Source organism: Cetorhinus maximus, chromosome 19, assembly GCF_964194155.1.
Source record: "Cetorhinus maximus chromosome 19, sCetMax3.hap1.1, whole genome shotgun sequence".
NCBI classification, from domain to species: Eukaryota; Metazoa; Chordata; class Chondrichthyes; order Lamniformes; family Cetorhinidae; genus Cetorhinus; species Cetorhinus maximus.
The window spans coordinates 6,347,116-6,488,342 of record NC_135897.1 but is presented as its reverse complement, the minus strand read 5'-3'; the positions used below and the strand labels follow the sequence as shown (position 1 = coordinate 6,488,342).

Below are 141,227 nucleotides of genomic sequence, written 5' to 3'. Positions count from 1 at the left end.
TGCAGGGAGCCCATTTGGTGCCAGAAGGGTTAATGAGAAGTTGATTGTACGCCTCGGCTTAAGAGAAAAATACTGCAACCTTGAGATGAATACAATCTTGCCTGACCACAGTTGCAGGATGAGCCTTGAGACATTCCATTTTGTTTTTCTCAGGCCGCATGCAAACAGGGTTGTGATAAGCAACTGCGTAAACAAACATCTGTTGTGAGGAAAAGGGAAATTTACTGGAACATGGATTGGTCGGTTAACTTATGCAAGTATACGGATAGGTTTGTTGCAAAACTTACTGATTGGCTGTAAAAATGCTTTTAACAGTCTGCGTGTTTTCTGCTACGAGGCTGTACAGTAGTTCTCATTGTGCTGTCTCCCTTTTGCACAAGTAATAAATGGGGTTTCTACGTACGAAATGATGCCTCAGTGTGATTAATCTCCGCCAATTGCTCCTCTGTTACCTGCAGGCTTCCCATAGGTAATTGAATCTCTGCTACCAGCACCCACTCCCAGATAAACTGTCCCTCTGCTACCTGAACTAACTCCCAGGTAACAGCCTCTCTGCTACCTGCACCCACTCCCAGATAAACTGTCCCTCTGCTACCTGAACTGACTCCCAGGTAACTGCCTCTATGCTACCTGCACACTCTGCCAGATAACTGGCCCCTGCTACCTGCACGCTTCCTCAGACAACTGGCCTCTGCTACCTGCACGCTCTCCCAGGTAAGTGCCTCTCTGCTAACTGCACGTTCTCCCAGGTAAGTGCCTCTCTGCTAACTGTACGTTCTCCCAGGTAACTGTCTCCCTGCTACCTGCACGCTCCCCCAAATAACTGGCTCTCTGCTACCTGCACGCTCTCCCAGTTAACTGCCCCTCTACCTGAGCGTGCAGATAGCAGAGGGACAGTTCCCTGGGAGAGTGTGCAGGTTTCAGAGGGAAAATTACCTGGGAGAGAGTGCAGGTAGGAGAGGTTCAGTTACCTGGGAGAGTGTGCAGGTAGCAGGGGCACAGTTACCTGGGAGAGTGTGCAGGTAGCAGGGGCACAGTAACCTGGGAGAGTGTGCAGGTAGCAGGGGCACAGTTACCTGGGAGAGAGTGCAGGTAGCAGGGGCACAGTTACCTGGGAGAGTGTGCAGGTCGCAGAGGGAAAATTACCTGGGAGAGAGTGCAGGTAGCAGAGGGTCAGTTACCTGTGAGAATGTGTAGGTAGTGGAGAGGCAGTTACCTGGGAGAATGTGGAGGCAGCAGAGGGACATCTGCCTGGGAGAGCTTGCAGGTAGCAGAGGGGCAGTTCCATGTGAAATTGTGCAGCTGGCAGAGAGGCAACTACCTGGGGTAGCGTGCAGGTAGCAGTGAGGCAGTTACCTGGGAGAACGTGTGGATAGCAGAGGGACCATTACCTGGGAGACTGTGCAGGTTGCAGAAGGGCAGTTAACTGGGGCTGGGTGCAGGTAGCAAAGGGGCAGTTAACTGGGAGAGTATGCAGGAAGCAGAGACGTAGTTAACTAGGAGAGCTTGCAGCTAGCAGAGAGGCAGTTACCTGGGAGAGTGTGATGGTAGAATGGAGACTGCGAACTGGGAGAGTCTGCAGGTCGCAGAGGTAGAATTACCTGGGACAGCGTGCAAGTAGCAGAAGGACAGATCATGGGAGACCATGCAGGTAGCAGAGGGACAGTTACCTGGGAGAGCGTGCAGGTCGCAGGGAGGTAGATACTCCCGCCCGCCATGATTCTACATCTTGATGTCTAGAACCAAGACCTTCTCTCTCTAATGTACCAATGTCATCCTTAGTTAACAAAGCTACCCCTCCACCTTTTCCTAACTCCCTGTCCTTCCGAAATGTCACGTACCCTTAAATATTCAGGTTCCAATCTTTGTCATCCTGCAGTCATGTCTCTGTAATGACAATCAGGTCATACATATTTATTTCTATTTGTGCTGTTAATTCATTTATTTTGTTATGAATGCTACATGCATTCACATACAGAGCCTTTAGTTCTGCCTTTTTAATTGTTTTTGTAACCTCTAGACTTATCTGCTGGTACACTCTTAGACTCTGTCCCTTCCTGCCATGCGCTGATCATCATTTTCCTTTCTCTTTTTACATGTCTCCTCTATTTAATTTCTCACATCTTCCCAAACTTGATCCCTTGCGCTCACTATTTTATTTAAAGCCTTCTCTACTGCCCTGGTTATCTGACTCACCAGCACACTCATCCCAGCACAGTTCAGGTGAAGATCATCCCAACAGCACAGCTCCCATTTCCCAAGTACTTTCCCCCTCTCTGATGCAGAGCAAGCTCCAAGGCTTGTCTGCGGCTCAACCTCCAGCTCAATGATTCTGAACTGAAGCTCCTCAAGCCACAGACACTTACTACAGATGTGTTTACCCTGGATCACCCCAGTGTCCAGGAAATCCTACATTCCACAGTTGCAACACATCATCTGTCCTGTTATCTTTATTAGGTGTTAATTTATTTTTAATTAATATATAATTAATAAACACTGCTACCACTGGAAGTAAACCTGACTATAATTAATCAAACCTTACAATTATTAATAAATTAAATGAGTTTTGGAGATAAACAAACAAAATATTCACCAACCAATCACTTAACTGTTTTCCTGTGATGTCGCACTCCGATTCCTCTCAGAATGCAGACACTCTGCTCTGGAGCCACAGACTGGACTGGACTAGGGTGGATTGGGGTGGTTGGCTTTTCTCGGTGGTGGTTACTGCTTCTGTGCCTCCCTTTCGCCTGCTCTTCTAAGTGCTATATACTGCCTCTGGGTCCTCATTTCGTCCACTGTTCTAGGTAGTGGTGACTGCTGCCAGATCATCCCTTTGCCCATTCTTCTCTGTGGTGGTTACTGCATTTGGGTCCTCCTTTCGCATAATCCGGGATTTGCAGAAGTGACTGACAGGACAATTCACCTCAAACTTTTGCTCTTTCTGTTTCTACAAAACATTTTGAGGTGTTTTCCTGATTTTACTTGGTAATAATTTTTCTTGCCCTCTCATTGCTTTCCTAATCCTTTTTGAATTGCTCGTTCGGTGAGCTGGTGCATGAAGGGCTGATTGGCCTCCTTTTGCACTGTCACAATTCTGTGATTCTGTGATTCGGTTTTCTGCTTGCCCACATGATGGAACTCATGTCACACACAAGATCCCTCCAGACAGCAGGTCAAGGAGATGTTCATTCCATTACTTTGGGCCATATTTGAAGCTACATCCTGGACATGAAAAATCAATGTCCAGAGGAACAGCCATACCTACATGCAGCTTTGCATATTCTAATGAGTGTGTGTCCCAAATAGGTTGATTGGGCTTTTACATTCAGCCCTTTGAGCTTGCTCCGCCATTCAATAAGATCATGGCTGATCTGGACTGAACTCCACTTTGTCTGCCCCCACCACCCTTCCCACCAATAATCCTTGACTCTCTATAAATCTGTCTGACTCTGCCTTGAATAACTTCATTGACCCAGCCTCCACTGCTTTCTGGAGAAGAGGATTCCAAACACTAACAACCCTCTGAGTGAAAACATTTCACCTCATCTCCATCTTAAATGGTAGACCATTTAATCTTAAATTGTGCCCCTTGTTCTAGTGTCTCCCATAAGGTGAAACATCCTCCTGGTATCTAACTTATCAAAACCTCTCAGGGTCTTGGATGTTTCAATAAGATCACTTCTCATTCTCCTAATCTCCAGTGGGTAAAGGCCCAACCTGTTCAACTTTTCTTCATAAGATAAGCCCCTCATTCTAGGAATGAGTCAAGTGAACCTCCTCTGAACTGCTTTTAACACAATTATATATTTTTTTCAAAGAAGGAGGTCAAAACTGTACACAGTATTCAGATGTGGTCTGTTGTAAGGTTGGTTACTTGCTACTATCGATAATAGAGTTGACCTGCAGACATTTCTTAAGTGGAAACATAACATTTATTTACAATATACTCAGCAGCAACTTCACATGTGCTTCCAACTCCAACTCTAACACTGCACTGTCTGCTGAGGCAGCCTGCATTATTCTCCTATTGGTTATCACAGGTCATATGATCTTTCCTAACAAGCAGTATTCTTAAAGGTACATTACACACTAAATAAAACCGTAATTACTATATTCCTCCCCCTTTAACTTGGCTGTACAGATATATTTACAAGTACATGTTTTTCAAGACAATGAAATATTTACACTGGGTAAGGAATTTACAAGTTCAGTCTTTCAGGTGGTTTCCTGGTACATGTGGAATGTTACAGCTCCACACCTTCAGATTCTTTGTCAGGAACCTCCTTTTCTGGAGTTGCCTGAACATCAGGTGCTTCGGTGGGCACTTGCAGTTCTGTATCCTCAACTCTTACAGGAACATCAGACATGTCAGTCCTGGGTTGAGTATCCTCAACAGGAAATGCAGACCCGGTCATGGTCATTGGTGGAACCAAATCTTGGTGATTTGTCTCTCTCTTCCTAAATGGTCCACATGTTTACAGATGATCTAGCCTTCCCCCTCCACGTGGTAAGATAGAGGTCCAGTCACTGCACTTATTTCACCCGGTAACCACTTTGGTCCTTCCCCGAAGTTTTTCACGTATATCAGCTCTCCCACAGTAAATTTCCTCTCGCACTATGCCAGTCGTGTCTAGTTTTCTGGCTTCCCTGACTCCTTTCCACCTTCCCCTTTAAATTCAGCATTATTAAGCTCAATCTTGTTCTGAGACAGCATTTCAACAATAACTCCGCAGGTGTGTTACCTGTTGTTGTGTGAGGGGTAGTCCTGTAATGATAAAGAAAGCGTGTTAGCTTCATTGCTAAAAAAAATCAGCAGTTAGCTTTTTCAGGCCTGCCTTGAGTGCCTGAACTTTCAGCCAGTCCATTTGAGGAAGGGTAGGTACGGTGCAGTTTTTACATGCGTGATACTGTTGAGGCTGTTAAACCATTGAAACTCAGCACTTGTAAATGCTGTGCCGTTATCAGAAATGTCCACTTCTGGTAGTCCGTGAATGGCAAAACTTTGACATAGTTTCTCAGTTGAAGAGGTCAACGTTGGTGACTTCACCTCATATATGTCCAACCATTTTGAATGGGCATCGACAATGAGCAGAAACATTATTCCCAGGAAAGGTCTCATGAAATCAAATGTCACTGTGACAAATTTTGGTTCTGTCTTTCCAACTTTCAGATTGAACAATAAGTAAATGTCTGAATTTGTTGTTTCAGGCTCTTCTACATTGTAGATTTCATTGGGCTTCTTCTTTTGTTTACAAACCTGCTTGAATCTTTCCTTGCATTGTCTCATCAAATGTCCGTTTCTGTGACAATTGTAGCGTTTGATTTTTTTAAACTGCCAATCATAAATAGACTGATTGTTTCCACCTCTATTAAAATTATTCTACGGTTTTGTTCTGAAGTTATTTTTCTTTATTCTTCGGCTAAGAAAGGGATGAATCAAAATGGCGAACAGACTTCATGGCCTGAAGTTGTTGAACTCAGTAATGAGTCCAGAAATTGTGGTTTGGGCCTTCATTGATCTAAAATTTTGTTGATCCAAAAGATTTAAAGGGGCAGACATCAACAGAAATCTAGCAAAGCATGAAAACAGACAACTGGGTCTATGGGAACAGTGAAATAAAACATGCCTCAGAAAGCTAGAGTTAGACAAAATGACAGCAAGGCTTCCATTTGGCCAGGTAGTCTCCTCTGGGATGTTTAGAAGCTGATATATGTCAAAGCGTGGGAAACCAAAGGTTTTGGGAGCCTTGGTTTGAGACAGATGATGCTTTGGCAGCTTTTGTAATTGGTTCGTTCAAATGATAGCTGGCAATGATTGGGTTAAGATAATCTCCATAGGCTTTGCTGTAAATAGAGAGTATAAGAAAGGATTCCCGAAAAACTGTGACAATGGATTACAGTGGTTCAAGCAGATGGCTTTCCATGACCTTCGCAGGGGCAGTGAGAGATTAGCAAAAAGCACTGGTTTTGCCAGTGATAACCACATCCTACGAATGAATTTTGAAAAATAAATATATAAAACAACATTCGGACAGAGAACCAAAAGCTTGGTCAAAGCGGTAACAGCCTCCTAAAGGGGGAGAGAGAGGCTTAGGGAAGGAATTCCAGGGTTTAGGGCCTCGGGAGTTGAAGGCGCCACCATCAATGGAGGGCTGATGAAAATCCGCCTGGTGTAAGAGACCAGGGTGGGAGGGGTAAGAGCTCAGTGGTTTGTAGGGTTAGAGGTGGTTACAGAGATGGGGAGAGATGAGGGCTTTCATTTTATTATGTTAGTTTCCCAATGGCCACTGGAGAGGGGGGATGCTGCCTCTTGCTGTATGGGAGAGAGATCAATGAATCAAAGTCGTATTTTTTAGCAGTTCAAAGTGGAGACAATGATATTTACGGGGAAAGCAGCTGAGAAACACCTTGCGGCATTTGCTGCTCAAACATTGGAGAGGTGTTTCTCTTTCACTTGTGGATCTGATCGAGTGTTGTGCTGCCACCTTTGTCCTGATGAGCACCTGGAACCTGATACTCTCATGGCAAATAACGTGAGTCTGAAGCATGAGGTGCACCCTGGCAGTTTGCAAATTGTTACTTCTTTTCTGAGACAGGTATAACTCGATTGAAATACCTGTCGCATCCTGTGCCTCTTCAGGTCAAGTACCGCACTCCTCTAATGTATGACACTCCAGTCCACGGCCAACTTCTTGCTACTGCCAACATCATGGGAGCTGACTGCAAAATGAAAGTGCGATGAGCAGAAAATACTTTGAGGTGGCTTGGAGCTGCTGTTCCAGCAAATAACTTTGTGGTTAAAATCTCAGCCTCCATTTCACAATGTCACTTCACACAACTGTCTCCTACAAGGATTCATCCAGCCTTCTCTGACACAGCGTCCAGAAAAACTACTGCTCCCCAGTGAGAGGATAGTGAGTGAAATGTTATGCTGCATTGCTTCCACGGAGCTGATTTTTGCCGGGTCAGTATTCCACTGAGGGATTGACTTTTCCTCCTGTCTGAGTAGAAACTGAGGCAAGTATTATAGCTGATTCCAGCCCTTTCACTGCTCAGCATCGACATACACACTCGCACGGGCACACGTATAGGACCTGATTGCGGAGACAGGCAGGGCCGGAAATTAGCCTCACTGGCCGGCATGCTGGTCCCTCAGCCCCATCTTGCCTCCAGGTCATTTTTGGGAAGGCAGGATTGGGACCAGCAGGGTTCCCTATGACAGGTGTTACCTATTACACATGACAGATCAGGTTTGTTTAGGGTGTAATTGAGGCAAATTAAAGGAGGCCAACTGGGATTTTCCAGTTGGCTTCTAGGTTCCTGCAATGGAGGATAGTTCAGGTGCCTGGAGGCAGCCTCCCAGTGGCAGGCTGGGGGTGGTGGGGGCCTGTGAACCAGACAGGTCTAGAGAACCTTCAGGCCTGCCTGGTTATGAGAGCAGCCATAGGCTCCCTGCAATTGGGCTCCACGCCCACTCTCCCACTTCCCCCTCCCCCCACCACAATGGTAGTGTGGCTGCTGAATGCATTTTTTAGTTGGAGATTTGAAAAAGTTGGAGTTAAGGAATCTGCATGTTGAAGTGTCCTCTTCCTCCCTACTTCCCATTACAGCCGGCTGCTCCTCTCAAGCTGGGAGGCCTCTGATTTGTCCTCGAGTGTCGAGAGCCCACCCACCGTCCCTAATTGGACGGAGAGACCGTCTCAATGCCAGTTACTCGGGTGCCACTGTAAAAATGCCAATGAGTGTTTCTTTGTGGGGATGTGTTTGAGGCTCAGAAACAGTCCTGGAGGGAACCAGTCCATAAAATATTACATATAACTACGTAGAATTTTACAGCACAAACACAGGACATTCAGTTCAGCAGGTCTATGTGGGTATTTATGCTCGAGTCTCCTCCCACACTCCCTTCATATAACCCTATTAACATATCATTCTATTCACTTCTCCCTCATGAACTAATCTAGCCTCCCCATTAATGCACCTATGCCATTTACCTCCACCTCAGACAGGGCTGCAGTATAATCGAACCATGATCCTACACTCTCCTTACACATGTTGTTATCCTGTAACCCATCCTAGAAGGTGTGTGTGCTGTCCGGGCTGAATTTGACTGTAATGACCACCTTTGTCAAACTGCCTTCCAACAATGACTGCCCCAGTCTTATACATGAAGAATGAAGGGTCCAGTATCAGTGAGCATTACCATTGGAGAAAGGGAGAAAACTGGGGAGTGATGAGAATGAGAACAATGTTCATATTTGTGGAGTCTTTCAGACATGCATACATAAGACAATAGAGTCAGCAGTTCTAATTGAAAATCTGTGCTTGTCTCCACCAGTTGACAAGTCAGATCTAAAAAAACTAATTTGGAAATCAGAGAGCAAATTCCTGAGGTTAATTACCATGCTGCACCCTGCACTCCAATTAATGTCAATGCAGATTGTAAAGCCTACAATTCAGAGATTAACCCTCACATTGATAATAAAATAGCATTGCACAAAGTGTAGGCCTTATCAGTCCTGCATGGTTACTGGAATATTTGTCCAATAATTACAAACAATTGTGTTTGCTCTTTGCACTGAATGAACTTCCACTGACAAATCCCGAATCTACCCTGTCTGAAAAGGCTAGATGCTTGAGCTAACGCACAGCAGTATAGTTGGCTTTTCTTTTTAAACGGAATGTGGGCTTCACTGGCTGGGACAGCATTTATGCCCATCCCTAGTTGTACTTGAGAAGGTGGTGGTGAGCTGCCTTCTTGAACCGCTGCAGTCCATATGGCGTAGGTACCCCCACAGTGCTGTTAGGAAGGGAGTTCCAGGTTTTTGACCCAGCGGGAGTGAAGGAACAGTGATATGTTTCCAAGTCAGGATGGTGCATGACTTGGAGGGGAACTTCCAGTTGGTGGTGTTCTCATCTATCTGCTGCCCTTGTCCTTCTAGATGGTAGCGGCCGTGGGTTTGGAAGGTGCTGTCTAAAGAGCCTTGGTGAATTCCTGCAGTGCATCTTGTAGATGGTACACACTGCTGCTACTGTGCATCGGAGGTGGAGGGAGTGCATATTTGTGAATGTGGTGCCAATCAAGTGGGCTGCTTTGTCCTGGATGGTGTCAAGCTTCTGGAGTGTCGTGGGAGCTGCAATCATCCAGGCAAGTGGGCAGTATTCCATCAACTTCTGACTTTGCCTTGTGTATGGTGGTCAGGCTTTGGGGAGTCAGGAGGTGCATTCCTCATCACTGGATTCTTAGCCTCTGCCCCGGTCTTAAAGGCACATATTTATATGGCTAGTCCAGTTCAATTTCTGGTCAATGGTAACCCAATGTTGATAGTGGGGGGTTCAGTAATGGAATGCCATTGAACATCAGGGGGCGATGCTTAGATTCTCTCTTGGTCATTGCCTGACACTTGTGTGATGCGAATGTTACTTGCCACTTGTCAGCCCAAGCCTGGATATTTTCCAAGTCTCACTGCATTTCAGTATAGACTGCTTCAGTATCTGGGGAGTTGCGAATGGTGCTGAACATTGTGCAGTCATCAGCAAACATCCCCACTTCTCACCTTATGATGGAAGGGAGGTCATTGATGAAGCAGCTGAAGATTGTTGGGCCAAGGACACTACCCTAAGGAAATCCTGGAGTGATGTCCTGGAGCTAAGATGACTGACCTCCAAAAGCCACAGCCACCTGCCTTTGTGCTGGGTATGACTCCGACCAGCGGAGAGTTTTCCCCCTGATCCCCATTGACTCCAGTTTTGCTAGGGCTCCTTGTTGCTGCACTCAGTCAAATGCAGCCTTGATGTCAAGGGCAGTCACTCTCACCTCACCTCCGGAGTTCAGCTTCTTTGTCCTTGTTTGAACCAAGGCTGTAATGAGGTCAGGAGCTGAGTTGCCCTGGCAGAACCTAAACTGGGCGTCAGTGAATAGGTTAATGCTAAGCAAGTGCTACTTGTTGGCATTGTTGATGACCCCTTCCATTACTTTATTGAAGATGGAGAGTAGACTGATGGGGTGGTAATTGGCTGGATTGGAATTGTCTGCATTTTGTGTATAGGACATACCTGGGCAATTTTCCACATTGCCAGGTAGTTGCCAGTGTTGTAGCTGTACTGGAACAGCTTGGCTAGAGGCGCAGCAAGTTCTGGAGCACAAGTCTTCAGGACTATTGCCGGAATATTGTCAGGGCCCATTGCTTCAGCCGTTTCTTGATACCATGTGCAGTGAATCGAGTTTGCTGAAGACTGGCATCTGTGATGTTGGGACCCCCGGGGAGGCCAAGATGGATCATCCACTCGGCACTTCTGGCTGAAGATTGTAGCAAATGCTTATTGTAGCCCTATCTTTTGCACTGATGTGCTGGGCTCCCCCATCATTGAGGATGGATTGTGGAGCCTCCTCCTCCAGTGAGTTGTTTAATTGTCCACCGCCTTTCACGACTGAATATGTCAGGACTGCAGCGCTTAGATCTGATGCATTGGTTGTGGGATCAATGCTTATCACTTGCTGCTTATGTTGTTTGGCACACAAGTAGTCCTGTGTTATCGCTTCACCAGGTTGACACCTCATTTTTAGGTATGCCTGGTGCTGCTCCTGGCATGCCCTCCTGCACTCTTCATTGAACCAGGGTTGATCCCCTAGCTCGATGGTAATGGTAGAGTGGGGGTTATGCCGGGCCATGAGGTTGCAGATTGTGGTTGAGTCCAATTCTGTTGTTGTTGATAGCCCACAGCACCTCATGGATACCCAGTCTTGAGTTTCTAAATCTGTTCGAAATATATCCCATTTAGCACAGCAGTAGTGCCACACAACATGGTGGAGTGTGTCCTCAATGTGAAGACGGGACTTCATCTCCACAATAACTGTGTGGTGGTCACTCCTACTGATACTGTCATGGGCAGATGCATCTGCGGCAGGCAGGTTGGTGAGGATATGGTCAAGTATGTTTTTCCCTCTTGTTGGTTCCCTCACAACTGCTGCAGGCCCAGTCTAGCAACTATGTCACTTAGAAATCAGCCAGCTTGGTCAGTACTGGTGCTACCGAGTCCCCTTGCTGATGAACATTGAAGTCCCCCACCCAGAGAACATTCTGCACCCTTGCCACACTCAGTGCTTCCTCCAAGTGATGTTCAACATGGAGGAGCACTGATTCATCAGCTGAGGGAGGGTGGTACGTGGTAATCAGCAGGAAGTTTTCTTGCCCAGGTTTGACCTGATGCAAAGAGACTTCATGGGATCCAGAATCAATGTTGAGGACTTTTAATTCCAGATTTTTTTGACTTCAAATTCCACCATAAGCTGTGGTGGGAATTGAACCCGGATTCCCCAAAGTGTTCCCCTGGGTCTCTGGATTACTACTCCAGCAATATTACCACTACACCATCGCCTCCCCATCAGAAGAAAGGCTTCAGCAATGTATTTCCTGGCAACCGGTTGTTAAATACAAACTGGAATGCCCCTTGTTGTGAGGCCTCTTATAGCCGAGGGTTGCCAACCCTCCAGGATTGGCCTGGGGCCTCCAGGAATTAAGGATTAATTTCCAGGATGTGCTATGAGCAAACTAGCACATTGAAAATATATTTCAGATTTTTTTTTGCATTTTCCTTGAACATATGGAGACAAGATAGAAAGACTGTTGAACTGACAGTAAACCACCATCCAATCTGATAATTAAGAGAGCCTGCTGCTTCCCAATTGGCGTGGGAAGGTGGAATGCTTGAGGATGCTCGTGTCGGGAAAATAATGGTTGGAGTATGAGAGCAGGTGGTCATTGTTGACACTTCCAGAAATGTGTGCCAAGAGGTACCAATCCTAACTATTTGCTACACCTGACAAACTAAGCACCAATACCATGTGACGGTTAGTAAACTGGAAGATAATATGCTGGATTTTCCTTTGCTATCTTGGACTGTGGCAGAAAAATGGACAAGTTTGGGCCATAAAGCCTACAATTGTGGTCTTAGCCCTGAGTTATATTTCTCTTGTTCTCTCCTGGTGCTACCAGGATTATCTTTAGCCTTCAATCCCCCACCCACCAAATGGCAGTGTCGGTGAGGGACCAGGCAGGAAAGGTTTCCAGGAAACAGTTCAAATGCCTGCAATGCTTACCACCCCTCTCCCACCGCGATCAGGAGGTAGGCCCAATGTAGGGACCCAAAGCTTTTTAAAGAAGGAATAGATCCTCGTAGGGAATTCCTCTAGTACAGGGAGTCCTCCAAACCAAGAGGGAGCCTGTGCTGCAGGATTGATGAACATCGACCCAAGAAAATGGGCTGTGTTATCTCAGGGCAATGTGCAACAATCTCACGTGTAACAGTCCGGTCACACCCTGGCACAATCCTACAGCAATGAGGAGAATTCGGCCCAGTGTTGGCATTATTTGTTTCATTAATTAATTTCTTACCGGGATGAAGGGAGTATCACAATTCTGGTGACCAGCATCAGCATTGAGTCATTCCACAGAGGGTACAGCAAAGCCAACTGCTAATAAGAGCTCTCTCTACTCTACCACAAGTTTAAAATGTGTGTCTTCACACTCAGACAAAGACTCCTTACCCCTCTAGAATGGCAGTTTGTCCTGTGTCACACCAACCACCTTTGAGAGATTACCAGTTTATGCCAGTTAGAGTGAAAATGTCTGTACTGGTAGAAATCCACGTGCATAAAATAGAGTGTGAAATATATATCTAAATATATAATATGAAATGTTGACTGCTAACTGACTGGGAGATTGCAGCAGATTATATCAGACATCATGGGCAGCTGATAGTGAGCTGCAGCATGGGATAGTAGAGTCGGCATTAAATCATGAGGCAGTTGACCGATTGCTCAGAATGAGTCACATAGTGGGTGATGCATTGAGTTACATGTCAGGCAATGAGTGCCTAGCAATGCATTACTTTTAATAGATACAGACAATGCACTGGTTTGAGAATAATAGATATCAGCAGATGGCCAGTGGCATTGCTCATTAACGTACACAGATCGACAATGGCAAGACTGTAATGCTTGATGTGCTATGATATATTACTGAACAAGCACCTTTCATTACAGACAAAATAAAGCTTGCATCGCTCTTCCTGTAATATTCCTCTGCTTTCTCACACTTGTTTCTTGTTCACTGAATGTCTTGCTGCTTGCTTGATTCTATCTTTATTTCATTCATTCTCTCTTTGTCCCTCTCTGTGGCTCTCATGTAATTCTTTCTTATTAGGATTTTCATAGCTCTCTCTGCCAGTCTTCTTAACTTTCGGTATCATTCTTTCCGTATATCTGTCCTTTGCAATCCTCTGTATGTACACTGCACCCCACCCCCCACCCCATCCCCACTCTCTGTATGCTCATCTCTCATACATACTCCTTTCCTGATGCACTTAATGGTTAGGAGACAATTGACCAATGACCTTGTTAAAGTCCAGGGTGTGCAGGAAAGTGGCAGCCAACATGTACCAGGAAGTAACTGGGTACTGGGTCGGGTGGGGGCAACCCTGTAGGGGCTGGTGTAACACACGGGGGTAAGACTGAACGTAGGCAAAAAGGATTACTGCTGTGGTTTATGTTGCCACACACTGAGGCTCAGGTTGGTACATGGAAAGGAATGGGCAAAGAGAGCAGATTTTTGGAGGTTAAATTAGTGCAAGTAGTCAGTGAGGCAAATCGGGGGAATGGGTTGCTGGTTTGTGGGAACATTTGGGTTGGGTTCCAGGGTTTGGAGAATGGCATTCCCAAGATAACTGAGGAACCACCAAAACAGAACCCTTTGATGTTGGGAGAGGCAAATGGAAGATTCCCCAATGCCTCCTTGCTCCATTGACTGGATTACATGTCACATTTTCCTTCTAGTGATGTCATGTTGCTATCCCTTAAAGGCTTAATACAACATCCCTCTTTCTTTTTAAAAATACTCCCCCCTTCCATGTTCATAGTTAGTTACCAATACATAAATGTATAGAACTGATGAATCTATGAGTCTTTAAAGTGTAAGGGTAATCTGCTGGTACGCCCCGATCTTATAATGGTAGCCATATCTGGAGTTTCCTTTAATTGCCCACAGTGATCTGTGGGGTTGTGATTCTTGGATGTTGTTCCTGGTTGTACTTGGGATCTTTTCCGAGATGCAATGGGACTGTAAGTTAGTTGGAATGGATCTAGTTTGACCTCAGTTGCACCTCACCATTGCGCCTTTGAGTGCAATGACTTTATAGGACCTTGGTTCCGAACAAATCCTTGTCACCTCGGCTGGTTGTCATGCATCTTTTGTGGGATCCTGAATATGGACTTGTTGTCCCAACAATAACCTTGGCAATTCTGTACCAGCATTTTTATTGTGTGCATTGGTCATCTTCTCTTGTAGTTTTAAAAGTTGCTCTCTGCTTTCTGAGAGAGTAATGTGGGTAAGATTAGGTACATTGGTATGCACTAGTCAGCCGAACATGAGTTCTGCCGATGATGGAACAGTTACACTAAAGGCGTTGCTCACAGATGTAACATTGCAATGTGTAGATCTTGCTTTGTCTGTCTACTTTAAGAATTAGTGATTTCATTATGTGAATCATTCATTCAGCTAGGTGGTTATGTTCTAGGTTAATGAGAAGAAGTAGTGTGATCGATATTGCACTTCTCACGCATACCCTAAAATGGCTCACCAATAAATTGCAGATTGTTATCTGTAATGATCTCACCAGGCACAGCAATTTAACTGAAGATAGCACTAAGAGTATGTGTGACAGATGTGCTTGACATGTTGTGCATTTGTCGAATAATGGGGTATTTGTGAAAGCAGTCAACAGTGATGAAGTCAGTGACATGGGCATGAAAGAGGTCGGATGCGATTTTGGACCAATGATGGGTGGGGACTTCATGTGGAATTAATGGTGCTTTGGGCTGACCTGGCATATGTTCTTGACATACCTTACAGTTCTTGACGACAACTTCAGTGTCAGTGTTCATATACGGCCAATAGACTGTCTCTCTTGCAAATCTTCTTGTCCAATCCAAGCCCATGTGTGAAGAATATCAGGTGGGAAAGATTCCCATATGATGACCTGCCTGCCATTAAAAGTGACTCCCTGGGAGATGCCTAGCTCACCCTGATAAGTTCAAAATGGTTTTCTGTTCTTGGACATGCTGATTGAATCAGGTTCTCCTTCAATGCTAGTTTTCCACAGTTTCTGTAATGTAGAATCTTTCTCCATTTCTTCTTGTAGCTGTTGGCATTTGTGTAATACAAAATGCACCAGATTAGTTTACAAACTTGCATTCTCTTGTAAGCATAGTGTTGCAGCTCCCTTGAAATTACCAATTTTGTCTCAACATTCTGGTTATTTCAATGTCAGGTCATGAACTGAGGTGATTGGAGTAGTTTCTGAGGTTGATCTACCATGTGACGTCTAACTGACTCCATGGATTGTGACTAGTGTGAGGTCACATCATGCCGACAGACATGCAATTACTGGGCCTTTAGCCTCATGATGTGGAACATCTGTGAAACCCAGGAGGATTGATTGTACTTGCACTTCAGGAGTATGGAGCCTGCACATGGAATAAGTGAACTGTTGTACACTGAGAGTTTCACAGCAGTAGGTTTTGCCACAGCCTTCCACTTCTGTGGATACATGTCTTTTAGAATGCGCAGAGTTAGTATGTTGGCACTTGTCCCTGTGTCAATCTTGGCCAATAATAAACGGTTACCAACTTTCTTAGAACAGGTAATTTTAATCGTGGCCAACACTTCAGGCGTCGCACTGGCAGCACTGTTTAGACAAGATTGACGATGTGAAACACGTGCTCACCGCTTATCGTCTCATCATGCACAGCATCGACATTTAATGGTTTGTCAATCATCTCATGTATATGTTTCTGACGGAATACTGTATGGTCATTCTTATTTCTTGATGGGACCCTTTATGAATGGTGTGTTTTGCTCAGTGCATGGCTCTTTGTAGCTGTATCAGCTTTTGCTCTAGCGCACTGCCCCTGCCAAACTCCCTTTCTGCCACATGCTTTGCAGGATGGATGGAAAGCTGGGAATTTCTTTGATGCATGCAGAAGGCCACACCTTCCTCATGACTTGCTAGGTTTGGGTGTTCTGGTGAATGTATCAACAATTGGAGTGGTGCTTAGGGCCTGTAAGCTTGGTCAACCTGCGATAATCGCTTCATACTTACATTCATCCTGCAGTAGCTCTTCGATGCTATATGTTTTAGGCTTGTCTAGCAGGACTTTCTGGAATGCTTCCATGGGAGTGGATGTAATCACCACCTCAACAATTCTGTCTGCTAGCTCTGTGTTTGAAAATTCACAATATGTACCGTGTCTCTGCAGCTACTGATGAAGTGGTCTGTAGTTTCCGTTGCTGCTGTCAAAATAAACTCTAGTCGATGAATTACGGAAGTATAACCTGATTCTGAACCAGTCTTCCAATATAGTCCATATCCTTAGGGGAACCTTTAACTCTTCTGCTGTTAACCCTGATGTGCCAGCCTGTGTCGACCTTCATTCCCAATTGCTAGGTGAATTTTTATGACTTGCTTGCCTGGTTCAGACACACCTGAATCAAGGAACCGTGGCTCTGAACGTTGTTTAAACATTTTGATTCCAGATTGTTGGTCAGATTGTTTGAGTCCCAATTCAAAGTGGGGAATTTTGTGGACATTCTGATAATATCTCTTTGATCTTCCATCTCCTATAGTACCTGAGATGACTATCACTATAGCCGCTTTTGTAAACTTTTCTGAAGCTCCACCCATTATAATCACAAACTTCTCTGGCCCAATTTTTATGATGTCTTTTCTTGGCTCTTTTATTTGCCTCTCCCTTGCTCACAATCGACCCAGCCCATACCCTGGTTACTCACCTTTCCTGACTGAGCTAACCTGGTGCTGATCCTCTCGACGTGCTGTCCCACTCACGGAACTGACAGTCTATGTGCTGCAATCTCACCACGAGTGTCCCATCTGCTTAACTGCTCTTTATTTGAGCACTATCTCTGCACTGTGTCTTCAAAGGTTTTCTGTACAGTCACCACACTCTGATTTCAACACTCTGATACTGCAACTCTGTTGCAGTCTGACCAGAACGCCAAGGGTAGTCTCATGCCATGTAGCATGATTTAAGGCTGTTCACCATGTTGTACCTCTACTTAATCTTGCTGCCACACTGTTTGATCAATGCTAAACACCATGTTGTGTTTTTATAAAGGTATAAAGGCACCAATCATTCATATGGGATTGGGTAAACACACTGCAGGTTCATTTATTTAGGCATATGAGAACAGATATACATAGATAGAAAGCTTTAAAACTGCAGCAGCAGAGCTGTGTATGTGTGCTCTGCTCAAGATTGCATGACATACTTCCCTTCTAGTGATGTCATGCTGCTATCCCTTAAAGGCATATTATAGCATTAGGAATGCCTGCAATGTCCCCTTCTCCTCTCCCGTTTACTGTAGGCCTGAAACCTGGACTCACTTCCATCCTGTGATGAAGCCAATGCCTTGATTTTGAAATTCTCATCATTGTTTTCACATCCCTCCATGGCCACACCCCTCTTAATCTCTGTAACCCCCTCCAGCCCTTCAAACCTCTGAGATCTCTGTGTTCCTCTAATTCTTGTCCCTTGTGTATTCCCAATTTTATGTGCTCCACCATTGGCGACTGTACCCTCAGCTACCTTGGCCTCAGCCTCAGCTTCAGCCTCTAGTATTCTCTCACTAACCCTTTCCATTTATCTACTTCTCCTTTAAAATGCACCTTAAAACTTACTTTTTTGACAAGCCTTAAAATATTGTTTTTGTTATGGCACAGCAGATGGTCAATGCCGAGCTGCTCAAATCCCAGTGTGAAGCACGTACATAGGTCTACAACTTACTACAATAATAACTCCTAACTCCCCTAATTAATCTGGCTCCCAGTTATACATCCGTTAAGGCAACAGTAAAACAAAATAGATTTCAACTGACCCAGGCAAAACACACAATAACCTGGACAGGAATATTCAAAGTGAGTTTTCTTAACTTCAGTTCCTGTGGACAGCAATTTGATGCATAGAGGCTGGAGCCTTTTCACACTTGTGTTAGAACTTCCACCTTACACATAGCCTCAACTCCTTTATACACATTTCTCCCTTTTTAATGTAAATTCCATTGTTCCAATATGTCTTTGCAACTTTACTTTTTCCATAATGTAAATCTTTCATAGTTCTCATATTATCAGTAACCTTTGGGGAAAATAAGCACGCTGTTTGGCTTTGTTTCTTTTGGCTAGGTGTAACATCTTACCATGTCTTTGAAATTCAAACTAACATAATTTATCTAAAAATACAAATGTACCTCACACATCACATTCTAAAACTTCAGCCATGTTTACATGTTTAGCATTTGAAACTAGCTCCTGTTTTGATAACTCAAAAGCGCTAGGCTAGCTGTCTTCAATTCAATTAAATCCCATGCACACACACATACACACAGACACTATCCAAACACCACTATTAGCCTACCTTTACAATACATTCTTATATTTTCAAAACATTTTATTGATGTGCCCAGTTCCTACCACTTCCCAGCACCAGTCTCTGGCTTAACTACCCTTCCAGGCTCAACTCCATTTCCTACGTGGCCCCCATCTAACCTCCTTTGTCCCTTCTCAGCCCCAATTTCTCTCTTACCCATGTGTATGACAGCATGTTGTCTGAACAATCCTCCCCATCTCCAACTTCCAATCAACATATGTTGAATGCCATCTTGCTATATGTCCTAAAGTTTAAACAAAAGAAGCCGGTGGGATACATCAGTTAAAGGACAAATGCTAGAGGCACGCTGAAAAAGAGAGAGAGAGAGAGCAAGGGAAAGGAGGGACTTGCAGAGAAGAAGGAGGAGAGAAAGAATTGGAGATGAATTGACAGATGCAAAGGCTTCAGTGAGTGTGAGAGGCAAACAGCAAGAATTGGAGAGATGGATAGAAAGAAAGAATGGAAAACAAACAATGGCAGAAAAGGAGAAAAATAGGAAGGAATATTGGTCATTTGGTCCCTCAAGCCTGTTCTTCCAGTTAACTAAATCATGGTTGGCCTTTATCTTAACTCCATGTTTGGGCCTTGATTCCATAATTCAATTACTTAATTCCACTTACACCCCCTTCCAAACACAAGTTAAAGAAAGAATGGAATCCCAGAGGCAAGGAGAGACAGTTACAGGAAAATGTACGTTTTTTGTCTGTGAACAATGTCACAGGTTATCTCTCTTGGTCTGAATCAGGACATTGGTGGGTTCAAGTTCCACTCCAAACAAATGCTGCACTGTCAGAGGTGTGTCTTTCGGATGAGATATTAATTGAGGCTTCATCTGCTCTCTCAGATGGAGGTAAAGGATCCTTAGACACTATTTCAAAGAAGAGTAGAAGAGTTAACTCCAGGGTCCCAGCCAATATTTATCCTTTAACCAACATCACCTAAAAAACAGTTTATCTGGACGTTTATATAATTGCAGTTTGTGGGAATTGCTGTGTACAATTTCACTGCTGCACTTTCTTATATTATGACAGTGGCTACACTTCCAAAAGTACTTAATTGGCTGTAAAGTGCGTTGGGACATTAACGGCATGAAATGTGCTCTATAAATGCAAGTTCTTTCTGTCCAAAAAGAAAGACATTCATTTATATCACACCTTTCACAACTTGAAATTAAAAATGGGAGGCTCCTACGTGCAATTGAACAGGAAAGCACAAGACCACAAAGCTTGGAGAAATGAGAAGAGGACATACCCTTAGGCAGATCATTCCTATTATTTTCACAACCTTAGGAAGACCTAAGTGCTTTAAAGTCAATTAAGTACGTTTCAAAGTGTAAAGACGTTTGCAATGTGGGAAATGCAAAAGCTAATTTGCATAGATCCATCCCCCACAGACAGCAATGAGATAAATGACCAGATAGTCATGTGAATTGAGGGATATGTATCAGACAAGACACTGAGGTTAACTTTGAAATAGCGTCATTGGATCTTTCAAGGCTGCCTGAAAGAGGCCTTTGTTTACCTTCTCATTCAGTTAACACCTCTGACAGCGCAGTATCCCCCCCATACTGCCCTGGGATTATCTGCCTAGATTTCTTCAAGTCTGAGTAGTGTGGCTTGATCCCAAAATCTCCTGACTCAGAGGTGAGAATGTTACCAACTGAGCCACAGATGACTGCAATACCACCACAAATATGTTTATTTTAAACAGGTTAAAATTCCTGTTAAAACAATTGCAACAGGAATGTGATTTGAGCATGTTAAACTTTCATCCAATAACATGGTCAGTGCAAAAAAAATGTGGAGTCTACCATCCTGCCTTTTAAGTCTTCGGGATACATCAAAGTGCTTCACTGCTAATCAATTACTTTAAAGAGTATGATTACAGCTGTAGGAAAACATGGCTGCCACTTTGTACACAGCAAGATCCAATTACAGCCAGTAACAGATTCACCAGCGATGGTGAAGTTGATTGAAGGTTAGATGAATACTAGGAGAGCTCCAGTGCCAGGGGATCTTTAACATCCTTCTGAATAGATAGATGGCCCTTATTCAAATGACAGTGTTGCACTCACTCAGTACCATACTCAAGTGTCAAAGTTGATTCCTGATCCAAGTCCCTACATCTGGGTTGAAGCAGCATTTCCTAATCCAGAGGTCAAAGTGCTACCATCCAGCCAAGCCGACCATCTTCCATTATATATAAATACTAAAGGTATTTTAAAATTGAGATCCCAATCTGAAGGGCCAAGGTGCAGAGTGTCGGATGCCAGCAAGGTTGCAAAGTGGAGGGTAGAAGGTGAGGTGCTAAGGATCCAGAGGCGTCCAGATTGGCATTTTAAAAGCTCACAGGAGGAAGGGAAAACTGGGGCAGATAAAGAGTCCCCCAGTTTAAGATGTGAAAAACAATGTGTCAGAGTGATGATTTCAACACAGTTAGGATGTAGGGAGGAGGGGGAGGGTATAGGGTAGGGTATCTGGACTTTAGTGGGAATAAGGGAGGGAAGTTTAGTGGGACATTAATTCACGCTACGATTGCTAAGAGGAATGGGCCAGAAAGAGACAGCGGAGTTACCAACCTACAAGATTTTATAAGAAGCATACCCCGCAATTCATCTGGTTGGCATTTTTAAAAACTTATTAATGAGGTTTGTAAAGCTAAAGATCACTTGAGCAAACACAGCCTTGACAGTTCAGAAGTTAACCAACTTGTCGTACAAGCTCATTTGCATTTCCAGCTCTATTGCTCATCGACAATTAAATATGTAAGAGAACATAAATGAAGCTCAGTGTTGGTATTTCCCAGCCTACTCATTGGATACCAGTGACAGGCAGGGCCTCATATCCTCATTTTATTCAGGCCATCTGATGATGAGGCACCATGACAGTATTCCCCCACAGAGTCACAGTGACTGTCACGCTGCAGATAACCTGATGGGTAATGGGGTCCCTGAGCCACATACACCTGGCGCTGGCTTCCATGGCCTGTTGGACTCTCTCAACCAAAGTTGGCCTGCAAGCCTGTATTTTCATGTCATCACCACCCAATCTTCACTCTCATTCCCAGCTGGTGCTGGATGTTCCTGCTTGAAAATTGTGGGCATATTTAGATAAGGTGTTAATGAGTTGGGGACATCAGACTTATCATTTGCTCTCATTACCAACTCATTAATGGCAGGAATTGCACAAGTATGAAATGGGCATCCAGCATCATTAGGGGTTAAACGGCAAGCAAAAATAAATTTAAAAGACACAGTAGGCACGTCAATGTGCCTTTAGTTTTGAACTGCTTTGTCATCTTTCTTTGTGCCTCTTGCTGTGGTGCTCCCATTATCTGAATCTAAAGAGCCTGCAATGGGTTTTGCAGAAGAAATGTGGCTGAATTCTTCTCTCAAGGAGGAAGAATCATCTGAAGGAGGGAGGGTTGATGGATTAAGTACCTTGGGAGCCATTTGGCACCACACTTCAGAATATACTGACCAGTGTGGTCATAGTTCATATTCTGACCTGGAAGCAATATTTGCAAAGACCATATTTTGCAAAGGAAGCTGTCAAGGAGTTATTTTACACTGCAACCCAATCTGTGGCCACCTCCATCATGACAGTGGGTGTGAAGGTTGCTCAGGACTTGAGTTTTTAGGTTGTTGGACCACGTTTGCCTTCCGTATGGGATATTGCTAACAATAGCCAAACAGATGTGCACAGATGCACAAAACAAGACACAGATGTGTTGTTTGCTCAAGTAGGCCTGTTCTTCACCTTCTCCTTCCATTGGCTGCCATTGCCAACACTCCAGGGTACTGCTATTTCAGATTGGTAAGATTGCGCAGGAGCCAAGAAGTAATTGGTTGCACCCACATGGCCATCCATGCTCCATTAATCAATATTCTATCATGTACATTAGCAGGAAAGGGTCCCTCGTTCCCAACTTCCATTGGTGCACCAGCAACATTGACTCAGACAGCTGCCATAATGCTTCCACTTGTATGCAGTCACTCTCCAGGACACAGAAAACCAAGTGTTTTGATGGACCCTGGAGATCATTTTTTTTACATTTGTTCATGGGATGTGGACATCGCTGCCTAGACCAGCATTTATTGCCCATCCCTAGCTGCCCTTGTTCAGAGGGTGTTTAAGAGTCAACCACATAGCTCTGGGTCTGGAGTCACATGTAGACCAGACCAGATAAGGGTGGCAGATTTCCTTCCCTAAAGGACATTAATGAACCAGATCAGTTTTTATGACAATCGGCAATGGTTTTGTGGTCAGCACCAGGCTTTTTAATTCCAGATTTTTATTAAATTCCAATTTCACCATCTGCCTTGGTGGGATTCGAATCCGGGTCCCCAGAGCATTACCCTGAGTCTCTGGAATATTAGTCCAGAGACAATACGGCTATGCCACCCCAAGCATGACTGGTGATGCCTGCACTATTTTCCAGGACGCCATCTGATCATCACTCTAACGAGGTTCATTCTTCCTCCCGAGTCAACAAAGAGCACAGTGGTATAAATCCTGAAGTCATGCTTCAGATGTCTGCACTGATCTGGGAGTGCCCTGCCATATCATCTGGTGAGGGTCTTAAGGGTAATGGCAGCGTATTATATGCTGCTGAACTTTGCTTTGCAAAAGTACCTCCTTTGTGGAGAGCCCTGAGATGAAAAGGGCTCAAGGGCAGCGGGGGAATTGGAGATATGAATCCCAGCAACATGAAGAATATGTAGAGGACAATCTATTGCTAGCTGCAAGAGGCAGTCATTTCCAGTTGACACAGGAGACCTATATCCAGTATCTTCAGCCGCCTCTCGATATCATGTGAATTGAATTGGCATTTGTGATGCTGGGGACCTGCGGTGGAGGCCGAGATGGGTCATCCACTCGGCACTTCCGGCTGAAGGTTGTTGCGAATGCTTCAGCCTTATCTTTTGCACTGATGTGCTGGGCTCTTCCATCATTGAGGATGGGGATATTTGTGGAGCCTCCACCTCCAATGAGTTGTTTAATTGTCCACCACCATTCACGGCTGGATGTGGCAGGACTGCAGAGTTTAAACCTGATCCTGTGGTTGTGGAATCGCTTTGTTCTGTCTGTCACTTGCTTCTTATGCTGTCTGGCATGCAAGTAGCCCTGTGTTGTAGCTTCACCAGGTCAATACCTCAGTTTTAGGTCTGCCTGGAGCTGCTCCTGGCATGCCCTCCTGCACTCTTCATTGAACCAGGGTTGATTGCCTGACCTGATGGTAATGGTAGAGTGGGGGATATGCCGGGCCATGAGGTTGCAGATTGTGGTTGAGTCCAATTCTATTGTTGTTGATGGCTCACAGCATCTCTTGGATCCCCAGTCTTGAGTTGCTAGATCTGTTCGAAACCTATCCCATTCAGCACGGTGGTCATGCCACACAACACGATGAGCAGTATCCTCAATGTGAAGATGGGGCTTTGTTTCCATAGGACTGTACAGTGGCCACTCCTACCGATGCTGTCATGGGCAGATGCATCTGCAGCAGGCAGGTTGGTGAGGAAGAGGTTAAGTATGTTTTTCCCTCTTGTTGTTTCCCTCACCACCCGCTGCAGACCCAGTCTTGCAGCTATGTCCTTTTGGACTTGCCAGTCTGGACTGTGGTGTTGCTACCGAGCCCCCCTCCAGGTGATGAACATTGAAGTCCTCCACCCAGATTGCATTCTGTGTCCTTGTCACCCTCATGTTGGTGTTCAACATGGAGGAGCACTGACTCATCAGCTGAGGGAGGGTGGTACATGGTAATCAGCAGGAGGTTTCCTTGCCCATGTTTGAACTGATGCCATTAGACTTCATGGGATCTGTAGTCCATGTTGAGGACTCCCAGGGAAACTCCCTCCTGAATGTATACCTCTGTGTTGCCACCTCTGCTGGGTCTGTCCTGCTGGTGCTCCCCAGCACTTGGAGGACTGTTGGGGGAAAGGCATCTGTGAGGTCCAAGTCAGATGGCGAACCTCTGGATTCAGCCTTCCAACTCATCCTGGAGAGTCAGCAGAAGGCAGGAGAACACCTTGCAGAGCTGTTGGAAGCCTTCAACACAGTGGCACCCGGGTCACAGGATTGTGTCCGCCTGCTCTCTGATGAAATGGTGCCCATATTTGCACATGTGGAGAGCTCCATGGGGGGGATGGCGGATGCCATGGAGACCCTGGTCCAGCAGAAGGCAGAGATGTGTGCAGGCCTGCACTCCATCACAGTAGCCCTGGGCGAGTTCCTGCAGTTGCAACGTGAGAGGGGAATGGGGCATCTCGACATCCCTCCTTCCCCTCAAAGAGTCAGGCCAGGGCCCACGGGCACCTGAAGTGAGGAGGAGGGGCAGCTGGACACCCCTGTATCATCCACTCAGTAAACTCAGAGGCTGTCTGCTCCATCTGAGTCCCCTTTGCCTGTGAGCCCCTGAACCTCGTCCTCCGTCACCACAGAGGGAGCAGCCGGCCTACAGGAGGACAGCCAAAGCAAACCAGGGCCCTCAAAGCCTCAGCTCTCCAGAGGACCCACGCTGAAGACATCATTGGCAATAGGACCAACTATTGCACAGGCTGTCTCCACCCCTGCCGCGGATGTGAGAGTAGCACTGAGAAGTCTGAGGTGTTCCAAAGTTAAGAAATCCTGATCACAGTTGGTTGCACAGGTGAACACACTTTGTCAGTTTACAATCTGGAAATATATTCACCTTCACTGAATAATGTGTAATGGTGTCTTTCAGCTTCATTGACAGGCTTCACGAGTCCTCCCACTGCAGCCCTACTCACTAGCAGTTCAGCTACACACAGCAATTGATTCTGGAGAGAGAATTGTGTGTGTAGCAGGCTTTTTGGAGCCTTGTGTAAATACTTTCCCACACATGCGGATCCTTCCCATATCTCACTCATCTCAATGTCCTGAGCATTTTCAATGCTTCCTGCTGGGGTTCACTTTCAGTTGACCATCTGAGGTGACCTGCATCTCTGCCCACCCACTGATCACAATCCCATGCAACACCTGCCAAATCTCTCATTTCACTTTCGATTTAACCAGCCTGGTAATGCTACAGTTTTTCTTTCGCTCCCCCATCCTTTCCCCTCCCCCAGTCACCCACTTCCTTTCCCCCATCACTGTCGACCCCCTTGGCATCACTTTCCACCTCTCCTCTGTGACCTGCCAGCCACAACCCTTTCATTTTGGGGATGTCCAGGTGAATGTGCATGTTCCCTTCCTTCCCGGAAATCCCACCCCCATCCACATTAACCTCCCCAGCCTCCTACTTCCCACCCCCAGGCTCCGTGTCTGACTCCAAGGCCCCACCAACCACCCTCACCGTCCCTTCTACCGCTACCGTTGCACCCTCACCCTCCCATCCTACTGCGCCACACTGCCCTCAGTCATTCTCAACATTCCCTTGTACCACACCCACCCTCATTTCGCTCCCCAGGAGACAATCATGGACTTACCAGAGCCCCCTTTCACATTCAACTGGACATCCCCCCCTCCAAACTCCATGCCCCCTTGGAATTTCTTCTCCCCCGGGAATGCCTTACCCTTACCATCCCTCTTAGTCCTACTCCCCCTCCTGGACTTCCCAAACCAGACTCTCCCCGCTTAGCCTTCCCCACTTCCTGACTCCTTCAGATATCCTTACTTCCTCCACCACTCTTAATCCTTTCTCTCCGCAGACTGCTTCCTCCCCTGGACTCCTTCCCCATTCCACACTCCTTCACCCCTCTGAACTTTCTCCGTTACACCTTCTGCCCCCCTTAAACCTACCTCAAAAGTTGTTGTCTTCTCTCCTCTTGCCCCCGTTGTCCCCCAACACCTTCATTCCCCACTCCCAACCTCACCCCCCCGATGCCTTCATTCACCCCTCCCAACCTCAACCCCCCCGACACCTTCATTCCCCGCTCCCAACCTCACCCCCGCGACACCTTTATTCCCCCCTTTCAACCTCAACCCCCCCGACACCTTCATTCCCCGCTCCCAACCTCAACCCCCACCGCGACACGTTCATTCCCCTCCTCCCAGCCTCACGCCATCCGACATCTTCATTCTACCCCTCTCAAATTCACCCCCTCCGATACATCTTCCTCTCTCAGTTGATCCTAGGCCTTATCCTCCCACCCCCCACTACATCTTCCTCTCCAAAATACAGCTGGATCTTCCTCTCTACCCCTCGCTAATCATCTGTCGTGAGCAGACACTCAACGGAGATTTTTCAACTTCCGTAAGCTGTTTCGCACTGAAGCCATGCCCATGAGAATCTACCCAGCATGCCATGGACGTTCCTCCTAGGCCCCGTTGCTGTCAAGTTCTAGCACCTTCTGCTCCCCAGATGTCCGCGATGTTCTGCATGTCACACTTGTTAAGATGTGTTCCGCACCGGGTGTGTTTTCCTGCCAATATGGGCGGATGATCCAATGTGAGCGGATGATTCTTGCAGGCCGGACTTATAACGATATTCAGGTGTATTACAATGAGGTTCCCGACGGCGGGAAACGCGGCCCACCATTGATGGGCAGTGCGGACGATTGCAAACTGGTTTCACAACATTGTGAAAGTGATTTTTTGCCTTCTCGCCATATTGTCCACTCACCACCAAACACGCCCGACGCCAGTGGACACGGAAAATTCTGCCCATAGTTTACAATAAAAATACATTCCTTTAATACACAATAACCCAACAAGGAAAGTGTTCTAACCATGGCTTACAAAAGAAATCAAAGATTTCATTAGATCAAAGGAAGATAAGATCAAAGGTGTACAAAGTTGTGAAAAAGATTGTAAACCTGAGGATTGGGAGCATTCTAGAATTCTGCAAAGGAGGACCAAGAAAAAGTCTAAGAAAGGGAAAATATGATATGAAAGTAAACTAGCAAAAAACAAAAAGACTATAAAAGCTTCTATAGGTATATAAAATGGAAAAGATTAGCAAAGACAAATGGGTCCATTGTGAGCAGAGTCAGGAGAATTTATAATGGGGAATAAGGAGATGGCAGAAAAAACTAAACAAATACTTCCTGTCTGTCTTCACAGAGGAAAATACTAAAAATATCCCAGCAACAATGGAGAATCAAGGGACTAATGTAAACAAGGAACTGCAAGATAATAATATCAGTAAAAAAAATACTAGAACAATTACTGGGATTTAAAGTAAATAAATCCAATCGACCTGATGATCTACATCCCAGACTGTTGAAAGAGGTGGCTGTCGAGATAATAGATGCACTGGTGGTCATCTTTCAACATTCTGCAGACTCTCAAATGGTTCCTGCAGATTGGAAGGTGGCAAATATAACCCCATTATTTAAGAAAGAAGAGAGGAAGAAAATGGGAAACTACAGACCTGTTAGCTGACATCAGTAGTAAGGAAAATGCTGGAATCTGTAATGAAGGATGTGATAACAGATCACTTAGAAAATGATGGTAGGATTTGACAGAGACAACATGGATTTATGAAAGGGAAATCATGTTGGAGCTTTTTGAGGATATAACTAACAGAATAGGTAACGGTGAATGTGGTAAATTTCAGAAGGCTTTTGATAAGGTCTCACACAAGAGATTAGTAAACAAAATTAGAGTACATGGGACTGTAGGGAATATATTGACATGGATTAAGAACTGGTTAACAGACAGAAAGTAGAGTAGGAATAAATGGATAATTTTCAGGTTGACAGGTTGAGACTAGTTGGGTGCTGCAAGAATCAGTGCTTGGACCTCAGCTTGTCACAATCTATATTAATGAGTTGGATATAGAGATTAAATGTCATATTTCCAAGTGTGCAGATGACACAAAACTAAGTGTGAGCTGTGAGGAGGATGCAAAGACACTTCAATGGGATTTGGAGGGGCCAAGCGAGGCAAAAAGCTTGGCAGATGGAATACAATACGGAGAAATGTGAGGTTATCCACTTTGGTAGGAGAACCAGAAATACTCTGTATTTCTTAAATGGTGAGAGTCTGTTGAACTTCAAAGGGACTTGGGTGTCCTTGTTCATGAGTCGCTGAAAGTTAACATGCAGATACAGCAAGAAAGCAAATGGTATGTCGGACTTTATTACAACAGGATTTGAATACAAGAGTAAAGATGTCTTACTGCAATTGTATGGAATCGTGATGAGACTGCACCTGGAGTATATTGTATAGTTTTGGTCTCCTTGCCTAAGAAAAGGTATACTTGCCATTGAGGGAGTGCAACGAAGGTTAACCAAACTAATTCATGGATGGAGGAATTGTCCTCTGAGGAACAATTAAATAGACTGGGCCTTTATTCTCTAGGGTTTGGAAGAATGAAAGGTGATCTCATTCAAACATATAAAATTCTTACAGGGCTCGACAGGGTAGATACAGAAAGGATGTTTCCCTTGGCTGTTGGTTCTAGAACCAGGGGACACAATCTCAGAATAAGGGGCAGGCCATTAGGACTGAGGTGAGGAGGAATTTCTTCACTCAGATGGTGGAGAAGCTTTGGAATTCTCTGCTCCAGAGGGCTGTGGAGGCTCAGTCATTATGTATGTTCAAGAGAGAGATAGGTAGCTTTCTACATGTTAAAAATATCAAGGGATATGGAGCTAATGCAGGAAAGTGGTGTTGAAGTAAAAGATCAGCCATGGCTTCATTGAATGGCGGAACAGGCTCGAAGGGGTGCATGGGCTACTTGTGCTCCTATTCCTTATGTTCTTGATGACTTCATAGTAAAGGATTCTAGGCAGCAGTGATCATAACATGAGCGAATTTCGCATTCAGTTTAAGAGTGAGAAGTGTGGGTCTAAGACTTAAACTTGAACCTTAAAAATTTACAGCCTATATCAATGACTTGGGTGAATGGGCCAAATGTATGTTAACTAAATTTGCTAATGACACAAGGATAGATAGGAAAGTAAATTGTTAAGAGGATATAAAGAGTCTATAAAGGGATTTAGATAGATTAAATGAGTGGGCAGAGTTTAGCTGTTAGAATATGTGGGAAAATGTGAACTTTACAACATTGGCAGGAAGAATGTGCCTAGTCTTAATAAATGAACCCACAATGTGTCTCCCCAATCCTTATGATTGATTGGCGCATTTATATCATTACAACAAAACAGCAACAATCAGATTAGCCACGATCTTATTAAATGGCAGAGCAGGCTCGAGGGGCTGAATATTTGCTTCTGCACATTTGGCCCTGAGATGAGCCTCACACATCTGTGCAATCACTAAGATTGCCTATTTCCACCATTATAACCTTGCTCGACTTTGTCCCTATCTCAGCTCATCTGCTGCTGAAATCCTCATTCATGTCTTTGTTACCTTTAGACTTGTCTACTCCCACACACTCCTGGCTGGTCACCCACATTCTACCCTCTGTAAACGAAGTCATCCAAAACGCTGCTGCCTGTGCCTTAACTTGCACCAAGTCCCATTCACCTTTCACCCCTACGCTCGCTGACCTACACTAGCTCCCGGTCAAGCAACATCTTGATTTTAAAATTCTTATCCTTGTTTTCAGATTCCTCCATGTCCTCACCCCTCCCTATCTCTGTAATCTTCTCCAACCCCACAAACCTCCAGGATATCTGCATTCCTCTAATTCAGGCCTCTTGTGCACCTTCAATTTTAACCACTGGAGGTCACGCCTTCAGTTGCCTAGGCCTCAAGCTCTGGAATTCTCTCCCCAGACCGCTCCACCTCTTTACCTCACTTCCCTCCTTTAAAACACCCCTTAAAACCTACCTCTTTGACCAGGCTTTGGGACATCTGATCTATTATCTCCTTATGTGGCTCAGTGTCACATACTCTTTCATTGTGCTTCTATGAAGCGCTTTGGGGTGTTTTATTCCATTAGATCTGCTATATAAATATGAACTGTTGCTGTTGTTTTTGAATTATGCAGGTCAATGCCCAATATCCTGGCTGCAGTCATGATGCCTTCATTCTGTGGCAGTCTGCTGTGCCTGCTGCATTTCAGGCATCAGAGCAAACCAAAGAACATAAGAACCAGGAGCAGGAGCAAGCAATTCAGCCTCTCGAGCCTGCCCCACCATTCATTACAATCATGGCTGATCTCATTTTGGCCTCAACTCCAATTTCCCGCCCTCTCCCCATAACCTTTCACCCCATTACGAATTAAAAATCTGTCTATCTCCTCCTTAAATTTATTCCGCGTCCCAGCATCCACTGCACTCTCAGATAGTGAATTCCACAGATTCACGACCCTTTGAGAAAAGTAATTCCTCCTCATCTCTGATTTAAATCCACCACCCCTTAGCCTAAAATTATGGCCTCTCGTTCTAGAATGCCCCAGAAGTGGAAACATCCGCTCCATGTCTACTTTGTCTATCCCCTTTAGCATCTTATATACCTCAATTAGATCTCCTCTCATCCTTCTAAACTCTAGCCAGTATAGGCCTAAACTGCTCAATCTCTCCTCATAAGACAAGCCCCGCATCTATGGAATCAACCTAGTGAACCTCCCAAGAACCACCTCCAGTGCAATTACATTTTTTCTCAAGTAAGGGGACCAAAACTGTGCACAGTACTCCAGATGCAGTCTCACCAATGCCTTGTACAGTTGCAACAACATTTCCCTATTTTTATACTCTATTTCTTTTGCAATAAATGCCAAAATTCCATTTGCCTTCCTTATTACCTGCTGTACCTGCATACTAGCTTTCAGTGATTCCTGCATAAGGACACCCAGATCCCTCTGCACTGACGCGTTCTGAAGTTTCTCTCCATTTAAATAATAAGTCACCTTTTTATTCCTCCGACCAAAATGGATAACCTCACACCTATCCACGTTAAACTCCATCTGCCAAATTTTGACCCATTCACTTAACCTGTCCATATCCATTTGTAAATTTCTTATTTCTTCCTTGCAACTTACTTTCCCACCTATTTTGGTGTCATCTGCAAATTTAGCTATAGTACCATCTATCCCTGAATCCAAGTCATTAACATAGATTGTAAATAGTTGGGGCCCAAGGACCGAACCCACATGGTTGGTGATTCTGATATGGAACCCATGCACTCATGTACAGCATGTGTACTATGAAAACCATACTGCCACACAAATTGGGACAGAGCCCAATACTGGCACGTTGAACAATGCTTCCGCTGCCTAGACCACTCTGGAAGAACCGTACCATACTCAACAGAGCAGATTCAAGATTCGTAGTTGTCTGTGCATGCTGCACAACCTCACCATCAAGAGGGCATAACTCTTGTAACCAGCTATATGGCAAGCAGCTCTGGAGCAGTAGCATTAGGAGGAGCAGGAGCAAGAGAAAGGGGAAGAGAGAAGGTAAACTAGACAGCTTTTGCTGTCCAGGTTGTCTGTGAAGAACTCATCAGAGTGTGATGCCAGGAACTTCAACCCTAATTTCTCATTCAGCAATAAATCCACGCCTTACCTTCTCTCTGTCACTGGCCATCACTGCATCTGCTTGCTCACAAGGCAAAAGTAAAAGCCACCACAAAACAGTGCGAGCTCAATGGTTACAACATAGCTGGTGGAAGGCTGCTGACTATCAGTGGCTACTGACTTTCAGTGGCCTTGAATGGGTGAGCTTGAGCACCTCCAGCCCTAGAGGGTTTGAGGGCAGACTGCATCAACCTGGAATGGGTGGCAGCAGTCTGGGTTGGCTAGCTGACAGGCCACAGATGACAAGCCAAGAGCACTGGTAGAGTGGAAGGGGTAGGATGCATCGATTTGCATTGTGGTTGAGGCTAACAGTGCATTGGGTAGGATATAGTATTTGAAGAAACATTCATTGACCTTGAATATTCATGTGAGGTTATTAAATTTCTTGCAGAACTTCAAGCAGATTTTCAGGGCTTGACTATGACATGGACTTCAAAGGCTATCAGTTCCCACTGCCTTTTGACCATGAGTCAGGATCTCAGCCCTCTGACAGAAGACATCTGTCTATCCTCTAAGATATGTGCAGTGTCAGCATCTGAACTGGTGTCAGTGAAGGTGAAATCGAATGGTGGCACCGTGTCTTCATCATTACATTCCGCTTGGTGTTCCTCCACTGCCTGACCAGGATGTATGTATCTTACAGACCTGAAAGGAAAAAGGTACAAAATTAAATTGTAGGGCAGGGAATGAGGTGGGGAAAGTAAGAGGTGCTGTTTACACCATCTTCAGCTTGTAAATCAGAAGAGAGTGTACAATGGGTGTGAAGTGGGATGTAAGAAGGAGGATTAAGCAAGATGGTACTGTCATATTCTACGCTTTCAGCCCTTCTACTAGCCTTGGCCAATGTCCCAGTGATAGCCAACACCATATCCTCCGGGGGCTTGAGGAGATACTGGCGTGTCTGGCCCTCTGGTTCAAACCTGTTGCCTCTGATTGAGCACCACCTTACTCTACAAGAGAGAAGGAAATATATCAATGTGTTTTGTGAAATCGGTTTGGCTGATGTGGCTTTCATGGTTGAATAGTTGGCAGTGTTTGCAAATGTGAGATGTGGGTGTGAGGCTTGCAGCAGTACTAAGCATGTGAAGGTGAGTTGAAACAGATAAATGTTAGCTATGAGACACGATTGATAGAGTTTTTGGGTAGGGGAGTGATGAAAATGCATCAATTTGCACACAGTTGAGGCTAACAGTGCATTGGGTAGGATATAGTATTTGAAGAAACATTCATTGACCTCGAATATTCGCGTGAGGTTATTAAATTCCTTGCAGAACTTCAGGCAGATTTTCAGGGCTTGACTATGACATGGACTTCAATGGCTATCAGTTCCCACTGCCTTTTGACTGTGAGTCAGGATCTCAGCCCTCTGGTAGAAGACATCTGTCTTCCTTTTCTACCTCCTCCATCAAGACCTGTAGTGCAGCATCTAAAAAACTTGGAGCCTGCCCTCTTCTCCCTCTTGTGCCAGCTCTCACTCTTTCCCAGATCAAATTTTCTTCAGCTGCAAATTCCAGCACCTGCTCCAGACATAACGTACCTCCCCTTATTAAAGTACTGGTTAGCTTTAATGGTGCCAGCTTCACACAATATTAGCCCACTGCTGATGCATCTCCAGTGAACAGTGTGGTTAGAGCTGGCTGGACGCAGAAGTCATCCAAATCAGCAGGCAGCACAAAGTTGGCATTCTGCCTGTTTACCAATCAATGGCCACAGGTTAATTGGGTATTGAGGTCCCAGTACCTGTTTTCAGACGCTATCCTAGTTTAGCCTCTCCATAAGATTTCTGTTCAAGGAATGCGCTTTTTCAGCTCATACACCATTGTTATAGATGATCCAAATTGATTTCTCCTATTAGCCCTTTCTACCTAGCACCTTGCACAACATTTATTAACTACAGAACCAGGAAAGAAACAGATTCACACTGAAGAAAAATACTGCTGGAAATCTCCATTTACTGAGTTTTCTACCTGGGTTCAGTAGAGAATAGAGCAAATTCATCTCCCTTTGCCTCCCATTTACATCTCCAGGCAAGGGCCTTGTGTTATCAATGCCCCAGTGAGATTGGAAACTTGTGCCCACAATACTGCAGCTCAATGCTTAACACACAGCACTGCCAGCACATTTTATTTGAATCTGGTCAGAACATCTTTAACATATGCTGGCAAATATGGACAAAGCACAAATGCAACAGAACAACAGATATTTTGGATGTCGTGACAACATACATTTAATCAAACAAGTTTATCCGGAACAAACAACTCTGCATAGTTTTAGTCCACCAAGTCAACAACAACACAATTATTACATTTGCGTCATTGCCACACGGAATGCAAATTGTGTTATTAGTTGACTCATGACACCAATAGGATTGGCAATGATCGTCAACCTTTATACTATATATCCTTTTTGTGTTACTGTTAATGAACAGCTGGGGAACCTGAGAATAGATTCTTCCTGTAAGAGAATGATGGGAGCTGACGTATCAATGCTGTAGAGGTGTTGTACTACCTGCCTTGCTGGACATGATTTGATTCGTCATTTGTTGTGAAGTAATTCATTTAAACTTAACTACAATTGGTTAATGCACAAATGCCACAATTACTATTACTAAGGTGAGGGATTCTGGGCCTAAGTACACCTGGAAATCGTTTTGTGTTATATCAAAAATGGAGTAATACGGATGCCACACCTTCACCTCATTATCCCCATTCCAATGGTCTTGTGGAGTGTGTGATTCACACAGTCAAATTGATTATTACCAAGTTATTATTATAATTATTATCAAGACTTGAACATTGTGCCCCACCTATGTGCAACTCCATTGAGTTCTAAGATTCCATCCCCAGGCATGCTTTTGTTCAGGTGCCAGATCCATACTGATCTTCCTAGTTTCCACTATTCCATGTATCCTAAAGTTGGGGATACCCTTTTGGAACAATGGGGGAAGATGAGAGAGGTACATGATAGTCATGCTGGAAATGAGCTTTCCAAATTAGCAGTAGGACAACAGGTGACGATACAGAATCCTGTAACGGGTACAACTGCACATGTCTCCGGGGTTCACCCAGAATCATGTTTGTATGAGGTCACTACTTCTACTGGTGCCATGTTGTGTCAGAATAGAGGTCAGATCAGAACAGTTCATGATCCCAGAACGATGGAAGGCTTCAGTGCAAACCGGACGTGATTGAAGATGAAGTCTCGGGCACCGTCTATGCATTTTACTTCCATGCAAATCTGTTTCAGATCCCAGGAACTGTTATTCTGCTTCTAGATCAGGCCATTTGAATAAACCACCTTTACATTATCAGGACTGATGAGGTTACATGTTTCTATTACTCTTTTATGCCATGTATATTTATCTCCTCTTACTTTTGTTGAATTATATAGATGTAACTTTTATCCATTTGAGGGAGATACATTTTTATTTGGAAAATGAGGAATGTTGTCGGTACACCTTTAAGTGGTGTGGTTATGTTTCCAATGTACAAAGTGTAAAGGTGTGATGTAACTATTATGATATGGCAGATGGTAATTGCCAGGCTGACCAAATCCCAAAGGGAAACTTGGTCAAGCTATCACAACGATTTTGCAATTTGTATTTATTACAAGAACGAAGATGGTTGTGGTCATTAGAGATCAGTCACCTCAGCTCAAGGACATCACTGCAGGAGTTCCCCAGGGTAGTGTCCTCGACCCAATCATCTTCAGCTGCTTCATCAATGACCTTCCTTCCATCATAAGGTCAGAAGTGGGGATGTTTGCTGGTGATTGTACATGTTTAGCATCATTTGCGACTCCTCAAATACTGAAGTCCATGTCCAAATGCAGCAAGACCTGGAAAACATCCAGGCTTGGGCTGACAAGCAGCAAGTAACATTCGCGCCACACAAGTGCCAGGCAATGGCCATCTCCAACAAAAGAGAATCCGACCATCGCCCCTTGATTTTCAATGACATTACCATCACTGAATCCCCCACTATCAACATCCTGGGGGTTACTATTACCATTGAAACCGAACTGGACTAGCCATATGAATTCTGTGGCTAGAAGAGCAAGTCAGAGGCTAGGAATTGTGCGATGAATAACTCACCTTCTGACTCCCCAAAGCCTGTCCACTATCTACAAGGCACAAGTCAGGAGTGTGATGGAATACTGCCCACTTGCCTGGATGAGTGCAGCTCCCACAACATTCAAGAAGCTTGACACTGCCCAGGATAAAGCAGCCCATTTGATTGGCACCACATCCACAAACATTCACTCCCTCCACCACCGACGCACAGTAGCAGCAGTGTGTACCATCTACAAGATGCACTGCAGGAATTTACCAAGGCTCCTTCGACAGCATCTTCCAAACCCATGAACACTACCATCTAGAAGGACAAGGGCAGCAGATACATGGGAACACCACCACCTGGAAGTTCCCCTCCACGTCATTCACTATCCTGACTTGGAAAAATATCACCGTTCCTTCGCTGTTGCCGAGACAAAATAATGGAAATCCCTTCCTAACAGCACTGTGGGTGTACCCATACCACAGGGACTGCAGCAGTTCAAGGAGGCAGTTCACAACCACCTTCTCAAGCGCTATTAGGGATGGGCAATAAATGCTGGCCCAGTCAGCCAAGCCCACATCCTGTGGATAAATAAAACAAAATGTACACTGAAGGCAGAATTAAAGAGTCCACTACCACCTTTGGAGATTTGAAAGTTTAAATTTAAAAATTTATTAACAAAAGGAAAATAAAAATTTATACACACAAAATTACAGTTACATGGTTACTCTTAGTCTTATAACAGTTCCCAACAGTGTTCTACTTAATTAGACTCACTACATACCCCTTTCAGGCAACAGTCGAAATAGATTCATAATCTATAAAACAACCAGCAATATTACCTCAAGCACCCACTGTTGCGATAAGGAAGCTATTTCACAGCTTCTCTCTCCCTCTCACTCGACAATGGAACTCCAAGGCTTTTAAAAAAACCTTGCACTCTGGACCAAACCAGCCCTTCTCTGGGGTGGCTAGAGGCTGTGTTTTTCACAGGTCTATTTCACAAAGTTCACCTCTCGAGATCTCAGAGGGCCAATCACATGCAGCTTTCAATCTTTCGTTAAATATATTTCCTCCCTTTTGATCTGTAAGTCCCATTGTCTCAACCATGCTTTGGAAGATAGTTTTCCCAGATTATAAAAATCTTTCATGTTGTCCTTATGGCCAGCACTTTCAGGAAAAATAAACTTTATAACTTTCCCTTATTTATCCTGCCAGTTGTAAAACATCTTATCGTGCCCCTTTGAAAATCAAACAGCCTCTCAACTTATCAACAAAATGAAAATTCCATTCACACTGCATCTGCTGAGACCTCATCTTAGCTTACCCATCTCCACTTTAAAATGCCTGTTTTTTACACTTAACCCTTTGATGATTCAAATCTTGCAGTCTGGCCGTCTTTAGTTATAGTTAAATTCATCACACACGGACATAAACATACACACACAAGCCTGCTTCAGTATCCCACAGGAATATTAGAAAAAAATGATATTTCCTTTACAGTAACAAACCATGTAACCTCTGTATGCTGATAGACTGATGAGGGTCCTGCACAGTGCAGACCTCTTACATGTCTGTTATTGTGTTACTGATCCCATCTTGAATGGTCAGTGCCTTCTGTGCACAGTAGTAGCTGTCACAGAGGTTAACTAAACTCAACATGTTGGCCAATGTACAATGGACACTGGTAGCAATAGCTGATAGCAGGAACAGAGACGGATGGTGAAAAGCCTGCAGGTTTTTCTGGTTTGAGATGGGCGTTGCTGATGCAGGGAGAGTCTGTTCTCTTATGGCAAATAACATGTTTTGGTTTCTCAAAATGATCACAGGTAAACAACATTCATCTGTGTATCATTCTTACTCCAATTAGCTTTCACAAGTTAAAATGGAGGGGAAAGAAATTGAGGGGTGCTTAAAATTTTGAAATATTGATCTGAAAATTCCTGATTAAAATCGACTAAGTTAAAAGAATTGAAATAATATCAAAAACTTTTGAAATACTCAGCAGCTCAGGAAACCTCTGTGGAGAAAGCAAATTAACATTTCCTGATTACAGTTCATTACAACTGGATTTCATTACAGATTTTCAACACCTGGAGTATTTTGCCTCTAAGCAGATGAATGTGTGCAGGAGGGAGGGCTTTAGATTCTTGGGACATTGGGACTGGCTCTGGAGGAGATGAGACCTGTACAGGCCAGACGGGCTGCACCTAAATAAATCTGGGACGGAGTTCCTTGCTGGGCATTTTGCCGGAACTATTGAGGAGGCTTTAAACTAACTCGGCAGGGGTGTGGGAATCAGGAGGTAATAACAGAGTGGAATACCAAGGTGCACAGAATGCTGGGAAAGATAGACACCACCAGAATAGGGAATAATAAATTAATAGGTGGGATTAGAGTAAGGCTGAAAGTAATAAGGTCTAAATCAGGGTTACTGTGCACATATGTGAATGCACAGAGTGTGATAAATAAGATTGTTGAGTTACAGGCGCAGAATGCCATGTGGAAATGTGATGTTGTGACTATAACAGAGACCTGGCTCAAAGAAGGGCAGGACTGGGTGTTAAATATTTCTGAATACAAAGGGATTCAGGAAAGATAGGAAAATAAGAAAAGGGGGAGGGGTGGCGGTATTGATTAAGGAGAACATTACCGTCTGGAGAAAGAGGATTTCCCAGAGGGGTCAAGGATAGAATTTATTTGGCTAGTGCTAAGGAATAGGAAAGGTCATTGCTCAGTGTAGTCTGTAGGCTACTGACTAGTGGGAAAGGGATAGAGGAACAAGTTTGCAAGGAAATTATAGAGAGCTGCAAAAATTATAGAGGAGTCATAATGGACAACTTTGGTTATCTGAATATAGACTAGGATAATAGCAGTGTAAAGGGCAGGGAGAGGCAAGAGTTCCTAGTGCATTTTCAGGAAATCTTTTACAGCCGTACATTTAACTTCAGTTGGGTTAAGAATGGACCTGGGCCTAATAAATTGGAATCAAAAGTTGGCAAGCAACACAATGACTGAACAATGGGACAAAGAAGAGATAGTTCAGCCAGAGTTAAAGTATGTTCCCTCAAAAGGGCAAGTTAGGCAAACAAATCCAGAGCATCCTGAGGCAGAGCTCAAGATAAGGAAGTGTGTTTCTGACAGATATCAGGTAGAAAATACAATTGAGAACCAGGTTGATTATAGAAGGTTCAGAGGGGAGGTGGAAAAGCAAACACGAGAAGCAAAGAGAGCAGGGGCAGATTTACAATGAAGCACATGGTGCAGTGACACAGGATCCCCAAACGACAGGGGGGCCCCAAAATGAATGAGTTTCAAAACATTCAAACTGGGTGTGGGAACTGATGCTGCATTTGCAAAGTTAAAAAGGGAAACACCAAGGAAATTAGTTATTTTTGGACAGAGTCCCATGTGAGATGGGAATGACAGGTGCCCGGACTGGTCTCAGCAACATCTCTGCCTCTGATCAGCTATAAAAACATACCCAAAGAAAACACCTTCCTGGTGCACTCGCTTTACTGACAAATGATCATTTCACAAAGTGGGTCTGTCTCAGTCTCTGTCAAACATTCACAAAGTAAATAGTAAGACTCTGCTATTCTACTAGGAAAGTGATGCTTAGAAAAGTAAGTTTGAAAGGAGATTGAAATGTTCAGAAATGATATTAATAGACAGCTAGAAATTACTCCTTTTCCAACCAGTTTGCTGCAGCAATTATATTTCCCCCTTTTTCTTGATAAATCCCTCTCCACCCACATATACACTCTCTCTGATACAAGACATGTCGCTTGCTAATAAGCCTGGAGCAGACCTCCAGGGGTGCACAGTGAGCCAACTCGCTTTACCCAACAGCAGTGAAATCCGTCGCTCCCCTGAGCCCATGATCGCCAATGCAAGTAGGGAGCTCACTCACTGGGTGTTTGAATGAACAGCCAGGGCCGCAGGTTAAAGGTGTCAGCGGTGGCTCCAGTGCTCATTGTCTGGCCTCTGGATCAGACAGTTGTGGGTTCAAGTCTCACTCCCATCCAAACAGACATTCCAGGGAAGTGCTGACCTGTCAGAGATGCCACCTTTGGATGTAAAAGTTCCCATGAGCCTATTTTGAAGAAGAGCAGGTGAGGTACCCTTGGCATCCTGGCCAATATTTATCCCTCAATCAACATCACACAAAACAGATTCTGGTCATTATGATATTGTTTGTGGGGGTTTAATGGGTGCAAACTGGCTGTGGTGTTTCCCACATTCCCACTTCATTAGTACTTCATTGACTACACAGCTTTGGCACTTTTTTTGGTTGTGAAAGGGGCTATATAATTGCAATCTTTAAATTTTGGTACGGCTGTGAGGTGGATTTAAAAGTACAGGCCCACCCTGCTGGGACAGGAGGAATTGTAGTCCACACACACACATATGGCTAGCTTCTTACCTCAATAATGCCAAGTTAGACTCAACAACAGGAAATAAATAGAGACAGATTCGCCTGGCACTGCTCTGGGGTACATCCTCCCTACATCCTAACTGTGTTGAAATAATCACTCTGACACATTCTTTTTCACATCTCAAACTGTGGGACTCTTTATCTGCTCCAGTTTGCCCTTCCTCCTGTGAGCTTTTAAAATGCCAAGCTGGACGCCTCTGGATCCTTAGCACCTCACCTTCTACCCTTCACTTTGCAACCTTGCTGGCATCCGACACTCTGCACCTTGGCCCTTCAGATTGGGATCTTAATTTTAAAATACCTTTAGTATTTATATATAATGGAAGATGGTCGGCTTGGCTGGATGGTAGCACTTTGACCTCTGGATTAGGAAATGCTGCTTCAACCCAGATGTAGGGACTTGGATCAGGAATCAACTTTGACACTTGAGTATGGTACTGAGTGAGTGCAACACTGTCATTTGAATAAGGGCCATCTATCTATTCAGAAGGATGTTAAAGATCCCCTGGCACTGGAGCTCTCCTAGTATTCATCTAACCTTCAATCAACTTCACCATCGCTGGTGAATCTGTTACTGGCTGTAATTGGATCTTGCTGTGTACAAAGTGGCAGCCATGTTTTCCTACAGCTGTAATCATACTCTTTAAAGTAATTGATTAGCAGTGAAGCACTTTGATGTATCCCGAAGACTTAAAAGGCAGGATGGTAGACTCCACACTTTTTTTTTTCACTGACCATGTTATCGAATGAAAGGTTAACATGCCTATACCACATTCCTGTCGCCATTGTTTTAACAGGAATTTTAACCTGTTTAAAATTAACAAGTTTGATCTGTTTCCTTAAGTATTAGAGATTAATCTGGTACAACCTGTTAAACACTCATACATTAAAATAATTGAGAACAACTTTCTACTTCGTAACCAGTCTAAAACTAAATAGAGTTTATTCTAATATATTTGTGGTGGTATTGCAGTCATCTGTGGCTCAGTTGGTAACATTCTCACCTCTGAGTCAGGAGATTTTGGGTTCGAGCCACACTACTCAGACTTGAACAAAAAAATCTAGGCAGATAATCCCAGGGCAGTATGGGGGGGATACTGCGTTGTCAGTGGTGTTAACTGAATGAGAAGTTAAACAAAGACCTCTTTCAGGCAGTCTTGAAAGATCCTATGATGCTATTTTGAAGGAGAGTTAACCTCAGTGTCCTACCCGATACATATCCCTCAATTCACATGACTATCTGGTCATTTATCTCATTGCTGTCTGTGGGGGATGGATCTATGCAAATTAGCTTTTGCATTTCGCAAATTGCAAACGTCTTTACACTTTGAAACGTACTTAATTGACTTTAAAGCACTTAGGTCTTCCTAAGGTTGTGAAAATAATAGGAATGATCTGCCTAAGGGTATGTCCTCTTCTCATTTCTCCAAGCTTTGTGGTCTTGTGCTTTCCTGTTCAATTGCACATAGGAGCCTCCCATTTTTAATTTCAAGTTGTGAAAGATGTGATATAAATGAATGTCTTTCTTTTTGGACAGAAAGAACTTGCATTATGGAGCACTTTTCACACTGTTAATGTCCCAACGCACTTTACAGCCAATTAAGTACTTTTGGAAGTGTAGCCACTGTCATAATATAAGAAAGTGCAGCAGTGAAATTGTACACAGCAATTCCCACAAACTGCAATTATATAAACGTCCAGATAAACTGTTTTTTAGGTGATGTTGGTTAAGGGATAAATATTGGCTGGGACCCTGGAGTTAACTCTTCTACTCTTCTTTGAAATAGTGTCTAAGGATCCTCTACCTCCATCTGAGAGAGCAGACGAAGCCTTGGTTAATGTCTCCTCTGAAAGACACACCTTTGACACTGCGGCACTCCCTCAGTACTGCACTGGGATTGCCAGTTCATGTGTTTGGAGTGGAACTTGAACTCAGCAACCTTCTGACTCAGAAGTGAGAGAGATAGCCTGTGACATTGTTCACAAACAAAAAAAGTACATTTTCCTGTAACTGTCTCTCCTTGCCTCTGGGATTCCATTCTTTCTTCAACTTGTGTTTGGAAGGGGGTGTAAGTGGAATTAAGTAATTACATTATGGAATCAAGGCCCAAACATGGAGTTAAGATAAAGGCCAACCATGATTTAGTTGAATGGAAGAACAGGCTTGAGGGACCAAATGACCAATATTCCTTCCTATTTTTCTCCATTTCTGCCATTGTTTGTTTTCCATTCTTTCTTTCTATCCATCTCTCCAATTCTTGCTGTTTGCCTCTCACACTCACTGAAGCCTTTGCATCTGTCAGTTCATCTCCAATTCTTTCTCTCCTCCCTCTTCTCTGCAAGTCCCTCCTTTCCCTTTCTTTCTCTCTCTCTCTCTCTCTCTCTTTCAGCGTGCCTCCGGCATTTGTCCTTAAACTGATGTATCTCACTGGCTTCTTTTGTTTAAAGTTCAGCACATGTCGCAAGATGGCATTCAACGTGTGTTGATTGGAAGTGGGCACTGTTGGGCAGATGGGGAGGATCGTCCAGACAACATGCTGTCATGCACATGGGTAAGAGAGAAATTGGGGCTGCGACGGGCCAAAGGAGGTTAGATGGGGGCCGCATAGGAAATGGATTTGGGCCTGGAAGGGTAGTTAAGCCAGAGGCTGGTGCTGGGAAGTCGTAGGAACTGGGCACATCAATAAAATGTCATGAAAATATATATTATCGTGATTTATTGCAAAGGTAGGTTAATAGTGGTGTTTGGATCGTGTCTGTGTGTATGTGTGTGCACATGGGATTTAATTGAATTGAAGACAGCTAGTCTGGCGCTTTTGAGTTATCAACAGGGAAGCTAGGTTTGAAATGCTAAATACGTAAACATGGCTGAAGTTTTCAGAATGTGAGTTGTGAGGAACGTTTGCATTTTTGGATAAATTAGGTTTGAATTTCAAAGACATGGTAAGTTGTTATACCTAACCAAAAGAAGCTAAGCCAAACAGTGTGTTTATTTTTCTCAAAGGTTACTGATAATATGAGTACTATGAAAAATTTATATTATGGAAAAAGTAAAGTTGAAAGACATATTGGAACAATGGCATTTACATTAAAAAGGGAGAAATATGTATGAAGGAGATGAGGCTATGTGTAAGGGGGAAGGAATTCCGAGGTTTAACACAAGTGTGAAAAGGCTCCAACCTCTGTGCATCAAGTTGCTGACTATAGGAACCTAAGTTAACAAAACTTACTTTGAATATCCCTGTCCAGGGTATTGTGTGTTTTGCCTGGATATGTTGAAATCTATTTTGTTTTACTGTTGCCTTAATGGAGGTATAACTGGGAGCCAGATTAATTAGGCGAGTTGGGAGTTATTATTGTAGTAAGTTGTAGACCTATGTATGTGCTTAAAATCTTTTCTTTTATTAATAGATGTTTAATTTAGTTTTGTGAAAAAAAAACTCGAAATCTTGGTGGACTTATTACTACCGAATTCAAGGCATGCACCTCAAAATAAAATACAAATTGCAAACCAGTAGTGGCAACTGTCTCAATTTTCCCTCTGGGATTTGAGTATCTCAGCATTGACCATCCGCTGTGCCATAACAAAAACAATATTTGTTTTGCATAATATTTTAATGAGCAATGTGTTGTAATGCTTAATAGCTCAATGCAGTTTATTTGAAAATAAAACAATTTCACTGGCCATTGAATTGGGAACAAGAGTACATGGAATTTTTCATGTTAAGGGTTATTAGAATCTGGAATGCAATACCACAATTGGTATTGAAGACTGATTATATATGAAGGAATATATTAAAGGAAAGAGCAGAGAATGGGATCATTGTAGCCTGATAAGGTATATGTGCCATATTTATTATATATAATTACCATGTGCCTATTTAATTGACTCATTACCTGTTGTGATGGATAGCAAATGTAGCCCATTGTCACCTCAGATAGAACCGTTCAAACATCACGTTCCCTGGGCTGGAGAGACAGAGAAAAGGGAGGCTCACCTTTCTTTTCCTCCCTTCCCTCAGGCTTACAGTTGGCTTCCTCTAGCTGTTGACACTAAACTGGAAGCAGACAGGGAGTGGTGCTTACAAACAGCAAATCCTAGAACATTGGTCAGTCTTGCTGACAATTACAAAGATTCTTATGCTTTATTTTTATCCCTCCCCTAACCCCTCAAAATACATCTCCAGAAAGAAGCGGGATTGTTTTAAGATGATTGATGGTCAAACCAATCAGTCACAGGCCGTGCTACACTCCCTGCTGGTAAGCCTTATCTCACTGAGCTCATAACAGGAGGAATGGTGCATTCAGGAAATTGTTCTTTACTGCAGGGCAGGCATAGAATGAAGCAGGTTCATTCTTGGACTTGCAGTCCATTACATCTCTTCATTAACAGCAACAACAACTTGGATTTATACATTAAGTAAATGTCCCAATGCACTGCGCAGGAGCATTATAAGGCAAGATTTTATGTCGAGCCACATAAGGAGATATTAGAACAGGTCAACAAAAGCTTGTCAAAAATGTAGGATTTAAGGAGCATTTTAAAGGAGAGGTAGATAAATTTGAAGGATTAGGGAGAGAATTCTAGAGTCTGAGGCCAAAGCAGCTGCAGGTACAGCCACCAATGGTGGAACACTTAAAATGGGGAATACACAAGGGACAAGAATTAAAGGAACACAGAGATCTCAGAGGTTTGAAGGGCTGGAGGGGGTTACAGAGATTAAGAGGGGTGTGGCCATGGAGGGATGTGAAAACAATGATGAGAATTTCAAAATCAAGGCATTGGCTTCATCACAGGATGGGAGTGAGTCCAGGTTTCAGGCCTACAGTAAACGGGAGAGGAGAAGGGGACATTGCAGGCATTCCTAATGCTATAATATGCCTTTAAGGGATAGCAGCATGACATCACTAGAAGGGAGGTATGTCATGAGATCCAGTTTTTGCTTTACTCTTGAGCAGAGCACACATACACGGCTTTGCTGCTGCAGTTTTAAAGCTTTCTATCTATGTATATCTGTTCTCATGTGCCTAAATAAATGAACCTGCAGTGTGTTTACCCAATCCCATATGAATGATTGGTGCCTTTATACCTTTATAAAAACACAACATGGTGTTTAGCATTGATCAAACAGTGTGGCAGCAAGATTAAGTAAGGTACAACATGGTGAACAGCCTTAAATCATGCTACATGGCATGAGACTACCCTTGACGTTCTGGTCAGACTGCAACGGAGTTGCAGTATCAGAGTGTTGAAATCAGAGTGTGGTGACTGTACAGAAAACCTTTGAAGACACAGTGCAGAGACAGTGCTCAAATAAAGAGCTGTTAAGCAGATGGGACCCTCGTGGTGAGATTGCAGCACATAGACTGTCAGTTCCGTGAGTGGGACAGCACGTCGAGAGGATCAGCACCAGGTTAGCTCAGTCAGGAAAGGTGAGTAACCAGGGTATGGGCTGGGTCGATTGTGAGCAAGGGAGAGGCAAATAAAAGAGCCAAGAAAAGACATCATAAAAATTGGGCCAGAGAAGTTTGTGATTATAATGGGTGGAGCTTCAGAAAAGTTTACAAAAGCAGCTACAGCGATAGTCATCTCAGGTACTATAGGAGATGGAAGATCAAAGAGATATTATCAGAATGTCCACAAAATTCCCCACTTTGAATTGGGACTCAAACAATCTGACCAACAATCTGGAATCAAAATGTTTAAACAACGTTCAGAGCCACGGTTCCTTGATTCAGGTGTGTCTGAACCAGGCAAGCAAGTCATAAAAATTCACCTAGCAATTGGGAATAAAGGTCTAGACAGGCTAAACACATCAAATTAACAGCTGATGGTTTAAAGGATCCCCTAAGGATATGGACTATATTGGAAGACTGGTTCAGAATCAGGTTAAACTTCCATATTCATCGACTAGAGTTTATTTTGACAACAGCTAACAGAACCCAGAGACCACTTCGTCAGTAGCTGCAGAGAAATGGTACGTATTGTGAATTTTCAAACACAGAGCTAGCAGACAGAGTTGTTGAGGTGGTGATTACATCCACTCCCATGGAAGCATTCCAGAAAGTCCTGCTAGACAAGCCCAAAATATATAACATCGAAGAGCTACTGAAGGATGAATGTAAGTATGAAGCGATTATCGCAGGTTGACCAAGCTTACAGGCCCTAAGCACCACTCCAATTGTTGATACATTCACCAGAACACCCAAACCTTGCAAGTCATGAGGAAGGTGTGGCCTTCTGCATGCATCGAAGAAATTCCCAGCTTTCCATCCATCCTGCAAAGCATGTGGCAGGAAGGGAGTTTGGCAGGGGCAGTGCGCTAGAGCAAAGGCTGATACAGCTACAAAGAGCCATGCACTGAGCAAAACACACCATTCATAAAGGGTCCCATCAAGAAATAAGAATGACCATACAGTATTCCGTCAGAAACATATACATGAGATGATTGACAAACCATTAAATGTCGATGCTGTGCATGACGAGACGATGAGCGGTGAGCACGTGATTCACATCGTCAATCTTGTGGAAAACAGTGCTGCCAGTGCGGCGCCTGAAGTGTTGGCCATGATTAAAATTACCTGTTCTAAGAAAGTTGGTAACTATTTGTTATTGGCTGAGATTGACACGGGGGCAAGTGCCAACATACTACCTCTGCGCATTCTAAAAGACATGTATCCACAGAAGTGGAAGGCTGTGGCAAAACCTACTGCTTTCAGTTCACTTATTCCATGTGCAGGCTCCATACTCCTGAAGTGCAAGTACAATCAATCCTCCTGGGTGTCACAGATGTTCTACATCATGAGGCTAAAGGCCCAGTAATTGCATGTCTGTCGGCATGCTGTGACCTCACACTAGTCACAATCCATGGAGTCAGTTAGATGTCACATGGTAGATCAACCTCAGAAACTATTCCAATCATCTCAGTTCATGACCTGACATTGAAATATCCAGAATGTTGAGACAAAATTGGTCATTTCAAGGGAGCTGCAACACTATGCTTACAAGAGAATGCAAGTCTGTAAACTAATCTGGTGCATTTTGTATTACGCAAATGCCAACAGCTACAAGAAGAAATGGAGAAAGATTCTACATTACAGAACCTGTGGAAAACTAGCATTGAAGGATAGCCTGATTCAATCAGCATGTCCAAGAACATGTGAAACCATTTTGGCCTTATCAGGGTGAGCTAGGCATCTCCCAGGGAGTCACTTTTAATGGCAGGCAGGTCATCATATGGGAATCTTTCCCACCTGATATCCTTCAACAATGGCATCACTCACACATGGGCATAGATTGGACAAGAAGATTCACATGAGGGACAGTCTATTGGCCGGATATGAACACTGACCCTGAAGTTGTCGTCAAGAACTGTAAGGTATGTCAAGAACACATGCCGGTCAGCCCAAAGCACCATTAATTCCACATGAAGTCCCCACCCATCATTGGTCCAAAATCACATCCAACCCCTTTCTTGCCCATGTCACTGACTTCATCCCTGTCGACTACTTTAACAAATACCCCATTATTTGACAATTGCACAACATGTCACGCACAACTGTCACAAACACTCTAAGTGCTATTTTCAGCTAATTTACTGTGCCTAGAGAGATCATTACAGATAACGATCTGCAATTTATTGGTGGCCCATTTCAGGCTATATGTGAGAAATGGAATATCAATCACATTACTTCTTCTCCTCATTAACCTAGATCTTAACCGCCTAGCTGAATGAATGGTTCACATGATGAAACTCCTAAGTAGACAGACCAAGCAAGTTACATCTGTGAGCGACGCCTTTAATATAACTGTTCCATCATCGGCAGAGCTCATGTTCGGCTGACTAGTGCATACCAATTTACCTACTCTTACCCATTTTACTCTCTCAGAAACCAGAGAGCAACTTAAAAAATACAAGAGAAGGTGACCAATGCACACAATAAAAGTGCTGGCACAGAATTGCCAAGGTTATGGTTGGGACAAGTTTGTATACAGGATCCCACAAAAGATACATGACAACCAGCCGAGGTGACAAGGATTTGTTCGGAACCAAGTTCCTATAAAGTCATTACACTCAAAGTCGCAATGGTGAGGTGCAACTGAGGTCAAACCAGATCCATTCCAGCTCCTCAACTACCATCCAGTCCCATTGCACCTAGGAAAAGATCCCAAATTAAACCAGGAACAACATCCAAGAATGACAACCCCACAGATCAATGTGATCAATTAAAGAAACCTCCAGGTATGGCTACCTTTACAAGATCTGGGTGTACTGGCAGATTACCTTTAGGCGTTAAAGACTCATAGATTCATCAGTTCTATACACTTATGTATTGGTGACTAAATACGAACATGGAAGGGGGAATTATCTTTAAAAAGAAAGGGGGATGTTGTATTAAGCCTTTAAACATGAAATCACTAGAAGGGAAATGTGACATGTGATCCAGTTTTGGTTTCACTCTTGCTTTTGAGCAGAGCACACACACACAGCTCTACTGCTGATATCTTCAAGTTTTCTATCCACGTATATCTGTTCTTATGTGCCTAGTCTAAATAAATGAACTCCCAACATGTTTACCCAATCCCATATCAGTGGTTGGTGCCTTTATAATTACAACAATACAATGCCTAATATTCAGCAGATAGCTTCACATTGATTTGTTGATTGTGTCAGCAAGGTGTTAATGGGGTACATAATGGAATGGGCTCAGAAATCAAGCTCTTTTTCAACAAAATTTGAATGATTTGATTGGCTGCTGCAGTGGCTTCTGGTTATTCAGTCATCATGTTAATAATAGAGAGAAAATAATGCTGAAGGCCATGGTGTCATAAATTTGACAAGGGCCAAGGAGAAACTGTGGGGGTCTCCGGTCAGGCTCCTAGACAGTGGAACAGAATTTGCCTTGTCTGTACAGTAACGAGAAATTTCAATGGAGCAAGGAGGCATGGGGGAATCTTCCATTTGCCTCTCCCAACATCAAAGGATTCTATTTTGGTGGTTCCTCAGTTATCTTGGGAATGCCATTCTCCAAACCCTGGAACCCAGCACAAATGTTCCCACAAACAAGCACCCCATTCCCCCGATTTGCCTCACTTGCACTGATTTAACTTCCAAAAATCTGCTCTCTTTGTCCATTCCTTTCCATGTACCAACCTGAGCCTCAGTGTGTGGCAACATAAACCACAGCAGTAATCCTCTCTGCCTAGGTTCAGTCTTACCCCCGTGCATTACACCAGCCCCTATAGGACTGCACCCACTTCGTCCCAGTACCCAGCTACTTCCTGGTACATGTGAGCTGCCACTTTCCTGCACACCCTGGACTTTAACAAGGTCAATGGTCACCTAACCATTGAGTGCATCAGGAAAGGAGTATGTATGAGAGATGACAGCATACAGAGAGTGGGGATGGGGTGGGGGGTGGGGTGCAGTGTACATACAGAGGATTGCAAAGGACAGATATACGGAAAGAATGATACCGAAAGTTAAGAAGACTGACAGAGAGAGCTATGAAAATCCTAATAAGAAAGAATTGCATGAGAGCCACAGAGAGGGACAAAGAGAGAATGAATGAAATAAAGATAGAAGCAAGCAAGCAGCAAGACATTCAGTGAACAAGAAACGAGTGTGAGAAAGCAGAGGAATATTACAGGAAGAGCGATGCAAGCTTTATTTTGCCTGTAATGAAAGGTGCTTGCTCAGTATTACATCATAGCACATCAAGCATTACAGTCTTGCCATTGTCGATCTGTGTACACTAATGAGCAATGCCACTGGCCATCTGCTGATATCTATTATTCTCAAACCAGTGCATTGTCTGTATCTATTAAAAGTAATGCATTGCTTGGCACTCATTGCCTGACATGTAACTCAATGCATCACCCACTGTGTGACTCATTCTGAGCAATCTGTCAACTGCCTCATGATTTAATGCCGACTCTACTATCCCATGCTGCAGCTCACTATCAGCTGCCCATGATGTCTGATATAATCTGCTGCAATCTCCCAGTCAGTTAGCAGTCAGCATTCCATATTATATATTTAGATACATATTTCACACTCTATATTTATGCACATGGATTTCTACCAGTACAGACATTTTCACTCTAACTGGCATAAACTGGTAATCTCTCAAAGGTGGTTGGTGTGACACAGGACAAACTGCCATTCTAGAGGGGTAAGGAGTCTTTGTCTGAGTGTGAAGACACACACATTTTAAACTTGTGGTAGAGTAGAGAGAGCTCTTATTAGCAGTTGGCTTTGCTGTACCCTCTGTGGAATGACTCAATGCTGATGCTGGTCACCAGAATTGTGGTACTCCCTTCATCCCGGTAAGAAAATAATTAATGAAACAAATAATGCCAACACTGGGCCGAATTCTCCTCATTGCTGTAGGATTGTGCCAGGGTGTGACCGGACTGTTACACGTGAGATTGTTGCACATTGCCCTGAGATAACACAGCCCATTTTCTTGGGTCGATGTTCATCAATCCTGCAGCACAGGCTCCCTCTTGGTTTGGAGGACTCCCTGTACTAGAGGAATTCCCTACGAGGATCTATTCCTTCTTTAAAAAGCTTTGGGTCCCTACATTGGGCCTACCTCCTGATCGCGGTGGGAGAGGGGTGGTAAGCATTGCAGGCATTTGAACTGTTTTCTGGAAACCATTCCTGCCTGGTCCCTCACCGACACTGCCATTTGGTGGGTGGGGGATTGAAGGCTAAAGATAATCCTGGTAGCACCAGGAGAGAACAAGAGAAATATAACTCAGGGCTAAGACCACAATTGTAGGCTTTATGGCCCAAACTTGTCCATTTTTCTGCCACAGTCCAAGATAGCAAAGGAAAATCCAGCATATTATCTTCCAGTTTACTAACCGTCACATGGTATTGGTGCTTAGTTTGTCAGGTGTAGCAAATAGTTAGGATTGGTACCTCTTGGCGCACATTTCTGGAAGTGTCAAAAATGACCACCTGCTCTCATACTCCAACCATTATTTTCCCGACACGAGCATCCTCAAGCATTCCACCTTCCCACGCCAATTGGGAAGCAGCAGGCTCTCTTAATTATCAGATTGGATGGTGCTTTACTGTCAGTTCTATCTTGTCTCCATATGTTCAAGGAAAACGCAAAAATATATCTGAAATATATTTTCAATGTGCTCTTTCTTCTGGCTTGATCTCAGCACAGTCCTGGAAATTAATCCTTAATTCCTGGAGGCCCCAGGCCATAAGAGGCCTCACAACAAGGAGCATTCCAGTTTGTATTTAACAACCGGTTGCCAGGAAATACATCGCTGAAGCCGGCTGCCTTCCTTCTGATGGGGAGGCGATGGTGTAGTGGTAATATTGCTGGAGTAGTAATCTAGAGACCCAGGGGAACACTTTGGGGAATATGAGCTCGAATCCAGCTATGGAATATGGTGGCATTTGAAGTCAATAAAAATCTGGAATTAAAAGTCCTCAACATTGATTCCAGACCCCATGAAGTCACATGGCATCAGGTCAAACCTGGGCAAGGAAACTTCCTGCTGATTACCATGTACCACCCTTCACTCAGCTGATGAATTAGTGCTCCTCCATGTTGAACACCACTTGGAGGAAGCACTGAGTGTGGCAAGGGTGCAGAATGTACCCTGGGTGGGGGACTTCAATGTTCATCAGCAAGGGGGCTCGGTAGCACCAGTACTAACCAAGCTGGCTGAATCCTAAGTGACATAGCTGCTAGACTCGGTCTGCGGCAGTGGTGAGGGAACCAACAAGAGGAAAAAACATACTTGAACATATCCTTACCAACCTGCCTGCCACAGATGCATCTGTCCATTACAGTATCAGTAGGACCATGCAGTCATTGTGGAGACGAAGTCCACGATGTGTGGCACTACCGCCGTGCTAAATGGGATAGATTTCGAACAGATTTAGCGGCTCAAGACTGGGCAACCAGCAGAATTGGACTCATCCACAATCTGCAACCTCATGACCCAGCATATCCCCCACTCTACCATTCCCATCAAGCTAGGGGATCAACTTTGGCTCAATGAAGAGTGCAGGAGGGCATGCCAGGAGCAGCACCAGACATATCTAAAAATGAGGTGTCAACTTGTTCAAGCTGTAACACAGGATGACTTGCGTGGCAAACAGCATAAGCAGCAAGTGATAGACAGAGCTAAGTGATCCCACAACCAACGGATCAGATCTAAGCTCTGCAGTCCTGACACATTAAGTCATGAAAGGCGGTGGACAATTAAACAACTCACTGGAGGAGGAGGCCCAACAAACCATCCTCAATGATGGAGGAGCCCAGCACATCAGTGCAAAAGATAGGGCTACAATAAGCATTTGCTACAATCTTCAGCCAGTAGTGCTGAGTAGATGATCCATCTCAGCCTCCCCCTGAGGTCCCCAGCATCACAGATGCCAGTCTTCAGCAAATTCGATTCACTCCACATGATATCAAGAAACGGCTGAAGGCACTGGATACTGCAAAAGCTATGGGCCCTGACAATATTCTGGCAATAGTACTGAAGACTTGTGCTCCAGAACTTGCCAAGCTGTTCCAGTCCAGCTACAACACTGGCATCTACCCAGCTATGTGGAAAATTGCCCATGTATGTCCTGTACACAAAATGCAGATAAATCCAACCCAGCCAATTACCACCCCATCAGTCTACTCTCCATCATCAATAAAGTAATGGAAGAAGTTATCAACGCTGCTAACAAGTGGCACTTGCTTAACATTAACCTATTCACTGATGCCCAGTTTAGGTTCTGCCAGGGCAGCTCAGCTCCTGACCTCATTACATCCCTGGTTCAAACAAGGACACAAGAGTTGAACTCTGGGGGTGAGGTGACAATGACCGCCCTTGACATCAAGGCCACATTTGACTGAGTGCGGCAACAAGGAGCTCTAGCAAAACTGGAGTCAATGGGAATCTGGGGGAAAACTCTCCGCTGGTCGGAATCATATCCAGCACAAAGGCAGGTGGTTGTGGTTGTTAGAGGTCAGTCATCTCAGCTCCAGGACATCACTGCAGGAGCTTCTCAGGGTAGTGTCCTAGGCCCAACCATCTTCAGCTGCTACCTCAATGACCTTCCTCCCATCATAAGGTCAGAAGTGGGGATATTTGCTGATGATTGCACAATGTTCAGCACCATTCATGAATCCTCAGATACGGAAGCAGCCCATGTCCAAATGCAGCAAGGCCTGGAAAACATCCAGGCTTGGGCTGACAAGTGGCAAGTAACATTCACACCACACAGGTGTCAGGCAATGACCATCTCCAACAAGAGGGAATCTAAGCATCGCCCCCTGATGTTCAATGGCATTACCATTACTGAATCCCCCACTATCAACATCGGGTTACCATTGACCAGAAACTGAACTGGACTAGCCATATAAATACTGTGCCTTTAAGAGCAGGTCAGAGGCTAAGAATCCTGTGAAAAGTAATGCACCTCCTGACTCCCCAAAGCCTGTCCACCATCTATGAGGCACAAGTCAGGAATGTGATGGAATACTGCCACTCGCCTGGATGAGTGCAGCTCCCACAACACTCAAGAGGCTTAACACCGTCTAGGACAAAGCAACCTGCTTGATTGGCACCACATCCACAAACATCCACTTCCTCCATCATCGACACACAGTAGCAGCAGTGTGCACCATCTACAAGATGCACTGCAGGAATTTACCAAAGCTTCCTGGACAGCACCTTGCAAACCCCGGCCACTACCATCTAGAAGGACAAGGGCAGCGGATAGATCGGAACACCACCACCTGGACGTTCCCCTCCAAGTCACTCACCATCCTGACTTGGAAACATATCACTGCTCCTTCACTCTCGCTGGGTCAAAATCCTGGAACTCCCTTCCTAAAAGCACTGCGGGTGTACTTAAATCACATGGACTGCAGCGGCTCAAAAAGACAGCTCACCATCACCTTCTCAAGGGCAATTAGGGATGGGCATAAATGCTGTCCCAGCCAGTGACACCCACATCCCATTTTTAAAAAAAGCCAACTATACTGCTGTGCGTTAGCTCAGGTGTCTAGGCTTTTCAGACAGGGTAGATTCGGGATTCATCAGTGGAAGTTCATTCAATGCAAAGAGCAAAAACATAATTGTTTGTAATTATTGGACAAATATTCCAGTAACCATGCAGGACTGATGACGCCTACACTTTGGGCTTTTTTATTACAAGTATGAGGATTAAGCTCTGAATTAAAGGCTGTACGATCTGCTTTGACATTAATTGGGGTGAAGAATGGTTCAAGCAGGGTGTAGCATGGTAATCAACCTCAGGAATTTGTTCTCTGATTTCCAAAGCAGCTTTTCCAGCTCTGACTTGTCAACTGGTGGAGACAAGTACAGATTTTCAAATAGAACTGCTGACTCTATTGTCTTCTGTATGCATGTCTGAAAGACTCCACAAATATCATGACCATTGTGCTTATTCTCATCACTCCCCAGTTTTCTCCCTTTCTCCAATAGTAATGCTTACTGATACTGGACACTTCATTCTTCATGTATAAGACTGGGGCAGTCATTGTTGGAAGGCAGTTTGACAAAGGTGGTCATTACAGTCAAATTCAGCCTGGACAGCACACACACCTTCTAGGATGGGTTACAGGATAACAACATGTGTAAGGAGAGTGTAGGATCATGGTTCGATTATACTGCAGCCCTGTCTGAGATGGAGGTAAATGGCATAGGTGCATTAATGGGGAGGCTAGATAAGTTCATGAGGGAGAAGTGAATAGAATGATATGTTAAGAGGATGTGGGAGGAGGCTCGAGCATAAATACCCACATAGACCTGCTGAACTGAATGTCCTGTGTCTGTGCTGTAAAATTCTACGTAGTTATATGTAATACTTTATGAACTGTTTCCCTCCAGGACTGTTTCTGAGCCTCAAACACATCCCCACAAAGAAACACTCATTGGCATTTTTACAGTGGCACCCGAGTAACTGGCATTGAGATAGTCTCTCCATCCAATTAGGGACGGTGGGTGGGCTCTCGACACTCGAGGACAAATCAGAGGCCTCCCAGCTTGAGAGGAGCAGCCGGCTGTAATGGGAAGTAGGGAGGAAGAGGACACTTCAACATGCAGATTCCTTAACTCCAACTTTTTCAAATCTCCAACAAAAAAATGCATTCAGCAGCCACACTACCATTGTGGTGGGGGGAGGGGGAAGTGGGAGAGGGGGCGTGGAGCCCAATTGCAGGGAGCCTATGGCTGCTCTCATAACCAGGCAGGCCTGAAGGTTCTCTAGACCTGTCTGGTTCACAGGCCCCCACCACCCCCAGCCTGCCACTGGGAGGCTGCCTCCAGGCACCTGAACTATCCTCCATTGCAGGAACCTAGAAGCCAACTGGAAAATCCCAGTTGACCTCCTTTAATTTGTCTCAATTACACCCTAAACAAGCCTGATCTGTCATGTGTAATAGGTAACACCTGTCATAGGGAACCCTGCTGGTCCCAATCCTGCCTTCCCAAAAATGGCCTGGAGGCAAGATGGGGCTGAGGGACCAGCATGCCGGCCAGTGAGGCTAATTTCCGGCCCTGCCTGTCTCCGCAATCAGGTCCTATACGTGTGCCCGTGCGAGTGTGTATGTCGATGCTGAGCAGTGAAAGGGCTGGAATCAGCTATAATACTTGCCTCAGTTTCTACTCAGACAGGAGGAAAAGTCAATCCCTCAGTGGAATACAGACCCGGCAAAAATCAGCTCCGTGGAAGCAATGCAGCATAACATTTCACTCACTATCCCCTCACTGGGGAGCAGTAGTTTTTCTGGACGCTGTGTCAGAGAAGGCTGGATGAATCCTTGTAGGAGACAGTTGTGTGAAGTGACATTGTGAAATGGAGGCTGAGATTTTAACCACAAAGTTATTTGCTGGAACAGCAGCTCCAAGCCACCTCAAAGTATTTTCTGCTCATCGCACTTTCATTTTGCAGTCAGCTCCCATGATGTTGGCAGTAGCGAGAAGTTGGCCGTGGACTGGAGTGTCATACATTAGAGGAGTGTGGTACTTGACCTGAAGAGGCACAGGATGCGACAGGTATTTCAATCGAGTTATACCTGCCTCAGAAAAGAAGTAACAATTTGCAAACTGCCAGAGTGCACCTCATGCTTCAGACTCACGTTATTTGCCATGAGAGTATCAGGTTCCAGGTGCTCATCAGGACAAAGGTGGCAGCACAACACTCGATCAGATCCACAAGTGAAAGAGAAACACCTCTCCAATGTTTGAGCAGCAAATGCCGCAAGGTGTTTCTCAGCTGCTTTCCCCGTAAATATCATTGTCTCCACTTTGAACTGCTAAAAAATACGACTTTGATTCATTGATCTCTCTCCCATACAGCAAGAGGCAGCATCCCCCCTCTCCAGTGGCCATTGGGAAACTAACATAATAAAATGAAAGCCCTCATCTCTCCCCATCTCTGTAACCACCTCTAACCCTACAAACCACTGAGCTCTTACCCCTCCCACCCTGGTCTCTTACACCAGGCGGATTTTCATCAGCCCTCCATTGATGGTGGCGCCTTCAACTCCCGAGGCCCTAAACCCTGGAATTCCTTCCCTAAGCCTCTCTCTCCCCCTTTAGGAGGCTGTTACCTCTTTGACCAAGCTTTTGGTTCTCTGTCCGAATGTTGTTTTATATATTTATTTTTCAAAATTCATTCACAGGATGTGGTTATCACTGGCAAAACCAGTGCTTTTTGCTCATCTCTCATTGCCGCTGCGAAGGTTATGGAAAGCCATCTGCTTGAACCACTGTAATCCATTGTCACAGTTTTGATAGAACTGGCTTACTTGGTAAAAAAGTTTTTCCTCCCATCCCCCCTAAACCTCCTGCCCCTCACCTTGAATTAATGCTGTATTAACAACCTCTTTGAACTTAACCTTTTAACAATGAAACCCCTTTCATAACACCAATTTAATTAGTAATATAAACATATTGCTTGGTAGCTGTCAGAAGGTTAATCCGCAAAATAAAGTGAATAACATATTAGAATGCACAGGGGATTGGTTAGCTAACAGGAAGCAGAGAGTAGGTATATATGGGTCTTTTTTGGGTTGACAAGATGTAATGAGTGGAGTGTCGCAGGGATCAGTGCTGGGACCTCAACTATTTACAATTTATATCAATGACTTGGATGAAGTGACAGAATGCGTGGTTGCTAAATTTGCTAATGACACAAAGAAAGGTAGTAAACTAAGCTGTGAAGAGGACGTAAGGAGTCTGCAAAGGGACATAGATAGGTTATCCCTGGGTCATCCACTCAGTAATCTCAGAGACTGTCCGCTCCCTCCGAGTCCCCTTTGTTTGTGACCCCGTCAGCCTCATCCTCTGTCACCGCAGAGGGAGTAGCTGGTCCACAGGAGAACAGCCAAAGCAAGCCAGGGCCCCCAAGGCCTCAGCTCTCCAGAGGACCCATGCCAAAGTCATCAGAGGCAACAGGGCCAACGATTGCTCAGGCTGTCTCCACCCCTGCCGCAGGGATGTCAGGGCAGCACCTAGAATTGTTAGGCCTAGAAAAATTAAGAAATTCTGATCACAGTTGTTTGCACGGGTGAACACATTTTGTCACTTTATAATCTGAAAACATATTCAGTTTCATTGACTAATGTGTAATGATGTCTTTCAGCTTCATTTAGAGGCTTCACGAGTCAACCCTATTCATCCACCCCCACCACCACGCCCCCCCCCACCCCACCCCCCCGCACCTCCCCCCCGCAACCCCCGTCCGCCCCCAGCACCTCCCCCCTCCACCTCCCGCCCCACCCCCCGCACCTCCCACCCCGTCCCCCACACCTCCCGCCCCACCCCCCGCACCTCCCACCCCGCCTCCCGCACCTCCCGCCCCACCCCCCGCACCTCCTGCCCCGCCCCCCACACCTCCCGCCCCACCCCCCGCACCTCCCACCCCGCCTCCCGCACCTCCCACCCCCCTGCACCTCCCGCCCCGCCCCCCACACCTCCCGCCCCACCCCCCGCACCTCCCACCCCGCCTCCCGCACCTTCCACCCCCTGCACCTCCCGCCCCGCCCCCCACACCTCCCGCCCCGCCCCTACACGAGCAGTTCAGCCACACACAGTACGTGTGTGTGGCTGGGCCTTTCAGGGCCTCGGGCAAGCACTGTCCCACACACATGGATCCTTCCCCCATCTCACTTATTTCAATGTCTTGAGTGTTTTCAATGCGGCCTTGCTGGGGCTCTCTTTCTGTTGTCCATCTGAGCGGACCTGCATCTCCACCCATCCACTGACCTTGCCTCCACCATTCTCTGGGGACAGTGAACTGCCCCTTTGCTGCCTGCACGCACCCCCAGTTAACTGTCCCTCTGCTACCTTTATGTCTCCCAGTTAGCATTCCCCCTGCTACATTAACGCCCTCCCTCATAAATGCCTCTCTGCTACCTGTACACTTGCCCAGGTAACAGTCCCTCTGCTACCTGCATGCTCTCCCAAGTAAATGTCCCTCTGCTGCCTGTACACTTTCCCACATAGCTGCCGCCTGTGACCTGCACACTCTCCCAGCTAGCAGTCCTCCTGCTCCCTGCACACTTTTCCAGCTAACTGCCTCTCTGCTAACTGCTTACTTGCCCAGGTAATTGTCCTTCTACTACCTGCATGCTCTCCCAGTTAACTGCCTCTCTGCTTTCTCTCCCACGCTCTCCCAGTTAACTGCCTCTCTGCTGCCTGCATCCTCTCCCAGATAAATACTGCTCTGCTGCCTTTACACTTTTCCACACAACTGCCGCCTGTGACCTGCACACTCTCCCAGTTAGCAGTCTTCCTGCTACATTAACGCCCTCCCTCATAAATGCCTCTCTGCTACCTGCACACTTGCCCAGGTAACAGTCCCTCTGCTACCAACACGCTCTCCCAAGTAACCGCCTCTCTGCTACCTGCAGGGTCCCCCAGGTAGTTGCCTCTCTGTTACCTGTAGGCCCTCCCAGGTATCTACCTCCCTGCTATCTGCATGCTCTCCCAGATAACTTTCACTCTGGCTACCTGTGCCCTCTCCCAGGTAGCTGACCATGTGCTACCTGCACACTCTCAACAGGTAAATTTCCCTCTCCTACCTGTACATTATCTGACATAGCTGCCATCTGCGACCTGCACGTTCTCCCAGGTAACTGTCCCTCTGCTACCTGCATGGTCCCCCATGAACTGTCCTTCTGCTACTTGCACGCTGTCCCAGGTAATTCTACCTCTGCGACCTGCAGACTCTCCCAGTTCGCAGTCTCCATTCTACCATCACACTCTCCCAGGTAACTGCCCCTTTGCTACCAGCACCCAGCCCCAGTTACCTGCCCCTCTGCAACCTGCACACTCTCCCAGATAACGGTCCCTCTGCTATCCACATGTTCTCCCAGGTAACTGCCTCGCTGCTACCTGCACGCTACCCCAAGTAGTTGCCTCTCTGCCAGCTGCACAATTTCATACAGAACTGTCCCTCTGCTACCTGCACTCTCTCCAAGGTAATTTTCCATCTGCGATCTGCACACTCTCCCAGGTAACTGTCCGTCTGCTACCAGCACACTCAGGTAGAGGGGCATTTAACTGGGAGAGTGTGCAGGTAGCAGGGAGACAGTTACCTGGGAGAATGTGCAGGTAGCAGAGAGGCACGTACTTGGGAGAGCATGCAGGTAGCAGAGGCCAGTTGTCTGAGGAAGCGTGCAAGTAGCAGGGGCCAGTTATCTGGCAGAGTGTGCAGGTAGCATAGAGGCAGTTACCTGGAAGACAGTTCATGTAGCAGAGGGACAGTTTATCTGGGAGTGGGTGCAGATAGCAGAGAGGCTGTTACCTGGGAGACCGTGCTGGTAGCAGAGATGCAATTACCTATGGAAGCCTTCAGGTAACAGAGGAGCAATTACCTGGGAGAGATTGCATGTAGCAGAGGGACAGGTACCTGCAAGAGTGTGCAAGCAGTAGAAACGCAGTTACCTAGGGGAGAGTGCCAGTGTAAGAGCGACAGTTAGCTGGGAGAGCATGCAGGTAGCAGAGGGACACTTGCCTGGCAGGTAGTGAAGGGGCAGTTAACTGGGAAAGTAGTTCTAGCTAGAAATGTAAAAATGGATAGCAAGTGTACAGGTACTTTAAAAGGAAAAGAGTAAGTAAATTGAGTGTTAGCCCTCTAGACAGTGACAGTGGGGAGTTAATAGTAGAAAATAAGGAAATGGCGGAAGAAATGAATGAACATTTTACTTCTGTGTTCACTATAGAGGATACAAAAAACATTTCAGTAATAGTTGCAAATCAGGAGGTGAACAGGAGAAAGGAACTTGGTGAAATTGAAATCACTAGGGAAACGGTACTGAGCAAGTTGATGGAGCTGCAGGCTGGCAAATCTCTGGGTCCCGATGGACTACATCCTAGGGTCTTAAAAGAGGTGGCTAATGAGGTAGTTGATGCGCTGGTGTTAAATTTCCAAAATTCGCTAGACTCTGGGAAGCTTCCATCAGATTGGAAAGTAGCAAATATAACCCCTCTATTCAAGAAGGGAGGGAGGCAGAAAACAGGAAACTTTAGGCCAGTTAGCTTGACGTCTGTCATGGAGAAGTTATTAGAATCGATCATTAAGGTGGTTATAGCTGGGCACTTAGAAGAACTCAAGGCAATTGGTAAGAGTCAGCATGGTTTTGTGAAAGGAAAGTCATGGTTAACCAATTTATTGGAGTTTTTTGAAGGAATAATATGTGCAGTGGATAAAAGGGACCTGTAGGCATACTGTACTTGGATTTCCAGAAGGCATATGACAAGGCCCCACATCAAAGATTATTACGGAAAATAAAAGCTCTTGGTGTAGCAGGTAACATATTGGCTTAGATAGAAGATTGGCTGGCTGGAAGAAAGCAGGGGGTATGCATAAATGGGTCTTTTTCTGATTGGCAGGATGTAACAAGTGGCATCCCACAGGGGTCTGTACTGGGGCCTCAACTTTTTACAATTTACATCAATGATTTAGATGAAGCCAAGAAGACATGGTAGCTAAATTTGCAGATGACACAAAGATAGGTAGGAAAGTATGTTATGAAGAGGATATGAGGAAGTTGCAGATGGATATGGATAGATTGAATGAGTGGGTAAACATCTGGCAAATGGAGTTTAATGTAAGAAAATGTGAAGTTGTTCACTTTGGCTGGAAGAACAAAAAAGTAGAGCAGTACTTAAACGGAGAATGGCTGCATAATTCTGAGGTGCAGAGGGATCTCGGTGTTCTAGTACATGAGTCATAAATGGATAATATGCGGGTGCAGCAAGTAATTAAGAAGGCTAATAGAATGCAATCCTTTATTAGGAGAGGGATTGAACATAAAAGTAAGGTTGTTATGCTTCAGTTATACAGGGCATTGGTGAGACTGCACCTCGAATACTGTGTGCAGTTTTGGTCTCCTTATCTAAGGAAGGATGTAAATTTATTGGAGGCGGTTCAAAGGAGGTTTACTGGATTGATACCTGGAATGAGTGGTTTGCCTTATGAAAGGTTGGACAGACTGGGCTTGTTTCCACTGGAGGTTAGAAAAGTGAGGGGTGATTTGATTGAAGTATACAAGATCCTGAACAGCATTGACAAGATGGATGTCGAAAGGATGTTTCCTCTTGTGGGTGAGTCCAGAACTAGGGGCCACTGTTTTAAAATGAGGTGTCGCCCTTTTAGGACAGAGATGAAGAGAATTTCTTTTTCTCAGAATGTTGTATGGCTTTGGAACTCTCTGTCTCAGAAGGTGGTGGAGGCGGGATCATTGAATATTTTTAAGGCAGATGTAGATAGATTCTTGGCAAGGGAATCGAAGGTTATCGGAGGTAAATGGGAATGTGGAAATCGAAACACAAGATGATCAACCATGATCTTATTGAATGGTGGAGCAGGCTCAAGGGGCCGAATGGTCTACTCCTGTTCCTATTTCTTATGTTCTTATGACAGTTGCCTGGAAGAGTGTGCAGGTAGCAGAGGGTGAGTTTACATGGGAGAAGGTGCAGGTAGTAGAGAGGCTGTTACGTGGGAAAGAATGAAGGTAGCAAAGGGTCAGTTACCTGGGAGAGTGTGCAGAGAACAGAGAGGCAGTTACCTGGGTGAGCGTGCAGGTGGCTAAGGGACAGTTACCCTGGAAATTGTGCAGGCAGCAGAGAGGTAGTTATCTGGGTGAGCGTGCAAGTAGCAGAGGGAGAGTTAACTAAGGGAGTGTGCAGGTAGCAGTGGGCAGTTAGCTGTAAATGCATGCAGTGGCAGAGAGACAGTTACCTGGGAGTACAGTCAGGTAGTAGCGAGGCAGTTACCTGGGAAAGTGTGCAGGTGGCTAAGGGACAGTTACCCGGGAAATTGTGCAGGCAGCAGAGGGACAGTTACCTGGGAGAGGGTGCAGGTATTAGAGGGGCTGTTACCTTGGAGAGAGTGCGGGTAGCAGAGAATGCAGTTACCTAGGGAGCCTGCAGTTAGCAGTGGGTCAGTTACCTGGGTGAGTGAGCAGGTAGCAGAGAGAGATTTACCTGGGAGATTGTGCAGGTCACAGAGGGACATTTCCCTGATGAGAGCATGCAGGTAGCAGAGGGACAGTTACCTGGGAGAGCATGCAGGCAGTAGAGATGCAGTTACCTGGGTGAGGTAATAATCCAGGAATTATTACCTTTGAGGTTCTGCTTCTTAATTTGCTATCCAGCTCCTCTACTACCTGACTGTGGCAGTGGGATCTCAGCGCTATCATCATAATAGAACACTTTGTATTCTGGCCATACAATTAATTTTTTTTATTCATTCATGGGATGTGGGCATCGCTGGTTATGCCAGCATTTATTGCCCAACCCTAACTACCCTTGATCAGAGGGCATTTAAGAGTCAGCCATATTGCTGTGGATCTTAAGTCACATGTAAGCCAGGCCAGGTAAGTCACAGTAGATTTCCTTCCTGAAAGGACATTCATGAACTAGATGGGTTTTTACGACAATTGGCAATGGTTTCATGGTCGCCACCAGATTTTTTAAATTCCAGATGTTCATTGGATTCAAACCCGGTTCCCCAGAGCATTACCCTGGGTCTCTGGATTGCCAGTCCAGTGACAATACCACTAAACCACCACCTACGCCCTGCTCCTCATGTTTTTCCATAAGACCATAAGAATAGGGGCAGGAGTAAGCCATTCGGTCCATCAAGTCTGCTGTGCCATTCAATGAGATCATGGCTGATCTGATAATCCTCAAATCCACTTTCCTGCCTTTTCCCCATAACGCTTGATTCCCTTACTGATTAAAAATCTGTCTATCTCAGCCTTGAATATATTTAATGATCCAACCTCTACAGCCCTCTGCGGTAAAGAATTCCACAGATTGACTACCCTCTGAAAGAAGAAATTCCTCCTCATCTCTGTCTCAAACGGGTGCCCCCTTACTCTGAGATTATGCCCTCTGGTCCTAGACTCTGCCACAAGGGGATGCAGCCTCTCAGCAACTACCCTGTCAAGCCCCCTAAGAATCTTATATGTTTGAATAAGGTTGCCTCTCATTCTTCTAAACTCCAATAAATACAGGCCCAACCTACTCAACCTCTCCTCATAAGAAAATCCCTTTATACCCAGAATCAACCTAGTGAACCTTATCTAAACTGCCTCCAATGCCAGTGTATCTTTCCTTAGATAAGGGGACCAAAATTGTTCACGGTATTCTAGGTGTGGTCTAACTAGTGCCTTGTTTTAGCAAGACTTCCTTATTTTTATACTCCATTCCCTTTGCCTTCCCTATTATCTGTTGAACTTGTGTGTTAGCTTTTTGGGATTCATGCACAAGGACTCCGAAATCCCTCTGTGCTGCAGCTTTCTGCAGTCTTTCTCCATTTAAATAACATTCAGCTCCTCTATTCTTCCCGACAAAGTGCATAACCTCACAGTTCCCCACATTATTTCAATCTGCCAAGTTTTTGCCTATTCACTTAACCTGTCTACATTCCCCTGTGGACTCCTTGGGCAGAATTTTATGACAGCGGGATTTTACATTCCAGCTGTCGTCAGTGGGATTTATAACGGCCTGCCGCATTTTATGGCCCCGTCCCTCTGTGTCATTCTTAGCACTTGCCTTCCCACCTATTTTTGTGTCATCCGCAAACATGGCAATAGTACATTCACTTCCCTAATCTAAGTCATTAATATATATTATAAATAATTGAGGTCCCAGCACTGATCCCTGTGGCACTCCACTAGTTACAGATTGCAATCCCGAAAATTCCCCCCTTATCCCAACTCCCTGCCTTCTATTAGTTAGCCAATCCTCTATTCATGCTAATATACCATAATATACCTCAACACCATGGGCTCTTATCTATTAAGTAGCCTTATGTGCGGTACCTTATCGAACACCTATTGGAAATCCAAATATATTACATCTACTGGATCCCCTTTATCTATCCTGTTTGTTACCTCCTCAAAGAATTCTAATAAATTTGTTAGGCATGATTCCCTCTTCATGAAGCCACACTGACTCTGTTTGATTTGATTATGTATTTCTAAATGCTCTGCTATTACATCCTTTATAATAGTCTCTAACATTTTCCCAACGGCAGATGTTAAGCTAACAGGCCTTTGGTTAACTGTTTTTTGTCTCTTTCCCTTTTTGAATAAGGGTGTTACATTGGCCATTCTCCATGGCTACCTTTTGATTCTTCAAGGAATTTTTCAGGATCACAGCTTCTTTGCGTGACTTTTCTGCCTGCTGTATATCTGATTGAGTTTTCCCAACTCCTGCTTTGATTTGCCAACTGTGGAATTAAGGGTTATTATTTCCTCCTGATACCTTTGTGAAATTTGTTTGTCAGACCTTGAACAGCTTGGTTCATTGAAGAGTTCAATTTATCATGTTTTCAAAGGTATATACTCAGCTTGAATCTTGTCCTTTAAATCTTCCAGTTCAGTTCTGATGTGAACATTTTCCTGTAGACCAGCTTAATTTACTTTTGCTTTTGTACTTTTGGCGAGCTCTCCGGCGATCAGCCACCTCATTTTTCTGTTCAAACTTTTAAACTGTCAAGGTAGGAGTATCGCTTTTCGCTGCAATTCTTTCCTGTTTTTCTCTGCAGGTCTTCTTTTTGGAGTTTTAGCTGGCTCGTGGCCTGATCGAGACCCATTTGTTTTTTAACTTAAAGCGACAACACATTTCTCCTCTGCACTGCCTGCCCTCTGTTCTTTTTTCTCCTTTCAGGTGACTTTCTGTTTTTCCGCCAGCTGCTTCTTTTCTCTGCAGTTTTTCTCCTTAAACTTTTGGCCCTGCCAGCTGATTTTTCTTTTACTTTTTTGTTAACTGCAGCTGTCTTTTAGTTTATCGATGGATATGTTGAGCTGTGGGACTTCCACCTATTCTATAATGTAAGCTCCTTTTTTATAATTCTTGCTCACCGTCTCATCTACTGTCCCATATTCTTCACATTGCGACACTCAGAATATTGCAATATTTGTATTTATTCTCGCCTGTCTCTGTGATCTAACCAGATTTGTTTTTCTTTTTACTCTGTGTCACTTGGGGGTTTTGCAATAAACTTCCACTCACTCTGGCGGACTCCTTAACTTCTAAGTCGGTAACACAGCTTCTTCAACTTATTTCTTCAATTTTTCTTCTTAGGTGCATGTCTCTCTAGTTTGGCCTCAGCTGCTTCTAGCGTTTCATATCTTCAGATGCTGTTCTGGGTTCATCATTTAAAATGCAGCCAACTTTCATCCATCAGAAGCTGCCAGTGCAGCCTTAAATGTTTTAATGTGATGGGCGGTGGTATATCAATGATGAGACCTTGAGACTTGTATATTTAAACATGAGCCTTTTACTGTTAATACTTAACTATTATAGATCCTGTAAGGGACATAACTTTTTATTTTCTGTTGGAATGTGGATTAGAATTACAATGGCTGCAGGTTAGAAGACATGTCCACTAGGACAGGATGAGAGATATATAAAATGTTGCAATCCTAGAACAGGGTGTGCCATGAAAGACAGGATGGTGCTGGAAATGCGTCCTGGACTAAGGGAGCTGCCTGACAACAGCATTTTAATTGGCTCCTGACCAGGTGACTAAGGTTTTGTGTGAAGAGCAGAGCAGTTGAGTAGCTCCTAGCCTGAAAGGAATAACACCTAAAACCTCTCTCTCCTGTGTGTGGAAGATTCCAGTAATTCCCAAGAATAGCTAGTTGGCTTTTCTTATCATATCTCTATAACCTGCTCTCTCTCTTTGAAAACCCCAGTCAAGAGGCAAAAGGGAAAACCACTGCTAGAGACATTGAAAAGCAAGTTCTCAACCAGTGAACCAAATACTGCTGGAAGACCACCTCATGTCATCAACAAGAACTGAAAGGAATTTGGAAGACATTGATCAAAATCAAACTGTCAAATCCTGTACTCCGGAATTGGTGCTATTGAGCACCCTTAAAATCCATGTTTTTGTGTGTTTTATGTACCCTGTATGTCTGTGTATAGGGATTTAAGAAGGAGTAGAGTTTAAGTTATTATGAGTTTAAGAAATTAGCAGTTCATATTTCTTTCTTTTGCCACTGGTTAAAGACAGTTTGTTCAACAAACAGTTTTTTACCTATTAAGTTTACAAACTGGTGCTCATGTTCTGTTAAACTAAATTAAACAGTTTGGTTGAATTGGGCAGCCTGGTGTTTTGATCAAACTTTTTCACATTTATCATGGCTTGGGGAACAGTGTGGCTTGTTATTACAGTGCACTATCCCAATGAGTTGTGACAGTCCCAGGTTACTGTCATGCATGTTGTTGCTACCTCTATGCAGGTTGGTTCCAGAGTGTTCTCTCTTGACTGTTCCCTCAGTCGATTATTACCTTATGACTCTATATCTCACACCATTTTTTGTTTTCTTCTCCAGTTCCATGTTAACTCTTGCTCTGTCAAGCATCTTTACATTACACTGCCATGCAGGCGCACACAACATCATATAACGCACCCTCAAGGGTCAGATGGCTGACTAAATCCACCTCAAGCACAGAATATGCTGCTTTGTTCTATAAAGACACACGGAATCAGCAGGATAAATTAATAATGAAAATGTATTGAAGCAAGAAGTAGGCATAAAAACACTGAGTGAAGAAAAAAAGGATCGAGGCTTTAAGAACCTTCCAAACACCACAGGCTGAGGCTGTGTTAACAATGACACGAGAACAAGCACCTTGAGACAGGGTGGGATTGGCAGATTTGAATAAAAATGCAGGAAAACCAAGAAACAAGATGCAACAAAATGGATTAAAGGAGAGCTTTGGGCCCACTTGGATGGCTAGCCAACAGTGGAGATGAAGACACCATCTATAAGGAAGGAGAATGCAGATGTGTGCAGAGGAACACCCACAAATTAAGCAGATGATCATTGCTTAATTTTGTAAGCTGTACCTCACCCTCACCAACCTGCCTGCTGCAGATGCATCTGTCCATAACAGTATCAGTTGGAATGATCACCGCACAGTCACTGTGGAGAGAAGTCTCACACTCACATTGAGGATACCCTCTATCATGTTGTGTGGCACTACCACTGTGCTAATTAGGACAGATTTCGAACAGGTCTAGTAGCTCAAGACTGGGCATCCATGAAGTCCTGTGAGCCATCAGCAGCAGCAGAATTGTACTCAAAAACAAGCTGTAACCTCATGACCTGGCATATCCCCAACTCTACCATTACCATCACGCCAGGGCATCAATCCTAGTTCAATGAAGAGTGCAGGAGAGAATGCCAGGAGCTGCACCAGGCATACCTAAAAATGAGGTTTCAACCTGGTGTAGATATAACACAGGACTACTTGTGTGCCAAACAGTATAAGCAGCAAGTGATAGGCAGAGCGAACTGATCACACAACCAATGGACCAGATCTAAGCTCTGCACTCCTTCTACATCCAGTTGTGAATGGTGGTGGACAATTAAACAACTCACTAGGGGAGGAAGCTCCACAAATATCCCCATCCTCAATGATGGAGGAGCCCAGCACATCAGTGCAAAAGATAATGCTGAAGCATTTGCTACAAACTTCAGCCAGAAGTGCCGAGTGGATGATCCATCTCTGCCTCCTCCATCACAGATGCCAGCCTTCAGGCAACTCGATTCACTCCACGTGATATCAAGCAATGGCTCAAGGCACTGGACACTGCAAAGTCTATGGGGCCTGACAATATTCCGACAATAGTACTGAAGGCTTGTGCTCCAGAACTTGCCACACCCTGATCCAAACTATTCCCGTGCTGTTACAACACTGGCATCTACCCAGCTATGTGGAAAATTGCCCAGTTATGTCCTATACACAAAAAGCAGGACAAACCCAACCCGGCCAATTACCACCCCATCAGTCTACTTTCCATCATCAGTGAAGTATTGGAAGGGGTCATCAACAATGCTTTCAAGCGGCACTTGCTTAGCAATAACCTGCTCACTGACACCCAGTTTGGGTTCTGCCAGGGTCACTCAGCTCCTGACCTCATTACAGTCTTGGTTCAGACATGGACAAAAGAGCTGAACACCCGAGGTGAGGTGAGAGTGACTGCCCTTGACATCAAGGCAGCATTTGACAGACTGTGGCATCAAGGAGCCTTAGCAAAACTGGAGTCAATGGGAATCAGAGGGAAAACTCTCAGCTGGTTGGAGTCATAGATAGAACAAAGGTAGATGGTTGTGGTTGTTGGAGGTCAGTCATCTCAGCTCCAGGACATCACTGCAGGAGTTCCTCAGGGTAGTGTCCTCGGCCCAACCATCTTCAGCTGCTTCATCAATCACCTTCCTTCCATCATAAAGTCAAAAGTGGGGATGTTTGCTGATGATTGCACAACGTTCAGCGCCATTTGCAACTCCTCAGGTGCTGAAGCAGCCCATGCCCAAATGCAGTAAGACATGGACAATGTCCAGGCTTGACAATTGTCAAGTAACATTTGCGCCACACAAGTGTCAGGCAATGACCATCTTCAACAAGAGAGAATCCCACCATTGCCCCGTGATGTTCAATGTCGTTACCATCACTGAATCCCCCACTGTCAACATCCTGGGGGTAACCATTGACCAGAAACTGAACTGGACTAGCCATATAAATACTATGGCTACAAGAGCAGGTCAGAGGCTAGGAATCATGTGTCGAGTAACTCACCTCCTGATTCCCCAGAGCCTGTCCACAATCTACAAGGCGCAAGTCAGGAGTGTGATGGAATACTCCCCACTTGCCTGGATGAGTGCAGCTCCCACAACACACAAGAAGCTTGACACCGTCCAGGACAAAGCATCCCGCTTGATTGGCACAACATGCACAAACATTCACTCCCTCCACTACCAATGCACAGTAGCAGCAGTGTGTACAATCTACGAGATGCACTTCAGGAATTCACCAAGGCTCCTTCGGCAGAACTTTCCGAACCCATGAACACTACCATCTAGAAGGACAAGGGCAGCAAATAGATGGGAACACCACCACCCAGAAGTTCCCCTCCAAGTCACTCACCATCCTGACTTAGAAATATATCGCCATTCCTTCGCTGTTGCTGGGTCAAAATCCTGGAGCTCCCTCCCTCACAGCATTGTGGGTGTATCTACACCACATAGACTGCAGCGGTTGAAGAAGGCAGCTCACCACCACCTTCTCAAGGGCAACTAGGTATGGGCAATAAATGCTTGCCCAGCCAGCGAAGCCCACATCCTGTAAAATGAATTTTAAAAATCATATTGACCGTGTCTGACTGAACAGTGAATTTTATATTGGGCGTAACTTCTGAACTCCTGTGTGTCATATTGAGGGGGCTTTCTTCAAAGATACACTGGGGAATCCCCTTTGGAGGTTCCCAGGGTAGGTTTGTACAGCAATTGGCCGGATGTGCAAACTTCCCCTAGGCATTTGTCTCGCACTGGAAACCATCCAAAAATGCAATTTAAATAGTAAGCTTTGGATTGTTCTGACTGGGTTACATGAATAGTGTTAATACTTACCCCCACTTGAGGTTCCCCAAAGTTGTTGATCCAGGCAAGACCCCTCAATTTTTCACTGTCTGGCTGGGACACCCCCAAATTGTTTTCCCCCAGGTGAGGAGGGTTGAACTAGCTCCCTGTCTTTATTCAGCTCCACCCCTCCTGGTGGACACAACAAGATTTAATGTAAAAAGGGTCCCTTTCACAGATACCTTTTTCCTAGACCCAATCATTCTGGTTTTGAAGGAGCCAATTTGATCGGACTTCCTTCAGTTAAAGGTGAACGTAAGTTTATTAACTACTAAAGGCGAGAAAGGATAAAACACATGCACATACTGTCATACAGATTGAAAGTAAGAATTCAGCTTGAAGTAAGTGAATATATATACTTTTTAAAAGTTACAGAACAGTTCTTGACTCGTGGGGAGTAGGCGATTGCCTTGCGATTCGAGATTCCAGTAGAATTGATTCCGGTAGATGAAGGGTCCGTTTTGAGGCTCCAGTAGTGTCGAATTCAGTAAAGAGGGATAGTTGTTTTCGAGGGTCCAGTGGAGTTGAACTCAGTAGAGTGGGATAGTTGTTTTTGAGATTCCAGTAGTGTTGAATTCAGTAGAGAGGGATATTTGTTTTTGAGATTCCAGTAGTGTTGAATTCACTAGAGATGGGTAGTTGTTTTCGAGGGTCCAGTGGAGTTGAATTCAGTAGAGCGGGTTAGTTGTTTTTGAGATTCCAGTAGTGTTGAATTCAGTAGAGATGGGTAGTTGTTTTCGAGGCTCCAGTAGTGTTGAATTCAGTAGAGAGGGATAGTTGTTTTCGAGGTTCCAGTAGTGTTGAATTCAGTAGAGAGGGATAGTTGTTTTCGAGGCTCCAGTGGTGTTGAATTCAGTAGAGAAGGATAGTTGTTTTTGAGGTTCCAGTGGTGTTGAATTCTGTAGAGAGGGATAGTTGTTTTCGAGGTTCCAGTGGTGTTGAATTCAGTAGAGAGGGATAGTTGTTTTCGAGGCTCCAGTGGTGTTGAATTCAGTAGAGAAGGATAGTTGTTTTTGAGGTTCCAGTGGTGTTGAATTCTGTAGAGAGGGATAGTTGTTTTCGAGGGTCCAGTGGTGTTGAATTCTGTAGAGAGGGATAGTTGTTTTCGAGGTTCCAGTGGTGTTGAATTCAGTAGAGAGGGAGAGAGATCAGGATACCTGCAAGATGGTGTTTTGCAGGGGTACAGTGTGTGGCTGTTACTCCTGAGTCAAACTTCCAGCACTTGCTCTCTCTCAGGGAGCACCCACCAACAGACATACATCGGGGAAGCTTTCCAGCCCACTTTTTTTTGAACCTCTTCTTTGTAAATTCCAAATGAGAAGTGAATTTACAAATCTATCTGGGCATTGCTCACAGGATTTGTTGATGAGATGATGCTTATCTCCTGTTAGGTCCTATTGTCTCTAGCAGAGGGAGCAATTAGTTTCTGGATGCCTTTAGATGTACCTTGCCTGGCAAAAGGGTGGGATTCCATTACCCCTTAGGGAGTTACCCTGCAGCCAGTGGCTTATGTGCAGGTAAAAACTCAGGTCTAATTCTTAAAGTCCAGTATTTCTGGACAGAATTCTTTTGGCTGAATTCTCCAGTGGGTGAGCAGGAGCGGGGCCTGCTCGCCAACACGTAAAATGATGCACAGTGCTGTTGGGCGGGCGTCCCGACGTCGCCACACAGCTGTGCGCCCGCCAAGCTGTCAAAGGCCGATTAAGGCCTGTTAAAAACTAATTAAAACAGTGTTTCTCATGTGTTGGTGCAGACTCGATGGGCCAAAGGGCCTGTTCTGCACTGTGTGATTCTGTGATTCTGTGAAATGAGCTGCCCATCCAACCTTAAGGTTGGCGAGGGGCAGGCGAGGAGCCCCGACGGCCTTTGCATTCACATTTTTCATGAAACCTCATCCACGGGTGGGATGAGGTTTCATGAAATGTTTTAAAATTCAATAAAAACTATTTTAAAAATTGATTGACATGTCCCAGATCATGTGACACTGTCTCTTGAGGGGACATATTTTAAAAAGCTTTTTTTCCCCTTTCATTTAAATTTTTAAAGCTTAATCTGATCTCCCTGAGACACCCCTGTGCCTCAGGGAGATTTCTGCGCTCTTTTGCACGCATGCGCAGAGGTGCGCACTCCCGACTCAAGGAATCCCCCCACTCAACCCGCACAGTGAGCACTCAGCACTTCCGGCTGAGTGTCGCGCTGGGCAGGCCTTAGTTGGCCTGCCCACGTAAAATGGGCAGTGCAGACCCAATTGGGGGCGCCAATCGGGTTCGCGCTCACTCCCGCCCGCCCCCGCACAACCCCCCTGACGGGGGGGAAGTTCAGTCCTATGTTTTTCCCAAGAATGAATAAAAAATAAGTGATAGCTAGTGGAATGTAAACACAATCAATAATTCTGGAATTGAAAGTTACTCCAAGTAATGTTGACCAGAAAACATTGATTGTTGTGAAAACCCATCTGGTTAATGAATGTCCTTTAGGGAAGGAAATCTGCCATCCTTACCTGGTCTGGCCTACATGTGACTCCAGACCCACAGAGATGTGGTTGATTGTTAACTGCCCTCTGAAATGACCTAGCAAGACACTCAGTTCAAGGGAAATAGGGGTGGGCAATCAATGCTGGTCTTGTCAGTGACACCGACATCGCATGAAAGAATGAAGAAAAGAATATTCAGAGTGAAAAGCGGGTCCCGAGCCTACACTTGCTGGTAATGGGATCCCCTCAGCAATTTAAACACAGGTGGCCTCTTGACTGGTTACCTGCAATCCCACAGATTTCCTGAAATATAATCTCTTGAGGTCCTGTTCTTGAACTTTGCTCCTGGTTCTTGGTAGCCCACAAACAACACCCTCTTGTGGATTCTTCCTGATGTTGATGGTGCACCATCTGGGCACTGAACTGGACACGACTGCATCCTCCCTCTGCTTCTCCAATATGCTTTCAAGATATTTTGTGATGTCCCTTATCAAGCTGAGAAGCTGACATAAACTGATGATTCTGGAGCATTCATCGTATAAGTAGTTATTAATATGGGTAAAGAGAGTAAACAAAAACATTTAAGTTTGAAAAGTATGTGTTTCACCAAAAGTACAATGAGAATGAAATGGGTAACATATATTCAAGTACATCAATAAAGATTTAACAAATGGCAGATAAATTACAAGTCTTATTGAATGGGCATGTGGAAAACATTGTCGTAAAGAACCTATTTTTATTTTTCTTGGACTGTGGTTTTAAAATTGGACTGTGGCTTTAAAAACTACCATGGCTGCAGTTGAAAGTCATGTTCACTGGAACAGGATGAGGAATATCTACAATGTTGCTATCCTGCAACAGAGTTTGCCATAAAAGAACAGGATGGTGCTGGAAAGGAGTCCTGGACTAAGGGTAAATGTCTGACATCAGTATTTTAATAGGCTCCTGACCAGGTCACCAGGGTTTTGTGTGTTAACAGTGCAGGCAGTACAACTCCTAGCCTGCAAAGAGGGAAGACCTAAAACCTCCCACTCCTGTGTTTGTACGATTCCAGTAGTTCTGCCATAGTAGCTAGCTGGCTATTCCTCACATCTCTGTAAGCCACTTTCTCTGAAAACCCCCGTCAAAGAGGAAAAGGAGAAGAACCACCAGTAGAGACTTTGAAAAGCAAGTTTTTCAACCAGACTGAAATGCTGGGAGACCACCTCATGTCATCAACAACAAACTGCAAGAAATTTGTAAGACATCAATCAAAATCAACCCATGTGATCCTGTACTCCGGATTAGTGCTATTGATCTGTTTTATCTCACCTTTAAAATCCATGTTTTGTGTGTGTGTGTGCGCGTGTGTATATATATATATATATATATGCATATATGTGTGTGTGTGTGTGTTTGTCTGCATATGTGTGTGTGTGTATGTATGTGTGTGTGTATGTGTGTGTGTGTTTGTCTGCATATGTGTGTGTGTGTATATATGTGTGTGTGTATGTGTGTATATATATATGTGGGTGTGTATAGGGGTTTAAGAAGGGGTTGAGTTGAAGTTATTGAGTTAGAAGTTGGCAGTACCTGTTTCTTTCTTTTGCCACTGGTTAACAACGGTTTATTCAATAAACAGTTATTTACTTATTAAGTTTACAAACCTGGTGCTCGTATTCTGTTAACCTAAATTAAACAGTTAGGTAGAATTGGGGAAATCTGGTAGTTTGGTCAAACCTTTCGCATTTGTCACTGCTCAGGGAACTGTGGGGGTTGATATCACAGTGCACTATCCCCAGTGAGTAGTGGCTCTGTAAATTCCCTCTTAGGACCACCATTTTGTAGGGAAAAAATCAAGATGTACATTCTTATGTCATGTATTTATTAGCAGTTATAGTTAGCAATATCAGATAAAATCAGCCCCAATTGTTCTTAAAATAATCATCATAAATTTCATGTTCCTTCAAATGTTATGAAAATGTGAATAATCAATGGCTAAGCCCATTAAAAATTTTCTTCAAAATTATAAAGTAACGCCCATTTCCCAGTCTGCGATCCATCACTGATTTTATTTACTATCAGATTCACATGCATTCTGAATATTTCCCCACACCTACTGAAATCTTGGTAATTTCTTCTTTCAATAGCTTCTTCATCAGGGATTTTCGTTTCCCCAGAATAAATCAAAATATTATTCATCACATTATTTAAACATTGCATTGAAGATTTTTTTCTGGTTTCACAACTATACTGAGAAGCTTCTAAACGGCACATGCTAAATTTTTCAAATGTACTGTATATCTTTTAGAACATCAGAATTACATCAGTTTGATTTGTTTTACAGTTATGGTTAGCAATGGCACATTATAGGTCCAGCCTCTGTGTGATTTGCTGGTAATATTGTGATTAAGATGATATCTCTGGCTTTTAACAGCAGTCCATTTTTGGTAAACAGGTGAATACACATGTAATAGACTCTAGATGCCGGTATCCAGTGTAAGAGAGCTCTGGTACGATCTCTTTGTTATGCTATTGTTTACCAAAATGCTGGCATTCGTTTTTCACAATTCTTCCATTAAAAAAAATAATTTCCTTTGGATTCTTTTACTGTTACTCAAATAAACACTGGCTTGAATTGTGTAGCCTTCATTACTGAATTTCATTCATGTGATAATCCTTAATGTGCAATTGGTAATTCATTGTTGTGTTGTCACAAGAAGCACAAGCAACACAAAAAGACCTGTTCATATTTTGACAAAACACAATAAAATAACACACAAAGATATTGAAGCTCACAGCAGAATTACTGAATGCCCCAAATCCTGGTCTCTGATACTCCTGTAGTTTCACCTATCACCACACCTTCACTTTAATCAAGAATGTGTGTAAAATGCAGCTACTTTCCTTCCCTTCACTAAGTTGATGGTAGAATAACGGCCAGCAGGTAGACTAACCAACTGCTCTTATTGTCAAAAGCCACTCCACTAAGCAGCAGTTCTTATTATTAGGCAATAAAATAAAATGTCAGCAACAAAATGCAAGTGAGACAGAGTATATCTTGATTGTAAGAGCAGAAAAAGAGGTATAATTTTCAATGGCTTATCGATTGATATTATTCTCAATGCGCTTATACTCAAATAAACATGTTTTATTTCCCATTTGTATTCTTAATAATTTCATTTCATTTTTTACAAAGCTTTTTCATGAGCTTTGCATTCAAAGAATTGAAGAGAACCGGTGTTTAAAATTAAAAATATTTCCACTTTTGGCTCTCAGTATTAGATTACCACACAGCATTCCCGTGTAAGATTGATAATGTGCAAAATAACATTGTTGCTAGAGCAAGATATTACCTTAAAATCAACTCCAGAAGATATAGTTCAAACTAACACAATCACAGCAGAACTCCAACACAATGTTGCTGAGATTTTGAAATGCTCCTAATGGAGTAACATGCTTTTTTTATGCTGTTTGGAGCATTCACAAAATAACTCCGTTGTGCTCTCAGGTGGTGAGAGGTCTCATGTGCTTAATCAAGTTGTAATGGTGGAATTTCCAGGGGCAGAATTCTCCCCCCCGTCGGTAAGGGGAAGTTGAAGAGCGGGCGCATGGAGGCATGCTTCCGATCGCGCCGCCATTTTACAATTAAGGCCCGCCCAGCGTGACATCTGCACAGAAGCGTTATGTGCTCCCTGTGCAGGCGGGGGTGGGGGGGTGGATTCCCTGAGCTGAGTGTGCACTCTTTTGCACATGCGCACGAAAGAGCGCACTCATCTCCCTGAGGCTAAGTGCTGCCTCAGGGAGATCGGCTGTACAATAAAAAATGTGAAAAATAGAAGAAAAAAATTCCCCTGACATGTCCCCTCCTGTGACATTGTCATCTTGTCCATGCCAGCCCGAGGACACTCAGGTGCCCTTTCTAATCCCACCTTCCTGCACCCGGCCCGTAGCCCTGCAGCTTACAGCACTTTAGGTGCAAATCCAGGTACTTTTTAAAAGAGTTTAAAGTTTCTGCCTCTACCACCAACTTGGACATGTCCATCGCTTTTAAATACAGTTTAATTAAATGTTTTAAAACCTACATGAAACCTCATCCTGCCTGTGGATGAGGTTTCATGCTTTTTCTAATAACCGCCAGGGCTCCTGGTCTGCCCACGAACCTTAAGGTTGGATAGGCAGGTCCATTAATTACTTTAATGACACTGTGAATGGCCTCAATTGGCCATTGACAGGTCGGCGGGCGCACAGCTGATTCTGCTGAGACCCCGCCTTCCTGAAAATTTAAATGGAGCGCGGTGACATCGGGAGTTCCGCCCGATATCATCCCGCGTCATTTTACGCGTCGGTGAACAGGCCCCCCCCCACCCCCAACTCACCGACCAGGAAATCCCGGCCCAGATTCTATCCCAACTTGTAACCCCTTTATGGACAGCCTGTACATTCAGCATCCTCACTGATCCCCAATATCTCAGGCCCAAAATGACTCTGAACTCTTTAACTTTTTGGAGATTGAATGAAATTTCTGCATGTAGCTGGACAATACATTTGAAAAAGATATTCAATTAATGATCCACTTCCAGCAATTATTTTTCTTTTCTTTTCGGAATTCATATAGTTCCAGGCATGTGCTCCATATGTATCTGAGAAGATGCTCTCTATATTCTCCTTTTTCCAGAGATCATAGTGAGATTCCCAGCTTAAATAATGGATTGGATAGAACTTCCTTGGGATCCAGAAAGATATTCCATTGCATTCTTTTCCAGAGATGTTGACTGGTTTACCAAACTTGCACCATCGCTTCAGAACACGGGTTATCAGGTCATGACCTTGATGACCCCAAATGTGCCCATTATAATTGGCTACAAATTCTTTCATGCACTCCAACATAAACGGATGATGTTTGAAATGAAATCCCATTATCCCATTACTGAACAATTCTGCATCTTGCAAAGCAGTAAAATTAGCAAATGGCAAAGTCTTCATTGATATAATGTCAGTATCCTGGTAGATGCCACCATATTTCCACAGCAGAGCTAACCTGCAGCCATCAGCAAGGACCAATACATTTCCAAATCTGGATTCACCTGTGGTACAATGGGCAAAGTAAAATAGAATCCATTATGTTCATTTTCAGCATGTTTAAACTTATTTCTTCACCAGGCTACGTGGTTTCTTGTTAAGTTAAAGACAATTATCAGTCAGTTTGCAGGAACTCTAACTGTTGCCCTCAGTTTATCTTTAATAAGGACCTGGAGAGATTATGTATTGGTTTGCTCCCCAGTGGATTCTCCCTGGAGAATCCTGGGCATGAATCAATCCCCTTCCACTACATGACACAATATATAGTACAGAAAGTGTTTCAGAGCAAGTCGAGAAAGATGGCTACTGAGACAATGCTGGAAATAGGGAAGTAGACAGAAAATTCTGCTCTCCCTGTTATTGTTCCTTTCATTGATTGACAATGTATCATCATGACGCAGATGCACCACACCTGTAATTGATATTAACCTGTCAGTACTGCTCCTTGGGAAACAATTCTAACCTCTCTTCCTCACTTCTCCTGCAGGTGTAGTGCACAGTGAAGAATTTGCTGGTTCAGTCAAAGCAAGTGGATCCCATATGAACCATAGAACCATAGAAAAGTTACAGCACAGAAGGAGGCCATTCAGCCCATCTTGTTCATGCCAGCCCGAGGGCACTCAGGTGCCCTTTCTAATCCCATCTTCCTGCACCCGGCCCATACCCCTGCAGCTTACAGCACTTTAGGTAGAAATCCAGGTATTTTTTAAAAGAGTTTAAAGTTTCTGCCTGTACCACCAACTTGGGCAGCGGATTCCAGACACCCGCTACCCTCTGTGTAAAAAAGTTCTTCCTCATGTCCCCCCTACACCTTCTGCCACTTATCTTGAATCTATGTCCCCTGGTTCTAGAATTCTCTATCAAGGGAAACAATATTATCCTGTCCACTCTATCTATTCCCCTCATAATTTTATACACCTCAATCAAGTCACTTCTCAGCCGTATTTGTTCCAGGGAAAATAACCCCAACCTATCCAATCTCTCCTCGTAGCTACACTTTTCTAACCCTGGCATCATTCTTGTAAACCTCCTCTGCATTCTCTCCAGAGCTATTCCGTCCTTCTTGTAATGTGGTGACCAGAACTGCACACAATACTCCAGTTGTGTCCTCACCAGTGTCTTATACAATTCCAACATTATATCCTTACTTTTATATTCTATACCTCTGCCAATGAAGGAGAGCATTCCATATGCCTTCTTTACAACCTTGTCTACTTGAACTGCTGCCTTCAGGGACCTGTGTACTTGTATGCCAAGATCTCTCACTTCATCTACCCCTCTTAGTATATTCCCATTTATTTTGTAATCCCTGTAACTGTTCGTCCTCCCTAAATGCATGACCTCACACTTCTCTATGTTAAAATCCATCTGCCACTTTACCGCCCACTCCACCAACCCATCTATATCATTTTGGAGATTATGGCTATCCTCTACACTATCCATTACTCGGCCAATCTTTGTGTCATCTGCAAATTTCCCAATCGTGCCCCCCACATTTACGTCCAAATCGTTAATATATAACACAAAAAGCAAGGGTCCCAACACCGAGCCCTGTGGAACACCACTTGAGACAACTTTCCATTTACAAGGGCATCCATCGACCATTAGCCTTTGTTTCCTGTTACAAAGCCAACCTTTTATCCAGTTTGCCACATTATCCTGAATCCCATGGGCTTTTACTTTCCTGACCAATCTGCCATGTGGGACCTTGTCAAATGCCTTGCTAAAATCCATGTACACAACATCCACTGCACTACCTTCATCAACCCTTCTTGTCACTGATTCTGCAAAACGAGATTGTGCTTTTCTGCTACTTACAGTGACTTCCTCTCATACATTACGAAAGAGATTTAATTACTTACTGTCAATGACCAGAAGACACCACATCGTCCCCTACAACTATCTGAGCACCGAGCAATGCCAGCAAATGGCAGCATTGACCCTCTTACTCGATCTAAAGCTCCTGAATACAGTGACATTGTGTTCCTGGCCACAGGTTACATACACACCTGTGAAAGGTCATGCACAGAATGATAATGTCTCACTCAGAGCCTGGCCTCCAATCGTCTTGGAATCCCCTTGCCATTGGACCAAGAACCCACTCTGCCAAGACCATGTCATAGTCAGCAAGCAACTAACACCCCACTTTCCAAAAACCTCACACGCAGGCATCTCCCACTCATTAAAATGAAGTTTGAGATCAGGAGCTTCAAGATCCTCATGGACAGCCCCATACCTGTGACAGTGACAGACCTGAGCACCACACCGTCAGCATAGCTCAGGAACTCAAGGGCATTGATATCGACAATGCCATCCTAGGTGAGACACGACATGGCACTGGAAGACCAAGTAAAGAATCAAAGCGGTGAGTATACTTCATTCAGGAAGGGGTTTCCAGAGGTGGACCTATGCCTCCACTGCTTCACCATCAAAATGAGCTTGTCTGGTGCCTCAGTGGTTCCCTTGTGGAAAATGTAAGTGCCTTATAACTGCCCGGCTCACTCTAACTAGGAATCAACATGTCTCTGTCATCAGCATATACGTTCCCACACTTGGGGCCAAAGAGACGAGACCAAGGAGGGATCCTACAGCAGCCTTGAACAATCCTTAGCCCAAGTCCCAGCAGGCAACAAACTGAGATTTCAACACTAGAGTAGGGAAAGATGCACATCACTGGAATGGTGTGATAGGTGAAAAGGAGTAGGGAAAACAAGCTCCATCAGAGTCCTCCACCTAACAAAATGTCCACAACATGACATTGTCAGAACTAACACCGTTCCACAAACAAGACAAGCCCATGGCAACATCCACAGTCCAAACACAGGCACCTTCTCGATTATGTCATCACTCGAGCATGAGACCACAGAGATGTTCACATCACCCACGCCATGACAGATACTGACAACTGCTGGGCTGATCACTGCCTCATCCAATCTACCATCTCCATCAGCCTGGCCCCAAAACAGCAGAGGCAACAGAAGCAATACCGCAAGAACATTAACATCGAAGGCGTCAAATATCCCACCAAAATGGCCCTTCTCAGTCAGCGTCTCACTGCCAACCTCGCAACCTCCATCCACCCGGAACTACAGCATGCCCATAGTGCTTGGTCACTCCTAAAGTCCACCATAACAAGCAATTGTGAAGAGGCCTTTATGTCTCTAACAGGAAACATCGTGACTGTTTTGACAAAAATGACCAAGAGATACAGGATCTAATCGAACGTAAGGACAAAGCTTCCACAGAGTGGAAACTACACCACATCACAAGAGAAAAGTAGTTCTACAGGCAGCTGAAGGCAGTGGGACACCATAAAAATTTTGACATAAAGAGAAAATGGTGGGTAGGAAAATTACAGGTGATCCAACACCTTGCAGGCATCAATGTCATGCACGCTATCTTCAGCGTTGTCAAGACAACCTAAGGCCCAGGCACTCAAAGGCCTACTCCACTGAGAGCCAAACTTGGGCAGGAGATCATCTAGGACAGGAGGGCAGTCAGTGCTTGCTGGAGAGAACATTTTTAAAAACTCCACAACCAATACTCTGTCTTCAGCTTGAATGTTCTCAAGACCATCCCTCAATACACAGTCTAGCTCGGTCTCAGTGCTATCCCATTCAACAGCTGAAAAACAACAAGGCTTCTGGAGCAGATGGAAGCCCTGCCAAAATTCTGAAACACGATGAGATAACATGGCACAGCAGCACAACCTCATATCCCTTACTTGGGAGGAGGAGTCAATTCTGGAGCATCTCAGGGACACTCGGATCCTGACTATATTCAAGAAGGGAGACAATTTAGATTGCAGTAAAGCACAGAGCAGTCTCCCTGCTGTCTGCCACAGGGAAGATCATTGCAAGGATCTTCCTCAAGAGCTTCATCTCTGTGATGGAAGAACTCCTTCCAGAGTCGCAGTGTGGTTTTCACCCATCACAGGCCTGATCTTCACTGTACTGTAAATTCAAGAAAAATCCCAGGAATGGCACCAACTGCTGTACATGGCCTGTTTCAATCACACAAAAGCCTTTGACTCTATCTGCTGCAAAGGCTTATGGAGCATCCTCCTCAATTTATCACGATCCCACCGAACTGGATGGAGATTTAAATGACTCACCACATCTGCTGGGGGAGATGTGCCACAGTGAGGCCATAAATTCCTGGCCAGGGACACTCCAGGTCAGGGAAAGTAATACTCAAACTGACCAGCACAGCAGCCATGTCAATGTTGTGGAGCAAAGCATCCCCACAGGCGAAATCAATGTCCTGCATTTTTCAGCCCAATGCTCACAGTGCAACAAGATTGTATACAATGACAAACTGTGCAGGTCAAACTCTGAAATGCACAGAAGGCTCAAAGATTATCCATGAGGTCGAAGCTGCAAGCCCAGATGACACACAGCTGTACTTCTTGGGTGATGTCAAAGATCTTGGTTTCTCAATTTGGAACACGAACATTTCAGCCAAGAGCCATTTAACAAATTTTAAATTAGACACAGGAACATAGGATCAGGAGTAGGCCATTCGACCCCCGAGTCTGCACTGCCATTTAAATAGATCATGATCTTCTACCTTGACACCATCTTCCCACACTGTCCCCATATTTCTTAATGTCGTTGGTATCTAGAAACCTATTGACTTCTGCTTTGAACATACTCAATGGCCGAGCCTCCACAGCCCTCTGGAGTAGAGAACTCCAAAGATTTACCGCCCTCCGCGTGAAGTAATTACTCCTCATCTCAGTCCTAAATGACATTCCTGTTATTCTGAGAATGTGTCTCTTGGTTCTAGGCCCCCTCAACCAGTGGAAACATCCTGCATCTATCATGTTGAGCCCTGTAAGAATTTTGTTTATTCCAATGAAATCACCACCCAAACTCTAGAGAATAGAGGCCCAGTCTCCTCAATATTTCCTCAGTAGATAATCCTGCCAACCCAGGGATGAGTCTGATGAACATTTGTTGTACACACTCTATGGCCTTTATACTCATTCTTAGGTAAGGTGACAAAAACTGCACAGAACAGTCCAGGTGTAGTCTCACACATGCTCTGTAAAACTGCAGCATGAATTCCTTATTCCTATACTCAAATGCCCTAACAATAAAGGCTAACATACCATTTGCCTTCCTAATTGCCAGCTGCATCTGCATGTTAGCTTTCAATGACTTATGAACAAGAACACCCAGGTCTTTTTGAACATCGACATTTCCTAATCTCTCCCCATTTAAGAAATACACTGCATTTCTGATTTTCCAACCAAAGTCGATCACTTCACATTTTTCCATGTTATATTCCATGCCATGTTCTTGGCCACTCGAGTAGTCTGTCTAAATCTCCTTGAAGCCCCTTTGCATTCTCTTCACAACTCACATTCCCAACAGGATTTGTGCCATCAATAAAATTTGGAAATATTACATTTGGTCCCAACATCCAAATCATTGATATAGATTGTGAATAGCTGGGGCCCAAGCACTAATACTTGTGGTATCCCCCTAGACACAGCCTGACAGCCTGAGAATGATCCGTTTTTCCCTGCTCTCAGGTTTCTGTCCTTTAACCAATCCGCAATCCATGCCGGTATATTTCCCCAATCCCATGAGCACTAATTTTGTTTACTAACCTCCTGTGTGGGACTTTAATGAAAGCCTTGTGCAAATACACTGCACCCACTGGTTCTACCTTAGCTATTCTGTTAGCAACGTCCTCAACAAACTCCAACAGGTTTGTCAAACATAATGTCCCTTTCATAAATCCATATTGGCACTGCCCAATCTCAGCAATATTTTCTAAGTTCCCAGTTATCACATCCTTCAGAATAGATTCTAGCATTTTCCCTGTGACTGATGTCAGGTTAACACCTCTGTAGGTCCCTGTTTTCTCTCTTCCTCCTTTCTTAAATAGTGGGGTCACATTCCCTACCTTCCAATCTGCAGGAACCATTGCAGAACCTATAGAATTTTGGAAGATGACCACCAATGCATCGATTATCTCTACAGCCATCTCTTTCAACACTCTGGGAAGTTGATCATCAGGTCCAGGGATTTTATCAACTTTCAACCCCATTAATTTCCCTAGAACTACATTTTTATTCATATTAATTTCTTTGAGATCCTCAATCTCACTAGTTCCTTAGGTCCCCAATATCTCAAGTAGATTTCTTGTATCTTCCTCCATGAAGACAGGCACAAAGTATTTGTTTAGTTTCTCTCCCATTTCCTTAATACCCACTATATATTCTCCATTCTCTGCCTGTAAAGGGCCCACATTTGTCTTTAGTAATCTTTTCCTTTTTGCATAGAAGCTTTCACAGTCTGTTTTTATGTTCCTCACTAGTTTAATTTCATATTCTATTTTCTCTTGCTTTATCAATTTCATGGTTCCCTTTTGTTGAATTTTAAAATGCCCCCAATCCTCAGGCTTAGTACTTTTCTTGGCAACTTTATAAGCCTTTTCCTTAGATCTGAGGATCCTTAACTTGTCTTGTCAGCCATAGTTGGATCACTTTTCCTACTGGCTTTTTGTAACTTAAAGAAATGTAACTTTGTTGCAAACCATGTATTATTTCTTTAAATGATAGCCATTGCCTGTCAACTATCATATCTTTAAATGTAGCTCCTCAATCTAACTCATCCAACTTGCCCCTGATATCTTCATAGTTCCCTTTGTCTAGATTAAAGACCCTTGTTCCAGATGAAACCACATCCTATTTCAAACTTCATGTAAAACGCTAGCATATTACGGTTATGTGATGACTGTCACTTTCAGATCAATTCAACTAAGTAGGGGTCATGTGATTTGTTCGACCAATGTGTGGCGAGCTCGGGGGAATACATTCTAGGGAGGGGATTACTGGGAAAAAATGGCTGCATGAGGGGCTGGCTGGATACAAGCAGCTGTGGAAGCTCTCGTGTAAATAAGTAACGTTCTGTTTGACTAAGAAGCCTCCCAGAGTTTCCACAGGTTACTCTTCCCTTTAGGCTCCTTTACAATGAGATTATTAATTAGTCTTTCTCATTGCACAACACTAGATCTGAAATGGCCCATTGTCCAGTTGCTTCCTCAACATAATGTTCTAGAAAACTATCATGTATCCATTCCAGAAATTCCTCCTCCTCAACATTAGTTACATTTACGCAGTCTATATGGAGGTTGAAGTTCCCCATGATTGCTGCATTACCCTTGTTACATACACCTCTAATTTATTGATTTATATCATACCCTACATTACCATTACTATTTGGTGGCCTGTAAACAACTCCTACCAAAGTGCTCTGCCCCTTGCTGTTTCTTCGCTCTCCACCTAAATTGATTCCAAGTTGTGATTTTCCGGCCTATGATCCTATCTCACTAATGTACTGATCCCATCCTTTAGTAACAGTGCAAACCCACGTCTTTTTCCTTTTAGCCTATCCTCCCTAAATGCCAAATACCCTTGAACTTTCATTTCCCAGCTCTCGTCACCTGGCAGCCACATTTCCACAATGACAATTACATCATACCTGTTTACTTCTATTTGTGCCATCAATTCATCCACCTTGTTGACAATGCTGTATGTATTCAGGCAGAGTGCCTTTAATTCAGACTTCTTATTTTGACAGTCTCGAGCCTTAACTGCTGGCGCATGCTTAAGTCCATTCTGTCCCTTCCTGACACACTTTGATAACCATTTCCCTTATTGCTATCCTGCTCTCTTACCTTCTGCTCTCTCATTAGTTTATCACATCTTCCATCACCTACACTATTTAGTTTAAAGCCCTCCCTACTCCCCTAGTTATATGACTCACCAGAATACTGGTCCCAGCACGGTTGAGGTGAGAAGCCTCCCAACGATACAGTTCCCACTTTCCCCAATAACTGATGTCAGTGCCCCTGGCATCAAAACCCATTTCTCCCACACCAATCTTTAAACCATGCATTTAACTCTCTAATCTGACTTACCCTGCGCCAATTTGTTTGTGGCTCAGGTAATAATCCAGAACCTTTGAGGTTCTGCTTTTTAATTTAGCTCCTCCTGCTCATACTTTCTAAGCAGAATCTCTGCCTTAGTCCTACCTATGTCGTTGGTAGCAACGTGGACCATGACCACTGGATCCTCCCCCTCCCACTGCAAGTTCGTCTCCAGCCCAGAGCAGATGTTCTTTACCTTGGCGCTGGACAGGCAACACAGTCTCCTGGACTCTCACTCTCATCTGCAGAGAACAGTATCTAAACCCCTGACTGTACTGTTTCCTATCACTATCACATTCCTCTTCACTCCCCCCACTTGAATGGCATCCTTCAACATGGTGCCAAGGTCAGTCCACTCATCCACCTTGCAGTCCTTCTCCTGCTGGATAAAGCCGGGGGCTGAAGCTCCACCATCATTACATGCTGGTTCGCGTTAACTGCCTGAATTGCAGTCACATCCTCCTATCCCTGACAATTGACCAACTCGAAAGTTCTGCCTAACCTAAGGGGTGTGACTGCCCCCTGGAACAATATGCCCAGGTAACTCCCCCGACTCCTTGATGCCCCACAATGTCTGCAGTTTTGCCTCCAGCTCAGCAACCCAGAGCCAAAGTCGCCTAAGCTGCAGACATTTTCTGCAGATATGGCTGTCCGGGATTGCATTGCATTCCACAGATTCCCAAATGCTGCAGTCACGGTACATCACCAGCCTTGCCATTTCTGTCCAACCTTATTTATTTAATTAGTCAATTAGCTAATAATTTATAAATTAATCAGAAGTTGCACTCACCCAGCTTGGAGACAAGAAAGTAAACTCACCAACTGATGGAGCTGACAGTGAAGGAACGGTGATATATTTACAAATCAGGATGGTGAGTGACTTGGAGGGGAACTTCCGGGTGGTGGTGTTCCCATGTGTCTGCTGCTCTTGTCCTTCTAGATGGTAGTGGTCATGGGTTCAGAAGGTGTTGCCAAAGGAGTCTAGGTGAAGTCCTGCAGTGCATCTTGTAGATGGTACACACTGCTATCACTGTTCATCAGTGGTGGAGGGAGTGAATGTTTGTGGATGGGGTGCCAATCAAGAGGGCTGCTTTGTCCTGGATGGTGTCAAGCTTCTTGAATGTTGTTAGAGCTGCACTCATCCAGGCAAGTGAAGATCATGCCATCACACTCCTGACTTGTGCCCTGTAAATGGTGGACAGGCTTTGGGGAGTCTGGAGGTGAGTTACTCATCACACGATTCCTAGTATCTGACGTGGTCTTGTAGCCACAGTATTTATATGGCTAGTCCAGTTCAGTTTCCAGTCAATGGTAATCCCCAGGATGTTGATAGTGGGGGACTCATCAATGATAACACCATTGAATTTCAAGGCAAGATGGTTAGATCCTCCCTTGTTGGAGGTGATGATTGCCTGGCATTTGTGTGGTGTGAACATTAGTTGCCAATTGTCAGCCCAAGCCTGGATATTGTCCAGGTCTAGCTGCACTTGGACATGGACTGCTTCAGCATCTGAGGAGTCGCGAATGGTGCTGAACATTGTGCATTCATCAGCGAACATCCACACTTCTGACCTTATGATGGAAGGAACGTTATTGATCAAGCAGCTGAGGATGCTTGGGCCTAGGACACTATTCTGAGGAACTCCTGCAGTGATGTACTGGAACTGAGATCATTGACCTCCAGCGACCACAACCATCTTCCTTTGCAAAAACAGAATTACCTGGAAAAACTCAGCAAGTCTGGCAGCATCGGCGGAGAAGAAATCAGTTAACGTTTCGAGCCTTCATGGCCCTTCGGCAGAACTGCAGCATAGTTTCAACAAGGGAGAAATATAAATGGAATCTTCCTTTGCACTGGGTATGACTCCAAGTAGCAGAGAGTTTTCCCCCTGATCTCCACTGATTCCAGTTTTGTTAGGGCTCCTTGATGCCACACTCGGTCAAATCCTGCCTTGATGTCAAGGGCACTCGCACTCATCTCACCTCTGGCGTTCAGCTCTTTTGTCCATATTTGAACCAAGGCTGTAATGAGGTCATATAATTATTGATATAATGATATAATTATTGCATTGCCTGAATTCCTACAATGAAATCACGGAATATAGAAACATAGAATGGTCAAAGCACTTAAGACCATTTGGCCCATTGTCTGTGCAGACTCTTCAAGAACAACTCAACTCATTCCATTCCCCAGCCTTTTCTCCATAGTCCTGCAAATGTTTTCTCTTCAGCTAATTAACCTATTCCCTTTTGAAAGTCACGATTGGATCTGCCTCCCAGACAGTGCATTCCAGATCTTAACAACTTGCTGCTTCTCCTGTTACCATTGGTTCTTTCATCATTCACCTTAATTGAGTGTCCTCTGGTTTTCGACTTCTCTATAAATGGGAGTAGTTTCTCCTTATTTGATTTGTCCAGACCTCTCATTTAAGCGTTCGTATCAAATCTCTCTTCAACTTTCTCTTCTCGAAGGGTAACCATCACAGTTTTGCCAATCTATCCACGTAACTGAAGTTTCTAATCCCTGAAACAATGCTTGTAAATATTTTTCTGCACCCTCTCTAATCACAATCTTCTTCAAGTCTGTTGCCTAGAATTGGACACAATATTCCAGTTGAGGCCAAACCACTGTCATATGTATGTTCAACACAACTTCCATTCTTTTTGCTCTATTCCCCTGTTTACAAAAGAGAATGCACTCTTGCAGAGTGGAATCACTGCGAGTTGGGTGAGAAGGGTCTTCATTTAGGAGTAGCAGGGGGTGCTCTTTTTTCTCCTTTCTCTATCTTGTTCAGCCTCCGCGAGTTGAAAAGCTGCATGGGAGGGATGATTGTTAAAAAACATCCAAGAGTGACATCACAGGGGAAACATACGTTCATCGAGTGGGACCAGGAGCCAACGCAAGAGGAGCAGCGGACTTGGTAAGTAGGACCTGGTGAATATTTCTACTTCCAGTCTTTAAAGTAAAAATTGGTCTTTAGCTTAGCTTAAGTAGTGTCAGAAGTATAAGAAGTAAAGTAAGGTCCCTAGTATATATTTAATCTTCTTTAAACTTGGCAAATTAAAAATAGAGGGGAAATGCAGCAACAGCCAAATACATGGCACCACGAGTGGCTGAGCTGCAAGGTCGGGGGGGGTCGGAGGGAGAGAAAAAAAGAGTGGGACAGCAATAGAGATAGGGGATTCTATCATAAGTGGAATAGGTAGACATTTCTGTGGCCACATACGTTGCCTCCCTGGTGCCAAGGCCAAGGGTGTTACTGAGTGGCAGCAGGACATTCTGAAGGGATAGGCTGAACAACAAGAGGTCATGGCCCATATCAGTATCAGCAACATGGGTAAAATGAGGGATGAGGCCCTGAAAGAAGAATATAGAGAACTAAGAAATAAATTAAAAAGAATGGCCTGCAAGATAGTAGTCTCAGGATTACTCCCAGTGCAACGTGGCTAGAGAGATCAGGAATAGGAGAATAGACCAGATGAATGTATGGTTCAAAAGATGGTGTAGGAAGGAAGGATTTAGTTTGCTGAGGCATTGGGACTTATTCTGGGTAAGATGGGACCTGTACAAGCTGGACAGGTTGCACCCAGTGGGACTGGGGCCAATATCTTTGCAGGGCTATTCACTAGTACTGCAGGTGAGGGTTTAAACTAGAATGGCAGGGGGATGGAAATCTGAGCAGGGAGACACAAGAGAAGGAAACAAAGATAGAAATATAAGATAGAAAAGTAAAAAGCACAAGTGGAAAGCAGAGGAAACAAGGGCTAGCAGAAACTAGGGCCATAGTACAAAAAAAAATGTAAAAATGTTAAAAAGGCAAGTCTAAAGGCACTTTATCTGAATGCTCAGAGCATTCACAATAAGGTAGATGAATTAACGGTGAAAATAGATGTAAACTGGTACGATATGATTGCAATTACAGAGACATTGCTGCAGAGTGACCAAGGCTGGTAACTGAATATTGAAGGGTAGTTGATATTTAGAAAGGACAGGAAAGAAGGAAAGGGAGTTGGGGTGGCATTGTTGGTAAAGGATGACATCTGTGCAATAGTGAGGAAGGATATTGGCTCAGGAAATCAAGATGTGGAGCCAGTCTGGGTGAAGCTAAGAAGCAACAAGGGGTGGAAAACATTAGTGGGAGTTGTCCATAGGCCTCCAAACAGTAGTGGTAAGGTGGGGACGGCATTGAACAGAAAATTAGAGATTCATGTAACAAGAGTGCTACAGTAATCATGGGTGACTTTAATCTACATATAGACTGGGCAAACCAAATTAGCAATAATACTGTGGCATATAAATTCCTAGATTGTGTACGAGATGATTTTTTAGACAATTATGCCGGGGATCCAACTAGGAAACAGATTGACCCAGATTTGGGATTGTACAATGAGAAGGGGATAATTAATAATCTTCCTTTAGCGAAGAGTGCCCATAACATGGTGGAATTATCATTAGGATGGAAAGTGAAATAGTCCAATCCCAAACTAGGGTCCTAAATCTAAACAAAAGAAAATACAAAGGTATGAGTGGTGAGTTGGCTTTGATAGATTGGGGAACTTCATTGAAAGGTGGATAGGTAATGATTAATATTTAAAGAATGAATGCAGGCATTGCAACAGTTATACATTCCTTTCTGGCACAAAACCACAACATGAAAAATGGCCCAGCCATGGATAACAAGGAAATTAAAGACAGTATTAGATCCAAAGAGGAGTCATATAAAGTTCTGAGAAAAGGTAGCAAACCAGAGGATTGGGAGCAGTTTAGCAAAGGGGCACCAAGAGATTGATCAAGAGGGGAAGAATAGAGCATGTTAGTAAACTTGCAAGGAACATAAAAGTGGACTGTAAATGCCTCTATAAGTATGTAAGAAGAAAAATATTAGTGAAGACAAATGTAGATGAAGACAATTGGCAATGGGAGAATTTATAACGGAGAACAAGGAAATGTCCAAGCAACTAAACAATTACTTTAGTTCTGTCTTCACGGAAGAAGACACAAAAATACTGGAGAACCAAAAGTCTAATGAGAAGGAGGAATTGAAGGAAATTAGTATTAGTAAAAAAAAGTGCTGGAGAAATTAACGGGACTGAAAGCAGATAAATCCCCAGAGTACCAAAGGAGGTGGCCACAGAAATAATGGATGCGTTGTTCGTCATCTTCCAAAATTCTGTAGATTCTGGAACAATCCTGACAGATTGGAGGGTGGCAAATGTAACCCCACTATATAAAAAAAAGGCGAGGAAGAAAACAAGGAATTACAGAACGGTTAGTCTAACATTAGCAGTAGGGAAAATGCTAGAGTCTATTATAAAGGTTGTGATAAAATTCGATTATAAAGGATGCGATAACAAGACGCTTAGAAAATATCAATGGGATTAGACAAAGTCAACATGGATTTATGAAAGGGAAATCATGTTTGACAAACCTACTGGAGCTTTTTGAGGTGTTAGGAAATAGAGATAGTTTTAAGTAAGTTATATGTGTATTTGGATGTGTCAGGAATAAGGTATATCTTTAAGTTAAAGTTTAATTTGTATTTCAGCATTTTGTGGGTTGAAAGGATGAAACCTGAGTTTTAGTTTCACTTTAAATAGTGCTGGCGTTTTAATGAGATTTTATGACTTTTGAAGGGGAGTTAAAACAAACAAAGTAGAAAAATACTGTACTCTTGCCTAGCAAAGAAGGTCCAGAGAACGAGGCCCCACACACACACAGACAAAGAAACCAAAAATATTTTGAGTTCCGTTGGTCAGTATGCTCTAAAGTTGAAAGGAGTTGCCAGCAGAAGTCACAGAGGAGAGGGACATATAGCAAGTCCGAAACTATAGTTGGAATCAGGTGCCAGGAGAGGCTGGACACGGGAGGAAGCTGCAGGAAGCAAGTTTCCCCAAAGAACAGAAGAAGAGGGGTCCTGAGAAGACCTTCTAGACAAAGAGAATGAACAGGAATCTGGAAAAGGTTCTGTTAAGCGAAGTTAAGAGAGATCAGCAGAGAAAAGTTCCAATCTTAAAGGGAGAAGCTGCAGGATTCATATTTAAAGCATCATTGGCTTGTGGGAAGCCAGAAGATCTGAGGAGACAGCTGAAAGTCTGTAGCTCATTACTATGGGCATGTGAAGCAGTGGTGTCTGTTGGCACGGCTGAATCAGTGAGAGAGCCAGTAAATGGAAGGAAGCTTGAATGCACATGACGATTCAGGGGAGCTCGAAACCCTGGAGGTCGACCCTTGCGGAAGACCTCTGAGAGAAAGTGTCATTTCGGAGAAGATTCCAAAGTGAGTTCTTCAAAAGTAGAGATTGGAACCTCCATGTGAAAGGCAGAGCTCAGTGAGACCAGTTAGCTCACAGTGTGACAAGTGTTGTGGGGGGAATTGAGGAGAAATCCATAGCACCTGTTTTGGGGTGGTATCTGTCATTTGGTTTCAGAGCGTGTTGTGTCTGACCATAGGTCACCTATTGGTTTACACGGACTATGTACTTGCTGTGAACATTAGTGTATAAGCTAGCTTTTGTAATTTTGATATCCTTAAGAATCTATATCTGTAAAGGTGTAATTGTGGGTGAAGGAGTATTGTAATATAGTTCATCTTTTCTTATTTAATGTTTTATTCTTTTGTTAATAGTTCATCACCTGACATGAGTCAGGTGCCGCCCTCCACATTTCGAGACAAAAAAAAAGTTAGGATCTATCAAGCCGGGTTTCACCTTGGGATCTGACTTGTCCAGTAGTAACATCAGCTGGGATCATAACAGAGGATGTAACTATCAGAATAGATCAGGGACAACCAATAGGGGTGGCGTATTTGGATTTTCAGAAAGCTTTTGATAAAGTCCCACATAAAAGTTAGCATGCAAAATTAAAGCACATGGGATTGGGGGGTAATATATATATTGGCATGGATTGAGAATTAGTTAACAGACAGGAAACATAGTAGGAATAATGGGTGTTTTTTGGAGTGGCAGGCATTGACTAGTGAGGTGCCGCAGGAATCAGTGCTTGGGACCAGCTATTCACAATATATAGCAATGATTTGGATGAGGGAACCAAATGTAATATTTCCAAGTTTACTGACAACACAAAACCTGGTGGGAATGTGAATGGTGAGGAGGATGTAAAGAGGCTTCAAGGCAATTTAGACAAGTTGAATCAGTGGCCAATACATGGCAGATGCAGTCTAATAAAAGTGTGAAGTTATCCACTTCAGTAGGAAAAACAGTCCCTCCCCCTTCCCAACTCCTTCCTCCAGCCTTACCTCTTCAGCCACCCTGAGTCCCTTCCCCTTCCCAACTCCTTCCTCCAGCCTTACCTCTTCCACCAGCCTCGCTTCTTCCTCCAGCATTACTCCTACCCCCATCCTGACTCCTTCCTCCACTCTTACTTCTTCCTCGACCCTTACACCCTCCCCTCTCTGCATCCGTTCCTCCCCCCGGACACCCTCCTCTCTCTGCACCCCTTCCTCCCTCTGGACACCCTCCCCTCCCTGCAACCCTTCCTCCCCCCGGACACCCTCCCCTCTCTGCACCCCTTCCCTTACACCTTACACCTCCTTTACACCTACCTCGCCAATTGCAGTCTTCTTCCCTGTTACCCCTCCTCTCCTCCGTACTCCCTGCCCACCTCCCAACCTCCCCCCCAACACCTTAATTCCCCCTCCCAAACTACCCCCATCCTGACACCTTCTTTCCCCCTCCCAAACTGCCCCCATCCTGACACCTTCACTCCCCCCTCCCAAGCTGCCCCCATCCTGACACCTTCACTCTCCCCTCCCAAACTGCCCCCATCCTGATACCTTCTTTCCCCCCTCCCAACCTCACCTATTCCTGACACCTTCATTCCCCCCTCCCATCCTGACACCTCTTCTTCTCCCAGCCAATCCTAGCCCTTCCCCTCCCACCCCTTCGTCCATCACCCCAGTGTGAGCAACAACAGTGACTATCCAACTTCATGAGAATCCACCCAGCATGTTATGGATGTTCCTCCTGTGTGCTGTTGGTGTCGGGTTCCAGCATCCTCTGCTCCTCGGATGTCCAATATGTGAACAAAGCCCTGGCAGGTAAGCCCCAACTTCTGCACATCAAACTTGTCAAGATGAGTTCTGCACTGGCGTGCTTTCCCGAGGCGTGGGTGTATGATCTAATGGGGTGGGGGGAAGCATTTGGCAGACAGGCCTAATAATGATACACTGGTGTATTAAAATGAGATTCCCGATGTCCAATTCTGGGGATGCGGCCCACCATCGGAGGGCTGAGCGGACAATTATGAAAGCAATCACATCATATTGTCTACTCATGCCACCAAACACGTCCAATGCCAGCGGGCACGGAAAATCCCGGCCGATGTTTCCCCTGGCTGGAGGTCTAGAACAAGGGGGTCACAGTCTCAGAATATTGGGTAGGCCATTTAGGACTGAGATGAGGAGAAATTTCTTCACTCAGAGGGTGGTGAACCTATGGAATTCTCTACCAAAGAAGGCTTTGGAGGCCAAGCCACTGAATATATTTAAGAAGGAAATAAATATGTTTCTAGGCACTAAAGACGTCAAGGCGTATGGGGAGAGAACAGGAGTATGGCATTGAGATGGAGGATCAGCCATGAACATATTGAATGGTGGATTAGGCTCAAGGGGCCGAATGGCCTACACCTCCTCCTATTTTCTATGTTTCTATGGATCCTGAACGCCTTGTAAACCACTTTCTCAAATGGCGGCGACTCAAAGCCCACAGAGCTGCACAGAGAGAGGAGACAAAATAATTAACACATAATAAAAGATGGCAGGGCAGCTTATGTGTTACAGCTGCAGAATAGCTGATGGGCACCAGTGTGATCTAAGGCAACCACATCTGCCGTAAATGTCTGTGGCTCGAGGAGCTCAATTCAGAGCCAATGAACTGGAGGCCTAATGACAGATGCTGTGGTGTATCAGGGAGGGAGAAAGATACCTGGACACTTTGTTCCAGAAGGCAGTCACACCCCTTAGGCTAAGATCATCTGAATTGGTCCTTGATCAGGAACTGGAGAGAGTGACTGCAAGTCAGGTAGGAATGGGGATCAGGACGGTAGAAGTAGAGGAGCCTCAGCTCTTGCAATTGTCCAATAGGTTTGAGATTTTGCTGCTGGTTTGGGTGTGAGCAATGTGGATGAGAAAACCGACCATGGCACCATGGTACAGGAAGCTATTCATGTGTGGGGAGTAAATAGGATTCTTGTGGTAGTATGGGACAAGAAAGTGAGGGAATACACACAGTATTCTGCAGCTGAAAGTGTGAGGCCAGAAGACAGTGTTGCCTGCCCTGTGCCTGGGTTTGGGATATCTGCTCTGGGCTAGAAGTGGATTTGGAGTGGGAGGGGAAGTATCCAGTTGTTGTGGTCCACCTGGGTACCAAAGACATAGATAGGACCAGGAAAGACTTTCTACTTGGGATTATGAGCAGTGAGGGATTAAGAAGCAGAACCTCAAAGGTAACAATCTCTAGATGATTAGCTGTGTGTCATGAAGCTACTAATGTATATACTATTATTGGAAATTATTTTTCTTTTAAAATAAAGGTTTAGTTTGTGAGTGTGTCTTAATTGGATTAAAGCCAGCTAGTCTGGGTGCTTTGATGTATGCTAGCTTTAAGATGTAAGAGAGATAGAGTGCATTTGCATTTTGTTGAATAGAGCATTCAAGAAGGAGAGTGAAATGTGGCACCTAGCTAGCAGTGACCAAGCAATGTTTATATTACTAATGAAATTGGTATTATGAAAGGGGTTTTATTGTTAGAAGAGGTGGAGTTCAAAGGGGCTGGAAATACAATGAAAATTTACATTCAAAGAGATGTGTTGGGTATAACAGACAGCAATCTTGTGTTTACAGGGCAGAGGTATGGAACATCAAAGCAGCTGTAAACTACCACTGTGTCTGCAAAGGAACCAAAGTGAAAGGAACCTCATTTTGAATTTGTGAGATGAAAATGCTTACCTGGTGTCTGCTTAAAGTCTATAGGTTGCTGTTGCCTTGTTGGAGGTTAGTTTTGGAATTTGTCAAAAATTATGATAGCATAATTTGTAGCCATGTGTATATATTTAAGTTGTGTAAATTAATAAATGCTTCATGTATTTTGACACAAAACCTCTCAAGAACTGATGGTCTGATTCCAGAATTTAGAGCTGCATCTCAAACATATCACTTAAAAATATAAGCTAGGACAGTTGTTTAAAGTTTCCCTCTGGGATTTTTAAATAACTCAGCTTTACCAACTGCTATGTCGTAACAATTGGGGGCTGTAGCAGGATAAAAGTATTTCTAATTCCTCGATTGGCTTGGAATTGGTGAATCTTAAGGTTACGAGTACAAGAAGCACTTTGAATTCAGGAGTTGGTGAGATATTTTAGAAATGGTGAGACTGCAAGATGGCTTTGGCAATTGCTAAGACTTGTATGGGAGTAGAAGATATAACTCTGATTGAGTTGGAAAAAATAACCAAAAGTAAGCTAACAGAGTTGGTAGATAAGTTAAAATTGGGGTTACCTGAGGGTGCTAGGAAATCAGATATAATTAAAAGCACAGCACAGCATCTACAGTTGGAAGTGAAACCTGGCACTAGTGAGTCACAGCTGGAGGTAGTGAGACTTCAGTTACAAATGAAGACACTTGAATTTGAACAAGCAAAGGAACTGAAAAAGCATGAATTAGAAGCAAAGGTCAGAGAAATGGTTTTTAAAAGGGAATTAGAAATTGGGAAGATAAGGAAGGAGGAAAGAGAAAAAGAAAGAGAGAAGGAGAATTCCAACTGAAAATGTTGGCAGTTAGAAATGACACTTCAGTAGGTGAGGAAGGACTTATCTCCAGAGCAGAACCCAGTGGGAAGATTTTTAAATTTGTACAAGCTCTGAGGAAGTTGGAGGAAAAAGATATTGAAGCATTCTTTATTTCATTTCAGAAGCTAGCTAAACAGATGAATTGGCCACAGGATAACTGGACTTTATTATTACAGTCTAGGTAGTTAGGTAGGGTACATGAGGTATATGCTTCGTTATCAGAAGAATTGTCGGTGAATTATGATGTGGTGAAAAAGGCTATTTTGAGCGCATTTGAATTGATTCCTGAAGCATATGGGCAGAAATTTAGAAAAATGAGAAAACAGCCTGGGCAAACTTATACTGAGTTTGAAAGAATAAAACAAAGTAATTTTGATCGATGGGTGTGGGTGTTAAAAATAGAAACAACGTATGCAGCTCTTAGGGAAGTAATTATTTTGGAAGAATTTAAAGTGTCAATTCCTTCGGTAGTGAGAACTCAGGTGGAGGAACAGATGGCTGATTCTGTAAGACAAGCAGCAGAGATAGTTGATGATTATGAGTTAGTTCATAGAGCTAAACATTTTTCTCATCACTCTTTCAAATTGGGAGAGGATGAAAAATGGGAAGGTGAAAGGAAGGTAGGTAGTCAGGGAAGAGAAGGAGTAGGTGGAAGTTCCCAGGAAGTTTTTTTTCTCGGAATAAAAAGGAACGTGCTGAAGGTAGAAGGGACATTTGAAAATTAAGGTGTTTTCATTGTAATAAAGTGGGGCAAACAAGGCAGAGTGTTGGAAATTGCAAGAAAAATCAGATGGAAATTTTGGGTACAGAAAAGCTCTGGAAGCAAAAGTATGGTGGGTTCTGGGGTTCAGGCACAGGGGAAATCAGTGGCTTGTATACAGGTAAAACATGGAGAATCAGTGATAGGTGAAGAAGTGGGAATGTGTTCACAGTTCACTCAAGAGAATTCTGAGGAGCAGGTTGCAGAAATGCTTTAAGATTTTGTGTGTGAAGGAAAAGTCTTTCCATGTGTACAGGGTGGAGTTGGTAAAGGTATTAAAATTTTAAGAGACACAGGGGCTAGTCAATCCTTAATGTTGTGGGATAGTGATATTTGTTGTTCAAAGGGAATATTGCAGTAGCAGGTAATAATAAGTGGTGTTCATGGAGATGCTAAATCTGTTCTGTGGAGGAAGGTAAATTTAAAGAGCAAATAGAAGCATGGTGAAGTTATAGTTGGAGTGATGGAAAAATTGCCAACTGCAGGGTTTCAATTTATTCTGTGTGATGATATAGCTGGATTGCAAATGTGGGTGATGCCTATGGTAGTTGAACAGCCTGTAGAAGCGTTTTCAACAGAGGTGTTACGGAAGGAACATCCTGGATTGTTTTCTGATTGTGTTGTAACAAGATTAAAGGCCCATAGTGAAGAACAAGACGAACAAGGTAAGCAGGCAGTTCAAAGGCAAGAAGAAGGTATCGAAACTCAATTAGCCGGCACTGTCTTTGATAACATTGTTCAAGAGGAAGGAATACAGGAAAATTCAGCTGGAGCATTTAACTCAAAAAGGTTAGTGAAGTTACAGAAAAATGATTTGCAATTGAAACAGTTATATCAGAACGCTTATTCAGAAGCAGAAACAACATTCCAGCAAGTTATTACCTTTGCAACTCGCGGCACATAATTTCAGCCAGCCAGGCACCAGCGCAGACACAATCAAACGTCGGCTAGTGTCCCGGGTCACAGTGGAGAGGGCACTTCACAATTGTTGGAAGAGATGGTAGGGACAGAGAGTGCTGACGGCGCCAGCAGCCGGATGGCTGCAGGGGACCAGACACATGCTGAGTCCGGCACTGATGGTGTGCCTCTGGAGTTGTCACCAATGCAGCAGCTGCAGGACAAGCGGCAGGAATCGCATTTGCATCTGGCAGGGTTGCAAGTGGGAATGCTTCAGTTGGTCTCTGTGGTGGAGGAGTCCAGGCAGAGTGCACGTGAAGGCATGAACCTCAGGACACAGCTTCAGGCTTCCTCCACTGAGAGATTAGCGACTCTCATGGAGAGGGGCTTCGATCGGATGGAGACCCTTCTGATTGGGTTACTCTCTGACCTGCAAGCCCTCACAGCAGTAATGGTCATGGGTGGTCATTCCCAATGTGGGAGAAGTTCTGGGCACCAAGTGTCGGCGCTCGGTGCCCATGCATCTGCGGTGAGCAGGGAGGTCCAATGTGACCTCACGTCGGCGCAGCAGCTGCCTGTCGTCACTGCGAGCTCCTCTCAGGGCGCTCCGGATGAGGGCAGCAGCTCCTCCGCTCCTCTTCCAGTGACCGTTGCATCCGTTGAGGCTGCGATAACTGGGGAGGTGCCAGTTCTGGAACTGGCCACTCCATCCCAGGCGGGGCCATCACAGGCTCCACGGGCCAGAGGACGCCCGCCAAGGTCATCGAGGCCAACAGGACAGCAGAGTCAGCAGGCTGTCTCACAAGCCACTCCGAGCGATGGGGCAGCACCTAGACATAGCACCCGCAAACGAAAACATAAGGTACGTTATGCGCTCCACGGGTATGTCACTGGTGATTTTGTGTTGGCCCTAGGTTAGGGAACAAATAGTTATGTTTGTCATAGAGACATTTCTGCTTTATGTTGAACAGAATAAAGTCCACTTTTCTGACCATGGCTGAGGGTGTTTCCTTTGTGCTGCATTTGTATGTTTCACAGACTTCTCATGAGTGTTTGAGTGGACATTGATGTTTCTGCACTAAGCCCTTAGTTGCAGCTGATGAGGTGGAAGATGTAGCACCTAAGTGCCACGTGCGGAAGCGCCAGGCAATGCTGGTCCTGCAGATCCATGTGTGTGGAGCTAGCTGAAGGTTTATTGGATTAAAGTGTCCCGGGTGTCCCTGCCTCCTTGGTGTAGCAGCGGGTCGGTGCGCTGCCTTCTGTTCTTCTGTTCTTGGATGGCGGAGAGGCGTCATGAGCCACCTTCTGAGGGGATAGCCCTTGTCACCCAGCAGCCATCCATCCAGCCGGGCTGGAGCACTGAAGAGCCTCGGCACCTGGGAGTGTCTGAGGATGTAGGCGGTGTGGGAGCTGCCAGGGTGCCTTGCACAGACTTGTAGAATCAGCATCCTGTGATCACACACTATCTGCACGTTCATGCAGTGGAAGCCCTTCCTGTTGATGAAGGCACCGGACTCACCTGCTGGCGCCTTGATGGCCACATGTGTACAGTCTATAACACCCTGGACACGGGGGAAGCCAGCAATGGCCACGAAGCTTCTGGCTCACTGTGCCTGACTTGCCTGGACGCAGCGGAAGTGGATGAAGGTCAATGCCGTCTGAACAGAGTGTCTGTAACCCGCTTGACACAAGTGTGGACAGCTGATTGGGAGACACCGCAAAGATCACCCACTGAGCCCTGGAAAGAGCCAGAGGCATAGAAGTGGAAGGCAACAGTGACCTTCAGAGCCGCTGGCATGGGGTGTCCACCCACACAGTTAGGGGAGATCTCAGGGCCAATCATCTGACAGATATAGTTGACTTTCTCCCTCAAGAGACGGAGCCTCCTTCGGCACTGCACCTCAGACATATTGAGGTAGCTGCTTCGCCGCCTGTATACTCTGGCAGCGGGATAGTGGCGTCTTCTGTGGCCCTTTCCACCTTGGACAACCTCTTGGCCATGTGCCCCTTGTGCCTGCGCCTGGCCTCCCAAAGGTGGCTCCCCTGGAGGCTGATTGTCCAGTCCTGGCCTCCTCCTTATTCTATCCCTCCCTTCCTCCTCAGGGGAGCTGCCTCCAGTGGAGATGTCAGAACCCATACCCAGGCCAAATGGAGGCCTCCGGAAAGCTGCAGGCCCGAGAAAGATTACTGTCTGCAGATAGGTTTCAAAGTACACAAAAAGCTCTTGGAAATCGATGAGAACTGCTAACAATCACACAGGCAACCTTAAAATACTTTCTGCATTAAATACTTCATGAAAAACATGAACAACCCCCCTGAGTCTACAAATCCTGCCAGTGCATGAGTTTTAATAAAAAATCACCTGCCCGCCTGCCCGTTGGGCCCGTGCACCAACCCGAAGTTCGCATGGGCCCCTCAAAATCCTGGACAATTGGCAAGTTAAGGGCCTTAACGAGGCCTTGAATTAATGGCGGGTGCGCGTCCCATTGCATTGTGCGCCCGCTGACCGAAATATCGCAATAGCGCCCGTTGACATTGGGACGCTCCACGACATTTTAAACGCTGACGTGCGGGCTCCGCCACCCGCATGTCAGCCAGAAAATTCAGCCCTGTGTGTTCGCAGCAGTGATGCACGCAGCATGAGGCTGGTTTGGGGGTTGGGAGCAGTCGTACTATCATTGCGTGAATGATCTGCAGTAGCGGGGAGAGGAGGCACTGGAGGCCTGATATGGCCCACTAGTTGGGGTGCAGCGTGCGCGTGCAGAGTCCATGTGCAAATTGCCGCAATGAATGGTCTTCTCTCTTTTTTAGGAGAATAATGCTCATAATGCGTTGGAGCGTTGTAGGACTGTAGGCGGCCAGGCTCAGCTATAGTTCCTGCTGATGACCTGGCAGATTGAGCACTTAGGTGCCGAGCATGGAAGCACCAGGCAAGGCTGGTCCTGCTGATCTATTTGTGTTGAGCTAGCTGAAGGTTCATTGGATTAAAGACTCCCAGGTGTCCCTGCCTCCTTGGTGTAGTCCTGGATCAGCGTCTACCCCCTCATCATTTTCCTATGCGTGCTCGTCCTCAGAATCAGTGCTGGACTCATCGTTGGCAGCTTCAGACGCTGTGTCACTGATTGTCCACTGCATTCCCCCCTTTCCAGCGCAAGATTGTGCAGAGCACAGCATGCTACCACCATCAGTGACACACGATCTGGGGGGTACTGGAGTACGCTGCCTGAGAGGTCCAGGCATCGGAAGCGCATCTTGAGAAGACTGATGGTTCTCTCCACCACAGCCCTTGTGGTGCCCTGACTCCTATTGTACCGCCGCTCAGCCTCTGTTCTTGGATGGTGGAGAGGCGTCATGAGCCACCTTATGAAGGGATAGCCCTTGTCACCCAGCAGCCATCCATCCAGCCGGGCTGGAGCACTGAAGTGTTCCAACACCTGGGAGTGTCTGAGGATGTAGGCGGTGTGGGAGCTGCCTGGGTACCTTGTACAGACTTGCAGAATCAGCATCCTGTGATCACACACTATCTGCACGTTCATGGAGTGGAAGCCCTTCCTGTTGACGAAGGCACCAGGCTCACCTGCTGGTGCCTTGATGGCCACATGTGTACAGTCTATAACACCCTGGACACGGGGGAAGCCAGCAATGGCCACGAAGCCTCTGGCTCACTGTGTCTGACTTGCCTGGTCACAGCGGAAGTGGATGAAGGTCAATGCCCGTCTGAACAGAGCGTCTGTAACCTGCTTGACGCAAATGTGGACAGCTGATTGGGAGATACCACAAAGGTCACCCACTGACCCCTGGAAAGAGCCAGAGGCATAGAAGTTGAGGGCAACTGTGACCTTCAGAGCCATTGGCATGGCGTGTCCGTTCACACAGTTAGGGGAGATCTCAGGGCCAATCATCTGATAGATGTAGTTGACTGTCCCCCTTGACAGTCGGAGCCTCCTTCGGCACTGCACCTCAGACATATTGAGATAGCTGCCTGTATACCCTGGCAGCAGGATAGTGGCATCTGCCTGCACCTGTACTCCCAAAGGTGGATCCCCTTGACGCTGAATTTGCACTCTTGGCCTCCTCCTCATTCTAGCCCTCCCTTCCTCCTCAGAGGAGCTGCCTCCAGTGAACGTGTCAGATCCCACACCCGGCAAGCTGCAGTCCCGCTAAAGATTACCGACTGCAGAGCGCTGACCTGAAGGTTCAAAGTACAGAGAAAGCTGCTGGAATTTGTTCTGAACTACTGCAGATCACGCAGGCAAGTTTAAAATACTTACTGCAATAAATACTCCACAAAGCAGATTGATGAACCCACTGAGCCCTCTTATCCCACCTGTAGATGAGATTCATAAGAAAGTCTCTTACCGGCTTGCCCATTGCGCCCGTGCGCCAACCCGAAGATCGCATGGACACCTAAAAATCGGCATCGATTGATGAATCAAGGGCCTTAACTAGCCCGTTAATTAATAGCAGGCACGGGTTGAACTTCATCGCGCACCTGCCCAGCGAAATATTATGATGGCGCGCGGAGATGTCGGGAAGCTCGCCTGACCTCACCGTGCATCATTTTACGCGCAGACATGCAGGCCCCCCCGACCCTCCTCGTCAAACTGAAAATTCGGCGCCAGGAGACACGGTGGGGTTGGCAGGTTTGAACAACAATGCAGGAAAACCAAGAAACAAAAATCAACAAGGGGTGGATATAAGGAGAGCTTTGGGCCCACCTGGGTTGTTAGCCAATGGTGGCGATGAAGACATCATCTATAAGGAAGAAAAGAAGAGCACAGATGTGTGCAAAGGAACATCCACAGATTAAGGAGCTGATCATTGCTGGATTCTCTGAGCTGTACACACCAAACTGTGTTCGTGTCTGTTTGGATAGTGAATTTTCTATTAAATTTAGTTACTAAATCTTGTTAAATTTAAATTTGACTCAATAAAGTGAACAGAAAATGACACTGCCCTTTGTGGCCATGGCTCGGTTTATCACTCCACTCAGTACTTTGTTTAAGCTGAGTCTCACAGGATTAATGACAAAACGTTTATATTGTGTCAGAGATGTTATTTTTCAAAAAGACAATTACAACAAATTTGGTCATTAGAAATGTTCCTGATAATTGGTTACCTTTTGATGCCATTCATACAAAGGAGTGTTTTCAAACAGTTTAGTGAGATTCAAGGGTAGAAGGACAACGTTACTTATTGCCGACAGCAATGGAATGCCAGTATAATTAGGCTGTGGATATTGTGATAATTTGCCACTGAATCCTTTCATGAAAAAGTAGACACGTTTGTCTGGGTTTAAACGAGCAGCAGATTCCACTGAACATGCCGCCAATGGTGTTGGCTCAACTTTGTCAGATGTCTCCATAAACATAATCCCAGGTTCCATGATTCGTTTTGGAACATTTCTCTCAGATTCCGTTCTCATCTGTATTATTTCCAAGATATCGTTTCCAACAGACTGATAAGTGTCCACCTTGGAGAATCTGTACAGCACAGCACAAATTGTAATAGCGAGCATGAGCAGGAACCATTTGTACCGGGATCCCATGGTGTGGAGCTGAACTGTTTCGTCAAAAGCTCCTGTGAAACATAAAGATGAAGAATTTTTAGTTAATAATGAAGCAATATATTAGTGATTCTTGCACTGAAATCTATTAGGATTTCATAAAATATATTTAACTATCATGCCATTAATGCCTTGTGGTAAAGTGAAGTGCTATGTACCTTTAAGAGAATGTCGTTAATTGATCATGTGACTGTGTTGACCAATTGCTACACTGTGTGGGCTTCTGTGGTAACTGTAAGTCTAGAGCTGGAGGTGATTGAAGAAGCACACATGGTGTTCGTGCTCTGTTCTTAGTTACAATAAACCACCAGTGTTTGTTCAGTTAATCGGTCTCTCTGCCTACAATGTTTCAAGTACCAACTAACGTGTTAATATCAAGGGCGCACCTAGCGTTCGCCAGACAAAGCGAACCAGATAACCAAAAACATAAAACACCTGCACAAATGCAGCCAAAAAATATTCCTCCGTCACATGGATACGTGAGGCAGAGAAACCAAGAAATTATAGACCTGTTCATCCAACATCTATTGTACAGGTACTTGCAGGGCGACAACACTAGTCACTTCCTTCTGCGTTGAGCACATAACCGTTTTAGTTACACTTTGTCTTTTGCTGCTGAACTAATCTCCTTAGTAGATGAATAATTTGCTTTCAAGTCTGTGAGCTTTAATTTTAGCCAGCAGATTCCTATGCAGAACATTATCAAACATTTCCTGGAAGTTCTAACTAAATGGTTGATCACCTTCCTTGCCCCATGTTTGCCGATATTGTAAACAGTTCTCTCTCTAGGTCTTGTCCCTCTTTCCTTTAAACCTGCTGTCTTCACCCTGTCCTCAAAATAACCCTTGACCTCACCTTCCTTGAAACATGCCCTCCCATCTCCAACCTCACTCTCAGCCCCAAAGTCCTGGATATGTTGTCGCCATCTCCCAACTCTGTTCCCATCTTTCCCAGAACTCCATGGCCTGAGTTCCATGCTTGGCGTGTCAGCCAAGTCGGCGGGAGAGGAAACAGATGTGGAATCCGCTCCCGGACGCGGTCGCATTGCAAACGCGCTTTCATGCTGGATGGCCAATTAACACCCACCCAGCGTGAAACGCCTCTCCTCAATGGTCGGGAAGGGCCGGGCAGGGGCAGGAGCCTGTCATGTGCCGGGTCCAATGGTGACCCGGAGGGTGCTATAAAACCAGCGAAGGCAGCTCCCTGAAGGCTGCCAGTGGAGAATCGTTGGAGTCGGTCCAGGAGACTGGAACAATGGTCTCACCAGCGCTGGAAACATCAGGCATGAGGGCAAGTTCAGTGGGCACTGAGCCCCCCGTTTCTTAGACGAGTGCCCCACGGTCCTCGTGGAGGACATTGGTGTCAGGCGGGACACTCTCGTACCCAGGGATTTAAGGAGGAGGCCACAACAACCTGACCAAAAAAGCCTGGAAGGAGGTGGCAGTCGAGGTCAGCAGCCATGACGTTGTGCAGAGCGCATGGGTGCTGTGCCGCAAAAGGTTCAACGAGCTGCGGCACTCGGCAAGGATGAGTACCGAGTTGGCATGGATCAGGGTGGAGAAGTGTTAACGTCTGGCCATCCCTCCCTGGAGCTCAAGGGCGTTAGAGTCTGAGTGCCAACTGTCACTGACACCGGAGCTGGCCAAGGGAGTGAGCCCTGGCTGGTTGGACTGAGTGCCTGCGGCTCGAGGGCTATGATTTGGATGTGCTCTGCAAGGTGTCCCTCAGCTGGGGTTGGCCAGGCTGCAATGGCGCTGCAGGTAGAGAGTGGACTAATCAATGCTCCTCTGTCCTTTCAGGAAAAGAGAAACCATGACACCATCGAGAGGTTAAGGAAAGCTGGAGGCCCTCCAAACCTCCAAATCATGACGAGGTTTGAAATGGACGCTTTTGAGCTGGAGGCCCACCACCCACCTCGGTCAGCCAGCCGTGGAGAGGCAGGGTCTCTGGTTAAGGTAAGAGTGCAGTACACAGAGGTGAGAGATTTGGATTGTGCAACCATTCTAGTGTAGTTTCTTCATTGATGGGATCCTCAAACCTGGAATCCCCATTGATCATTGAAAGATGATGGCACCATGATGCAGATCCCCATTGTCTCACCAGGGGCACCTGGCATGCACAGTGACAGGGTGATGACTTTAACTAATGACATGTCGTCATTCTCCCTTAGATTCTCAAGCTCACACTCAAACGCAGGACTCTGAAGGGCCACCCTTGACACCAGAGGACCACGGGGCTTAAAATGCACCTGCGTCACACCCCCTTTCTGAACCAGGCACCAGTGCAGATACCAGCACCTCGGTGGGCATTAGATCGTCAGCGAGAATATCAGTGCACAGCGGTGAGGGCATTTCATACTCGCTTCAGGGGCAGGCGGTGGCAGAGAGTGCCCAGGGTGTCGGCAGTCAGGGGACTGCTGGAGACCAGACATTGACCGCAGGTAGTTTGTGCCTGTGTGGGAGATGGATGAGGCACCCAGTATCCCAGTTAGGTGCCCATCCATCAATAGCGAGCAGGGCAGTCCAGAGCGACCTCACTTTCACGCACAACCTGCCTGTCCTCCCTGCAGGCTCCTCTCGGGGCGCTCTGGATGACGGCAACAGCCCCTCTGCCAGTGACCATGGCATCTGATGAGGCTGCGATGACTGGCGAGATGCCAGCTGTGGCACTGACTGCTCTCTCCCAGGTGGGGTCAGCACAGGCTCCACTGGCCAGAGGATGACCACCAAGGTCATCAAGGCCCACAAGACAGCAGAGTCAGCAGGTTGCCTCCAATGCTGCTGCCAGCGAGGGGGCGGGTGGAGAGGGGGGTGGGCGTGGTGGGGGTGCAACAAGACACAGCACACGCAAAGTTAAAGGCACCATGAGCTCAAGATGGACAGTTCACGGGTGATCTTCTGTTCTGCCACGTTTTGATAATATGTTTACTGCTGTGACCATTAACACCATATATGGTTATGTTCAGTTATGTGAGTGTCAACGTGATATAAATTTTGCTTTTGGCTTAATGGCCTGAGTATGATTCACTGGTTTTGTAGGACAGGGCACGCCAGTATCTGATGCTGGATGTGAGTGGTTCTAAACTTCATTGCACAGGCACTGAGTTGGCTTTGTGTTCAACGGAAATGGTCATTTCAAACATTCAGGATGGAGGCGGCACCCCTGGCATGAGGTGAAAGCAGATCTTTGGCAGCCGAGCTGAAGGAGCGCTGGATCAAGGTGCCCCTGGTGTCCCTGCCTCCCTGAAGGATGCAGATGTCTGCCTCCATGTCCTCACCATTCTCCTCACTGGGCTCCTCTTCTGATTCACCACTGGATTCATCCTCTGTGGCCTGTGAAGCTGCCTCAATATCATCTTCCTCCAGTGGGTCCCCCCTTGCCAGTGCCAGATCGTGGAGAGTGCAGCATGCAACCACTATCAGTGATACCCGCGCTGGGGGTATTGCAGTGCACCCCCTGAACAGTCCAGGCATCGGAATTGCATCTTCAGAAGACCTATGGTCCTCTCCATCACCCTTGTGGAGGCATGGATCCTTTTGTAATGCTGCTCTGCCTCTGTTCTTGGGTAGCAAAGAGGCGTCATAAGCTACCTAGTCAACGGACAGCCCTTGTCACCCAGCAGCCATCCATCCAGTCAGGCTGGAGCAGTGAACAGCCTTGGCACCTGTGAGTATCTGAGGATGTAAGCATCATGGGAGCTGCAAGGGTACCGTGCACAGACTTGCAGAATCTGCATCTTGTGCTCATAAACTGCCTGGACGTTCATGGAGTGGAAACCCTTCCTGTTGACAAAGGCACCCGGCTGATCCGCTGGCACCTTGATGGCCACATGTGTGTAGTCAATGGCACCCTGGATGTGGGGGGAACCCAGCAATCACTGCAAAGCCTCTGGCTCGATCAGCCTGGCTGGCCTCGTCCATTCAGAAATGAATAAATGTCATTACCGCCTGAACAGAGCATCTGTCACCAGCTTGACACAACTGTGGACAGATGACTGGGAGACTCCACAAAGATCTCCCACTGACCCTTGGAAAGAGCCGGAGGCACAGAAGTTGAGGGCCACCATGACCTTCAGAGCCACTGGCATGGTGGGAGCTGATCTCAGGGCCAATCTTCTGACAAATGGAGGTCACTGTCTCTCTGGAGAGGCGGATACTCCTTCAACATTGCACCTCGGACATATTGAGGTAGCTGCATCGCCGCCTGTAAGCCCTGGCAGCAGGATAGTGGCATCTTCTGTGGCCCTATATGCCTTGGGCTACCTGCTGGCCCTGCACCCCTTGTGCCTGCGCCTTTCCTCCCACAGGTCACTCCCTTGGAAGCTGCATAGGGACACCTGGCCTCCTCTCTCTTCTGCCCCTCTCTTTCTCCCCAGAGGAGGTGCCTCCAGCAGTGAGCACAAATCCACATTATCAGGGTGACAGAAGGCTGTCTTATACCTGGAAGGGCCCACACGGTCAAAATCCTCCAGGGGCGTTGGAGACACCAATGAGTCCTGAAATGAAGCCTGGAGCTGCTAAGACTGAAGCTCAGAACAAAGGTGAAGCTGTCAAGTCCAAATAAGCAACCAGCAGCAAACTATCTCCTAAACTCCTCACTACTCACAATGGCAATGCCTCTAACCCTTTATATCCTGCCCTTGGATGGGGCATTGTTAAAAGTGGATTGCCCACCTGCTTGTTTTGCCTGTGCAACAAGTGTGAAATCACACAGGCAATGTAAAATCATGAACAATTGCCTTTTTACTGGCCTTAAACAGCCTTTTAATTGTTGGCGGGCGCGGCTCTGACACCCGCGCACTCCTGCCAACCTGAAGGATGCTCGTGTGTGGGATGACATCGGGACGCTCACCTGACATCATCTCCTGCTTTTTCATAACAAAAACAGAATTACCTGGAAAAACTCAGCAGGTCTGGCAGCATCGGTGGAGAAGAAAAGAGTCGACGTTTCGAGTCCACATGACCCTTCAACAGAACTGAGTATAGTTAGGAGAGGGCTGAAATATAAGTTGGTTTAAGGTGGGGGGCGGGGGGAGAGAAGTTGAGGGTGGGGTGGTTGTAGGGACAAGCAAGCAGTGGTAGGAGCAGAGAATCAAAAGATGTCACAGACAAAAGGATCAAAGAGGTGTTGAAGGTGGTGATATTATCTAAGAAAAGTGCTAATTAAGAATGGATGGCAGGACACTCAAGGTACAGCTCTAGTGGGGCTGCTCTCCTGCTCTCCTGCTTTTTCATGTCCGTTCAGGTTGGGTGCGCTCCTGCCTACAAGGTATAAAATTCTCCCCCATGTTTGAATTCCTTCAATCAGGTTTATGACTTTGCCATTGTACCAAAACATGACTTACAAAGTCACAAATGACATCCTACGTGACCTGGGAAAAGGTAAACAATCCCTCGGATCTTCACATATCTGCAGAAGATTGGGAGGTGATCTTGTTGAAACCGTTAAGATTCTCTTCCTGCTCCTGCACCATTACCTCTGGTGTCCTCCAAGGATCGACCCTTGACCCCATCCTGTTTCTTGTCTACATGCTGCCCTTCGGCAAACTCACCCAAAGGCACAGAGTCAATGTTCACATGTACACTGCCAACACTCTGCTCTATCTCACCACGGCCTCTATTGACTCCTCCATTGTTGCTAAATTATCAGACTGCTTATCTGACATTCTGTGTTGGGTGACTAGAAACTTCCCCCAGTTAAACAGGGAAAACTGTGGCCATTGTTTTCGGTCCCCACTCCAAACTCCATTTCCTAATTACTGACTCCATTCATCACCCTGGTAACAGTGTGAGATTAAACCAGTCTGTTGATACCCTTGGTGTCACAATTGATCCTAAGAGAGCTCCCTAAAAAGAGTTTCGACCTCATACTCATGCCATCACTAAGGCTGCTTATTTCCACCTCTGTAACATCGCTCAACCTCTCTCCTGTCTCAGCTCATCTGCTGCTGCTGAAACTGCATTCATGCCTTCATCCCCTCTGGAATCGACTATTCCAACACTCTCCCAATATTCTCCCACATTCCACCCTCTGTAAACTTGAGATCATCCAAACATCTGCTCATGTCTTACCTCACAGCAAGTCGCGTTCCGTGATCCATCTCTGTGCTCACCGATCTACATTGGCTCTAAGACAAGCAATGGTTTCACTTTCAAATTGGCTCTAAGACAAGCAATGTTTTCACTTTCAAATTGGCTCTAAGACAAGCAATGTTTTTACTTTCAAATTTTCATCCCTGTTTTCAAATCCCTTGCCCCTCCCCAAATCTGTGATCTCCTCCAGCCCCAAAACCCTCTGAGATATCTGTTCACCTCTAATTTTGTACCTCCCTAATTTTATTTGCTCCACCATTGCGGACATGGCTTCAGTTTCCTCGGCCCCAACCTCTGGAATAACCTTACTACTCTGCTCTGTCTCTCTGCCTCACTTTCCTCCTTCAGACACTCCTTAAAACCTACCTCTTTGACCCAGCTTTTGGTCATCTCACCTTATATCTCCTTATATGGCTCAGTGTCATATATTTTATAATTCTCCTCTGAACCACCTTGAGACATTTCACTACATTGCTGCTGCTGCTGCTTGTAGCTACTCTTGCCAGGAGCTCTGCTGTCATGATATGCCACTGTCCTTAGTCTTGTACCATCCTCACACATCCACTATAGCTCTCCTGCAACCTCTCTGTGACACAAGCCATCCAACTACACCTAGATCTCTTTCTGCTGCCCACCACTTTGCCCTCTCGAAGAGATCTCTGTAGCTTTTAAGCTCTGATCAAATGGTCAAAATATTGACATTTTCTTTTCTGGATGTCACTTTTTGGAGTTCTTTTCACTCTTACTATTTCAAGTACCTCTTCATTGGTTGTACAGTCTGTATATGGAATTTTTAACATACATCCCAACAACCACATTTCAAAGGCCTCTATTTTCTTCTACAGATCTTTACTTATTGTCCAGATTTATGAGACATACAGCAAGATGGATAGAATGTAGCATCTTATGAGTTTTTGTCTTTGTTGCAAACTTGCGTTTTCTTTATCAACACATCCTTCACCCAAATAAAATTACTCTGGCTATCTCTATTTTTTGGGGCTTGATTTTCCTGACAGTTTTCTCATTAAAAACATCAACCTTTATTTCCAGGCTGCAGCAGCAGTTACATGCTTCCATCAAGCTCCACAGCTACAAGAATAACTCCCACTTTCTAAGGTTCCCTGCACTTAGACCTGATTCAGTCACACTGTCACGTGATCGTATATAACACAATAAGTCTTAACGCTACAGTCATTACACTCCTTAAAGCTACAATTACTGCATTTATCTTCTAACTTACAAATCACATCTACCATCTTCTGTTATCATTTGTCCTAAATAGACAAACTTATCTACTTGCTCCAGAGCGACACCATCAACTTCAATCTTTACTTTAGTTTCTTCTAATGTATTCCTTCTATTTACAATTGTTTTTGGCTTTTTGGTGTTCATACTCAATTTATATTCTAAACTTATATATTTTACCTGATATTTTGTAGGGCGTCATCTGATTCTATAAGTAGCACTATATCAACAATGTACCACAAGTTTGATAGGTTCTTGCCTCCAATTATTACCGTTGGAAGTACATCTAATTCTCTGAATATTTGTTCTGTGTACAGATTAAATAATCTTGGTGGCAGTGCACAGCCTCGTCATACTCCTCCCTTCACTTGAAACCTATCTGATTGTCCATCTTCTAGCCTGATCCTACAGGCTCTGGGTAAATCTCACATCTTTACTGTCAATGTCACAATTCAGCAACATGTCTATTCACTTTTGGTGGTGAACAAGATCAAATGCTTTTTTCATACTTTATGAAGCGTATGTAAATGTTATTTTTTATTCATCTCAGTAAAGTTGCTTTAACATAAGTTGTTGTTATTGTTGTAAATGTAGTGTTCATCGACATTCCCATGTCAACTATTTAGCTACTTCATGAAAAATTCAATTAGATTCATGAGACACAATCTCCCCTTTTTGCAAATTCATGTTGTTTTTCTTTAATCAGCTCAAATTTCTCAAACAGCTCAATCACTCTCTCCTTAGTTATAGATTCCAATGACAAACCACATTAGTTAGACAAACAGGTCTATAATTTCCTGGCTTCTCTCTCTAAACTTTTTTTAAATCATAGAGTTACATTTGCAATTTTCCAACCTAAAATTACAATTTCTGATTTGATAGAGCTTTGAAAGATTATGGCTCACATATTTGCAATTTCCACAACTACTTTCTTTAAATCAATGGCCAGGATTTTCCCTGAAATTGGCAAATTCCAAAAGCAGGCGGGCAAATTAATGTTTGACCAGCTGACAACAATGGCAGCTTTAACACCCCATATCATGCACAGCCTGGTGGAAAAAATTAAGAGGCAAGGGCTTCACATCAAATTGCTGATGGGGCAGCCTCTGATTCACTCACCCCACGTGAGCTCAAGTCTTCTGTAACCCGGGCACCATATTTAAAGGGTGCCCCTGCACAGAGCTAGTATGCTCCAAGGGAGCAAAATCTGGTTAAAAATTCATGGCTTCCAAAGAGAAGAAACATGCTGCCACCAAATTCAGTGACACCTCTCTCAAACATCTACAGGATGCAGTGGAGACCCAGTGTTACGACACAGCAGTTGGTAAAAGTTATTTAAAATCCCAGAGGGAAACTTTAAACAACTGTCATAACCTATATTTTCAATTGGTATGTTTGAGATGCAACTCTGAATTCAGAAATGAAACCATCAAGCCTCAAGAGGTTTTTTATATAAATTAATCAAACATTTATTAATTTAACAAGAAATTAAACACATACATGTGTCTATAAATTACTACCATAATAACTATTAAACATACCCCCAAAGTAACCACTCCCAGGTAAATCTTTCCCAAGGCAACAATAACTCATAGACTTAAACAGAAATCAAGCAAAGCGCATTTTATCCTATGAATTCAAAATGAGGTTCCTTTCAATTTGGCTCCTTTGCACTGTTATAGGACTTACAGGCAGCTTAGATGTTACATGCCTCTGACTTACACACACACAACTCTTTTCTGTATATACCTAGCCTTCCCTTGGAATGCAAATTCTCATTGTTTCACCGGGCCCTCCAGCTTTTTTAGTAATATAAACATATTGCTTGGTGCCTCCTAGCTAGGTGCAAGATTTCATCCTCAGTCTTTCAATGGTTTATTCTACGAAATATAAATGTACTCTATCCTACTGCTTAACATCTCAAAATTACCGTACATCAAAGCACCCAGACTAGTTATCTTTAATCCAATTAAGACACAGACACAGACACAGACCCTACCTCAAGCCCAATTTAAAATAATTTCCAATAATATTATATACATTAATATCTTCATGACACCCGCCACGAAGTCCTCTTCCCCCGCTCTGGGAAAATAACCTCATCCAAGGTGACAAATCCAGCATGGGAGGTGGTGGCAGTGTGGTCAGTGCCAACACCCTATGAAAGAGGACAGGCACCCAGTGCAGGAAGAGGATGAATGATCTCTTCTGTTCTGCCAGTGTAAGTTACCCTTCTCGTCACTCTCAACTCACACACTCACAAACCCATCACACATCCACAGGATCTCACTCACTGCCAGCTCAAGGGACATCACCACTCACTGTCTCAGATACATCTTCATCTCCTTTGCAGATCATGCCCTTATCCTGTCCATGGAACCACTCACCATCCACACATGCCAGGCATCCTTCTCATCTGGCCTGCAGGCATCCTGCTTCCACTCTCTCCATCTGCCTTCATGCAGAACAAGTTGGATCATAACAAAAGGTAAAGGGCCCAGACTGGGGGTGGAATTGACAAACTGAGGTCCTGACTGACCTCAGACACCTAGCAAGCGAGGATGTGGACCGTTCCTGTGCTGACGGTGAGGTCAGCAGTGCTCAACCAAGTGAATATCCTGCAGTGTGACATCCATCAGACAACCAGACTGTGAGTGATGTATCCTGTTTTGCATTCCCCTGCCATGCACGAATCATCTCTCCTTTCTTTCACGAGCACATCTGGGGAGCATCCCAGGGCATCCACGAGCCAGGCTCTCGACTCAAGACCCAAAGACACCTCAGAAGAAGAACCTAATGACACCCTCATTGAAGACCCATCACAGCACTCACCCACGCCCTCTGCCAGCCCAGCGACACATACCTTTGTGAGACCTAGTTCTATAGTAGCCTCAGGGTCACAATCTGGTGAGCACAGTCTGATCCACAACAGGTGAAGGCAGGGACATCCCAGGGTGCCAGCACTTGGAGGATATCCCAGGCTGCTGGTGCCCCAAGGACAGCTGGAGGCCAGGAATCTGCTGAGTCCGAGTCAGATGATGAGCCTCTGGATTCGGTTCTATCTCGGTTGCTGGAGCTGCAAAGACAAGCTCAGGAACATTGGCAAGGGATATCTTCTGCACTCCTCAGGTTACAAGGCACGAAGGAGGAGTCTATCCGCCTTCAGTCTGAGGTGATAGCACCGTCATGTCATTGCATCGAAGTCAACACTGGTAGGATGGCAGCCTATTGTTGCACTTGTCCAATCTCTTAATGCATTATGACCAGACAAACGAATTGGTGCTGACATGTGACACATCTCCCCACGGAGTGGGAGCAGTGCTCTCTCATCGGATTGACGACGGCACAGAATGGCCAATAGGTTGCGTATTAAGGATGCTCACCACAGCGAAAAGGGATACTCACAGATAGAAAAAGAGGGCCTGTCCATCATCTCTGGTGTAAAGAAATTTCACCAGTATTTACGTGGCTGTCATTTTACAATTGTTTCAGATCACAAACCATTGCTAGAATTGTTTATTGAGGACAAGGCTACACCACCCATAGCCTCAGCAAGAATACAATGATGGGCCTTAATTCTGGCGGCATAGAAATACACTTTCGCGCATAGGCCTGGCAATCCAATCGCAAGCGCCAATGCCCTTAGTCATTTTCCCTTACATGATAATGATGAACACATCCCAGTTCCACAGGAACGTGTTTTGCTGTTAAATTTCTTAGATTCCTCACCGGTCTGTGCTCAATAGATCAGAGACTGGACAAGTCAGGACCCAGTCCTATCTCAAGTACAAGAACAAGTACTACATGGTTGGTCACAGGAGCTGGTATCTGACTAAATGAAACCATACTTCAACAGAAGGCATGAAATGACCAGTCAGGGTGGCATCTTACTGTGGGGAGCACGAGTGATAGTTCCTCCAAAGGGAAGGGAGCCTCTTTTAGTTGAACTACACAGCTCCCATTCAGGAATTACCCGATTGAAGGTCATAGCAGGTAGCTGTCTATGGTGGCCAGGAATGGATGGCGAAATAAAGAGTCTGGTAAAGCATTGTGGACAATGTCAGCAACTGCAAAATTTGCCAGTGACAGCTCCGTTACAGCCATGGGGGTGGCCAGGTAGACCCTGGGTGCGGTTGAACATTGACTACATTGGAACCTTCCTGGGAACAATGTTTCTGCTCATTGTCAATGCCCATTCAAAATGTTTGGACACATATGAGGTGCAGTCACCAATGTCGGGTGCTACAATTGAGAAACTATGTCAGAGTTTTGCCATTCATGGACTACCAGAAGTAGTCATTTCCAATAACAGCATGGTATTTATCAGTGCTGAGTTTCAACGTTTTATCAGCCTCAACGGTATCAGTCATGTGAAAACTGCATGTACCACCCTTCCTCAAACGGACTGGCTGAAAACGCAGTTCAAACATTCGAGGCAGTGCTCTACTATCTCTACCCTATTGAGTTTGTACACATGATTATGCTATCTAATCATTCTGAAGTATATATACATGATTACACTATTCAATCACATTCAAAGTATTTATACATGGTTGTACTACCAATCAGAATCAAGACACGTACACATGGGCTCTGACCTTTGCCTCTGTAACTTAAGACTGTTTGTGTCTTATGTCCAATGTTCATCTCTCCCTTTTGGCCCTTGGCAATGCCCATGCTGGCCAAACTTTCGATTGAAAATTCCCCTTCTTGTCCTTCGGATGGCCAGTTGTCAGACCGCCAGAGGAATTCTCAACCACCTGGCTATATAACCTAACATTTCTTTCCTCTGTCTTCCTCCTTGGTTGATGCATGGGCTGGGGAACTGATGCACACCGCTGTTTTGTTACTGCCGGCGCTTGAAGAAATTTTTTCCAGACTTTCCGTTGGTGGCAACAAAGCCCGACAGCCCATAAAAGCATGATCCCTGTTGCTATTGTCATGCCCACCCTGAATATCTTCCAATTCATTAACCTTCTGTCCGTAGCGTGGGTCATAGCTGACTGGGCTAATCTCCTGGCTGATTGAGTAGCTAAGTTCACTTGCACACGCCCCCAGACAGTTTTTTCCCTGGAGGCTCTTACATACGACTGTGCTATCCTTGTAGCCTTAAGCATAGCTAGGCATGCTATTTTACCAGAGGTCTTGCCTGCAAATAGTGTTTCACCCCACCATGGACGAACAGATATTCTGTGGTTCTGCCTGGCAGATAAAAGTCCCCTATGGTAAAAGAATCAGTCACCTGTAGACAGAGACTTGAGTTGGTGGCACAGATTAGGTCCCCATCGAGGAACTCAGCCTCGCTCATCATAAAACACCATTGGGTTGAGGATACCTGAATGGCCTTGAATGCTTCCTGAATTGGCAACGTGGTGAATGTAACTCTACTAGTGTTCGTAAATACCTCTAGTGTTCGGCAGGAGCGCACAATATGGTTTCTTGATTCCTTACAACAATCTCTGGTGCTCATCAGTATTGCGTCCTTCACATTAGAGAGACACCCGTGTGATCCTATGCGGTATACCTATCCCCCTTTGTATACTCCCAGGGACTCAAACCTATGGCTATTCAGGAAGGCCCTGTTTGGGTGATGCTCTTGGGGAATGGCCATGAGGAATTTTATGACTCTGTCATCTACTCCTCTACTATAATTCTTTCGGGTAACTGCACTGCTCTCATTGTCACTAGTTCAAATGGGGGGTGAACCCGGCAGTCCTGCCTGGGGTAGCCCTAAGGCGCATCAGAATATTGGGCAACACTGTTGCCCAGCTACTCCCTGTCTCTTGAATTGCTTTTGCTATTGATGTTTTTAAAGTTTGGTTCATCCTTTCCACATCCCTGAGCTCTGTGGGCGGTAGGGAATGTGAAATTTCTGTTTAATCCCTGTGGGAAAAATTTTGCCCCCATCGTGGGGGGGGAGGGGAGGGGGTGGGGGGGGGGGGTGGGGGGCGGAGTGAGGGAGTGGGAGCGGGCAGGCGCGCCTCCGATCGGCACTCCCAAACAGGGGCGCACCTGTTTTACATGGGCGGGCCAATTAAGGCCTGCCCAGCATGACGTATGCCAGGAAGCGCTATGTGCTCCCTGTGCGAGCGGGGTGGGGACTCCCTTAGCCGCGAGTGCGCTCTTTCGCGCATGCACGCAAAAGAGCGCACAGGTCTCCCTGAGGCTAAGTGCTGCCTCAGGGAGATCGGCTCAGAATTAAAATTTTTAATAGAAATGATAAAAAAATTTCCTTGACATGTCCCCTCATGTGACACTGTCACATGAGTTGGGACATGTCCATAACTTTTATTGAAAGATTTGATAAAAATTTAAATACCCTCATGAAACTTCATCCCGCCCATTGATAAGGTTTCATGCTTTTTCTGAAGCCCGCCAGGGCTCCCAGCCTGCCCGCCTACCTTAAGGTTGGACGGTCTGGTCCATTAATTACCTTAATTAGTTTTTCAATGGCCTCAATAGGCCGTTGACAAGTCGGCAGGTGCGCAGCTGATCCTGCTGCGCCACCGCCGACCTGAAAATTGAAATGACACGGGGTGATGTCGAGAGTTCCACCCGACGTCATCCAGCATCATTTTACACGTTGGCGAGCAGGCCTCGCCCCCCCCGCTCGCCAACCAGAAGATCCTGCTCCATAAGTTTACACATTTCTTTAATGACCACTCCTGTGAAATGAATTCCCTGATCTGAATCCATCTGGGTAGGCGCCACCTCACCGCCGCTCCTTCCAGTCCACCATCTCCTGCTACTGCCCCACATCGGACCTCAATTCGTTAAGCTGTCTACACAACTCTACAATGCATCTTCTTATCCTATCTTTCAATGGCTCAGTATCTTCACTTCCAGTGGCGATTCTCTCTGGGAGCCGCTTAACTCTGTCTGTAATCATAGTGTTAATCCTGTGGTCTTATGTTTTGTAGCTCACAGGCACATTAATATAGTCAGTAATACATCTATTAGCCTTTTTCCAGCTTTCCCTTTACCTGTATCCATCTTGTGGTAAATTGTTGTTATGTAATATTTCTCCTTACCCTTCAATTGCCTCAACTATAGATTCCGCATAGTTTTACTCTAAGGTTGTTTTTTCCTTGACCATGATCATCTTAAGGTTCACTTGAGGTCAGTTTCTCTATGGTCTTGATCATTTAAAATGTTTCCTTACTCTTTAGGCCATATTAACTATTCCATGTCAATGGGGATCTCTGTGTCTAGATACTTGCTTGTCTTCCACTGTGCAGTTCCAATGTCTCGGTTGATGGCCAGATGATCAAATTCACTTCCCTTAAAACAGTTTGTCTATTGTGTCCTCTTTCTCTAACTTTTTCTCCTACTCCTAATCCTTACATCATACCATTTTATACATGCAATAGCTACCATCTTATCTTGTTCAGGTTGTCTGGAGAAACTTTTCAGTCCAATAAAGTATTCTCATAATAGTTTTAAAACAGAAATCAGGCATTGACATGTTTTGCTTCCTTATCTTCTTCTCAAACAACATTTTATTGTCTCAAAATTGTGTCTGGCTCATTTTTTTAGAATTATCCCAGATTCATTGGCTAGAATTTTCCAGCTGCTGTGCAGATGGCGTAGCCCACATGTCAGCACGTAGAATGACACACACTGACTTCGCTCGAGTATGCCGACGTCAGCGCCCGCCATCGCGATATTTCGGTGGGCGGGCGCAATCAGTTCGCCTGACATTAATTGAAGGGCTCATTAAGCCCTTTAACTTGCCAATTCTGTGCGATTTTGAGGGGCCCGTGCAAACAGCACGAGTCAGCGCATGGGCCCAACGGGAAGGCGGGAAAACCAAACAGAGCCTCACAGGCCCAAACACAGCCAAACATAGCCAAACAGAGCCATACAAATGCAAAAAGTGCCGAACAGAGCAGAGGAGAGCCAAACAGAGGCAAACAGCGCCAAAACAGAGTCTGGCAGAGTGAAAGTGAGCCAGACAGAGCCAAACAGAGCCAAGCAGCACCTGGCAGAGCCAAACAGAGCCAAACAGAGCCACACAGGCATTGGAAGGGCTAAACAGAGCAAAACAGAGCCTGGCAGATCCAAACAGAGCCAAACAGAGCCAAATGGTGCCCGGCAGAGCCAAACAGATCCAAATATAGCCAAACAGTGCCAAACAGAGCCTGGCAGAACCAAACAGAACCAATCAGACACTTACAGAGCCAAACAGAGCCTGGCAGAGCCAAACAGAGCCTGGCAGAGCCAAACAGAGCCGAATTGAGTCTAACAGAGCAAGACAGAGACAGGCAGAGCCAAAAAGAGCCAATCATAGCCAAACAGAGCCAAACAGAGCCTGGCTGATCCAAACAAAGCCAAACAAAGCCTGGCAAAGCCAAACAGAGACAAACAGAGGCAAACAGGGCCTGGCAGAGCCAAATAGAGACTAATAGTGTCTGGTAGAGCCAAAATGAGCCAAACATAGCCAAACAGAATGAAGCAGAGACTGGCAGAAACAAACAGAGCAAAGGAGAGGAAAACAGACCCTAGCAGAGCCAAACAGAGCCCAACAGAACCAAACAGAGTAAAACAGACACAAACAGTGCCTTGGAGGTCCAAACGCAGCCTAACAAACTCAAAAAGATGCAAACAGAGCCAGACAGATACAAGCCATGCCAAGCAGAGAAAAGTGGAGCCAAACAGCGCCAAACAGAGCCTGGCAGAGCCAAAGAGTGACAGACAGAGCCAAACAGAGGCAAGCAGCATCTGACAGAGACAAACGGAGCCAGAAATAGCCAACCTAAGCCTGGCAGAGACAAACAGATCCTGGCATAGCCAAACAGACCTAAACAGAGCCTGGCAGCGCCAAACAGAGACAAGGAGAGGCAAACAGAGTCAAACAGAGCCAACCAGAGCCAAACAGAGCCAAAGGGAGCCAAACAAAGCAAAACAAAGGCTGGCAGAGCCATACAGAGCCAAACAGAGCCAAACAGATTCTTGCAGAGAGAGAAAGAGCCAAACATAGCCAAACAGAGCTTAACGGAGCTTGGAAGTTCCAAACAACGCCAAACAGAGCCCGGCAAAGCCAAACAGAGCCAAAAACAGCCAGAGAGAACCAAGCAGCGCCTGACGGAGCCAAACATAGCCAAACAGAGCAAAACAGAGCCTGGCAGAGACAAGCAGAACCAAACAGAGACAAACAGACCCTGTCAGAGCTAGACAGAGCTAAAAAGATCCAGACAGAGCCAAACAGAGCCAAATAGCGCCTGGCAGAGCCAAACGGAGCCAAACAGAGCCAAAAAGAGCCAAACAGACCCTGGCAGAGCCAGACATAGCAAAACAGAGCCAAACAGAGCTTGGCAGATTCAAACAGAGCCAAACAAAGCCTGGCAAAGACAAAGAGAGCCAAACAGAGCCATACAGATGCAAGCCTTGCCAAACAGACAAAAGCAGAGCCAAATAGAGCCAAACAGAGCCAAGCAGCATCTGGTAGAGCCAAACAGAGCCTGGCAGAGCCAAACAGAGCTAAACAGAGCCTGGCAGCGCCAAACAGAGCCAAGGAGAGCCAAACAGAGTCAAGAAGAGCCAAACAGATCCAAACAGATGCTTGCAGAGCCAAGCAGATAAAAACAGAGCTGGGCAGAGCCATACAGAGCCAAACAGAGACAAACAGACCCTGGCAGAGCCAAACAAAGCCAAACTTAGCCAAGCAGAGCTTAATGGAGCCCTGAAGATCCAAACAGAGCCAAACAGAGCCTGGTAATGCCAAACATAGCCAAACCGAGCCAAACAGCGCCAAACAGAGCCTGGCAGAGCCAAACAGAGCAATACACAATCAAACAGAGCCAAATAGCACCTGGCAGAGCCAAACAGAGCCAAACATAGCAAAACAGAGCCAAACAGAGCTTGGCAGATTCAAACAGAGCCAAACAAAGCCTGGCAAAGACAAAGAGAGCCAAACAGAGGCAAACAGAACCATGCAGATGTAAGCCTTGCCAAACAGACAAAAGCAGAGCCAAATAGAGCCAAACAGAGCCAAGCAGCACCTGGCAGAGCCAAACAGAGCCTGGCAGAGCTAAACAGAGCTAAACAGAGCCTGGCAGTGCCAAACAGAGCCAAAGAGATCCGAACAGGACCAAACACAGCCAAACAGAGCCAAACATAGCCAAAGGGAGCCTGGCAGAGCCAAAGAGAGCCAAACAGATACTGACAGAGCCAAACAGAGGCAAACTGTGCCAAACAGTGATTCGCACAGCCACACAGAGCCTGACAGAGCCAAAGGGAACCAATTCAGAGCATGGGAGAGCCAAAGTGAGCCATGCTGAGCAAAACAGAGCCAAACAGAGCCTGGTAGAGACTGTCAGATCCAAACATAAACTTTCAGAGCCTGGCAGAGCATGGCAGAGCCTGGCAGAACCTGGCAGAGACAAACAGAGCCTGGCAGTGCCAAACAGAGCCTGGCAGAGCCAAACAGAGCCAAACAGCACCTGGTAGAGCCAAAAACAGCCAAACAGCCAAGCAGAGCCTAGCAGAGCTAAAGAGGGCCAAATAGGTCCTGGCAGAGCCAAACAGAGACAAACTGTGCCAAACAGAGATTGGCACAGCCAAACAGAGCCTGACCGGCCAGAAGGGAACCAATACAGAGACTGGGAGAGACAAAGTGAGCCAAGCTGAGCCAAACAGAGCCTGGCAGAGCCTGGCGGAGCCAAACATAACCTCTCAGACCCTGGCAGAGCCAAACTGTGCCTTGCAGGGCCAAGCAAATCTAAACATAACCTTTCAGAGCCAAGCAGAGCCAAACAGAAACTGACTGAGCCAAACAGAGACTAACAGAGCCAGGCAGAGACAAACTGAGCCAGCCAGAGACAAACAGAGCCAAACAGGGCCAAACAGGGCCAAACAGGGCCAAACGCAGCCAAACACAGCCAAACACAGCCAAACACAGCCAAGCACAGCTAAAGGGAGCCTGGCAGAGCCAAACAAAGCCAAGGAGCCCCTAACAGAGCCTGGCAGAGCGAAACAGAGCCAAGGAGGCCCTAACAGAGCCTGACAGAGCCTGGAAGAGACAAATGGAGCACAACAGACACAAACATTGCCAAACAAAGGCAAATAGAGCCAAAGAGACTCAAGCAGATCCAAACAGAGCCACACATGACCAAACAGAGCCAAACAGAGTCTGGAAGAGCTAAACAGAGCCTAACAGAGCCTAACAGAGCCTGGCAGTGCCTGGCAGAGCCTAGCACATCCCGGCAGAGCCAAACAGAACTATACAGTGGCAAATAGAGACTAGCAGAGCCAAACAGACCCCAGCAGAACCAAACAGAGCCTGGCAGAGCCAAATAGAGCCTGGCAGCGCCAGGCAGAAACTGGCAGAGCCAAAGAGAGCCTGACAGAGCCAAACAGAGCTTGGCAAAGCCAAACAGAGCTTGGCAAAGCCAAACAGAGACAAGTAGAGCCATAAAGAGCCAAACTGGGCCTGGCAGAGCCAAACAGAGACAAACAGAGCCTGGCAGAAGCAAACAGAGCCAAACCGAACCACATGGAGACAAGCAGAGTCTAGCAGAGCCAAACAGAGCCAGACAGTCTGTCAGACCCAAACAGAGCCATATAGTGCCTGCTGGAGCCTAGTAGAGCATGGCAGAGCCTGGCAAAGACAAACATAGCCAAACAGAGCCAAACAGAGCCTGGCAGTGCCTGACAGTGTCAAACAGAGCCTGGCAGAGCCAAACAGAGCCAACCAGAGCCAACCAGAGCCTGGCTGAGCCAAAGAGAGCCACACAATGCCAAACAGATCCCGACAGAGACAATCTGAGCCAAACAGACCCAAACAGAGCCAAACAGAGGCAAACAGAGACAAACAGAGACAAACAGAGCCAAACACAGCTAAACAGAGTCAAAGAGAGCCTGCAGAGCCAAACGGAGCCTGGCAGAGCCAAACTGAGGCAAACAGAGCCCAGCAGTGCCTGGCAGAGACAACCTGAACCAAACAGACCGAAACAGAGCCAAAGAGAGCCAATCAGAGACAAACATGGACAAACAGGGTCAAACAGTGCCAAACAGAGCCAAACAGAGCCAAGGGGAGCATGGCAGAGCCAAACAGACCCTGGCAGAGCCAAACAGAGCCTAGTAGAGCCAAACAGAGCCTGGAAGAGCCAAACAGAGCCATACAGAGCCAAATAGAGGCTGGTAGAGCCAAACTGAGCAAAGCAGAGCCAAACAGATCCAGGTGAGGACAAAAAGAGCCTGGTAGAGCCAAACAGAACCAAACAGCACCTGGCAGAGCCAAATGCAGCCAAACAGCCAAGCAGAGCCTGGCAGAGCCAAAGGGAGAAACAGATACTGGCAGAGCCAAACAGAGCCAAACAAAGACAAACTGTGCCAAACAGCAATTGGCACAGCCAAACAGAGCCTGACAGAGCCAAAGGGAACCAATACAGAGCCTGGGAGAGCCAAAGTGAGCCAAGCTGAGCCAAACAGAGACAAACAGAGCCCGGTAGAGACTTTCAGATCCAAACATAACTTTTCAGAGCATGGCAGAGCCAGGCAGAACCTGGCAGAGACAAACAGAGCTTTGCAGAGCCTGGCAGTGCCAGACAGAGCCTGGCAGAGCCTGGCAGTGCCAGACAGAGCCTGGCAGAGCCAACCAGAGCCATACAGACACTGGCTGAGATAAACAGAGCTTAACAGAGCCAGGCAGAGACAAACAGAGCCAGGCAGAGACAAACAGAGCCAAACAGGGCCAAACTCAGCCAAACACAGCCAAACAGAGCGAGAGGGAGACTTGCATAGACAAACAAAGCCAAACAGAGCCTGGCAGAGCCAACCAGGCACTAGCAAAGCCAAACAGAGCTGAACAGAGCCAGGCAGAGACAAACAGAACCAGACAGAGCCCAACATAGCCAAACAGAGCCAAACAGGGCCAAACATAGCCAAACACAGCCAAACACAGCCAAAGGGACCCTGGCAGAGCTAAACAGAGCCAAACAGAGCCTGGCAGAGCCAAACAGAGCCAAACGGAGCCAATCAGAGCCAAACAGGGCCAAACTCAGCCAGAAACAGCCAGACACAGCCAAAGGGAGCTTGGCAGAGCCAGACTGAGCCTGGCAGAGCCAAATTGTGCCTGGCAGAGCCATACAGAGCTAAACAGAGCCTGTCAGAGCCTGTTAGAGCCAAACATAGCCTTAGAGAGCCTGGCAGAGCCAAACTGAGCCTGGCAGTGCAAGCAGAGCCAAACAAAACCTGGCAGAGCCTGGCAGAGCTGAACAGGGCCAAACAGAGCCTGGCAGAACCAAACAGAGCCAAACAGAGCCTGGCAGAACCAACCAGAGCCAAACAGACACTGGCAGAGCCAAACAGAGCCTAACAGAGCCAGGCAGAGACAAACAGAGCCAGGCAGACACAAACAGAGAAAAACAGAGCCAAACAGAGCCAAGCAGATCCAAACAGAGCCAAACAGGGCCAAACAGAGCCACACAGAGCATGGCAGAGACGAACAGAGCCAAACAGAGCCTGGCAGAGCCAAATAGAGCCAAGCAGATATAAACAGAGCCAAACAGAGGCAAGCAAAACCTGGCAGAGCCAAACAGAGCCAAACAGAGCCAAACGGAGCCAAACGGAGCCTGGCAGAGCCAAACGGAGCCAGGCAGAGACAAACAGAGCCATAGAGGGCCAAACAGAGCCATAGAGGGCCAAACAGAGCCTGGCAGAGACAAAAAGAGTCACGCAGATCCAAAAAGAGGCAAGCAGCCTGACAGAGCCAAACAGAGCCAAACAGAGCCAAACGGAGCCAAGCGGAGCCTGGCAGAGCCAGGCAGAGCCAGGCGAGCCAAAGAAAGCCAAATATAGCCTGGCAGAAGCAAACAGAGTCTGGCAGAACCAAACAGAGCCAAGCAGAGCCAAGGAGTGCCAAACAGCACTTGGCAGAGCCAAACAGGGCCAAAGAAAGCCAAACAAGCCAAACAGAGCCAAATAGAGCCTAGCAAAGTCAAATAGAGCCAAACACAGCCAAACAGCCAAACAGAGGCTGGCAGAGCCAAACAGAGCCTGGCAGAGTGAAACAGAGCCAAACAGAGCCAAACAGAGCCTGGCAGAGTGAAACAGAGCCAAACAGAGCCTGGCAGAGTGAAACAGAGCCAAACAGAGCCAAACAGAGCCTCGACAGTGCTGGCAGACACTGCGTGCTCCCTCTCCAGGGACACCTCGCCGTGAACATAGCCGTGGAAGAGGGGCAGACAGTCGGGTTGGACGACCCCCTAGATCACCCATTGCATGGACCTGTTAATGGCCAACTTGGCCAGGCCCAGGAGTAGGTTCACGAGGTGGTCCTCCTCCCTCTCAGCCCCCTCCACACTGGGTGCCCGTAGATCAGGAGCGTGGGACTGAAGAGCGAAGAAAACAACAGTAAAAGATTTTTTAAATAGCTGAAAAGGGGGTGCAGCCTACAACAATTAACATAGACATGGTCCATGGACTCCACAAGACCACAAAAGGGGCAGGTATCCTGGGACCCCGTGAACCGACACAACCTATGCTTGTATGGGACTGCTACGTGTAGCACCCTCCACCCCAGGTCCCCAATGGCAAGTGGGACGACACCCCCATAGAGGGCTCCCCACTGAGGACCTCTGCCAATGGACAGCAACAAGGCACACCAGGGCATGTCCAGGCGGCAGGCAAGGGCAAGGAAGTGAAGGGTGTACAGCAGCAGCCCATACAGGGAACGCCTCTGCTTGCTAAACCTCATGCTAAAGGACGCGAAGAGCATTTCCGCATGGTGACTCAGGTTGCAGGGTGCCGGCTCCCAAGGGAGGGTTCGGGGTTTGGGACCAATGTGAAATTCCATCCAAATAGGGGTAAACTTGGATGAAAGACCACTGCGCACTTGCGTCACCTCAAGACCCAGAATGATATCAGAGCCGAGCACAACCGTCCTAAGGTCTTGAATGGCATTGGCCACGAGAGGCACATCCACAGACGTGCAGTGCGCCAACTCCTGTCCACTCCTCCGCCACCTAGCACGTCCCCGATCCTAGTCACCCCGGCAGCCACAGCCATCCTCTCCGCCAGCCGCTGAAATGGGCAGAAGGGCGGATTCCTGAGTAGTGGCTCTCTGACGATAGCTACTACTCCTGACAGTGGAGAGTTGCGTCGCGAGGCGACCATGTTCCAGACTTTGATCAGGTTCTGGTAAAAGACAGGCAATGCCTATAAGGAGCCACAAAGGAGCTGCACATCATAATTCACGTTGTGCACCTGGTGTAAGAAATACTTCGCCAGGGCACAGCATCTCAGCGGAGGCTCTACCTAAAGGTATCGCTGAAGGGCCTGAAGGCGGAAGGTCACCACATGGGCGTGTAGGCACACCAGTGCCTGGCCACCCTCCCTAAGCAGGAGACTCAGAACCTCTGCAGCGGCCCAGTGCAGCCTTTTGTCCCAGAAGAAGTTGACAAGCATTCTCTGAACTTATGTGACAAAGTCCAGGGGAGGGGGTCAATGACCAGCCGGTACCACAACATGGCGGCAATCAGCTGGTTTACGACCAGAGCTTGGCCCCAGTAAGATAGCACTCGGAGCAGTTCTGTCCAGAGCCGCAGGCGGGTGGTGAATTTGGCCTCCAGCTCCTGCCAGTTCACCAGCCAGGATTCCTCGGCAGGGCAGAGATGGACCCCCAGGTAGAGGAGGCCGGTCCTGCTCCAGGTGAAAGGCCTGAGCTCCTCGGGTAGGGGATCCATCTGCCACTGACCGACCAGCAGTTCAGAATATTTACCCCAGTTGATCCTGGCAGAAGATGCGGCAAGGTAGACCTCCTGGCACTCACGCATCCTCCGCAGGTCAGCCGGGTCGGTGAACTTGAGGAGCAGGTCATCGGCGTAAGCCGAGAGGACCATCCCGATGCCCGACCCAAGCAGAACTAATCCCGACAACCTCCTGCGCAAGAGGTGCAAGAAAAGCTCCACACAGATAGAATACAATTGGCCAGACAGAGGACAGCCCTGACTCACTCCTTTCCCAAAGTGAGGGACCCGTTAACCTTAGCTAGACACTGTGCGACAGCGTACGGAGGTCGGATTCGGGCGACGAAATGTGTCCCGACCTGATGCTCACAGAGTCCCGAATCAATATTCATGATGCACCCTTTTGAACAACTTCTCCTGCTCAAGAGATAGGAAGGCACTCGACAGCCCAGTCCTCCGGGAAAAATGGATGATGTCCCGGACCAGATGAATATTATCAAAAATGGTGCAGCCCAGGACTGTGTAGGACTGGTCAGGGTGGATCATGTAGTCCAGCACAGTGCCAAGGCGAGAGGACATTGCCCTGGCAAAGATCTTGTAATTTGTGCTGAGGAGGGAGGCCAGGTGCCAGTTTTTAAGCAGGCGGAGATCCCCCTTCTTAGGCAGCAGGGCAATAACTGCCCTGCGCCACGAGAGGGGCATCTCCTTGGGAGCTCTGATATTCTCCCCCAAGGCCCCAAGTGGTCATTCCCAAGGACGTCCCAGAACACCCTGGAGAACTCCACAGTCAGCCTGTCCATCTCTGGGAGAGGCTGTCGAGGGCACCAGTCAGCACTCCCAGTCTTATAGGGGAGTCAAACTTTCCGGTGCCCTCTGGGCCGACCTGCGGCAGGTCCTCCCACAAAACTCTGTGAGCATCCTCGCTGGACAGATCTGGAGAGAACAGGGCAGTGTAATAGTCTCAGGCGATGGCCCTGATGCCCTCTGGATCCGAGACAAGAGATCCATCATTGGCCAGCAGCATAAGCAGCTGCTGACAGACCCCGTGCATTTTTTCTAGCGAGTAGAGAAAGGGGGAGCCACAGTGCAGATCCCAAAGGAACGGGATCCGCGACCTGACATATGCACCACGGGACCCAATGAGTTGCAGGTCCCGCAGCGCATCCATCTTCTCTTTGTACACCAGCCACAGGGCCAGGTCTGCGTCGGGCTGACGGAGACATGCCTCCAGGTCAAGCACCTCCTTCTCCAATTCCTCGACCCTGGATTTCCACCTCTTTGTCGACCCCTTCGCGTACTCCTGACAGAAAACTCGGACGTGAGTCTTGCCCATGCCCCACCATAGCCTCAAAGAGGGGAAGCCTCCCCGCTTCCTTCTCCAGCCGGCCCAGAAACAACGGAACAAGTCCAGGAACCGTTCGTCCTCCAGCAGCAGGTTGTTAAAGTGCCGGTAAGTGGACCCCGTCCGAGCGCAGAATGGAGCGAATTCCAGCCACACCAGATGGTGGTCCGTGCACGGCACCTGCTGCACAGAAGCCGACGGAATGCAGGACACAAAAGCCTTGGAAAGGTAAAGGTGGTCGAGTCTGGACACTCCGACTCCAGGTGACACAAGAGTGAAAATGCTGGAGTCAAAACGGAGATGTCACCAGACGTCCTCCAAGTCGAATGACCCGACCAGGTCTCTCAAGTTATGCACACCTAGCGAGCGGTGCTGGGCACAGTGATGGTCCCGGGCCTCGAGGGTACAGTTGAAATCACCCCTGACTTGCCCACGTTGATGGAGCCCAGACAGGTGGACACTTCCTCAAAGAAGCTCGCTTGCTGCTGCGCGCCTAGGGCAGCGTACACATTCACAAAGTGAAGCACCACGCCCCCCCAGGCGCACAGTAAGGTGCAGCAACCGGCCTGACACTGGCTCCTTAACCCCCAAGATCTCCGGCTGAAAATGTGGGGCTAACAAGGTAGACACCCGGCCAGAATTGGAGACTAGGTGACTCATGTAGACCCCACCTCACCACTCCAGGAGCCGTGTAGCTTTGTCTCCTGGAACAGCATGGGTTTCCTACAGGAAGCGCACCGCATACTTCCCATCCCTGAGGACTGAGAAGTTCTGGAACCTGCGCTGTGCGTCCCTGCTGCCATTGATGTTGAGGCTTGCTATGGTAATCTTCATTGTCAGAAGTATGTGCTACAATCACCTAATGCAAAGTGCAAGAAGGAGAGGACTATTTTAATCCTTCCTCTCTTTCAGGGTCCAGTAAGAAACGTGTGGACCCTCCTCTTAGCATTCCAGTCCAGCCCAGGGGCTTTTAGGGCCTCGCGGGCAGACCAGAACACAAAAGGGAAAGAAAGCCAGCAGTGCAGGGCCGACTGGACCCTGTCTCAGTGGCTGTGATTACTCGCTAAAAAATCCTGGAGCTCCCGTAGTGGAATGAGGGGAGAATCGGTGCGGGGCACCAGGGCATCCACCACCTCACCCGACAACGACTCTAAATCATCCGCAGTGCTCACCACCGAAACCCCACCGTCCTCCAGGTCATCGCCTCCAGCTGCCAACCCCTCCCCCGTATTGAGTAATTGAGCGGGGAGGCCTTCCTCACCACTGCTGCCCAATGATCCAGCGGTCGGGGCTATGAAGGGACTGCCGCAGTCCCCTGGCGGGCCAGATGGCACTTCGGGATACAAGGTGGGTCAGGGTGGGGCACTACCGCAAGGGCGATACCCTCACCGACCCCCGAGGGGCCCTGCTCAGGGGACTGCAGCAGGGGGTCAGGATTTTGGGCTCCCCCCAGTGGGCAAAGCGAGGACTTACGGGGCGGAGACGCCACCAGCTCCTCACCAGGGGAGGGGACACATCCGGCCTCACAAGTCGCGAGGTCTTCCCCCCTCCGAGGGGTGGCGCCTCTTCCGGGGTTGGCTGGGGGCTGAGGAGACCTCCACCTGCGAAGGCCCCGCCGCCTCGTCCAGCCCTTCCGGACGCTCCACCCTCTGGGGTTTGGGCAGGCCCACCCTCTTTAATAGGACCATCAGCTTGGGATCATGCGTCCCACAGCTGCCGGACCCGGGAACCCGCGTGGGGGCGATGCTGGACCCAGCATATGGCGCTGAGGTGCACACGGGCCCAGAAGCACGTACATTCAAGGCACCGGAGCTGGAATATTTCTGTCCCCCTCGAGCCGGTGTCTTCGGGAGTCTGGAGATCAGGGTGGGTTTGGGGGGGGGTCTGGGGGTCCGCCTCCGGGTCTTCCTCCGTGCCTTCTTGCGGCGTGGGGTGTCTCCCCCCGCCCCCCCGCCTCCCCGAGATGGCGGTGGCTGCCGGCAGCACCTCCCCTTGCAGGGAGAAAGATGGGGTGGTGGCGGGGGCAGGAGCAGTCCTTCCTCACATGTCCTACCACCTTGCAGGCATGGCACCGCACACCATCTGCCAATCAAACAATGCAGTAGGCGGCCCCCTCAAAGACAACATCAAATCCCCCTTGGTGCACTCCTCCCAGGCTAGACATATAAAAACCTGGCGCTGGAAGGGGTACCCATGACGGAGGTTGGCATCCTTCAGGCCGAGCAGGATCAGTGCCACCCCCAACCTCACCTCCCCCGGATGACAGAGGTGGGGGTGAAGGAGCCCATCGGGGATGAAGAGCTGGACGTTTGATAATATTAGCCCCTGGGCGATGGCCTCCAGAGGGTCCACCGCCAGGAACGTCCTGCCCACCATGAGCCCTATTTCAAGGGCGAGGTGCATTTAGAAAGAATGCGACCTTCCGGTACATTTTCACGGCTGCAGCTATGGCTGAGGAGCCAATAATCCTGGCCAGAGACTTTACGCAGGCCTCAGCGGTCATTGTGGAGCGGGTGTAGCACTTCACCCCAAGCTGACAGGTCTGCAATTTAAATGGTATCAGGGCCGCAGGAGATGCGAGGGCCGAAGAGGCCACTGCCCCCAAAAAGGTGGCCCGAGCAGGCCCCAGCACTGGCGAAGATGTTGTCGCTGCCATTGGGGAGTGCTACACCCAACCCAATACAATTAAAATATACACAACACACAGAGCAAAGGGGAGTGGGAGTAGGGGAGAGCGACGGTGGGGGGTGGGAGACAGAGAAGACAAATGTAGGGGCTTTCTTGGAGGTGTGTGGGGGGGGGTGGGTTCCAGTGTTCCACTGCAGGGGGAGGAGGAGTGTTCCCCTGGGCAGCTATCACCGCCCAGGCACAGTTCAGGAACAATGGGAAATGTCTGTAGATGCAGCTGGCTCTGGGCAGTGCTAGCTAACCCAGGCAAGGCAAGGAAGGGCAGAGTAGAGTACAAGTCTCTCAAAGCCCTCCCTGCTTGGATGTTCTATTCCTCCCCCTGCAGACAACCAGACAGACAAAAGGCAGTTATTTTCTCCCCCGGCACCCACCTCTTGCAGCAAAAGTCCTCTGGCTGGAGTCTGGTCCTCTCCCCTCTGGCACTCCCCAACCTCTCACTCCCTGGCTCTTCAGGCCTTACAAGGTCCCACCCTGCAGTAGTAGGTTGTAATAACAGCAGCAGCCTTGTTGGCAGCAGTCTTCTTTGAGGAGTAGAAAGAATCCCAGAGCAGCAGGAACAGCCACTGGAAATCCCACAGTAGCAGCAGGAACAGCCACTGGAAATCCCACAGCAGCAGCAGGAACAGCCACTGGAAATCCCACAGCAGCAGCAGGAACAGACACTGGAAATCCCACAGCAGCAGCAGGAACAGCCGCTGGAAATCCCACAGCAGCAGGAACAGCCACTGGAAATCCCACAGCAGCAGGAACAGCCACAGGAAAACAGGAGCAGCAGGAACAGCCACTGGAAATCCCACAGCAGCAGGAACAGCCACTGGAAATCCCACAGCAGCAGGAACAGCCACAGGAAAACAGGAGCAGCAGGAACAGCCACTGCAAATCCCACAGCAGCAGGAACAGCCACTGGAAATCCCACAGCAGCAGGAACAGCCACAGGAAAACAGGAGCAGCAGGAACAGCCACTGGAAATCCCACAGCAGCAGGAACAGCCACTGGAAATCCCGCAGCAGCAGGAACAGCCACTGGAAAACAGCAGCAGCAGGAACAGCCACTGGAAATCCCACAGCAGCAGGAACAGCCAGAGGAAATCCCACAGCAGCAGGAACAGCCACTGGAAATCCCACAGCAGCAGGAACAGCCACTGGAAATCCCACAGCAGCAGCAGGAACAGGCACTGGAAATCACACAGCAGCAGGAACAGCCACTGGAAATCACACAGCAGCAGGAACAGCCACTGGAAAACAGGAGCAGCAGGAACAGCCACTGGAAATCCCACAGCAGCAGGAACTGCCACTGGAAATCCCACAGCAGCAGCAGGAACAGCCACTGGAAATCCCACAGCAGCAGGAACAGCCACAGGAAATCCCACAGCAGCAGCAGGAACAGCCACTGGAAATCCCACAGCAGCAGGAACAGCCACAGGAAATCCCACAGCAGCAGGAACAGCCACAGGAAATCCCACAGCAGCAGGAACAGCCACTGGAAATCACTCAGCAGCAGGAACAGCCACTGGAAATCCCGCAGCAGCAGCAGGAACAGCCACTGGAAATCCCACAGCAGCAGGAACAGCCACAGGAAATCACTCAGCAGCAGGAACAGCCACTGGAAATCCCACAGCAGCAGCAGGAACAGCCACTGGAAATCCCACAGCAGCAGCAGGAACAGCCAGTGGAAATCCCACAGCAGCAGGAACAGCCACAGGAAATCACTCAGCAGCAGGAACAGCCACTGGAAATCCCACAGCAGCAGCAGGAACAGCCACTGGAAATCCCACAGCAGCAGCAGGAACAGCCAGTGGAAATCCCACAGCAGCAGTAGGAACAGCCACTGGAAATCCCACAGCAGCAGCAGGAACAGCCACTGGAAATCCCACAGCAGCAGCAGGAACAGCCACAGGAAATCCCACAGCAGCAGGAACAGCCACTGGAAATCCCACAACAGCAGGAACAGCCACTGGAAATCCCACAGCAGCAGAAAAAGCCACAGGAAACCCCACAGCAGCAGCAGGAACAGCCACTGGAAATCCCACAGCAGCAGCAGGAACAGCCACTGGAAATCACACAGCAGCAGAAACAGCCACAGGAAACCCCACAGCAGCAGCAGGAACAGCCACTGGAAATCCCACAGCAGCAGGAACAGCCACAGGAAATCCCACAGCAGCAGGAACAGCCACAGGAAATCCCACAGCAGCAGGAACAGCCACAGGAAATCCCACAGCAGCAGGAACAGCCACAGGAAATCCCACAGCAGCAGGAACAGCCACTGGAAATCACTCAGCAGCAGGAACAGCCACTGGAAATCCCACAGCAGCAGCAGGAACAGCCACTGGAAATCCCACAGCAGCAGGAACAGCCACTGGAAATCACTCAGCAGCAGGAACAGCCACTGGAAATCCCACAGCAGCAGCAGGAAGAGCCACTGGAAATCCCACAGCAGCAGCAGGAACAGCCAATGGAAATCCCACAGCAGCAGCAGGAACAGCCACAGGAAATCCCACAGCAGCAGGAACAGCCACTGGAAATCCCACAACAGCAGGAACAGCCACTGGAAATCCCACAGCAGCAGAAACAGCCACAGGAAACCCCACAGCAGCAGCAGGAACAGCCACTGGAAATCCCACAGCAGCAGGAACAGACACTGGAAATCACACAGCAGCAGGAACAGCCACTGGAAATCCCACAACAGCAGGAACAGCCACTGGAAATCCCACAGCAGCAGAAACAGCCACTGGAAACCCCACAGCAGCAGCAGGAACAGCCACTGGAAATCCCACAGCAGCAGGAACAGCCACAGGAAATCCCACAGCAGCAGCAGGAACAGCCACTGGAAATCCCACAGCAGCAGGAACAGCCACTGGAAAACAGCAGCAGCAGGAACAGCCACAGGAAATCCCACAGCAGCAGGAACAGCCACTGGAAATCACTCAGCAGCAGGAACAGCCACTGGAAATCCCACAGCAGCAGCAGGAACAGCCACTGGAAATCCCACAGCAGCAGCAGGAACAGCCAATGGAAATCCCACAGCAGCAGCAGGAACAGCCACAGGAAATCCCACAGCAGCAGGAACAGCCACTGGAAATCCCACAACAGCAGGAACAGCCACTGGAAATCCCACAGCAGCAGAAACAGCCACAGGAAACCCCACAGCAGCAGCAGGAACAGCCACTGGAAATCCCACAGCAGCAGGAACAGACACTGGAAATCACACAGCAGCAGGAACAGCCACTGGAAATCCCACAACAGCAGGAACAGCCACTGGAAATCCCACAGCAGCAGAAACAGCCACTGGAAACCCCACAGCAGCAGCAGGAACAGCCACTGGAAATCCCACAGCAGCAGGAACAGCCACAGGAAATCCCACAGCAGCAGCAGGAACAGCCACTGGAAATCCCACAGCAGCAGGAACAGCCACTGGAAAACAGCAGCAGCAGGAACAGCCACAGGAAATCCCACAGCAGCAGGAACAGCCACTGGAAATCCCACAGCAGCAGGAACAGCCACTGGAAATCCCACAGCAGCAGCAGGAACAGACACAGGAAATCCCACAGCAGCAGCAGGAACAGCCACTGGAAATCCCACAGCAGCAGGAACAGCCACTGGAAAACAGCAGCAGGAACAGCCACTGGAAATCCCACAGCAGCAGGAACAGCCACTGGAAATCCCACAGCAGCAGCAGGAACAGCCACAGGAAATCCCACAGCAGCAGGAACAGCCACAGGAAATCCCACAGCAGCAGCAGGAACAGCCACTGGAAATCCAACAGCAGCAGCAGGAACAGCCACTGGAAATCCCACAGCAGCAGCAGGAACAGCCACTGGAAATCCCACAGCAGCAGCAGGAACAGCCAGTGGAAATCCCACAGCAGCAGCAGGAACAGCCACTGGAAATCCCACAGCAGCAGCAGGAACAGGCACTGGAAATCCCACAGCAGCAGGAACAGCCACTGGAAATCCCACAGCAGCAGCAGGAACAGCCACTGGAAATCACACAGCAGCAGGAACAGTCACAGGAAATCCCACAGCAGCAGGAACAGACACTGGAAATCACACAGCAGCAGGAACAGCCACTGGAAATCCCACAGCAGCAGGAACAGACACTGGAAATCACACAGCAGCAGGAACAGCCACTGGAAATCCCACAGCAGCAGGAACAGCCACTGGAAAACAGCAGCAGCAGGAACAGCCACAGGAAATCCCACAGCAGCAGGAACAGCCACTGGAAAACAGCAGCAGGAACAACCACTGGAAATCCCACAGCAGCAGGAACAGCCACAGGAAAACAGGAGCAGCAGGAACAGCCACTGGAAATCCCACAGCAGCAGGAACAGCCACTGGAAATCCCGCAGTAGCAGGAACAGCCACTGGAAAACAGTAGCAGCAGGAACAGTCACAGGAAACACTACAACAGCAGGAACAGCCACTGGAAATCCCACAGCAGCAGGAACAGCCACTGGAAATCACACAGCAGCAGCAGGAACAGCCACAGGAAATCCCACAGCAGCAGGAACAGCCACTGGAAATCCCACAGCAGCAGGAACAGCCACTGGAAATCCCACAGCAGCAGGAACAGCCACTGGAAATCCCACAGCAGCAGGAACAGCCACTGGAAATCCCACAGCAGCAGCAGGAACAGCCACAGGAAACCCCACAGCAGCAGGATCAGCCACAGGAAACCCCACAGCAGCAGGAACAGCCACTGTAAATCTCACAGCAGCAGCAGGAACAGCCACTGGAAATCCCACAGCAGCAGGAACAGGCACTGGAAATCCCACAGCAGCAGGAACAGCCACTGGAAATCCCACAGCAGCAGGAACAGCCACAGGAAATCCCACAGCAGCAGCAGGAACAGCCACAGGAAATCCCACAGCAGCAGCAGGAACAGCCACTGGAAATCCCACAGCAGCAGCAGGAACAGCCACTGGAAATCCCACAGCAGCAGCAGGAACAGCCACTGGAAATCCCACAGCAGCAGGAACAGCCACAGGAAATCACTCAGCAGCAGCAGGAACAGCCACAGGAAATCACTCAGCAGCAGGAACAGCCACTGGAAATCCCACAGCAGCAGCAGGAACAGCCACAGGAAATCACTCAGCAGCAGGAACAGCCACTGGAAATCCCACAGCAGCAGGAACAGCCACAGGAAATCCCACAGCAGCAGCAGGAACAGCCACTGGAAATCCCACAGCAGCAGGAACAGCCACTGGAAATCCCACAGCAGCAGCAGGAACAGCCACAGGAAACCCCACAGCAGCAGGAACAGCCACTGGAAATCCCACAGCAGCAGGAACAGCCACAGGAAATCCCACAGCAGCAGCAGGAACAGCCACTGGAAATCCCACAGCAGCAGCAGGAACAGCCAGTGGAAATCCCACAGCAGCAGGAACAGCCACTGGAAATCCCACAGCAGCAGCAGGAACAGCCACTGGAAATCCCACAGCAGCAGGAACAGTCACAGGAAATCCCACAGCAGCAGGAACAGACACTGGAAATCACACAGCAGCAGGAACAGCCACTGGAAATCCCACAGCAGCAGGAACAGCCACTGGAAAACAGCAGCAGGAACAGCCACTGGAAATCCCACAGCAGCAGGAACAGCCACAGGAAAACAGGAGCAGCAGGAACAGCCACTGGAAATCCCACAGCAGCAGGAACAGCCACTGGAAATCCCACAGCAGCAGGAACAGCCACTGGAAATCCCACAGCAGCAGGAACAGCCACTGAAAATCCCACAGCAGCAGGAACAGCCACTGGAAAACAGCAGCAGGAACAGCCACTGGAAATCCCACAGCAGCAGGAACAGCCACAGGAAAACAGGAGCAGCAGGAACAGCCACTGGAAATCCCACAGCAGCAGGAACAGCCACTGGAAATCCCACAGCAGCAGGAACAGCCACTGGAAATCCCACAGCAGCAGGAACAGCCACTGGAAATCCCACAGCAGCAGGAACAGCCACAGGAAAACAGGAGCAGCAGGAACAGCCACAGGAAATCCCACAGCAGCAGGAACAGCCACTGGAAATCCCACAGCAGCAGCAGGAACAGCCACTGGAAATCCCACAGCAGCAGCAGGAACAGACACTGGAAATCCCACAGCAGCAGGAACAGCCACTGGAAATCCCACAGCAGCAGGAACAGCCACTGGAAAACAGCAGCAGCAGGAACAGCCACTGGAAATCCCACAGCAGCAGCAGGAACAGCCACAGGAAATCCCACAGCAGCAGGAACAGCCACAGGAAATCCCACAGCAGCAGCAGGAACAGCCACTGGAAATCCCACAGCAGCAGCAGGAACAGCCAGTGGAAATCCCACAGCAGCAGCAGGAACAGCCACTGGAAATCCCACAGCAGCAGGAACAGCCACTGGAAATCCCACAGCAGCAGCAGGAACAGACACTGGAAATCCCACAGCAGCAGGAACAGCCACTGGAAATCCCACAGCAGCAGGAACAGCCACTGGAAAACAGCAGCAGCAGGAACAGCCACAGGAAATCCCACAGCAGCAGGAACAGCCACTGGAAATCCCACAGCAGCAGGAACAGCCACTGGAAATCCCACAGCAGCAGGAACAGCCTTATCTTTCTTCACAAGTTAAAAGGCTGTGGGAATCCTGAGATCAGGGCAAATCCCATGACCCTTGCATCCTGGCTGTCCTGGTCCCAGGCAAAATGCACAAAGTTGTGGGCCATGGAGAAGATGGCACCCGTGACCTCATGGATACATTTGTGGGTGGCAGATTGTGAAATCCCACAGAGGTCACTTGTGGAGCCCTGAAACGAACTACTGGCAAAGAAATTGAGCACTGTGGTCACTTTCACAGCCACTGGCAGTGGATGCCCTCCATGCCCCCTCGGCGCCAAGTCCTGCAGTAAGTGGCAGATGTGATCCACCAGGTCCCTAGACATGCACAGTCGTCAGCGACACTGGTTCTCAGTCATCTGCAGGAATGGCAGGCGGCGAATATAGACCCAGAGTGTCGCTAGGCACTGACCAGCCACGGCTCACTGTCACTCCTGGGCAGTGTGTGTGGGAGCCCCTGCTGCCCCTTCTTCATGAGGTTGCTGCTGCTGCTTTTGCATGGCCAGGTGCCTCAGTCACTCTCTCCCCCGTCTTCTACGGTCTCTGTAGGCCATCAGGCACACAGCTAGGTCACCAGGATCCATGATCCTGCAGCATGAAAGAGAGAGAGAGACGTGGTTATCATGGCTGTACTTAGCACCTTTCCTGGCCCTGTGTGACCGCCCCTTAATGCTTCCCGGAGAGTGCTGGTCACCCCTCGGATGGGCAGAGGTGAGTGCGCTGCATGGCTGCCCTGTCAGCCTGCAACATGGGGGACACTGGTCCAGACCAGGATGCTGAGATTGCAAAGGGCTGTGAGCACCTCCAGCAGTGACTGCTACATGGCCAGCGATAGCGAGGAGATTGTACAACGTGTGCAGTCCAACCGTTCCACAGTCCAATAAAGTGGTGGTGGACTCAAAGTCTGTGCCGGGAGGGTGGGGGGCTGGGGGGATGGTGTGGCTAAGGTGTGGAGGGCTTGGTGGCCCTTTGGTGCCTCCGTGTTGCTTGCATGGGTGGGCAGGCTAGGAGCCCGACCCCAATCATATCACTGTGGCTGTGCCTGATCTGTCTCAGTTGCAGAGACATGGTCAGTTTATACAGGTGTCCCTAATGTGTGGCCACTTTCCTCGCTTACCCTCCCTCCCACCTCGATTGCCTGTGCACGGGATGCAGCGCCAGGGCAGCACTTGACCGCACCCCCCCCCACCCCCCACCGCCTCCACAGTCGCCTCCAAGGATGGCCAGCACTTGTCCCCAGACACCCTCCCCCGTCAGCAGTCAGCTTCAAGACTGGCCAGCATTTGCCCCCGGACAACATCTCCCCCCCTCTTAGCAGTCGCCTCTGGGGCCAGGTATCAGTTTCGCCCCCCCTCCCCCAGTGCCCCTGAGGCCTGTAAATAATGGGTGAGCTGTGGAGAACGCTGCTGTTCCCTCACCTCAGTTCCCCCAGAGTGAAGGTCGTCAAGTGCACATCGCCTGCACGTTGTTGTGAGACACGTCAGTGTTGCTGTCCCGCTGACGTGGACAGACGATACGGTGGTGTTCCAAGAGCCTGGCAGGATGGCCCTTCAGTTGTATGTTAATGTATTACAATTAGCTCCCCACCGACCAATGGTGGGAAATGCGGCCGCCATCAGCCAGCTGAGCAGACAGTGACCCGCCTTCATGCCGTCGTGAAGCAGATCGCGCCATATTTTCCACGCACACCACCCATCATGCCCACCACCAGCGGGCTCAGAAAATTCCGCCCTTTCTGTTCAATCTATTTTATACACCACTACCTGGCAGCCTGCAGTATCTCAGCCAGTGCTTCACATGATGGCCATTCCTTCCTGCTCTGTCTGACACAGCGGCTCGATGTTTGAACTCAGAACAGCTTCAATGATTAACTTGTTGTTTAGATTGAAACAGATTCACATTGAACCATCCCTGTTAAGCGTTTACTTTGAAAACTTGAACCGTCCCTGTTTCTCTTCATGAAATCAGACAAATTCAGGATGTCATTTTACTGACTTCAGCATATGATGCTATGATTATTATTTTGTGACATGTGTTGACCTGCCCAATAGCTTCACGATTTATATCTGAGACAGACTGAAAGAAGAAGTTTGATCGCACAGATCACTTTTCACCTGTGTTATTTTGCATTATTCTAAATTCTGCTCTCTGTGAAATTTTGTGAAAGGAAACAATGGGATGTGACACAGTAAGAACCATTTACAATATGACAAGAATACCCTGACAATATACCAAAGGTACAATTTTAAAAAGCATTGTCACCTACCTGTTGAAATACGCTCATGATCCAGAGAGTCTGTGCTGTGTGTAAGAGTGGCCGGTGTAGGTATTGCTATTTATACTCAGGTGCCACTGTGTCTGTTGTGTGAGCCAGTGCATTATTTACCTTTGTATTAATCATTTTTAATCATGGAGTCGTGCTTTTGCTTAATTCCTATCAATGAATGTAAACTGGTTGTGGTGGAGTCCCGTGGACAGGGTTTGTCTCATAGTGGAAGGAACATGGAGCCTGAGGGTATCGCGGTGAAGGGAGAAGAATTCTGACCGAAGACATCATCGCTGAGGCTCATATTGAACCTTTTAAAAGTAAAGACAGTTTCAACTAGACAGACACACACCGTGTCAGGGCATTTCCCTGAGGTGGTGGTTTGCCACGGACACTTGGTTAACAGAAACTGAACTAGATAATGGCCACTTGCAATGTGTGAATAGCTTCTTCCTGCCCCAAGATACAGTAATCACACCCATTACTGACCTGCACCTGGAGACCCGCCCCCAACCCCCCAGCCACTGAGGGCAGGATATGACCATGTGGGGGTGCTCTTTGTTTGCCAGGGTGGGATGAATAATCGACGATCCGACTAAAGCTATTGTCACATATGTCGTGGGCCAATGTCAGGAGGATGTATAAAGACACAGCCCTCATGGAAGGCTGGATAAAGTGTCTTGGTCAGCTACTCCAAAGTAGTACTAGGAGATCTTCCGAAGGATTGACCACTTGAGACGGACCTTAGCTCATAGGATTCCTAAGCAACCAGTGTTATTGTGAGTATGTACTGTTGCTTGGAGATTTAATAAAAGTGTATTACATTTTGTGAAACTATATCCAAGTTGTAGTGTGCCATTGATATCAAGAATAAAGACAAAAACATTTAGCCAATTGTTGTAAAAACCCAACTGGTTCACTAATGTCCTTTAGGGAAGGAAATCGGCCGTCCTTACCTGGTAGACACCGTAAACAGCAAAGGCACACCTTGCCCTCTTCTCCAATATCAGGGCTCTTATACCAAAACTGGGAAGCGCTCCCATAGACAACTCAAGCAACAGCCTGATGTAATCATACCCACTGAATCTTACCTTATAGTCAATGTCCTCGACTCCACCATCACTATCTCTGGACATGTCTTGACCCACAGAAGGTGGTGGCACAGCAGTGTATAGTCAGGAGTGAGTGTCCCTGCGAGTTTTCAACATTGACTCTGAACCCCAGAAGTCTCATGGCATCATGTCAAACATGATCAAGGAACTCTCCTGCTGATTACAACCATCTGACTTCCCTCAGCCAGTGAATCATTATTCCCCCATGTTCAGCACCATTTGGAAGAATCACTGAAGGTAGTAAGGGCACAGAAAGTAGTCGAGAGAAAGGATACATCAACGCCCATCACCAAGAGAGGCTCAGCAGCACCACTACATACCAATCTGGCTTGTCACAAAGGACATATCTGCTAGACTGGGCCTGCAGGGTGTGAGGAG

The 141,227-nt window shown here is 46.4% G+C and overlaps 1 pseudogene across 1 annotated transcript; it reads right to left on the bottom strand.

The window, feature by feature from the left end:
• Nucleotides 1–77,288: 77,288 nt before the first annotated feature.
• On the bottom strand, nt 77,289–139,796 carry LOC144694129 (alpha-1,4-N-acetylglucosaminyltransferase-like; annotated as a pseudogene). The gene is made up of 3 exons (XR_013579649.1): nt 139,738–139,796; nt 103,397–103,857; nt 77,289–77,878 (listed from the first exon to the last, which is right to left on the bottom strand). The product of XR_013579649.1 is annotated as an alpha-1,4-N-acetylglucosaminyltransferase-like (transcript).
• Nucleotides 139,797–141,227: the final 1,431 nt, after the last annotated feature.